The 142,499-nt window shown below is 46.1% G+C and overlaps 5 protein-coding genes and 1 pseudogene across 5 annotated transcripts; 5 read left to right on the top strand and 1 right to left on the bottom strand.

The window, feature by feature from the left end:
* Positions 1 to 1,029: 1,029 nt before the first annotated feature.
* Positions 1,030 to 7,125, bottom strand: LOC130492170 (zinc finger protein ZFP2-like). Its single transcript, XM_056866000.1, has 3 exons — positions 6,463 to 7,125; positions 6,205 to 6,325; positions 1,030 to 2,315 (listed from the first exon to the last, which is right to left on the bottom strand). Exons 1-3 carry the CDS (start codon positions 7,123 to 7,125, stop codon positions 1,030 to 1,032), a joined length of 2,070 nt encoding a protein of 689 aa, XP_056721978.1.
* A 44,680-nt stretch (positions 7,126 to 51,805) lies between these two features.
* On the top strand, positions 51,806 to 63,614 carry LOC130492275 (zinc finger protein OZF-like). Its single transcript, XM_056866110.1, has 5 exons — positions 51,806 to 52,003; positions 52,531 to 52,645; positions 59,329 to 59,985; positions 60,466 to 60,735; positions 63,607 to 63,614. The coding sequence occupies exons 1-5, from the start codon at positions 51,806 to 51,808 to the stop codon at positions 63,612 to 63,614; spliced, it is 1,248 nt and encodes a 415-aa protein (XP_056722088.1).
* Positions 63,615 to 78,705: 15,091 nt separating this feature from the next.
* On the top strand, positions 78,706 to 86,494 carry LOC130492401 (zinc finger protein with KRAB and SCAN domains 7-like; the record flags this gene model as incomplete). The annotated part of the gene is made up of 6 exons (XM_056866185.1): positions 78,706 to 79,032; positions 79,448 to 79,601; positions 83,157 to 83,345; positions 84,951 to 85,135; positions 85,910 to 85,976; positions 86,064 to 86,494. Coding segments are annotated over exons 1-6 (1,353 nt in total), but the record flags the coding sequence as incomplete, so codon positions are not given.
* A 5,834-nt stretch (positions 86,495 to 92,328) lies between these two features.
* On the top strand, positions 92,329 to 99,766 carry LOC130492510 (uncharacterized). The gene is made up of 5 exons (XM_056866298.1): positions 92,329 to 92,430; positions 94,424 to 95,215; positions 96,354 to 96,410; positions 97,216 to 97,333; positions 99,714 to 99,766. The coding sequence occupies exons 1-5, from the start codon at positions 92,329 to 92,331 to the stop codon at positions 99,764 to 99,766; spliced, it is 1,122 nt and encodes a 373-aa protein (XP_056722276.1).
* A 980-nt stretch (positions 99,767 to 100,746) lies between these two features.
* Positions 100,747 to 101,604, top strand: LOC130492614 (zinc finger protein ZFP2-like; annotated as a pseudogene).
* Positions 101,605 to 108,425: 6,821 nt separating this feature from the next.
* Positions 108,426 to 116,102, top strand: LOC130492721 (zinc finger and SCAN domain-containing protein 31-like). The gene is made up of 5 exons (XM_056866525.1): positions 108,426 to 109,055; positions 109,600 to 109,720; positions 111,698 to 111,758; positions 114,677 to 114,692; positions 116,031 to 116,102. The coding sequence occupies exons 1-5, from the start codon at positions 108,426 to 108,428 to the stop codon at positions 116,100 to 116,102; spliced, it is 900 nt and encodes a 299-aa protein (XP_056722503.1).
* The last annotated feature ends 26,397 nt before the right edge of the window (positions 116,103 to 142,499 follow it).

Genomic DNA, 142,499 nt, shown 5'->3' on the forward strand with positions numbered 1-142,499 from the left:
TCTCCCTAGTCTCTTTTGAACTGATTCAAGTTTTCTCCGGGAGGAAAGGTGGCGTGGTATAGCCCAATCTTATCAGATCTCAGAACTAAGCAGGGTCAGAACTTGGAAGGGACATGACCAAGGAAGATACTGCAGAGCAAGGCAATGGAACACCACCTCTGTGTCTCAATTGCCTTAAAAGCGCATTGCTGGGGCTGCCAGGAGTCAACTGCAACTTGGCTGCCAGGTTTTCCTCACATAGGCATTTCATTAGTCAGTCTAATTAAAGCTCTTTCCACACTCCAAGCATTTGCAGATTTGATTTTATTCAGAAAAATTCTGAAGAAATCCTAGATCAGGGATCCCCAAACATTTTGAGCCTTTGGATATCTGACACAAGGAGGTGAGCACAACCAAAAAATGACCGTTGCACAAGGCAGAGCTGATCAGAAAATGTCAGGAGGTTAGGTAATGTATAACTCTGTAGCTCTTCACCATTTGTGGCAGAAGCTCTGTTTAACAGGATGCGTTTAAAAATTAACATATTTTTCAAAAAAAAATTAAGGAATACTCATCTGTCAGTGGCAGATCTCCACTGGCCAATCAGAAGTTCTGCTAGCCCCAAGTGGCCCCCAACCACTTTCTAAAAATATTTGGCAGATCAGCAAAGGTGTCAAAGGGTGCTCTGATGCCCATGGGCACCACATTGGGGACTCCTGGCCTAGATAAAACAAAACTCTCTCCATCATTAAAACCGTTTATTGAAATCATGCAATTAAAATCGCAAATGAGTTATTAGGCAGGGTATTCCATGGAGAAAATGTAACCACTGAAAACAAGGCCCAAGTATATGAATCTGACATCAGCTCTCATGCCACAATTGATTAATTTTTATGTTGCCCTCCCAGACTTCTTTTAACACTATGGATGCCTTGGTAGTAAATGTCTAGGAAATGTCATGGGCAGATTCTCCCTTCCCTCACATACTAATTTCTTGATGAGAAATAATGCTTATTGCTGTGATTCAAGCTGTTTCTGCATTCCAAGCATTTACACTGTTTCTTCTATGGTCATTCTCACAAGATTTGATTGATCACAAAAAGTCTTGCTACAGCCTGAGCATTTATACTGGTCATTCTCTGCATGAAAACTTTGAGCAGAACTGAGGAGTGCACTCTGACCAAAATTCTTTCCACACTCTGTGCATTTATATGGCTTCTCCCCTGTGTGAGTTACCTTATGTTTTAGAAGGCTTGATAGAGCAAAGAAGCTCTTGCTACAGTCTGAGCATGTGTAAGGTCTCTCCCCTGTGTGGAGTCTTTGATGTCCACGAAGGCTTCCCCTATGACTGAACCTCTTTCCACATTCCAAACATTTAAATGGTTTCTCTCCTGTATGGACTCTCTGATGCTGAATAAGACTTGCTTTATCGTAGAAACTCTTGACGCAGTATGAGCAGCTATAAGGCTTCTCCCCTGTGTGGATTCTCCTATGTCTGACAAAATTGGTGCTCTTGTTGAAGCTCTTTCCGCATTCTGAGCATTTAAATGGTTTTTCACCTGTGTGGATTCTTTGATGTTGAAGAAGGCTTGATTTATCACACAAGGTCTTCCCACAGTCTGGGCAGCTGTATGCTTTATCCCCCGTGTGCATTCTTTGATGTCTAGTAAAGTTTGCCCTCTGATTGAAGTTTTTCCCACACTCCAAGCACTTATATGGTTTTTCCCCAGTGTGGATACGCTGATGTTGAATAAGGCTTGATTTATCACTGAAATTCTTGCCACAATATGAACAGCTATGCACTTTCTCCCCTGTGTGCATTCTCCGATGTCTAGTTAACTTTGAGCTCTGAATAAAGCTCTTTCCACATTCCAAACATTTATATGGTTTTTCCCCTGTGTGGATTCGTTGATGTTGAATAAGGCTTGACTTATCACACAAACTCTTGCCACACTCCAAGCATTCAAAAGGTTTGTCCCCAGTGTGGAGTCGCTGATGGGATTTAAGGGTTGCACTGCGATTGAAACTCTTTCCACATTCTGTGCACTGATATGGTTTCTCTCCTGTGTTCAGCATCCCACATTCTGTAAGGTCCATCTGGATTCTCCACTGAGCATCGAGGCAGTGCTCTGTCTGTTCTGTTTGCTGGACTGGGATTTCATGGAAGTCACCAATGTGACAAGGAGTGGATTTTTCTGTCCTCTTCTCCATGTGGTTGTCTTCCTCACTTGTTGGTCCACCTTGATCCCAGAAGTTCTCTTTCAGCTCTTCACATTTGGCTTGTTCTGCCGGTACTTCATATGGCACTTCCTCATTTTCACCCTCCCCTCTACAGCCTGCAGGCATAAAGAGAGGAACTTGGTAAGTGACCATTAGAGAAACAAAACCTCAAACCCCACCCTCCTATAAATCATGTGTGTGTGTCCCTGTTTTCTCCTCATTGGCCAGGGCCTCCTACAGAGTGATTATCTCTGTCCCTTATCTTTCAATTAACACTTTTATGTCAAATGTTACTAGTGCTTGTTTTGCAGAGAATCACTAAGCAGAGTTATCCCTTCTAATCTCCTTGACTTCAACAGGCTGAGAAGAATGAGATCCTGATGCATAGACAAAGGCCAACACACCAGAAGTTTATGCTGTAGCAACTGGAACCCTAAAGGTGCTAGTGGTAGAGATTCCAGTTGTTTATTACACCTGTTCCATTATGGAGTCTCTTAAGGCCCAGAATTGCAGAACCATTTCCCTCAAAGTTAAGACCTCATTAGTATGAAGGGGCTCTTTGGCACTGGAACAAGTCAGGAGACCACAGTGCTAAAGAAGACAGTCTGAGCAGGGATAGTAGAACTTGGGGCGTAAGTACACCCTTGCTGAGGGATCTCCACAATTCTCACACATCAAAGGGCTCCAGCACACACCTGCTGTCCTTTACCCTTCCTCCGTGCCAGGATCAATCCAGGAGAGAGGGGTTGGGTTTGGGAGCTGCAAGGCCTTTGGAAGAAACAAAAAAGGCCTGTTGCATCTCACAATTCTCACTAAAAAATAACAACTCTTATACAATTTCAGCCTTTCTGTGAAAGACACAGAACAAAACTATCTCTTGTAGAGATTGCACCAGGATGTGGATGCCTTTGTTGACATGAGAGATTGTAATTGTAAATCCTATTCCCAACACAGCTGTGGCAGGGAACCACCAAGCATCTGTACATGTGATCAAGAGGGACAGAGAACTCCCTATAAATTCCACATGTGCTGGTCTACACTTCACCAACATATCCAGAAGGGGTAGCAGCACTAGAGATGACCTAGGATGGATCGACCTGGTTACTTGGTGTTCTCTTTTCCTCTGAAACAACATGTCAGATGTTATTTACCCAATCCATTCATTCAAATAGCTTTCTCCAACTTGTGCATTTTGTCAAAAGCAAAACAAGTCTTGGCTCATTCTGAAACTTCTCCACTTTGCAAATCAAGCTTGTAGACGAAGAACTTCCCATTGTCTCTTTCATATGTTAACTGTCTGGTGTCAGTTATGAGTCGAATTGCTAGCTAATGTCTTCCCCCACAACACAGGTTTATACTGCTCCTCCCCAGTATGGGTTGTCTGATGTTAAGCTTTAAGCCACAATAGCTGAAACACTAATAATACCCTGTCAAGCCATTCATTTAAACACCTTTGTCCAATGCTTTCATTTTGGCAAAAGCAGAAAAGATTCATTTTATTCTGAAGCTCCTCCACTTTGCAGAACAACTGTGTAGATGAAACATTTCCCAAGTTTGTAGATGAATTCTCTCGTCTATGTTACAATTCAAATGGCAAATGGATTTCTTACCACAACAGTGATTTATACGGCCCCACCCCAATATGGTTTCTCTGATGCTATGCTTTAATCCACAACAGCTGAAACACTAAAAATGCTTTCCTGTGTGTAAACCCCACTGAATAAAATAGGGCTTGCTTCCACATTGACCTGCTTAGAATTGCTCCCAAGGAAAGGTTTTTGCCACAGACCAGACAGCTTTTGTTTGCGTGCGTGCGTTTCCCCTATATGCTGAGTTCTTACTCAATCTTTTAACAGGCAGGCATTTTTTTTCTTACCTGTATCAACTCCTGTCTGGACTGGTATGTCAACAGGGACCCTGCAGTCTCCCCCACAAGGAAGGGATTTATCCATATCCTCTATTGGCTGGGTCTTCTGCTGATGCTCTGCCCTTTCCTGACTTGCTGGGGCATTTTCCTGCTTGCAACACAGAGAAAAGTTCTCTTCTTTCCAAATTAATATCCTGTGTGGTGCCACTGGCTCTGAATTTCCAGGCACATATTTCTCCCCATCATTGATGGCAATTTGCCCTCGGGCTGCTGCAGAAATAGTGAGAGAATCCCAAACAACTTATTCCGTGGACAAGAAGAAAATGGAAGTGGACAAAGAAGATATAAAAACAATTAAAATGATATAGAGGAAAAGCACAGAAAGTATTTGCCTCAGAAACTGTGTGGGGAAGAATGTACACTGAGATACATATCAAGATTCATGAGAATATTAGCTTTGGGCAAAGGAAAGAAACCCCCAAGCATCTTATTCTCATTATATCACCCTAAATAATGTTTGAACATAGAGAAGACTTTTCTTACATAAAATAAACAAAAATCTGTCCAACCTTAGCCTGAAACCTGCAAATTAGATGTCACTGAATGCTCTCAAATATTTTAGGTGTGATGCTTCCTCCTTTAAGAGGAAATGGAACATAAATAAATGGAACAAGACAAAAATGCCATATAAAAACCCAAATTAATCTATACCATCATCAAGCCAAACCCCTCAGGTAGGTCACAAACCCCTATATAGCTGCTTGTTTTGTTTTTGTTTTGGCTGTCTTTTGGAAGGACCTGCTTCATAAGAAGATCAAGGATGCCATGTGTCCTGCCTCTCAAAATAACATAAGAAGTGGAATCAGCTGCCTAGGGAGGTGGTGAGCTCCCCCTCACTGGCAGTCTTGAAGCAGAGGCTGGACAAGCACTTGTCAGGGATGCTCTAGTCTAGGCTGATCCTGCATTAAGCAGGGTGTTGGACTAGATGGCCTGTGTGGTCCCTTCCAACTCTATGATTCTATTATTCTATTCTATGCCCTGGTGGATTAGACCAGTGGTCCATCCATTCTAGCATCCTGTCTCCTACAGGGTCAGCATAAGGCAGCTGTGACTTGACAGCAAAAAAAAAAATCTCACACATGGGCCAACCAGTTACTGTGGAGGGCCAACTGTCAAGAGATGGGTCACCCTTGTACAAATCAGTCTTACAGTTAAAAGCCAACATTTGGTCAGGTCATAAACTTAGAGCTTCCTGAGCTTATCTAAATGTACCTTTGGGAACAGCAATGGGTCTGAAGCCATCTTGCAGCATCTCACACCTGATGCTTTCCACTTATGCTGATTCTCCTGTCTCTGTGTATGCAAGTATATGCTAGGAAGTTAGACTTTTTTATTTTAATGCACCTGCTTGCTTGCCTTCTATCTAAGCCAGAGCCTTTTTTATAATCCTTTTAATAAAGAACATTGCTTTTCATTGGTGTGTTCTACTGCATGTGTATGAGTCCAAACCCAGCCTTGGCCAAGCTACGAGAAGGGAATTTATTCCAGGGTCCAAGGTCCAGGACAGGAGAATTAAATCACCCAGGTAGGTTGGAAAGCACAGTTTCTTCACACCAACAACAGGGCATAGAGGTCAAGAGGAGATGTGCCTCCTGGCACTGGGAATGCCTCTGAATGTGGAAGTTTTCTTTAGTGACCATGGCTAGTAGCCACTGATAGATTTCTCCTCCATAAATCTGTCTAAACCACTTTTGAAGCTCTTTATGCCTGTGGCCATCAGTACATCCTCTAGCAGCAAATTCCACATTTTAATTGCTTGCCAGGCAAAGAAGTATTTCCTTTTGTTTGTCCTGAATCTATTGTCCACCAAGTTCATTGGATGCCCATGAGCTCTAGTATTTTGGGAGAGGGACAAAAAGTTCTCTCTGTCCACTCTCTCTACCCTGCGCATAATTTTCTAAGGCTGAAGATGCAATGGTGGTAATGCTTCAACATACTTTTTACTTTCCTTTAAAACACCAAAGGCTAAAGTGGTACAGACCCTGAACACCCTGAAGGCAAAGAAGGAACTGCACAGCCATGGTGAATCTTGGCCTGAACTTCAGTGTCTCCCTCTGTCCCGAGGCCAATCCTCTTACCCAACAGGCTGGCATCCCTGTCATCTTCCCACTTGGTCTCTCTGCCCAGCTGCTTCTGCCTGATGTCAGATGGAGCCTGGCCTGCCTCAGAGGTCTGTGCTGTCGCCTCCTGAAATGCCACCTGTAGGCCACAAAAAGGCTTTTTCAGAGCAACATAGAAAGCTAGGGACTGACAGGAGTAAGGGTACACAGAAAGAAGCGTGATGGGGGAGCAAAATGATTACACATTTAAAACAGAACTTGATGGCGTGGTCTTACCTGCTCTCCCCATCTCTGGATCCCTTGCTGTTTCAGCAGGAAATCCTCAGCCAGAAACACTGCCTGAGAGCAGGTGTCTGGACCCCTATCCCTCACCCAGCTCTGGATCTCCAGAGGCAGGATGGTCAAGAACTGCTCCAGGATCAGCAGCTCCAGAATCTGCTCCTTTGAGTGCCTCTCCACTTTCAGCCACTGATGGCAAAGTTCCTGGAGTTGGCTGTAAGCCCCTCTTGGACCCTCGGCTTCTTGGTAATGGAAACCCCTGAAGTGTTGGCGCTGTTTCTCCCTGCTGATGACGTCTCCTCGCAAGATGGCCACCTTCACCTTCCCATAGTCCTCTCTGTCTGTGGCATCCAGACTGATAAAGGCTTGCTTGGGTCCCCCACTGAGGGCTGGCAAGAGTCTGGTCACCCATTGTTCTCTAGGCCACTGGCAGGCTTCGGCTACTTGCTCAAAGGAGGCCAGAAATCTCTTTGTGTCTTCCCACGGAGAGGGTTTCTCTTGCACCTGTGAGATTCCCCATCTTGAGCGAGGGGACTCCACCGTCCTGAGGAACTCCTGCCATCGAGCTTCCCAGTATTCAGCCAAACCCTCCTGTGGCTCCTCTTTCACCTGATGTGAAGGTGCTGATCGGAAGGATCCCCCACTGCTTGCGGACTGCATAGCTCCACAGAATTTACTTCCTCTCTCGAAGTCTATCAGGGATTTGCAATCTACAGAGTCTGGGCAGTGGTAGCATTGTTTTCCTGTTCCCTCTGATGCCACACCATGTACACAGTTTGTAGAATCTTGTTCCTCCATTTTCATCATACTAGAGATTCTTGAGTAATGCTAGTGATCTAAACAATCATGCTGAAATTTTGCCTGGGAGGAAGAATACAGAGAATTAACGTAGATCAACATCCATCCCCTGGTGGGGCCTCAAACTTTTGTTTTTGACAATTTTGGCCATATGCAAATGATACATAAATATCTATTCACATTTTGAATGCACATTTTAAAAAAATCATTCTATACAAATGCTGAAAATGATTTTGAAGTGTTCATCTAGGGAGCCACATTTTTCCTGTCAAAACAATGAAGCCTGGTACACCTTCGTCCATAATGAATAAGAGGGAAGTTAACTTATCACACAAGGAAGTAAGGCGGACATGATTCTGCACATATTGCCAAACCCCTTCCACACTTTGGAAATCCCATCATCCAGATTTGGGAACCACGAGCCCAGAGCAGGGGTGAATTAAAAAAATGTCAAGTAGAGTCAGAGATTCTTCAATAATCCAAGACAAGATATAGCTAAGCAATCCAAGTAAGGAACCAGTCCAGGGGAAAGAATAGAAAGCTGAGTATTGTCGAAGGCTTTCACGGTCAGAGTTCATTGGTTCTTGTAGGTTATCCGGGCTATGTGACCGTGGTCTTGGTATTTTCTTTCCTGACGTTTCGCCAGCAGCTGTGCAGGCATCTTCAGAGGAGTAACACTGAAGGACAGTGTTACTCCTCTGAAGATGCTTGCCACAGCTGCTGGTGAAACGTCAGGAAAGAAAATACCAAGACCACGGTCACACAGCCCAGATAATCTACAAGAACCAAGAAAGCTGAGTGTTTCTGATCAGATGCATTCCCCCGTGGGCAGGAAAGTGAAGCTGTGCTGGATCCAGATGCATTCCCCCCTGGGCAGGAAAGTGAAGCTGTGCTGGATCCAAGGGTTCTATGGGACAGCCCATGTACACAAAGGGAAGTTGTGATCTGATGATTGATTTGTGGTATCTACACTTAAAAATCAGGAACAGCCAGGGTAATGTAGTGGTTAGACTAAGACTAGGATCTGGTAGAGCCAGGTTTGAATATGTTCTCTATCATAAGAACATAAAAAAGCCATGCTGAATCAGATCAAGGCCCATCAAATCCAGCAGTCTGTTCACACAGTGGCCAACCAGGTGCCTCTAGGAAGCCCCCAAACAAGATGACTGCAGCAGCATTATCCTGCCTGTGTTCCACAGCACTTAATATAATAGGCATGCTCTTCTGATACTAGGGAGAACAGGTATGCATCATGACTAGTTTTCATTTTGACTAGTAGCCATGGATAGCCCTACCCCCCATGAACATGTCCACTCCTCTCTTAAAGCCTTCCAAGTCGGCAGCCATCACCACATCCTGGGGCAGGGAGTTCCACAATTTGACAATATGTTGTATGAAGAAATATTTTATTTTATCTGTTTTGAATCTCTCACCCTCTAGCTTCAGCAGATGACCCTGCGTTCTAGTATTATGAGAGAGGGAGAAAGGTTTCTCCCTGTCGACTCTCCCCATACCATGCATAATTTTATAGTAGCCAGTTACACATTTCCATCTCACAAGAATTGTTGTGGCGATAAAATGGAGAAAGGAAGAATGTTGTAAGCCTCTTTTGGTCCCCATTGGGGAGAAAAGTGCAGTATAAAAATGATGTAAAGAAATAAATAAGTACCATTATAGATTTGACATTTATGTTTCCAAAAAAGAAAGAAAGAAAGAAAGAAAGAAAGAAAGAAAGAAAGAAAGAAAGAAAGAAAGAAAGAAAGAAAGAAGTAAAATAAAGACATCTAGGTTTTGATCCCATCCTAAGGAAGTGAACGCCCTGACCTGGATTGGCCAGGCTAGCCCAATCTCAGAAACTAAGCAGGGTCAGCCCTGGTTAGTATTTGGATGGGAGACCACCAAGGAATACCAGGGCTGCTATGCAGAGGAAGGCACTGACAAACCACCTCTGTTAGTCTCTTGCCTTGAAAACCCATAAGGGGTCACCATAAGTCGGCTGCGACTTGATGGCACTTTACACACATAAGGGAGTTAACAGAAAAGCAGCCCAACTCAAGCTTCCACATTTTGGAGAGGGAAATGTACTGTTTGGGAACAAGCCCCCAACCCAGGGCCACAGATACAATCCCACGTTTCCCCCCAAAATGCAGATGCTTGAATCTAATTCCTACTGCAACGGAACAAGACCATGAGCATCTAACGCCAGCAGAGCTGGATCGAGTTCTGCCTTCTTCATCAAGTATTTAATTTTTGTAACCTCTGCCTGATGAAGGTTCTGAGGGAACTCAAAAGCTGGCACTGTGTTTTATCTCCTAGCGAATAACTGCTGGGGTATCTGCGCACATTAAGGAGAAGCATCTTCCAGTTAGATCAGAGGATGTCTCTTCCAGTGACCGTTCAGCCCCCAGCCTGTCTTTCCCTGGCCTAGACCTTAAGCGATGACTCAAGGCCCACAGAGATAAGAAACTCAGAGGATCACTTGTGTGGAGATCCACAAGCATGGATTCTCTGCCGCATCTTCAAGTACTTTAAGGGCTGTCACATAGAGGAGAGTGCCGAGTTGTTTTCTGTTGCCCCAGAAGGTCAGACCAGAACAAATGGGTTGAAATTAAATCCAAGGAGTTTCCGTCTAGACATTAGGAAGAATTTTCTAACAGTTAGAGCGGTTCCTCGGTGGAACAGGCTTCCTCGGGAGGTGGTGAGCGCTCCTTCCCTGGAGGTTTTTAAGAAGAGATTAGATGGCCATCTGTCAGCAATGCTGATTCTATAACCTTAAGCAGATGATGAGGGAGGGCATCTTCTGGGCATGTAGTGGGGGTCACTGGGGATGTAGGGGGGGAGGCAGTTGTGAATTTCCTGCATTGTGCAGGGGGTTGGACTAGATGACCCTGGTGGTCCCTTCCAACTCTATGATTGGGATCAATCACGCTTTTTAACAGCCCGTTTACAGCCGCCCCGTGGCTTTCTCTGTTAAGGAGGAGCCCTTTCTTTCCCCAGGCCCAGAGCCATCACTGAACATCCCCACTCAGCACATGAGAAAACATGACCCACTTGCAAAAGCGATTTCTCTCTCTGCTGTTCCTCAAAGCTCAGCCTCGGTAGCGACTGGATCCCTCCTCCCTCCGGGCTTGCAATGGAAAAGACCACAGGCCCCAGCTCTCTCTGTCCCTGATCTGGGCTTCTGTCTGATCCTGCCTGCCTGCCTCCTTCCCAACCAGAGACTCCCCTGTTTTGAGGCTTCTCCCCAGATGTGCAAAATCCTCACTCACCCGGAGATCCCCAACCGCCCCAAACCAGCCAGTCGTGGGAAAACGAAGTTTGAATCCAGCCAGTGTCCGGGGGAAAGGAAGGGAGGAGGGGGATGAAAGTCTGCAAACTGCAAAAATAAAAATCCCTTCTATGAATCTCAGCTCTGTTCCCAAAGAAAGCCTAGAGCGGCTGCTGCACGCAGATCTAGCGCCCCAAGCGGCGGAGCTGGGACTTCCACCCACCTCCTGGCCCGGTTTCTAATGTAGGAGCTCCCTCTTCTGGGCACTTGGCGAAAAACCCGCACGGAAGAGGTTTGGCATTGACCCGTCGCTGCCTGTTGTCCACGCAAAGGGTTCTGGGGATTGTAGTTTCCTCTTGCCATGAACCACAATTCCTGAAGAACCCCTCTACAAAGAAAACAGGAGTTGCCTCAAATTCCAGAGGGGGAGCTGTATTTAGTCTGTTGCTGCAAATAGGAGTCCAGGGGCATCTTAAAAACCAACTTTTACAAATGTATAGCATACGAAATATTGTCGAAGGCTTTCACGGTCAGAGTTCATTGGTTCTTGTAGGTTATCCGGGCTGTGTAACTGTGGTCAGGAAAGAAAATACCAAGACCACGGTTACACAGCCCGGATAACCTACAAGAACCAATTATAGCATACGCTTTCGTGGACTTCATCAGATGTACGAGTTGGCACACACACACATTCCCCCTGTTTCTGTTATGGGAGTTGTAAACCGCAGATCTGAGCAAGGTGGTCAAAGATAGGACATTTTGGAGGACTTTCATTCATAGGGTCGCCATGAGTCGGAAGCGACTTGACGGCACTTAACACACACAACACACAAACTGCAGGGTTAAAAGGCCACGAAATGCAAAAGGGAGTTGCCTCTAGTAATAAGTGGAATCTATAAATGTCTATAAATATTTCAGCTGCTATTTAATTTGGTTTGTTCATCTGTAGAACACTTTCTTGAAAAGCAACTGTACATAGGGCTGCCAACATCTAGGTACTAGCTGGAGATCTCCTGCTATTACAACTGATCTCCAGCCGATAGGGATCAGTTCACCTGGAGAAAATGGCCACTTCGGCAATTGGACTCTATGGCATTGAAGTCCCTCCCTCCCCAAACCTCGCCCTCCTCAGGCTCCGCCCCAAAAACTTCCTGCTGGTAGCGAAGAGGGATGCGAAGAGGGACCTGGCAACTCTACAGCCAGGAGAGGTGTCTTGCAATTTGCAGATAAGGTAGCTTCCAATTAAATTTTTTTTACCAGTGACCAGAGCATGGATGACGGGTCAAATTATGACACACAATTAAGTGTTTCAGTCAGTGCACCACCTGAAGCTGGCTAAAGGCAAAACCTGCCACAGGGGACACACGGACTGCTGACTGTAGGTAATGATCTGCTGCAAACATTTTCCTCTTGAGGGAAGACACCCCTTCTAGAATAACCCGATTCTGCACTTCCTGATGGGTCTTTTACCAAATCTAGCTGTTAAGCAAGCTAGCCCTGATGTGCTAGAGAGAGGTTTCCAAAGTGGTTCCCTTTGCTCTTTTGTTTAGTTGCTGTTTCCTGAGTGATCAGTTTTCCTGGATAAAATAGCTGCTTTGGAGGGTGAATGTTAAGAGTTGCCAGACTCTGCCTGGGTCATTACATCATTTCCAGTAAAAACACAGAAGTGACATTGGGCAGCTATTTATGGTTTTACCACAGAGTCTTTGGCAATGCTTAGAGCTACCCACTGTCACTTCCAGATTTTTACCAGAAGTAACACAGCACCATTTGCAACACTGGTCAGTTTTTAAAACATTTTCTCCCGCCATTGCTCTGGTCAGGGCGTCCCCTGCTGTCATTTGGGGCCTGGCAGCCCTAACTCTATGGCAGCCCTAACTCTGAGGTCCCTTCCCTCCCCAAATTCCACCCCCAATCCATAGTTTGCAACCCTACCAGTAAGAATGGACTAACTTGGGCTTAATGTCGTTTCTAGAAATCAGCTGACTGTACTTGAAATGGAAAAGCAGTTTAATAAATAAATTAAAAGCACACACACACTGCATCGGTAAACACAACTAAGCAAGGGTACAAGAAATCGGAATAAATGCACATCCTTTCCCCCTTATCTCTTAAGATGGAAATAAGACAAACTCCATATCTTTAAGTTGCATTTATTCTGGCTCATTCACCACCTTGGCTTCAGTATTCGGGGACCCTCTCTCACTTTCTCAGGCCTGTGTGCTCATCATTGCGGCTCTCCTGAGCTGTGAGGGCTCCTTCCTCCCCATGTAGAAAAAAGGCCCCCTTCTTCAACCAGCTCCAAACTTTCATAACCTGTTTTTCCCCACCCACAGCAGACTCTTCTTCTAATCCTGTCTGGAGTAAGGTCCACTCTCCCTTTGGCCTCCTGAGGCTCAGGACTTCCCACTGTGCCATGATCTGCATTTCTAGGGTACTGCTTGGCTCTGCACCAGGGAGGTGACTCATACCCACTTATTTCTCAAATTTCCTCCTGCTAACCAGCAAAGAGTGCAAGCCTAACCATTTAATTGATTTGTGTCATTTATAGTCCTGACCTGGATGGCCCAGGCTAGCCTGATCTCGTCAGATCTCAGAAGCTAAGCAGGGTCAGCCCTGGTTAGTATTTGGATGTGGGACCACCCAGGAATACCAGGGTTGCTGTGCAGAGGAAGGCACTGGCAAACCACCTCTGTTAGTCTCTTGCCTTGAAAACCCCAAAAGGGGTCGCCATAAGTCGGCTGCGACTTGACAGCACTTTACACATACACACAGTCTGCCTTTCTCACTGAGAATCAAGGTGGATCACCCAGAATGTCAATGCAATCAACAGGATAGGACATCCAATAAGTAATGTAATAGGATCAGGATTCCAGAACTCTAACACCAGGCAGAAAACAATGGCCCTGTGGGGTTGTAAATTTTGGTACTAGATTCCTGGGGCAGGGTGGATTTCACCACACTTAGCTTCCTCCTTCTCTCTCATGTTTGATACAAGGCTGCCAGAGTTTCCTTCTTATGTATTGACTTCTTTTATACTGCGCATTTCTCTAACAAGATACCTGCTGCCTAGGGAGTAAAGAGGTTCGTTTATCCGTTTTTTTTCCTATACTAGTTCTTGTATGCAAATTTAGACACCTTCTCCAACTGAAATGCTTTCCATAGCCAGCAAAATGTAGACAGTTTAAACTATTTTATATTTTTACTATGCCTTGCTTTTCAACCCAAAAACATCTCCAAGACAGTTTACAACCCCCCCCCAAATTACAATTAAACTGTTAAAACTACCAAATTAAAACTACCAAGGAACCTCAAAGCTTTAGTCAGGCAGTTCTGCAGAGAATGGGGAACCACAGAATCTCTTTCCCAGCCTCAAATAGCAAGAAAACTTGAAGCAGGGCCCATTTACTGACCAATGTATATGTACCTGGTTTAAGGTACTCTAGTCCCCGACAGTACAGACTACAATAAATGTCTTAGTTTTCAAAGGTGCCACAAGGCTAACACAGCTATCTCACCAGTAAGCGGATGGGGAGGGTCATGGGGCAGTTCCTCCCCACCCCTGGCATGCATTCTTTGATGCAAAGTAAGGTTTGTGCTCTGGCTGAAACTCTTTCCACACTCTGTACATTTGTATGGCTTCTCCCCTGTGTGGATTCTCTTGTGCCTAATAAGACTCGACTGATCGCAGAAGCTCTTGCTACAGTCTGAGCACGTATACGGTCGCTCCCCCGTGTGGAGTCTCTGATGCGCACGAAGGCTCCCCCTGTGACTGAACCTCTTTCCACATTCCAAGCACTTAAATGGTTTCTCGCCTGTATGGACTCTCTGATGCTGAATAAGGCTCGATTTATCTGAGAAGTGGTTGCCGCAGTCTGAACAGCTGTGTGGCTTCTCCCCTGTGTGCATCCTCTGGTGCCTAATCAGGTTCGTGCTCTTGTTGAAGCTCTTCCCACACTCGGAGCATTTATACGGTTTCTCTCCTGTGTGGATTATTTGATGGGAAGTTAAGTGTGCACTCTGATTGAACGTCTTTCCACATTCGGAGCATTTGTATCCTCTCTCCCCGGTGTGCATGATTTGATGTCTGATCAGGTGTGTGCTCTTGCTGAAACTCTTTCCACATTCGGAGCATTTGTAACGTTTCTCTCCTTTCTGGAATGTTTCACTTTCTGTAAGTGTCCCACTCTGACTGGAGCATATCCCCTGGTTTTGGTCCAATTCCTCCTCTGGGTGGAGTCCCCAATCAACACTGAGATACTTGTTCTTTCTCTTGTCTGCTTGCTTTGCTGGTTGCATGGTGATTTCATGAAAGTCCTCATCCTGACAAGGAAAGGATTCATCCCTCCTGTTCTCTGTGAGGTTTTCTTCCTGGCTCTCTGGTACATCTGGATTCCAGAAATTCTCTTTCAGCTCCTCACACTCAGTACTTTCTGTTAAGATCTCTCTGGGTCCCTCTTCATTCTCATGCCCTTCCCCTGCTGGAATAGGGAGAGAAAACCCCAATAAGAGTCCAAACACAAGCCTCAATCAGCTTCTGTTAGATTATTTGTGGGAGGGAGGGAAGTTCCACCCTGCCCTTTCAGTGGCTTTGACTAAGGTTCACTACCAATGCATCTTCAGGGGGAAAGGAGTCAGGTACCCAGTTACTCTTGCCAGGTCTCTTCCTGCACAGCCTGGAGAGGAAAGCAGGGGAGCTCACTGGCCTCCTTCAAGGCCCATTTGAAGGCTGTGTTAGAACTTGCATCTTTCTTGTGGGAGGGGCTGTGGGTCAGTGGTAGAGCATCTGCTTGGCATGCAGAGGGTCCCATATTCAATCGCCGGCACCTCCAGTTAAAGAAGAAGAAGAGTTGGTTTTTATATGCCGATTTTCTCTACCACTTAAGGAAGAATCAAACCGGCTTACAATCTCCTTTCCTTCCCCTCCCCACAACAGACACACTGTGAGGTAGCTGGGGCTGAGAGAATGTGACTAGCCTAAGGTCACCCAGCCAGCTTTGTGTGTAGGAGTGGGGAAACCAACCTGGTTCACCAGATTAGCTCCACCACTCATGCAGAGGAGTGGGGGAATCAAACCGGGTTCTCCAGATCAGACTCCACTGCTCCAAACCACCTCTCTTAATCACTACACCATGCTGAGATCAGGTAGGAGGGCCTCCAATGTCTAACTAGAAGCTCTGCTTGGCAAAAATCCCACCTTGCCTCACCTATTTCTAAAAACACCAGGAAATGTGTCAGTAGGTGCCACAGTGCCCATGAGCACCATGTTGGAGACCCCATGACATAGAGGTTCACTAAAACTGCCCCAGGGTCTGGTTGCCTAGTAGTAGCCAAGTGGTCACTCCATACTGGACTAGCTGAGATGTCTCAGCATAGGGACTTTTGGAAACCCATCTGTTTTCCAGCCCTGCTTGGGAGTCCTATCTAAGACAAGCAGAGAAGAAATTAGCCACCTGTCTTCTCCTGCTCTAACCTTACTGCCTTACTCTCTAACATGATGAAAGAGTTAGTCTGTGGATTTCAAGATGTCTCCCACATTGAACCAAAAAGACAGGATATTTTCCCTTGGCTTCTTGAGTTCATGGGAAGGGGATTTTGCAAGGAGAGCAAAAACAAACCAAAAGAGAAATGTGGCTACCTTCCTCTAGCCAACTGCACTAAGTGGCTCTTGAAAATGCAGAGGCAGCCACTACTGAAACCACAGAGACTAAAGGGGACTCAAGCCGAATTTGCTGCAGCTACTGTAAGAGACTGTTTCAACTATCATTCAAATTTTAATCGCTTCTGTCCCCTTCTTCTTGCAGCATTCTGACCTTCCCTGAAGGGAGAAGAAGAGCTGCAGCCAAGGTCAGTTCAGGATGGAGCTTCTGAAGATCCAGGATCACAAGCAGAATGCCTCTGGATGCCAAATGCTGGGGAGTAGGTGAGGGTGATTGCCAACTTGTGGGCTTCTGACTGGCCATGGTTGGAAAAGGATGCTGGATTAAGAGGGATTACAGGTCTGATCCAGCAGCGTTGCTCTTATATTACGTTATGCTCACGTCCCAGGCATGGAAAAAGGCCTCTGCTTCTTACCCAATAGACTTGTATCTCCATCCTCTTCTTCCTTGACACCGATTGAGAGCTGCATCTGCTCACTCTCAGACAAAGTCTGGCCTGCCTCAGAGACACTTCCAGCCACCTCCTCCATGGGCACCTGCAACAGCAGAGAGGGGCCATTTCAGAGTGGATCCTCTAATTCAGCTATGCATGCATGCAACTGACCAAGGCCGGGCAGGCATTAGAATCAAAGATACGTAGAGTTGGAAAAGACCGCCAGGGCCATCTAGTCCAGCCCCCTGCACAATGCAGGAAATTCACAACTACCTCCCCCCCACACACGCCAGTGACCCCTGCTCCATTCTACTGTCAAATGCCATGAATGCTGAAGGCCAGCCTTCCAAAAGATGTACCAGGCCTGCCTTTCCTAAAGTTTCCTCCTGCCAGACAATCCTTCATACCTTTCTGTGCCTGTGGAGAGCTCTGGAGCAAAGATGCTTTCAGGGATTAACGTTAGGCCTCCAAGCCACCAGGAGGCATTCTCCAGACACTCTCAGATGGGCTAACGACAGACAGAAAGTCACTTTCCCATCCAAATGCACCCTGTAGCTTTCCATCCCAAACAAGCACAGCCTTAACTCCCCCCTCCCGATGACCCACAGAGACAGCACAGTGAAAAGGCGTCACCTCTTTCTCCTGCCTCTCGGCCTCTCGCTGCCTCAACAGGAACTCCTCGGCCAGGGCCACTGCCTGGGAGCAGGTCTCTGGGTTGCATCCTTTGACCCATTTCTGTATCCCTGGTGGGAGGATGGTCAGGAACTGCTCCAGGATCAAGAGCTCCAGGATCTGCTCCTTTGAGTGCCTCTCGACCTTCAGCCACCCCTGGCAAAGTTCCTGGAGTCGACTAAGAGCCCCTCTTGGCCCCTCAGCCTCCTGGTAGCAAAAACGCCGGAAGTGCTGGCGAATCTTCTCCCTGCTGATAGTGTCCCCTCGTAAGATGACTGCCTTCACTTTCCCATAATCCTCTCTGTCTTGGGCATCCAGGCTGCTAAAGGCCTGTTTGGCTTCTCCCCTGAGGGCTGGCAGGAGTTGGGTCACCCACTCTTCCCTGGGCCACTGACAGGCTTCAGCCACTTGCTCAAAGGAGGCCAGGAAGGCCTTGGCGTCATCCCAGGGAGAGGACTTCTCTGGCAGTCGTGGAATTGCCCAGCTTGCGTGAGGGGACTCCACAGTCTTGAGGAACTCCTGCCACTGGACTTCCCACTGCTGAAGCAGCCCCTCTCGTGGTTCCTGCTTCACGGGATCTCCTGGCCCCCTTTGGGAGAACACCCCGATGCTCCTGGCCTGAAGGACATTGGGGGCTGTCCCAATTCCTTCCAACCTCTGCCCTACAGCAAGGCTTGTAGGATCTTGCTCCTCCATTTTCATCCTAGAGTGCCCTCACAAAGAGAGAGTCACAATGCAGAAAACTCTAGAACAGATCCCAGCGATCGAAACAGGTGTGCTGAGCTTCTGCCTAGGGGGGGAAAGAATGGAAGGAGAGAATGAACGCTTCAGATCGATGGCGGATGTAATTCTGTTCTGTCCCCTCCAACTGGCAGTGGCTCGGAGGGGATTTCTCAGCCCTGCTCTCCTAATAGGCTCTCAGTCTGAGAGTTGTGCTATAATTGAACAATCAAGGGAAAAACAAGAGAGCTAGCCAGTGATGAGAATGTCAGACTAGGATCTGGGAAACTCGGGTTCAAATCCCCACTCTGCTATGGAAACTCGCAGAATGACCTTGGGCCAGTCACACGCTCTCTGCCTAACCTACTTTGCAAGATTGTTGTATTTATTTTTTTATTTCATTTGATTTGTACCCTGCCCTTTCCTGGCAGAGCTGGCCTCAGGGCATCTAACAACACTGTCTGCCTGTCTATCTATCTATGAATACAAATTTAAAAACATAAGTAAAACCATAAAACCTAGTCAGAACTAATACACTATATACAGATGGCACCTTAACTATATTGTTCCTAGGGAGAAATCATTCCAATTAGGAGATGATGGGCCAAAGAATAGCAACAGGGAGGCCCAACAGCCAACAGTGGTCTCATTACTTCTGAGGGATGGAGACAGAAGGATGAAGGGGAAAGAAAAGGAAGACAAAAAGGGAGAAGAAAGGAAAGGAGGGAAGGGGAAAAGAGAAAGGGAAAGGGAAACATAGTAAAAAGGAGAAGAGAATGATTCAGCCGCTTGGGGTCCCCCATTGAGGAGAAAGGCAAGGTATAAATTAAGTAAATGAATAAGACAGCTCTACAGAGCATGGCCAAGCATAAGGCCTGGGACAGGAAGAGAATCAGTGCTGCCTGAGGCAATGGACAAGACTCTCAAGAATGCTGAATGAGTGTAATGTGTTTGTGTATGCGGTTGGGGGGATAAGAGTTAGTAATAACAATTCAGCATTCATATTGTGCTTTAGAATTTTGCACATATGTCCTCTTGGGCAGTCCCACAACAACCTTGCCAGGCAGGTCAGTGCTGCTATTTTTCCATCACAGAGTTTGTGCCGGTGTAGGGAAGCAGAGGTGTGCTCTGGGGCCATCTGCCGAGTTGGGGCAGGAGTGATATTTGAACCAGCGATTTCTGGTCTCACACGTTGAGCCTCTACATGACACTGTTCCAACAAAAGCGCTGCTTTTGTTCCCTCCCAGCCCCGGTGTTAAAATATTTTAACCCAACATGAGATGGATTGATTCTATCACTGGTGGGGATTGAACCTGGGACCTTCTGCATGCCAAGGAGATGCTTAACTTTATTTGGGTTAAAATATTTTAACACAGACATTTAGAAATCCTGAAGTCTAAATTAATCCAAGTAATTTTGTTTTAAACATGCAGGCATGTGTCTTGGAACAAGAATCATAACTAGAAGCTGTGAGTTAAATTAGGAGTTTGATTCCATGCCTCTGAGATGCTTGGAGTTGTACAGATTATAAAAATCGCATAGTCCATCATGGGGGGGGGCAGGTCATGGCTCAAGAGACAAAGCATCTCCTTGGCATGCAGAAGGTCCCAGGTTCAATCTCCACCAGTGATAGAGTCGATCCATCTCATGTTGGGTCCATCTCTTTCCCTGCTGTCTTCCCAGGGTCCCAGGTTCAATCCCCACCAGTGATAGAGTCAATCCATCTCATGTTGGGTCCATCTCTTTCCCTGCTGTCTTCAACTTTTCCTAGCATTATTGTCTTTTCCAGTGACTCCTGTCTTCTCAAAATGTGACCAAAGTATAATAGCTCGGTTTAGGCCTTTCAGCTTCCAGGGAGAATTCAGGCTCGATTTGACCTAACAACCCTTGTTCCTTTAACAGAGGCTTAATGTGATCTCCCTCTCAGGTCACAAAAAGCTTCAGTTGCCCATTTCCACACATTAAGCCTCGATTTAAAGGGTAGGGCAATTTTCCCACCAGGCCAGTTGGCAATCCCTATCTTCATCTCAGTAGCTGCTTTCAGGACCAAAGGCATCTGAACCAGGTCCTCCCGGCTCTCCGTTTCTCCTCCCACCAACACTGGTGCAAAAAAGTGGGAAATCAGAGTCTACAGCCCCGCTCCCAGCCGATAAGAGATCCGATGGGGATGGTTCTCTCCTACCCCACTGCTAAAAACCCATGCTGACTCCGGAGGAATAAATGACACCTGGGGGGCACCTTTGAACAGAGGTGTGTTATGTGGAGGAAGACATAGAATCTTGCAAAGCTTTCCCTTTGCTGCTTTGCAGCTGGAGACAGGAAGGCAGGCCCTGCTGGGAAACAGGTTCAATGGGGCGGGGGACTGGGGGAGGCTCTCCCCACACCTCTAGTATCCTGTCCCTGCCCCCCACCCATCCCACGCACCTACCCAGTCCAAGCTGGCCGGCTGGCTCCTCCTCTCTCTGCAGCTGTGGAGGGTGGTGTTCAAAGCATCCACTATCCTCTCTAGGAAGCGAAGCTCTGCCAGCTTAACTCTTGCCAGGATGAAACACAGGAGGCAAATCTAAACTAGGATTCTGCCTGGTTTGATTTTGGCTCCCCCCCCCTTCATTTTTGCATGAAAATTGCAAGGATAGGGCGCTCGGGGGAGGGGAGACTGGACTGACCCCCCCAAAAAAGGTGCTGGCTGCTACGGAGGAGGGGGGCTTTTTTGGTGTATCGGGGCCCTGGGATGGAGAGACTTGCAAAGATCTTTCCCAGATCTGGAAAGAGCTGGTGGTTGAGAGTCTGCAGAGAGCAGAAAATCTTTGCAGGTTTTTTTTGGGGGGGGGGGTCTGGGGTCTCCGCAATACATTAGGTGGGAGCCAGAAGGAAACTGTAGAGAACAGTAAAACCCAAGTAGGCTGAATTTAGTTCCCAGTTCCTGTTAAAACCCAAGCTGTGCATTTCCCCTCCCTACCCTTCAACTACCTCTGCATATGCTCCAGGGCTTTCATCTATTTTGCTGCGGAGAGAATCTACTCTCTCCTAAGGTTCCTTCAGATTTCAGTTAGATCTTGTAGGGGAAATTGCTTGTATTGTATTCAAATGGATGTACACATGGAGGGATTTTTGAGTGTGCACCTAACATTATTTTTGAGATCCTACCACTAAAAATGTAATGTGTAAATGCAACAAACAAATGCTGGGAACATTGCTAGATTCGAGTCCCACTTCTACCATGGAAGCTCACTTGGGTGACATTGGGCCCATCACAAATGATCAGCCTGGCCTAACTCACAGGGTTGTTGTGTGGAAAAAAATGCAGGAGGGGAGAATAGTGCTCCAAACCATTTGAGTCCCAATTGGGGAGAAAAGTGGGTCATAAATAAAATAAGTAAAAATAAATTATTGTATCCTGCAGGCCCTGGTCAACAGCATACATAGCTCTTCTCACATACTGTGAAGTTCTGACCCTTATGTGTCCTGTTGCACACTTTGGAAACTGCGCTTGGAATTTAATTCCCAGGAACATGCAGTCAATTGGGGCTGGGGCCATGGCATGTGAGGAGAGGGAGCTTAACCCTCCTACACACACCTTCAGATAGTTTTCTACCCTGAAACAGCCTTGGAGCTGCTGTTTGCCAATGAGGAGCAAAGACCCATGCCGAATGACTGAGCTGGGCTATTATCGGCCTGAACAAGAAGCCACAATGGCAACAAACTGTGGTTAACAAACTAGCTACACAGTCCATGTGCCAAAATTGGCGACCTATGATCAATGCCTGCTGCAGGATCTATCCTCTAGATGCATGCAATCTTCCTTGGATCATGGAAGGGCAGCCTCTGTTATTGCTCATTCCCAGGGAGGCGGGGGGGCACCATGCCTAGACATCTTTAAGTGCAAAACAGTTCTTTCCAGGGATATTTTGGTGGATGGTTTGTGAGTTTTGTTAGTGTTGTGGACTGCCTGCTGAATTTTGGACGATGAATTAATTTGTACATTCTAAAATATATCCTGTTTTTTGTAAGCCAGCTTCAGGGGGAAGGTGGTGTAGGGACATTGTAAACAAAACATTAAACTGGGATTTGTAAAAACAAGAATTTTATAAGCCACCACTTATTGTGACAACTGGGTGCAGGGCCTCAGTTCCTCTCGAGGACATATTTTATAAAAACTGTTTTGTAAAAACACTATGAAGACTGCTTAACAAGAAACCCGCCTCACAGTTGACAACCCAGCCAAAGCAGCTTTTCCCACCCCAGCACAGGACTTCAAAGAAATGACCAATGACCCAATATGGAGTCTCTGACTTTTCATGGGGAAGAGAATAAGAGTTTGTCACAACTACCTACAATACTGTGAAAAAAACTGTTTCAGAAACCTCCTTAACTTTACTGTTTGATATCTTAATGTCTGAGCTAGATGGAATTGTGCAGTTAACGTGTCATTTAAAGGGGGGAATCACTATTCTTAAATAAGGTACAATGAAGTATAGCATATAACTGTGACAGAAAACCCTAAAACTTTAATAGGGCTCAAGAGTGCCACCTATTGTATCTGGGATCTTAGACTCCTGGGATTTTTATGAGAAAAACTCATTTGGTCCCATTCCACATTGGACCACCTTACCAAACTTAATCCTTTTTAGACCAAAAGGGAACCATTTTGAACAGGACCAACTGTTCATCATGATAGTTCAGAATAATTAACAGCTACTTGGTGGGAGTTTTGGTAATTTTCTGATTGGAAACTTTAACCTGTGGCATCAGATACAAGGCTTTGCATTGGATTGGCCAAATCAACTAGTCACTCTTAGAGAAGAGGCTGGCTTAGGTCAAAGTCCAGTTTCCATTTTGGATTTTCTTTTGTCTCCAGTGAAATAGCATGAAACTGGAGTCCACAGGATAGTGGGTAGTGGTTAAAAATTCCTCGATCATCTTTTTACTGCAAAGAACTCTGTTTTGAGGAATCTACCACAATCTGAGTAAAGTATAACTAGCTAAATTAGACTGCCTCAAATCACCATCATTATTAGGAAGCAAATCAAATAGATTATTTTAGGCATGAATGTATACATGTAAGTTACGAAATAAAAACAGAAACTTTCCCACTGGTCCAAATATTTCTCTTCTTTCTTAATATCTGCATTGATTTCCCATTTTCCCTGTGACAAATTTTCAGATGTATAATTCTGCCAGATTTATATCGAGAGCTTTTGCTACTTGCTGATATGGCTTGTGTGTGATAAGCATGTCTTAATGGCACAGGGAATGTAATTGCTTTGTATGTATAGGAAAGCTTTTCTCATGATTTTCCTTTGATAGATTCTTCAAAGTGAATAAAGATCTGTGTTCCAAATTAGGATCTTTTCACATTCCATATGCGTGATTTTTTTTATCCTGTGTATATAATTTGATATGCATTAAGGCAAGATACTTCACTAAAGTTCCTACTATATTCTGAGCAATTATACAGTTTCTTGTCTGTGTGAATTCTTTGATGTGAAGTGAGGGTTGTGCTCTGGCTGAAATTCATTCCACATTCAAAACATTTATATGGTTTCTCCCCAATATGAGTTCTCTGATGCGAAGTTAGGTTTGTGCTTGTTGTAAAATTCTTTCCACACTCAGAGCATTTGTATGGTTTTTCCCCTGTGTGCATTCTTTGATGTGAAGTAAGATTTGTGTTTGTAGTAAAACTCTTCCCACACTCTGAACATTTATAGGGTTTCTCTCCCGTGTGGGTCCTGTTGTGCTTAACAAGGCTTGATTGATCACCAAACCTCCTTCCGCACTCTGAGCATTTATACGGCTTCTCCCCAGTGTGCATTCTTTTATGTGAAGTGAGGTTTGTTCTCCGGTTGAAACTCTTCCCACATTCTGAGCATTTGTATGGTTTCTCCCCTGTGTGGATTCTCTTATGGGAAGTCAGGGTGGTGCTCCTGGTGAAGTTCTTTCCACACTCAGTGCATTTATATGGCTTCTCCCCGGTGTGAACTCTTTTGTGAGAAGTAAGGCTCGTGCTCCTTGTGAAGCTCTTTCCACATTCTGAGCATTTATATGGCTTCTGCCCTTCATGAAGCATTTCAAGTTCATTAAGGTTTCTCCTTTGATTATAACTCTTCTCAAATGTGAAGCTTTTATTTGGTTGCTCCCCCATGTACATTTTCCAATCAGCACCAAGGGATTTCCTTCTTTTCATTTCAGTTTGATTCTTTTCTTGTATTGGGATTCCATGGAAATCTCCACCCTGGCAAAGGATGGACTTATCTGCCCTCTTCTCAAATAAATTTCTCTTTTGCCCCTTTGCTTCATCTTGATTCCAACAGTTTCCTTTCAATTCTTCATGTTCGGGTATTTCTGACAAGATTCCATGTGGTTTTTCTTCCATCTGGCTCGCCCAGCCATTGCCTGCTGACATAATGAAACAAAAAAAATGACTCTTTCACACTGCTACCTTATCCAGAATATTCGCCCTTGCTGCCCCAGCTTTCTCTGCAGTGAGATAGGTATTGAGATTTCAGACAGCATTGAAAAGGAGGAGAGAAAAGGGGAGTCATTCCTCAAAAGGAATGCACTGTGGAAGTCCCAGTCCCAGCATAGCCTGCAGAGGCAAAGCAGCCCCTTCACATGGCTAGTTTTTTTGCTAGGAGACGAGATCTGTAAAGACAGCTTCTGTTTGCAGAGGCAATGCCATATAAGGGAACAGTCTCTCTCAGCCCATGCGGAGACAAGTATTGGCAAACCACTTCTAATTGTCTCTTGCCATGAAAACCCTACACGGTTGCCATTGGTCAGCTGTGACTTGATGGTGTGCACACACACACACACACACACACACACACACACACACACACAGGTCAGTCAGCCAACAAATATATATCATCAAAGAAAAACAGAAGATCAAAAATGGTTTGAAAAACAAGGGGGGACAGAACACAGTGAAGGCAAAGGAGATTTTGAAAGGGACAAAAATACACACCCTGCACTTTGGCAGTAGAGCAGTGGTAAAAATCCCATTTGAAAGTGAACCAAAGGATCAAATTAGTCCTCCAAAAAAAATGTGGATGTATAGATTTTCTTTCTGTTATATCCCCCCATATAGTAATTAGCTGGTCACCCCTTTATCATACCCAGGGCTTCCTTGGGAGGAGTTGTTTATTCAGTCTGCCTTCATTCAGTCTGTGATCACTCCATCTGACACCTGAACTTCATCCAAAGAATGAAGTTACCCTTTATATTGTCGAAGGCTTTCACGGTCAGAGTTCATTGGTTCTTGTAGGTTATCCGGGCTGTGTAACCGTGGTCTTGGAATTTTCTTTCCTGACGTTTCGCCAGCAACAATGCCTGCCACAGTTGCTGGCGAAACGTCAGGAAAGAAAATTCCAAGACCACGGTTACACAGCCCGGATAACCTACAAGAACCAATGAAGTTACCCTTTCTTTCCCTACCAGCTCAACTGAGCTATGACCATCTCAATCCAATACCTGATTTTTACTAATAACCCCCAATGTCTGGAGTTTGGCCCCAAAGCCTCCAGATGCTTATTCATAGACCAGAGAGTTTGATATCAGGACTGACACAATTCAGTATCTGAGACGGTATTCTTGGAGAACTCCTTAGCAGTTTACACCCATTAAATATATTTGCACCCTCAGAGGTGTAATATAACCTGCAATTATGCAGACGTTTTCTTCAGGGTTTATACAGCCCTGTAGGAAGACATGTTTATGATGGGAACTCAGGACAGCCAATCTCTGGCCTAAGAGAATTCAGAATAATTCTCCCAACCTCACTGCCTGCCCTCCACTGAGGCTGAAGTCTTTTCCTCCATAAGCACTGCAACCATTTCCTTTCTCACCTGTGTAAACTGTGGTCTCACTGGGAGCCTCATAACCTCCCCCGTGAGGAATGGGTTCCTCAGCTTCCCCCACTGGGTGAATTCCCGGCTGACGCTCTGCTCCCTCCAGACTCGCTGAAGCATTTTCCTGCTCACAACACTGGGAAACCACTTTCCAGGTTGACATCCCAAACGGAGCTACGAGTTCTGAATCCTCTGGCGCATATTTCTCCCCACTACCTCTGATCGTCCTCCTTTCAGCAGCTGAAGAAATGAGAGAATCCCAAGCAGTTATTCCTCAGGCTAGGGGAAAACAACCCAGAACTTGAAAACAGAGAATGGAAGACTTAACATAAGAACATAAGAAGAGCCCTGCTGAATCAGACCAGTGGGCCATCTAATGCAGCATCCTGACTCACACTGTGGCCAACCAGTTATTCTGGCCCTAAGTAGGCAAGACTGACCTTGATGGACCAAAGGTTTGACTCAGTATAAGGCAGCTCCATGTGTACCCCACTCCTAACTAAACACGACGGGGGGTAGGACTAGATGACCCTGGTGATCCCTTCCAACTCTATGATTCTAAGAATACAGCAATTTCTAAAAGGCTGCATTATTCCTACCCCACTGCTCCACTGAGCAGAGTTTGAAGCCTTCTTCCAGCCTAAGGAGATTTCCTCCAACTTAAATGGCTTGTTCTTGGTGAGTTACTAGTCCTTAGGAGGAACAACAAATGTATGAAAAGAGGGGTCCCAGGTTCAATCCTCAGCATCACCCGAAAAATGCTAGGCAGTAGATGATGTGAAAGACCTTAGACCCTGGAGAGCTGCTGCCAGTCAGAGTAGACAGTACTGACCCTGATGGTCCAATGATTTAGTATAAAACAGTTTCACATGTGTTCATGTGTGTGTGAGAGTGTTTTGCTATTTAATATGATGAACTGGATCAGGGAGGGGCTGTGGCTCAATGGAACTGCATCACATCGCAGCTGGCCTCCCTACTTCTACTTTTCATTTATTTCTTCAGTTTTGGCCTTCCTTTTTTGCGTTCCCTCTCCTTCCTCTCCACCCGATCCTGTTTGGCTACCCCCATCATTGTACTTATTGTTGGGTGCCTACTGGAATTTTAAAATTTGTAAGGTTTTAAATTTTTATGGTTTGTAGTTTTAAACTGATTGTTTATTTTTGCTGGTAGCTGCCCTGAGCTTGGCTATAGTCAGGAAAGGGCGGGATAGACATCTAATAAAATAAATTAAAATAATCTGCTTGGCATGCTGAAGGTCCCAGGTTCAATCCCTGGCATCTCCAGTTAAAACAATCAGGTAGGAGGTGATACGAAAGAGTTCTATCAGAGACCCTGGAGAGCTGCTGCCAGTCTGAGTAGACTATGGTCTGATTCAGTATAAGGCAGCTTCATGTGTATCTGGAGTTCATTTATTTTTATTTTATTCCATTTATACCACACCCTCCCCTGGCCAAGCTGGGCTCAGGGTGGCATCCAACAATAATTTACAATACAATTTCAATATAAATATCAAATTAAAACATTAGATTTGCAACCATTATTTCTGGTTTAACCTAATAAAATAGCATCCTATCTACAGTATAATAAAATAAAGAGAACCCTCAGTGGTGAGGGTGGTCTAAGATGGACTTGGAGACCAGTGGTAACACGAAAACTTCCAGGTCCCCCAGAGGGTAGAGACTGGTGGAATAAAAGAACCAAGAGGAAGGGGAGAAAGGAACAAAGGGAGGAAAAGGAGGGAAGAGAAAGGAAGGGAAAGGAAGGGAAGAGCAAGGAAGGGGAGAAGGGAATGGAGGGGAGGCCAACTGATCTATTTCACCATCACTGTCCTCAATCATATGCCTAGCAGAGCATCTCTGTCTTACAAGCCCTGTGGAACTGGGTTAAGCCCTGCAGAGCATGGGTCTCACTCAAAAGAGTGTTCCACCAGGCTGGAGTCAGAGCTGAAAAGGCCCTGGCTCTGGCTGAGGACAGCCGGGTGGTTTTTGGGGCTAGGGACTATCAACAAGTTATTGTCGAAGGCTTTCACGGACAGAGTTCATTGGTTCTTGTAGGTTATCCGGGCTGTATGACCGTGGTCTTGGTATTTTCTTTCCTGAGGTTTCGCCAGCAGCTACTCCTCTGAAGATGCCTGCCACAGCTGCTGGCGAAACGTCAGGAAAGAAAATACCAAGACCACGGTCATACAGCCCGGATAACCTACAAGAACCTATCAACAAGTTGTTTCCTACAGAATGTAACTCTATTTGGGGGGTGTACCAGGAGAGGTGGCCCCATAGATACAATGGTTGCAGACTGTGTAGGGCTTTAAAGGTGAGTACCAAAACCTTGAACTCAGTCTGGAGCCAGTGCAGCTCGGGGAGCACAGGTTGTATGTGTGTTCTCCAAGGTGTCCCTGTAAGGACCCGCACCACTGCATTCTGGACAAGCTGCAGTTTCCAGAGCAGTCTCAAGGGTAGCCCTGTGTAGAGCAAGTTACATTAGTTTAGGGTTGACTATTGAATGGATTACGGTGGCAAGGTCACTGTGGGACAGATAAGGGGCCAGATGCCGAGCTTGGTGGGGATGAAAAACTGCTGCTTAGCCATATTTGTGATCTGAGCCTCTGACGAAAGGGAGGAATCCAAGTTCCCTCCCTAACAGTTTCACACCCAACTAAAGGGGAGCCAGCTGTTAGCTTTCCCTGCTGGACCTAACAGGTTGAGGTACCTCACTAATGTGGCTGCTGTCTTCTGTTAATATTTATTTGCATCTTGAAGACAGTGGGCATGTGCAGTCCTCAGTCTCCACAGAGGATTTATGTTCTTTCAAAGCAGGATTTTCCAGAATACCTTGAGAGTCCCCATAGCCTTGTGGATTCCCCCACCATCCATTTCACTTTCTGTTACTACAGTCAGCTTATCCACTTTCCTAATAACAAGAATTATGCTTAAGAGAAGATAACTTAATCAGATGTAAAATCAAGTGAGCGTCTGAGGATGTGAGCTCTGACTTGTCAAAGCTTCTGCTGAAATATATTGTGTTAATCTGAAAGGTGCCACTAGAGTCCTGACCGTGGTAGACTAACACAGCTCCCCACCTTGAATTATCATAATGGAAACAACTTTCATGTACAAAACAACTGCTTCTGTAGTTCCAGCCTCCCTTTTTCTATGCCTCATCAACAATTCTAAAGGTTCCAAGGATGGAGCAGCCCCTAAATTCCCTGACAGAAGAAAAGGAGCCCAGAAGGAGCTTCAGAGCATGCAAGAAGGCCCCACCAGGCCTGCCCTCCTTACCTAACAGGCTGGCTTCCCCATCCTCCTCCTGCTTTGTTTCCATACACAAGTGTCTCAGCTCAAGGTTGGATGGAGCACGGCCTGCCTCAGAGGCCATCGCAGCCCCTTCTTCAAATGCCTCTTGAAACAACACCTGCAAGAGCACAGAGGGGCCTTTAGGGGCATAGGAAGACAGCTAGGAGGGAAAATGCTAAATGAGGTGAAGGCCCAGTTCTTCTTTCCCTGCTCAGTACCTAACAGGGCTGTCATATAGAGGATGGTGCTGAGTTGTTTTCTGTTGCCCCAGAAGGTCAGACCAGAACCAACGGGTTAAAATTAAATCAGAAGAGTTTCCATCTAGGCATTAGGAAGAATTTTCTAACAGAGCGGTTCCTCAGTGGAACAGGCTTCCTCGGGAGGTGGTAAGTGCTCCTTCCCTGGAGGTTTTTAAGCAGAGGCTAGATGGCCATCTGTCAGCAATGCTGATTCTATGAACTTAGGCAGTTCATGAGAGGGAGGGCATCTTGGCCATCTTCTGGGCATGGAGTAGGGGTCACTGGGAGTGTGTGGGGGGTGGGAGGTAGTTGTCATTGTGCAGAGGGTTTGACTAGATGACCCTGGTGGTCCCTTCCAACTCTATGATTCTAACAGCCCCACCACTACATGTAAGGGAGAAATTATGTCTGGATTTCATGGGATCTGGCAGGCCAGATTTAAGACATGACACCTGTTCAGTGAGATGGGACACAGTTTAGTCAGAGCTGGCTTCACCCATGAGGCAGACCTAAGCGACTGCCCATAGGGCACCAGAAGGTGGGGCCACCAGAGGCACCAAAACAGACCTTGCCAGTGACCAGGCCTGCCTCCCCCCGGCCTGCCCCCCACAAAGCAGGAAGGGAGGGATGAGGAGCAGGTGACTGCCATCTCCACTACTGCTTACTCACCTGCATCTGCATGTGTCTGGGGTGTGGTGGCTCACCCAGTCTGCCTTCCCCCCACCCCACCCCCATGATGGATGGAGAGCAGCTCAGACCCAGGTGAGCAAGAAAGCTGCCATAGCTGGTCTCAGCACCCACCCAGATGGCAGCAGCCGGCTGTTTCCCCCCCTTCCTTTGCAGGGGTAGGGGAAGGTACTTCCCTTTTCTGAAATCTCAGCATCTGCCCCACCACCTGCCTGGCATGAAGGAACCATAAACTGGAACGTTCTCACCTGCTCGTCACGTCTTTGGGCCTCTTGTTGCTTCAGTAGAAAACTCTCAGCCAGAGCCACTGCCTGGGAGCAGCTTTCGGGGCAGCTCTCCCTCACCCGGCTCTGGATCTCCGGGGGCAGGATGCTCAACAGCTGCTCCAGGATCAAGAGCTCCAGGATCTGCTCCTTGCTGTGATTTTCCACTCTCAGCCACCCAAGGCACATTTCCCTCAGTCGGCTGTAGGCCCCTCTTGGCCCCTCAGCCTCCTGGTAGCAGAAATGCCTGAATTCTTCACGCTGCTTCTCCCTCCTCAGGGAATTTCCTCGCAATATGGCTGCCTTCACTTTCCCATAATCCTCCCTGTCCCTAGCTTCCAGGCTAATGAATGCTTGCTCAGTTTCATGGCTGAGGGCTGGCAGGAGTCGGGCCACCCATTCTTCCTTGGGCCACCGGCAGGCTTTGGCTACTTGCTCAAAGGAAACTAGAAAGGCCTTGGCATCGTCCCACGGTGTGGGCTCCTGTGGCAACTGTGAACCTGCCCAATGTGACTGAGGGTTATCCACAGTCTTGAGGAGCTCCTGCCACTGGACTTCCCAGTGCTGAAGGGAACCCTCACCTGGTTCCTGTTTCACCTGTTCTGCTGATCGCCTTTGCAGGTATTCCCTCACATACCCAGTTTGGAGGGTATGAAGGGTTTTTCCTGACCCTTCCATTAAGGCGAAGCTTGTGGGGTCTTGCTCCTCCATTTCCTTGTCTGGTGAAGATAGTCACACAGTACAAAACTCTAGGAATGTCAATAGGGATGTTGAATAGGGATGTTGAATTTTAGCCTGCAGAACAGGGAAGGAAACGTATATTTCAAGAGAAAAAATATCCAATATGAACACACATGTGAATATGTATCGTTGACTCAGACTGGCAGCATCTGTTCAGGGTATCAGGTAGAGGTCTTTCACATCATCTCCCACCTAATCCTTTTAACTGGAGATGTTGGAGACTGAACCTGGAGCCTTCTGCATGCAAGGCAGAGGCTCTGCCACTGAGCCACAGCCTCTCCCCTAAATAAACACTCAAGCCATATAGAAACAGTAAGATCTCCAACAGGCTGAAAATAAGATCTCCAACAGGCTGAAAAAAAATGTCCTGCCTATTTAATAGAGGCTTAGTCTGATGTTAGGAGCCCCGTGGCGCAGAGTATTAAGCTGCAGTACTGCAGTCAAAAGCTCTGCTCACGACCTGAGATCGATTCCAACAGAAGTTGGTTTCAGGTCGCCGGCTCAAGGTTGACTCAGCCTTCCATCCTTCCGAGGTCGGTAAAATGAGTACCCAGCTTACTGGGGGTAAAGGGAAGATGACTGGGGAAGGCACTGGCAAACCACCCCGCAAACAAAGTCTGCCTTGGAAACGTCGGGATGTGACATCACCCCATGGGTCAGGAATGACCCGGTGCTTGCACACAGGGGACCTTTACCTTACCTTTAGTCTGATGTTATTTGCCAGGTGATGATGCCACAAAAAAGCTTCAACTTCAGCCTCTATCCAAGCCTGTTGGCAACCCTAAACAGCCACTGGTTTTTTTGAGGGGGGAGGGTGCATCCACTAACTGTACAATCCTAAACACCGTTACACCCTTCTAATCCAATCCCATTGACTGCAAAGACCTAACTGCTGCTGGAGGTGGACACCATGACGTTATCTTCTGCAGCCAGGCGCCACCCCCAAATCTCCAGGGAATCCACAAGCTGGAGTTGGCAACCCTACCTAGGAGAAAGGAACTGGTCAAGATGAGCCCAGCCCACCTACCTCTGCAGACAGAAAGGAGGGATTCTTGGAAGGCTTTTCTGCTTCCTTCCGCCTGATCCAGAAAGAAGAAAGGTTCCTGCTTGGACCAGGATCAATTGGGGGGGTGTCACTTCTGTCCTCCCCCCCTTGCAGATACCCCCAACTATACGTACCTGCCAGACCCCCAGGCTCTCCTACCTTTGTGCTCTGCGCCCGCCAACCAATCCCCTCCCCGAACAAGGGAAAGGGATGTCGTTCTCCTCCCACTCCCCCTCTATCCTCTCCAGGCAGCTCGGCTCTGTGTACTTAACCCCCTTTAGACGTTGCAGGCCCAATTTTTGTTTCATCCCCTTGCATGAGGTTGTCCAGCCAAAGGGGGCACTGGTCCACTCAGAGGGGACTGAATGGGGAGGGTGTGAATCTTTCCCCCCCCAAAAAAAGCCCCTCCTGCTTGCAAACTCCCCTTCTCCCCCTTGCAGTAGAAGTCGCTGCACTGAAGACCGGCTGCCCCCTGCCACCAAAAGGGGGTGGGAATAGCTTGTAAAGGTTTTATTGCGAAAATCATTTTTCAATGGGATCATTTATTCTTTGATCTAATCCCTTATTTACATTTTGTATTACTTTTATATTAGATATTGTCTCAAAATGTTGGATAGGATAAGTACAGGTTAAAAATAATATTGCGATTAGCTCCGCTAGCGAAAGTTTACACAATTTATGTCTAGATGGAAGAGGGAGAGGGGGAAGTCATTTTATTGTTAAAAAAAAAAACAAATAGTATCACTAATTTAATTTTTATTACTATTTAGTATCGGATATTGTTATTATGTTGATATATTATATGTTAAATGAAGATAATAAAAAAATTATTAAAAAAAGAAATAGCTTGTAAATATTTTTTCCTCTTTTTCCAACAATGGGAAGGCCCGAAGTCCTACTGGGACCAGTTTGATGTCAGAAACTGGTCAGGGAGGGGGCGTTAAGGCTGTTCCATCTCCAATTGCCTCCAAATGCGTGCTTTCTAGTTTTGTTTGATGTTTTAAAAAGGTGCCAGTGCTCATATATAAGGTTGCACTGATTTCCACCAGTTCCAGCCTCGGGACTTGGGAGAGTGTCCCCCAGCGGCCAGTTTTATTTTATTTTTGTTATATTTGCTTCATTTCTACCCCACCTTTCAACCCAACGGGGACCCAAAGTGGCTCACATCATTCTGCTCTTTTCCATTTTATCCTCACAACAACCCTGTGAGGTAGGTTAGAGTGTGACCGGCCCAAGGTCACCCAGCAACTGCCCATTGCAGAGCAGAGATTTGAACTTGGGTCTTCCAGATCCTAGTCCAACACTCTAACCACTACACCACACTGGCTGTCCATACTCAGTATCAGTAAGTACCACCACAAAAAAGTACTGACCTTTTCATTGCTTTTTCACACTATCCTGGAAAGTCTCTTGTGACATGCAATGGGGTCATTTCCTATGATTGGTCCTAAGATAGGTAGGCACTTGACAAACACAGGTGTGGTGTAGTGGTTAAGAGTGGTGGTTTGGAGCGGTGGATTCTGATCTGGAGAACTGGGTTTGATTCCCCACTCCTCCACACGAGCAACGGAGGCTAATCTGGTGAACTGGATTTGTTTTCCCACTTCTACACATGAAGCCAGCTGAGTGACCTTGGGCCAGTCACATACTCTCAGCCCCACCCACCTCACAGGGTGTCTGTTGTAGGGAGGGGAAAGGAAGGTGATTGTAAGCTGGTTTGAGTCTCCCTTAAGTGGTAGAGAAAGTCGGCATATAAAAAACCAACTCTTCTTTATTTGTAGTCTGCTTCCCTCACTGAGACTCTAGGGTTGCCAACTCCAGGTTGGGAAATTCCTTGATATTTGGGGAGGGCAGGGTTTGGGGAGCGACATCAGCTGGGAATAATGCCATAGAATCCACCCTCCAGAGCAGCTATCTTCTCCAGGGGAACTGATCTCTGTAGGCTGGAGATCAGTTATTCAAGGAGATCTCCAAGCCCTACCTTGAGGTCTGGCATTCCTAGATTACACAGTGTAAATCAGTGCAATCAGAAGAATGAGATATAAGTGATCTGACTAGGAAAACAGCAATTTTAAATAAATAGTGCAGTCCAATGCAGAGTTCCTGCTGCCTGTGCTTACTGATTTCAATATTCTAGATTGCAGTAATTCTGTTTACAGAGGATGCCCCCTGTTGCTTCTCTGCATGAGCCACTGCTCTGATCTTGCTTCCTTCTAGTCACCTGTCAAAGATAGGACATTTTGGAGGACTTTCATTCATAGGGTCGCCATGAGTCGGAAGCGACTTGACTGCACTTAACACACACACAGTCACCCTCACATGGGGGGCCCATGATTCTACTACATGAGACAATAGGGTCCCTGCAGAGGTAGAACTGATGAATTAGTTGGCCTTCCCAGCCCAAATGTCTTGATAAGTAGGCAGGGCTGTGTCCTATTGGTCCACCATCATCTACTCAGACTAGTAACAGCTCTCCAGGGTCTCAGGCAGAGGTCTTTCACATCACCTGCTTCTTGGTCCAGAGAGGTCAGGGATTGGACCTGGCCTCTTCTACATGCCAGGCAAGTGCTCTGCCATTGAGCCACAACCCCTCCTTAAATGAACCTGCCTTTTACTGAGTTAGACCCTGCATCTACCTCATCCTTTTGACTGGAGATGACTTGAACTAAATCTGGGACCCTCTGCATGCCAACCAGCCGGTGCTCTACAACTGAGCCATAGCCCCATTCTCTTACTCTACATGTTGCAAGCAGTGCTAAAGCTGTGGCCATCAATATATATTAAGATGCATCCTTAATTCCAGATTTGGAATGTGAACAACAAATCTTTTGCAAATGTTGAGAAGGGCCAGTGTGTCAATAACCTTCACCAGCAGGCACCACAGGATCCTCCAACTCCCCCTCCCCTTTCTGGTTTACATTATTTTTATCTCCCCCACCTTCGTCATTAACACAGGGGCTGATCTACTTGCCTATGGCTGCAATCCTAAGGGCACTTTCCTGGAAGAAAAAGTAGATCAGCTTAGGCTTGCTGCCTCCCCCTAGTGTGTTTCTCACACTCATTACCTAGCGGTTCCTCTGCTCCTTCTCCCACTCACAAGTCCTTACCTTTTAGGGTCTCTCCTAGGGTTGCAAACAAGGCTGGAGAAAAATGTCCTGGCCATTTAAGAAAGGCTTAATGTGTGACCTGGATGGCCCAGGCTAGCTTGGTCTCATCAGATCTCGGAAGCTAAGCACGATCAGCTCTGGGTAGTACTTGGATGGGAGACCACCAAGGTTGCTACACAGAGGCAGGCAATGGCAAGCTACCTCTGTCTCTTGCCTTGAAAACCCTATGTGTACGTGTGTAAAGTACCGTCGAGTCACAGCCAACATGGTAGCCCCTTATGAGGTTTTCAAGGCAAGAGACTAACAGAGGTGGTTTTGCCAGTGCCTTCCTCTGCATAGCAACTCTGGTATCCCTTAGTGGTCTCCCATCCAAATACTAACCAGGGCTGACCTTGCTTAGCTTCTGAGATCTGAGGATATCGGACTATACCATGCTGCCTTTCCTCCTCCTGAAAACCTTACAGGTTCAATATACCTTGGCTGAGACTTGACAGCACTTTCCACCACCACCCAGTAATCCAAGAGCTTTCTTTTCCTTAAAGGTGCAGAGAGCTCTCCTGTGAAGTATGAAAGAGAACAACACACAGCCTCCGTACTAAGTTAACAGCTCATCTTGTTCTGAAAAAGGAGGGCAGCATTATGCCATCCCCCGCCAAAAATGGTTAAGAGGTATACAATTTACTAGTATTACAATAGACTAACTGTGCGGCTTGTTACAAGTTCAGGGGTGGATTTCACCCTTGCTTTCCACCGCCAAATTTGGGACAAGAGGAGAACTCTTACTAATAGATGGAGCATGTATATTGTCAACATCAGTGATCCAAGAAGCAGAAATGATGAGCTGCTCGAACCCTGCTCTGCCACAGAGTAATTACCATTTCCATCCAAATGGATACCCACAAAAACATGGTAAAACCAGTCAGGCTGTTCAGCCATCTTGGTCTGCAGTGAAAGAGTAATATTCGAGTCCAGCAGCACCTTGAAGACCAACAAGATTTCCAGGGTATAAGCTTTCAAGAGTCACAACTCCCTTCATCAGATACAGGACATGTAAATATCTGGTCATGGACGGTTACCAGACCTGAAGAATGAACAAAGAGACTTATGCTTGTTCATGCATATAACATGAATGATTCTCGCATCACTCATAACATATCTGGAAAGGTGACACTGTGTCCCCAACATCTCTAGTTGAAAGGTGCGACAAAGGACAACATATACAAATATGCAAGAAAACTAAACTGATTATTTATGCATGTCATTAACAAGATAATTATTCCCAAACAAAATGTGGATGTATTCAAAGACGCAAAACCCTGGTCTGCTGACAGTAATAAAATCTATAATCTTTTCCAATCAAACAATCGTTTTATCTCTTCCTCAGCAATGTCTGTTCTAGTTCAACTCTAGGTTCTCCAAAAGCATTTCAATTACTTTTTTGAAACACTCCACAACTTTTACTACAGGAGCTTTCTCTACTGTGTGAGCATTTGTATGGTTCCTGAGCTCCCAGTGTTCTCTGTTGGCTAATATTAATATTGGGGTTGTGATGTGTCTGCAGATGTAGGGGGAAAGCTTAATTTATGTGATTTCTCCCGTGAGTGGATTCTTTGATGCGAAGTACGATCTGAACTCCACCTGAAGCTCCTTCCACACTCCAAACATTTATATGGTTTCTCCCCGGTGTGTATTCTTTGGTGGGAAGTAAGGTTCGAGAGCTGACTGAAGCTCTTCCCACACTCGGAGCACTTGTATGGTTTTTCGCCTGTGTGGATTCTTTGGTGTGAAATAAGGTTTGAGCTCACACTGAAGCCCTTTCCACACTCCAAGCATTTAAAGGGTTTCTCTCCTGTGTGAATTCTCTGATGTTTAGTAAGGCTACTGCTGTCAGTGAAGCTCTTTCCACATTCTGCACATTTAAATGGTTTCTCTCCTGTGTGAATTCTTTGATGGGAACTAAGGCTCCTGCTGGCACTGAAGCTCATTCCACATTCCAAGCATGTGTATGGTTTTTCCCCTGTGTGGATTCTTTGATGTGAAATAAGATTTGAGCTCACAATGAAGCTCTTTCCGCACTCCAAGCATTTATAGGGTTTCTCTCCTGTGTGGACTCTTTGATGTGCCTTCAGGCTCCATTTGCAAGTGAAGCTGTTCCGGCACACAAGGCACTTGTTCCTGTTTTTTCCTTTCTGTTCTTTTTGTTGGCTTGAGAGTTCATGGAAGATCCCACCCTGACACGCTACAGCTTTATTGCTCAACTTCTCCTTTGTTTCTATGTTCCCTCTCAGCTGCCTCATCAGTTCAGCTTGATGGCCAGCGTTCTGTTCTTCCATCCCTGGATACTCCGTTTTTTCTGTCACCTGTGCACATGCTTCCTCCTCATTCTCAACATCCCACACCGTTCCTGCTGGAACAGAAATAGAAGGCCAAGGGAAGAAACAAAAGTAAGCTGGGACCAACACATGAACACATGCAGCTTCCTTATATTTAATCCGACCTTTAGTTCCTCAAGGTCAGTACTGTCTACTCAGACTGGTAGCAGCTCTCCAGGGTCTCAGGTAGAAGTCTTTCACATTACCCTCCAATAGATTTTTTAAACTGGTGATGCCGAGGATTGAAACTAGGACCTTCTGCATGCCAAGCAGATGCTCTCTCACTGAGCCATGGCCCCTACCCAGAAAAACATCATTAATGAATGGTTCTGCCTCGGGTTGCCAACGAACTGGAGAAAAAGTGTTTTGATTCTTTAAAAGAGGCTTAATGGGATGCTATGCCCTAATTATACCACTGTTTTTGCTGCACATATTAGCCAGTTGTCACTGCCTTCGAATCATAGAGCTGGAAGGGGACACACAAGCCAACAGGAACAGCTCCCAACAGGAACAGCTCCCTGCCCTGCTCTAAGTGACAGGCCTTCCAAATATTAAAGAGAGCAATCATGTCCCCCCTCAATCTCCTCTTCTCCAGACTGAACATTCCCAAGTTCCTCAGACTTTCCTCTAGGACTTGGTCCTGAAGGGAAATTGCTAATTTGTATATGGGCAATTTTGAGGAGAAATGTGTATATTCAGAGAGGAACCCTTTTCAAAGATCTATATATGTATGGTGGAGATATCTTGAGGATTTTTTAAATGTTGAAACCAGTGGTACTCACTTGCAAGAATTTCATAGGTGCCTTGACATGCAGGATAATAATATCAAATTTGAAATACATTTCAATGAACATTATATCAATTTCCTGGATGTCATGATTAATAAAAAAGGCAATAGGATTTAGACATATATATACAAAAAATTACAGATAAAATTTCCTTTTTAAGTTTTGATAGTTTTCACCCAGGTCATATGAAAATTAATTTACCTTACAGCCAATTCGTGAGGGTTAGAAGGAACTGTACAAACATTGAAGATTATCGAGGGGAGAGCTTTAAAACAAAATCTTCCTACCAGGGGTTACCCGGACCACATCTTACAAACAGCATATAAGAAGGCTACATCTTGTAGAAAGGAAGAGGTATTACAAAACAAGAAAAACAAATCATAAGGAGAAAGAATTACAGTCTTAATCACATTAGCATGCAATTAAGAAAAGCATTTATAAAAATTGAAATACGCTGCATGATCATAGAGTTGGAAGGGGCCATACAGGCCATCTAGTCCAACCCCCCTGCTCAATGCAGGATCAGCCTACACTAGAGCATCCCTGAGAGCTTGTCCAGCCTCTGCTTAAAGACTGCCAGTAAGGGGGAGCTCACCATCTCCCTAGACAGCCAATTCCACTACGGAACTACTCTTACTGAAAAAATTTCTTCCTAATGTCTGGCCGGTACCTTTCCGCCCATAATTTATACCCATTCTTGTGAGTCCTATCCTCTACTGCCAACAGGGACAGCTCCCTGCCCTCCTCTAAGTGGTAGCCTTTCAAATACTTAAAGAGAGAAATCATGTCCCCCCTCAACCTCCTCTTCTCCAGACTGAACATTCCCAAGTTCCTCAACTTTTCCTCGAAGACTTGGTCCGCTTTGTGAGGGGAAAAAAATAATTTCTTCAAAAAAAACATCTAATTTAAAAGGCAGGTTGGTACACACAGCAATACCTTTATTGTCGAAGGCTTTCACGGTCAGAGTTCATCAGTTCTTGCAGGTTATCCGGGCTGTGTGACCGTGGTCTTGGTATTTTCTTTCCTGACGTTTCACCAGCAGCTGTGGCAGGCATCTTCAGAGGAGTAACACTGAAGGACAGTGTCTCAGTCTGAAGATGCTTGCCACAGCTGATGGTGAAATGTCAGGAAAGAAAATACCAAGACCATGGTCACACAGCCCGGATAACATACAAGAACTGAGCAATATCTTTGATCCCATGAACCCTCAGCGAACCATTCCAGCAGCAGGTTTCTCCAAGGGCTATTTTAGATGTGGGCACTGTAAATGTTGTAACCCAACTCAAAATATGAAGTTTCATTAACCCCTTTGACAGAAAATAATATATTTTAAACCACTATACAACATGTAATTAAGATAAAGTTATTTACGCCATCAGATGCTCTTGCAATAAAGTATATGTAGGGAAGACCTACCCTGACTTGGATGGCCCAGGCTAGTCCAATCTCATTAGATCTCAGAAACTAAGCAGGGTCAGCCCTGGTTAGTGTTTGGATGGGAGACCACCAAGGAATACCAGGGTCACTGGGCATAGGAAGGCAATGACAATCCACCTCTGTTAGTCTCCTGCCTTGAAAACCCCACAGGAGTGCCGTAAGTCAGCTGCAACTTGATGGCACACACAGGGAAGACCTCTAGAATGATAATTAAAACTATTTTCTCTTTATGAGGTAGAGAGCTTTCCTGGCTATGCCTGTTTGGCTCCCCCAACATTACAGCAAAGGATACTCACCCTGAGCCATCCCTGCCAGGAAAGAAACACTTTCTTGTGGTTTTCTTGAGAAAGGCTCCAGGTTTTTTTCCAAAGAAAGACAGTCCTGTGGGATATTCTCCATCTTAATCTCTCTCATGGTCCTGCCTTCTGTGGTAGAGAGAAAGAGAGAATTGCTGCAAGTAGAAAACACACCTTAAATGAATTCAAGGTCAATGGCCACTGCTCCAACAAGCATTCAGACAGGGATGACCATTTTGCTCTTCACTAGAGATGGCTACTAGGGAAGCTTGCATCCTGACAACCCACTCTTATCTAGCTGAAAAGGTCCCCTGACTTGCAGGTCAGCCCTATCCATTGACTGAGCTGCTGTGATATCACAGAATGAACTCAAATACTTTAACTGCTAAGGAATACACTTCCTCCTTTACTTAGAAAATGTAAAAGAAACAGTGGCAGACAAGGAATACCGAGGTTGAAAGATGAGTGGTTAACTGCTCTTATTTACCCGTTTTAAGAGAACCTGGAGCCAGCTTGCTTATGTGCATCTGTTATCAGAAAGAAGCAACAGCCACGCAGCCACCAAGTTGGGCTGCAGTTGTAATGGAGGCCATCTCACCCAGGAGTGGAAACTTCTTTGAAACTGGGGGTGGGGGGAGAAGACTAGGCTCATCAAGAGACCAAGATTGTGATCTACCTCCTGAGGTACAATGTACCTCTCATCCCATTTCCCTCACAGCCAAACTACATGTTACATTTTTGGATGAGTCAAGTCCGGGTTTCCAGACCCAATCTGCTTTCCCCAAAGTCACTGAGAGGAAAGTCAGTATTAAAGCCCCAGGAGCCTGAATGGACTCGGGATGATGGTGGGGGAGGGGCTTCACCCCCATGCTGTTATCCAAAGCCCAATCAGGTCCCGGGTGACTTGAATTATGCCTTTCCCTGCAAATGCTGTGTAACTGCAAAGACAGCAAGTTTGGTCCAGGACTTGACTCATTCAAGAATGTGGCCCTCCGATCATCAAGGATCCTACAGGTTTGAAGGACGGGGCTGCCTGTGAACTCTCCAAAGGGAGAGAAGGATCCAATGATGGAAATCAACCCAGGAAGGAGCTTCAGAGCACCCAAGAACTCAAGACCCCCACAAAGGCCTCACTCCGTACCCCACAGGCTGCCATCCACCTCAGTCTCCTCTTTGGCTTCCAAGCCCCACTGCCTCGACGGAGGACAGCCTGCCTCAAAGAAACTCACAGCAGCCTCTTCAAACAGCACCTGCAAAGCCAGAGAGGACATTTTAGAGCAACAGGTGCGGGAGGGCAAAGGCAGTCTGTACCCCCACCCATGCTTAGCAACCACATTAAGGAAGGGGAGATCATAGAATCATAGAGCTGGAAGGGACCACCAGGGTCATTTAGTCCAACTCTCTGCACAATGAAGGGAAGTCACAACTTCCTTCCCCCTCACACCTGCAGTCACCACTACTCCATGCCCAAAAGATGGCAAAAAAAAAAGAGCCTCCAGATTCCAGAATCCCTGGCCAATCTGGCCTGGAGGAAAATTGCTTCTTGTCCCCAAAGTGGCGATCAGCATTTCCCTGGGCACGTAAGAAAGGGCCATGAGATCAAAGCACTGATGCAATCCTTCCTGCCTTCCCTCTCATGATTTGCCTAAGTTCACAGAATCAGCATTGCTGACAGATGGCCATCTAGCCTCCAAAGAAGTAGAGCCCACCACTTCCCAAGGAAGCATGTTCCACTGAGGAACAGCTCTGTCAGAAAGTTCTTCCTCATGTTTAGCCGGTTACAGTTATAGATCCACCTGTCAGTAATAGGATCTAAACCACATTTTATCAACTTGTCAACAAGAATATTATGTGGAACCTTATCAAAAGCTTTACTGAAATCAAGATAAACTATGTCCACAGCATTCCCTTGATCCAGCGAGGTAGTCACTTTCTCAAACAAAGAGATAAAGTTAGTCTGACATGACTTGTTCTTGAGAAACCCATGCTGGCTCTTAGTAATCACAGCCATCCTTTCTAAATGCCGTTTGATGACTTGTTCTAAAACCTTTCCAGGTATAGACGTCAAGCTGACAGATCGGTATTTACTAGGATCCTCTTTTTTCACCTTCTTGAAGATGGGATCAACATTTGCCCGCCTCCAATCTTCTGGTGCCTCACCTGTTTCCCAAGAATTCTCAAAAATAATGGACAGAGGATCAGAAATTACATCTGCAAGTTCTTCTAGTAACCTTGCATGCAGTTTACCTGGCCCTGAGGACTTAGTTTCATTTAAAGAAACTAGATGTTTATGTACTACCCCAATCCTAGGCTGCAACTCCCTTCCCTCATCATGTGTTCTGTTTTTGCCATGTTGCGCACTGTTTCCTTCACAAGAGAAGACTGAGAAAAAGTAGGAATTCAGCAGTCTGCCCTCTCTCCATCGCCTGTTACAATTTCACTGTCCTGTCCCTACAATGGGCATACCGTGTCCTTGTTCTTTTTCTAACTTTGAACATAACAAAATGATCAAGATCTTTTGAAGATCAACTTCACCCTGGAGAACTTTCCTTTAATCACTCTTTCATGTGAAGCAGACAGTGAAGCAGACAGGATTAACCACACTGGTCAATCAAAGAGAGGCAAGCAAGAAGCCTGACCCAGCTTGCCACTCGCCTTCCCTGCCACCCCAGTCCATGTGGCATAAAGGAACTACAAAATGGGATGTTCTTACCTGCTCCTCACGTCTTTGGGCCTCTCGTTGCTTCAGTAGGAAGCCTTCTGCCAGGGCCACCGCCTGAGAGCAGCTCTCGGGGCCGCGTTCCCTCACCCAGCTCTGGATCTCCGGGGGCAGGATGGCCAGGAACTGCTCCAGTATCAGCAGCTCCAGGATCTGCTCCTTAGTGTGCCTCTCCACCTTCAGCCACCCATGACAAAGTTCCTGGAGCCGGCTGTATGTCCCTCTTGGTCCCTCGGCTTCCTGGTAGCAGAAACGCCGGAAGTGCTGGCGCTGCCTCTCCCGCCTCAGGGCAACCCCTCGCAAGATGGCTGCCTTCACTTTCCGGTAGTCATTCCTGTCTCTGAGGTCCAAGCTGCTAAACACCTGCTCCATTTCTCCACTCAGGGCTGGCAGGAGTTGGGTCACCCACTCTTCCTTGGGCCAACGGCAGGCTTCGGCCACTTGTTCAAAGGAGGCCAGGAAGGTCTTTGTGTCCTCCCACATCCCGTGGTCCTCTGGGAGCTCTGGGGTTTCCCAGCCTCTAGGAGGAGGCTCCACTGTCTTCAGGAACTCCTGCCACTGGGTTTCCCACTGCTGAAGGGAACCCTGATCTGGTTCCTCTTTAACTGCTTGTGGTCTCCTTTGCAGGAATTCTCTGATGTTCCCAGACTGGAAGTCAAGAGGGACTTTTCCTGTCCCCTCAGCTCTGTCTGCTAATGTCGAGCTTATGGGATCCTGCTCTTCCATCTTCATTCTTGGGGAATCATATATAAATACTGTCTGTCTGCAGAAAATTTAGAATAAGGGGCAGTGATCTGAACAGGTGTGCTTGATCTTCCACCTGGAGGGAGGGAGGGAGGAAAGGAAAGGAAGAGGTCAGCTTCTGATTTAGTGGCTCCAACCTGTATTTAGAACTTCTGGACATGTGCTAAATATATGGAAGTGAAGCATTTTAAACCAATACTTCGGAACTCTCCTTCTTTTGTAAATACAAAATTTTCCTTCAACTATGAAATTTAGCTATAGAAAATGTTTTTCTTCACCATACATTTGCCTTCCATTGCCATCATGCCCTGACCTGGATAACCCAGGCTACCCTGATCTTTGTCAGAGATCAGAAGTTAAGCAGGGTCAGCCCTGGTCAGTATTTGGATGGGAAACCACCAAGGAAATCCAGGGTTGCTACACAGTGGCAGGCAATGGCTAACTTCCTCTTGCCTTGAAAACTCCTGGAGGGGTTGCCATAAGTCAGCTTTGACTTGATGACACTTTCTACCATCCATTGTCAACATAGGTTTGGTCAAGTTATTTCATGTTGAAGCCAGGCTTGTGGGTTGGATCCAAATCAAATTTCCCACTCATTCAAGGCAATTCTGACCCTGGAATACAACCTTCCTTCCTCTCCCCTTCCACTGCCGCCCACTAATCTTCCTGAAATGCTGGGACACAGGGACTGCATGAAAGGCAAATTGGGAGACTGCGGCAGGCAGGGAAAACTTGTGGAAATTACCCGACCCCTTCCATCAGCTGAAAATTTAGTCTGGATCCAACCCTTTCTCCTTGTATCAGAAACCTGGCTACAGATACATAAAATGAAGAATTTCCAGTACTCCCATTTGCAAACCTAAAGCTCCTAGTTAATTTTGCCAACTGTTGAAATGTCCCTGTGGAATCACGGCTGAACTACTACTCCAGGTTGGAGAGAACATGGCCCCATGAACCGAGAATACAGAACTCTTGGTAAATAAGCTTTGAACCCTGCCTTAAGAAACACTTGGCACCAGCAAAGAGTTTGTAGCATGCTATTTATTACTCCTTTTTATGCCAAGGCTAACCTGATCTCATCAGATCTCAGAAGCTAAGCAGGGTCGGCCCTCCTCAGTATTTGGATGGGTGTTGCTAATCAAGGGCAGGCAATGGCCAGCCAGCTCTGAACCTCTCTTCCGTTGAAAACTCTGGAGATGTGACTTGACAGCCCTCCTATCACCGCCATTTTCATACATTTCGGCTTTCTACTACTTTTAACATCCCGTTTCCAATAAATAACTTTTGCTTTTTGAAGATCCAACTGTGCCTTCACCCCCCTGCCTATCCGTAAAAGAGTTTAACCATCTTGCACATGAAGCTGCCTTATACTGAATCAGACCCCCCCTTGGTCCATCAAAGTCAGTATTGTCTACTCAGACCAGCAGCGGTCTGAGTAGAACCTCTGACTCCCCACTCATTGCACAAGTAAATAACAAGCTCATTAATATGATCAAGTTCTTCTGGAGAACATGAATGCTTTGGAGGGTGTGGGCTCAGTGGCATTGCACCCCACCAGGGTCCTGTCCTCCCCAAAATCTACAGGAATTTTCCAAGCCCTTCCTCTTACTGATTGCTTATTTGCAAAAAAACTCTTCCTATGGGGAAGGGAGCCCGAATTAACCTCCTCCCCTGCACAATCTGAGCTGGTACAGCCCCATCCCACCGAAGATCGAGCCAAGGGTGGGTCCCAACACGCGCCACCTGGGATTGGAACCCGGGACCTTCTGCCTCTGAGGACTGTGCGCGTGGGAGGGTGCAGACGCTTGCAAAGATGTTTCCCCCTCCTTGCTTTTGACGGGGCAGGAGGACTCCCTTCCCATTTCTGGCCCCCACCCCACCCACATGCCCCTTAGCGCCTCCCCCCCGCACTCACCTCCTGATCCAGATGTTCTCCCCCCCTTTGCTCTTTTTGCAAAGGACATCGAAATCGCACTCGACCCCTTTACTCAGAAAAACGCCCCCACTGTTCATCTCTCTCCCCCCCCCCTCCACTGCCTCTCTCTGGGAAGCGAAACTCTGTCGCCTTAACCCCTTGCCAGCAAAATCGGCTGTCCCCCCCCCCCTTAAAAGACCCGACAAGCCTCAGCAGCTGGGTTTGCAAGCGGAGACGGACTCCCTCCCCAGGATAGCAAAGCACCTTCCTTTCTAAAAGGCAGCAAAGATTTCAGATCTGGAAGAAGCAGACGATCCTGGCAATCGATCCAGTGGCGGATCACCTTTCACCACCATTTCCCTTTAGCTCACCCCTCCACTCAGCCTCCTACTTCATCCTCCATTTCTGGTGCACGGTGGGAAATTCGAACTGAGATCCTTCTCTTAAAAGGGGGAAACAATGATTTGTTTGCAGGACAATGATTCAGCTCAAACCCAACCCCTTTCTGACTATATATTACTCTTCCTACACCCTTGACACTGAGAGACCCTGTCCTTTGGTGTTACTCCTCTGAAGATGCCGGCCACAGCTGCGGGCGAAACGTCAGGAAAGAAAATACCAAGACCACGGTTGCACAGCCCGGATAACCTACAAGAACCAGGGAAAACTTTTGTTTTTTAAAAACTGTTGTTCTGGGGTTTCTCTCGTCATCCAGCGTGGTGTAGTGGTTAAGAGTGGTGGTTTGGAGCTGGGCTTGATTCCCCTCTCCTCCACATGAGCAGCGGAGGCTAATCTGGTGAACTGGATTTGTGCCCCCACTCCTACACATAAAGCCAGCAGGGTGACCTTGGGTTAGTCACACTCTCTCAGCCTCACAGGGTGTCTGTTGTGGGGAGGGGGAGGGAAGGTGATTGTAAACTGGTTTGATTCTTCCTTAAATGGTAGAGAAAGTTGGCATACAAAAACCAATTCTTAGTCATGCTGCATACCTATTCTCTCTAGTATCAGAGGAGCATGCCTGTTATTTTGGGTGCGGTGGGACACAGGCAGGATGGTGCTGCTGCACTCGTCTTGTTTGTGGCTTCCTAGAGGCACCTGGCTGGCCACTGTGTGAACACACTGCTGGACTTTACGGGCCTGGGTCTGATCCAGCAGGGCCTTTCATGTTCTTAGATGTCATAGCAATGCCTCTGGCCCAGCCCCCCAGCCCCCCAAATTAAAAAGTCTCTGCCCCTGAAATGATCTCTGTACTCTGGAGAACAGTGTAATTCTGGGTGGTCTCCAGGGCCCACCCGGAAGCTGGGCCGCACTGCATCCTAGGAGTTAACCCACTAAATAGGAGGATTAAGGGCGGACCAGCTTCTGATGGCTTAGGGCAGGGATCTGCAAACTACGGCTCCCGAGCTGCATGCGGCTCTTTGGCCCATTGAGTGTGGCTCTCCCCTGCTCTCGCACCCACTTGTGCCGGCAGCCGAGTGAGCGTGAGAGAGCATGCGAGCGGGTTCGCTGTCTCTCACCCCCCCCCCCCCGCCATGAAGAATGGCCAGGTCCCCCTTTCCCTTTCCCTCAATGGTTGGGAGGCTAAAGCCACTCCTCCCCTCTAGCCGTGCGATTGCTGGGCGGGTGGCTCGGCTGTTCCTCCCCCCCCCCCGCCTATCAGCTGTTGGGCGGGGCGGGCTTCCTTTGGTAGACCTGGCCTTCGGCTGAGTCCCATTGGGAGGCCATGTCTACCCACTGGATTTCTTGGCAGTAGACCTGGACTCTGAGGAGGGGAAAAAGTCCCCCCTCAGAGGCCAGGTCTACCAATTGGTTTCTATGGGCCTCCGGAGGCCAGTTCTACTGCCAAGAAAGCCAATGGGTAGACCTGGCCTCCCAATGGGACTCAGGTCTACCAATAGGCTTTTATGGCGGTAGACCAGGCCTCCAGACGAGGACTCCGGACGGGGACGGGGAAATGGCAGGGACTTACAATTTAATTTTTTTCAATAAATAAATAAGATCACTATTAAGTATGATATCAAGTTTTATTCAGTGTACCCATCGTTTAATTAAGACTCAAAACTTTAATTAAAGTTTATTAAGTTAATAAACAGGGTACCTACCTATATAGTTTAAGTCTAAGAAATTTGGCTCTCGAAAGAAATCTCAGTCGTTGTCCTGTTGGTATTTGGCTCTTTTGACTAATGAGTCTGGCGCCCTTGCCTTAGTTGCCTTCATTTTCACCCACCCGCACCCCGACCCCATCCCTCATCCCCCTACTGTTTGATCTGACATGATTGTTTTGCTTTACATGCCAAAAAAGGCTAGTTGACCATTGCAGAATTAAAATCACTCGCCATAAAACACAAGCGTCGTTGTGTTTCAATACGCTGATTATCCCCACCCCAATCCAAGGGAGATCACGGCAGCGCAACCCGGTGCCGAATCACTGCAGAGCAGCTCACTGCAATCAGGCATCGCTGACGGCAGCCTGGCTGCAGCCCGGGAAGCGTCGGCTTTTCCCCCCTTTGGCTGCAGCACCGAACCGGTTAAGCCGACGGAGCTGTTTGGTTAGAGAGGCCGAGCAAGTCGGGGGGGGCGTCAAAGAAGACAGGTTCCCTTCCTGTGGGGCGGGGGAAGGGGTCGCTTCTGAATTGGGACGCAGAGGAAGGCCTTCAGATTTGCAACAGCAGGCCGGATCCACGCAAGGTTTACTTGCAAGTAAGTCATTGAGGAATCAGCTGTTAGATCACGGAAGAGAAGAAAGCTGCTGTCAGCATCGGTTTTCCTCCACTATGCAAATGGGGGGGGGGTAATCAGTGTCCTTAAGTACGAGAAAAATTGAATGTATGAAACTGGCGTTCAATTGCTGGTAATTTTACTTATGCAAAAAAAAATGCTGCTGTCAATCATTGCATTGTCAGCTTTTTTGGGGGGGGGCATATTTCTGGATATTGTGGGGCAAATGGAACCTGGGGAGGCAGCTCAGTGGGGTGTGATGCCATAGAGGCCCGCCTCCAAACCGAGGCGTATTTCCCCCCTGGAGTACTGTTTTCTATACTCTAAAATTATAATTCTGGGAGATCTCCAGGCCCACCTGGAGGTTGGCAACTGTATTAGACATTGGATTGGATTGGGGTGGGGATAATCAGTGTATTGAAATACAATGACACTTGTGTTTTATGGCTAGTGATTTTAATTCTGCAATGATAAACAAGCCTTTTTTTGGCATGTAAAGCAAAAACAAGTTTAAAAGTTTTTTTGGGGGGACGACGACGACAACTGCTGCCTGGATTGGAATCAGCAGTGTCGCCATCCTGAGACCCTGATGTGTTGCCAGCACGGGGCAACTAGCGGGCATCCAAGGCCCACTCAGCAGAGGAGAGAATTTCTACCAAAACAAAACCAAAACTTTCATTCTCAAGTCTCAGAGAGCCTAGCAAAGTCCATAGGAACACCACCAGTGCCCAGCAGTCACAACCCCTGTGCCAGGCAGAGAGCCAGGCTCCCTAATATCAGCCTTCCCACATATAGAAGACCAGGAGGGACTCATAGCACCAGGGAACACATCACTATGAAAATAGTGGCCTGAGCAACAGGACCCCTGGAACAAACACACACCAGGGGGACGTGGGTTCGAGTCCCTGCCTGCAGCAATGATTTGCAAGGGGGATGCACAGGGAAGGAAACGTGGCTGTTCATAAGAACAAAAGAAAGGCCCTACTGGATCAGACCAAGGCCCATCAAGTCCAGCAGTCTGTTCACACAGTGGCCAAGCAGGTGCCTCTAGGAAGCCACAAACAAGACAAAACATCCTGTGTTCCACCGCACCCAAAATAACAGGCATGCTCCTCTGATACTAGAGAGAATAGGTATGCAGCATGACTAGTATTCATTTTAACTAATAGCCATGAATACCCCTTTCCTCCATGCATATGTCCACTCCCCTCTTAAAGCCTTCCAAGTTGGCACCCATCACCACATCCTGGGGCAGGGAGTTCCACAATTTAACTATGCGTTGTGCGAAAAAATGCTTCCTTTTATCTGTTTTGAATCTCTCACCCTCCAGCTTCAGCAGATGACCCCAAGTTCTAGTATTATGGGAGAGGGAGAAAATCTTCTCCCTGTCCACTCTCTCCAAACCATACATAATTTTATAGACCTCTGTCATGTCTCCCCTCAGCCGCCTTCTTTCCAAGCTAAACAACCCTAAGCGTTTTAACCGATCCTCATAGGGCAGTTGCTCTAGTCCACTGATCATTTTGGTTGCCCTTTTCTGCAACTTCTCAAGCTCTGTAATATCCTTTTTTAGGTGTGGTGACCAGAACTGTACACAGTATTCCAAGTGTGATCTCACAATAGATTTGTACAAGGGCAGTATGATATCAGCAATTTTATTCTCAATTCCTGGTCTAATTATGGCCAGCATGGAATGAGCCTTTTTTACAGCAGCCGCACACTGGGTTGACATCTTCATCGAGCTATCCACTACCACCCCAAAATCCCTTTCTTGGTCTGTCGCTGCCAGCACAGATCCCATCAGTGTATATGTGAAGTTGGGATTTTTTGCCCCAAAATGCATCACTTTACACTTGCTCACATTGAATCTCATTTGCCATTTTAATGCCCATTCTTCCAGTTTGTAGAGATCCTTCTGGAGCTCTTCACAGTCCGATTTTGTTTTAACCACCCTAAAAAATTTCGTGTCATCTGCAAACTTGGCTACTTCACTGTTCCAACCACATGCCCCTGTCCTTTGCCTTGACAACACACTTGGCAGAGGCAGCTGTGACAGAGTAGAGTGCCCAACCCCCTCCCCTGCACTGAGGTTTGGGTGGCCAGGCTAAGGAACGGGCAGCCTTTTGCAGGCAAGAGATGTGCGCACTCCAAGGAGGGCCACACAACAGGGCGAAACACAAGTGCACAGTCCAGAAAACTTTTCAACAATGCTTTCAGGCACAAGCAGGCTTTTATTGGCTAACGACTAGGTTGGATCCTCTCACACAGGATTTCACCCACCACAGCCTGACCTTTCCCCAGAGTCAGACTAAATTGTACAAGGTCTGCTCGTCACCAGAGACAGGCCTAAGCATCGAGCTCTCTCTTCTCTCCCAGAGACAGAGCTCAACCGCTCTGCCACACTACCAGGCGGATCCACGCTTCACTCTGTCTGCTCTTTTTCCTGAGCCAGACCTGGGCTGTCCTTGCTCTCTCCCTGAGGCAGAACTCCACTCCCGCATCTCCTGTGTTCCCTCCAACTTCTCATCCCCCTTCTCGAAGGTATTTGGATGCTGGGGCAGCACTCCTGTGGGCTCATCTGCGTGGCTGATTTTCCGTTCAGGGGCAGGACAGCCTCCTGTCCGTCACACTCTCCCATATCAGATCCACAGCTGAAAAACATGAGTTTATTAGCTAGCCTGTGAACTGAACCCTTCCTTGAAGAGGAGTTGCTGTGTGGGAGAGGTGAGCTGACACCGGCAAAGTGCCAGAAGAAAAAAAACACCTTAAACCGGATAATTCTTTCAGATGGTCTCTCTCTTGACACCATCACCCCTAGCCATTCACCGGGGAAAGGCTTCACTGGAAAACAGGAGGTGTGTGTTCGGGTCCTGCTAAGAATGCAGAGCTTCTTTGGGAAGCCAGGAGACTCAGACAGGAGTCCCAAACTTGATCACATGGAATGAACCATTCATGCTGATTGGCTGGCCTGCATCCCGAACATTTGGGCCGTTCCCCCACCCATCTGCAGCTTCCCTGGGGGTCCATTGCTTTCACCTGCCCTGTTCATCCCAGCAGCCAACATTCTTCACCCAGAGAGGCTTGACACATCTCTGCCTTTTCCCCTCTAGTGGTATTTGGATAGGGCTATTGCCTGATTCTTCAGGCCTTTTGCAGGGATGCCTATAATAGTGAATTATCAGTAATTTTGTCCTGGGTTCAGTTTACCTTGGGACATAGTCCTAGAACAGACTGCTGATCTCTAGTCACGGGAGGCCAAACTTGTAACAGCCACAACTGATTTTAAATGAGCCAAGTAGGGACAGTTCAGTTTCCTAAAGGACCAAACAAGCATACCTTAAAAAAGCGTGATATGTTATATAGCACAATGGCCGTAATCCTGATCTACAAACTACAACAAAAATGCTCCCTCTGATCGTCCGGGCCGATTCTTGGGGGGCTCTTGACCAGCGTTAGTGATGTAACTCTTGTCTCTTTTGGTTTCTTGCTAATTTCTTGATATCTTTCCCTCTTCCTCTTCATAGCAAAGTAAGGGTACCCCTCCATAGTGAGAGGCGAGCCAGAAGAAAGGGAAAGGGATGGAAGAGGAGGACCCAGAAGGATCCGGAACTGGCAAGACAGCGAGGAAAGACCCCCATCCCACCCAGGCTGGGAGTGGTGTTGAATTCTGGGAAAGAGCTGTGCCCAAAGTCCAGTATCAGGACACTGTGATCTCCAATGTTCATCGCCAACGCTTCCGGTGTTTCCACTACCAGGAGGCTGATGGGCCCCGAGAAGTTTGCAGCCAGCTTCATAGATTTTGCAACCACTGGCTGAAGCCAGAGAAGCACACCAAGAAGCAGATCTTGGACCAGGTGATCCTGGAGCAGTTTCTGAGCATCCTGCCCCCAGAGATGGAGAGCTGGGTCAGAGGATGCGGGCCAGAGACCAGTTCCCAGGCGGTGGCCCTGGCCGAAGGTTTCCTCCTGAGTCAGGCAGAGGAGAAGAGGCAGGCAGAGCAGGTGAGAGTGCTTCTTCTGGTCCATTCCAGCAGCAACCTTATCCTAAGGCTTCCCCGACAGATATTTATGTGGTGGTGAAAAGTGCCGTCAAGTCACAGCTAACTCATGGGGACCCCCTGGGGCTTTCAAGTCAGAGATTATTGCTATCTCTAGAGAATTCACTAGGCTGGGGCGAGGGAACTCAACCCTGATTCTTGCCGCTGTGGTTGAAGCAGCTCTGCCTGTTGATGCAGGGGTGGGGCATCTGTCTCCTTAGCCGGTTCTTTTCCTTCTCTTACCCGTCTCTCTCACTGCTGTTTCAGATGTGGGGACCCCCCCTGAAGATGGAAGCCAACTCCTGTGAGCCAGAGCGAGTTCTGTCGGAGGAAGAGCAGGGGGCACAGGCCCCGGAGCGTGCTCAGGAGGCTGGCTCACATGGTAAAGACTCCTCGTACCCAGATGGGATTAGGCACCCAGGGAAGTTGCTGGGTCAGGAGGAAAAGGAAATAATTGTGTGCATAACACAGAGTTGACATGCATTTCTCATTTATTTATTTAGTCTGTTTAAAACTTATTAGCTGCCATTTTTCCTTATGGAAGTCAGGTGGCTAACTATATATAAAATACGTAACATAAAATCCATAAAAACCAAAATTGAAAATTGCAGTTTAGGACTGCTACCAAATTAATCAAATGTCGTCCTAAATAACACAGTTTTCAACTGCCTTCTAAAGATCAAAAGTGAGGGGCCAGCTGCACCTCTCTGGGGAGGTTGTTCCACAACCATAGGGCTGCCACTAAGAAGGCCCTTTCTGGTATACCCACCAAACAATCTCCTTTGATTGATGCACAGTCAGGAGGGACTGTGGATGTAGTGGTGGCCCACTCACTTTAGACAGATTTATGAAGGGCAATTCCATTCTTATCCACATTAAAATATTAATAAAATATTAATATCTCACTTTCCTTCCTCTAGACAGGCTAAAGGCAGCTTAAAAGAAAAGGTAGAGAAACTGGGAGCAGCTGTTATCCATGGTGAACAAAGTTCTGGGGCAGCATACCTCTGAAAACCAGTTGCTTGGAGCCAGTAATGGGGGGAATTTGGCTTCTGTGTCCCTGCATAAAAGCTTTCCAGGGGCACCTGGCTGGCCAGTGTGGAGAAGGGGATGCTGGACTAGGGGATGCTGGACTAGGAATGCCAGTTCTCAGCCTGGCACCCCTGGGAGCTTTGTGGGTGGGGCATGGGGTGTCCTGGATTTCTTACTGATGTCTCATCAGGCCATAGAACTGGACGTGGCATGAGCACATCAGCAAATGCTCTGGAAACCCATTGGTATTACCATAGAGTTTCCAAAGTGTAGGCTGATCTGCTGATGCCACATCCAAGTTGTTGGCTGGATGTGATGGCACCACATTGAGTGATGTCATTTCCTCCCCCTCTATTTCTCTCGACAGTCCAGATGCAAGGGCATGAGGGAAGGCCCAGCCAGCAGGAGAACAGTGTGAAAGTCTGAAATGTGTCTGTAGCATTTATAGCCCCCTGAGGCTCATGAGTACCTTGTGCTTCTCTTCCACCTCTCCAGTTTACTAAAAATCATTACAAGTTTTGTTCAGTGTATGTAGGTCAAGGTTTCACATCCCTGGGAATGGGTGTGCTATCAAGGCTGGCCTGCTTTGGTACAGTAATGTCACCAAGCTTAAACCCGGTTTGGTTCAGAGGGCTCTCCAATAACACACACCAAAAAGCACAAGAAAGCTTTATTGAAGAAACCTAACAGGTTTTAAAAGCAATCCATGTTGTTCCAGTAGCAGCTCAAGTACACAAAGCACAAGAAAGATGTCTGTCTACATGCACTTATCCAGTTCTACCTCATAGATGTCAGCTTCTAACTAAATGCAAAGGTGTTCCAGAGCGTACAACAAAGGTCCTTAGGCAACACAGATGGGGCAAGGGAAAAGAACAACAAATGCAAAGGGAAGGATGTATCGTCCTGTCACAGGCTACACTGTGTAGGAAAGCAGGCTGGGTCCTCCTGATCTGACTCCACCAGCCACAGGTCTGTCTCTGGAGAACATTCTGGAGGTGAGCAGATCACCTCCTCCCCTACCAGAATCACCTGGAATGGGAGAGCTAATGACCAGGCTTGGAAGGGGACCGTGGCTAGTAACCATCTGCCTGGAGGGGTGGCGGTACACCTGCTAACAGACCAGAGAAGGGAGGGGAAGTAATTAAGTCAAACTTTCCTCCAAGGATAGCGTCTCTCTTGACTAGTGCATGAAACAGGATTGAAACCAGGAAATAAAAGAAGAAGTCTTAGCTAACATTCTTCCTTCCTCCTTGGTCTCCCTCGCAGGGGGTAAAAAGACATTTAATCATCCTATTTGCAGAGGAGCGGAAATGGCTGCTGCACCTCCAGACAAGGTAGGGGAGATGAGAGCCAGACACCCTGGGTTCTCCCTCGTTTCTAAGGGGGGGGGGTTGTGCTCCTGCAGTTGCTGCTCAGGTGTCCGAGCAAGTGAAACTCTTAATGCCCCTCCCTTTACCCAAGCCAAGCTTTACATCCTGTACCCGCCCAAAGTGCCCCCCCGCCATGATTTCTGAGGAGGGAATCTTTTTTTGGGTTTTAAATGTTTTTGATTTTTCAACACAACACATACAAACATATAAACATAACCAATAGGGTGATTACATTATCTGGGAGCTTACTTTGAGATTACATTTCAATTATTAACTTCTTTAACTTACATCTCTCTATATTCTCATTATATTTTCACACCTGATAATACATTTATTCTTAAACATTTGTTACTTAAATTTTTTATATTTCTGTTCTTCATGGTTTAAAATACATTCTGTTTTTCATAAAATTCAGAAGTTGATCTATTGTGTATTAAACATGTTAAATTTGCCATAGTTGCATATTCTGTTAGTATATTTATCCATTCAGTTAAATCTGGATGTTCCTCTGCTTTCCACTTTATATCACTCTTGCCGCAATCACCATATACTTAAATAGTTCATTGTATCTTTTTGGCATGTTGCTTGGCAAGATATTAACCTGTTTTTTTAATTCAATGCAAAGGGGGTTACCGCTCTTGTATTCTCAGCGATGTATTAAGAGTTTGAAAATGTTATAAAAAATACTGTTCACACTTTCTATGTATTCCCACCGATGTATTAAGAGTTTGAAAACGTTATAAAAAATACTGTTCGCACTTTCTATGTATTCCCACCGATGTATTAAGAGTTTGAAAACGTTATAAAAAATACTGTTCGCACTTTGTTTGGCCCCTTTAGCTGTGAAGACGTCTTCCAACCATTTATAAGCCATGGTATCCAAAAACCCTTTTAAAGCGATGTTTTTTACAACATTTTCAAACTCTTAATACATTGCTGGGAATACAAAGTACGGTAACCCCCAAACTTAAATTTCAATCTTTTTTTGGCATTTCATCATGTATCATTATCCAGTATTTTCTTGCCTTCCTGCAAGTCCACCACATATGACAGAATGTGGTGTGTTCTGTGTTCTGGTTCTGATTCTGGTTTCAATCTGTGTTCTGACAGTTCCAGCATTTCCCATTAAAATCTTTGTTAGCCTTTGCTGTATCTTTAGGCGTAATATACCATCTAAAAACATTATGTACCAATTCTTTCTCAATATTTGGTATTCCATGAACTTAATTTCTTTAGTCCATAAGGTGTCCCACTGATTCATGTTTATACTTCCTCCAGAGTTTTGCATCCATTTTATCATGCAGTCTTTTACGTGCTCTCTTTCAGTTTTAAGTTTAAGGTGCTGGTTTTGTCCTTTAAAGCCTTACATGGTCTGGGACCCTGGTATCTTTGGGACTGCCTCCACTGTACATCCCCCCCAAAGGACATTATGTTCTTCTGATAATAACTTGTTGGTGGTCCCCGGCCCTAAGAGTATGCAGCTGTCCTAAACAAGAGCCAGGGCCTGGTGGAATGCTCTGTGGTACCTGAAAGAGTTCTGCAGGGCCTGTAAGAGCTATTCCACACTAGGCCTATAACTGAGGGCAGCCGCAGGTGGAATTAATGCTGGCCTCCCTACTCTTCCCCCCCTTTTTTCTTTTACAACTGGTGTTAACAGGAGTGTGTGTGCCTGCTTAGCTCTGGTATCTATTATGCTGCAGCAGGCACTGCATTAATTGGGACGCTATCTGTTTTACTAGTCCATGACAATGTATTTTATGGTTTAGTTGTTTTATTTTTGTATATGTATTTGTGATTTTAATGTTGTTGCCTGCCCTGAGCCTGGTCTTGGCAACGAGCGTGGGTTAGAAATCCAATAAATAAATAAATAAACATTTCCCCTGATAAATGTCTTAAGTTGCTGGTGATTAGTCATTCATAAGTCATCTTCTCTCTTAAATATCCACCTTCTTTTGTTATTTGCTCTTTCATTTTTGAAGCCATTTAATGAAGTAATAGCCATGGAATGTCCTTTCTTTAACAGCCAAGTTTTTATTTTCCCTTGTTTATCCATCATATTCTCAAAAGTTATATAATCTGTTTTCATCCGTTGTTTCATCTACTGTTATCACAATATGCATCAACCAGAGCTGTCATTGGTGAAATTGGGGGAGTTATTATGGTTCTGCCATAATAATATTCCAAGCAAGCCATCTCTCAAGATATGTCTTCCATCTTCCTTTTGAATTGTTTTTAATGATTTCTTACTGCACAAATCTGCATTTTCTTACACACCATATTCTCATGTGCACTGTATAAGGGAGTGGATGTGAAGCATTGGAGCTGCATTGAAACTGCTATATTTGTGGCCTTTACTTTTTAAGTTGCTCTGCCTTTCAGAAAATCAGGTTGTTGGTTTAGTATACCACCTGCCATATTTTAAATTATTTTATATAGCAGCCATGTCATGATCTTTAAGGTCGTTGATCTTTCCCTTTTCAGAAGCAACTCAGACCAATCAATAAACTAGCTGAGATGGCATGCTTAAATTTTACCGGAATTCTGACCTACTTCTGCAGTGGAGTGGGATTTGTCCAAATCACTGATTTCTAGTTATTTATTAGGGTATTATCAACCTTAGTCCCCCCACCCCCCGACCAAATGTGTCACGTTTTAACTTTAAACAAATGTTATTTGAATTCCAAATACTGGATTTTCTTTTTAACATGTATGTGAAAATAGCATTTGCTTATTTTTTTTCAAGAGTTTCCCATTTATCTGTTTTATGTCACCAGAGAAAGGTGGTCTTCTGCTGTCCTCCTTCACTGCTTAAAATGTATTCATTCTGCAATTAAATAAAAAAATACATTTAATTTTTTTTTAAATCTGCTTTCCCCCCCAGTCTTTGGCTTCCTTTGCGGACGTGGCCGTATGTTTCACCAAGGCAGAGTGGGCCCTGCTGGATCCAGGCCATAGAGCTCTTTACTGGGAAGTCATGCTGGAGAACTATGGGAGTGTGTCCTCTCTGGGTAAGGATAGATGCCAAAGGTACAAATTGCTTCCGTTGGGAGGATGCATGAATCAAAGTATTAAACAGCAAAATGTGGCTGTGAGGCCTACATGGGTACTCACCCCCACTGGGGACCTCCAGGCGTTGGGGTGTCAGCGAACATGGTGTATGGCATGGCCTGCTGGAGCAACCCAACCTACTTGGTTGGCCCAGTGGCAATTGCAGCCAGTGTTGTGGCCACCATCAGAACCAGGATGGGCCTCATGACCTGAAATGGAGATAAAGGCCTTACTTCTCTTCCTTCCCCCGCCCCCCGAAGCCAGAAATGTAAGAGAGTCTAAGATGGAGACAGACAAAAACCTTGCATCTGAAGAAGGGCTGCAGAGTTTGTCAAGAGGATCTCAAGAGAGTATTTCCTTCTTGAGTGAGCTGGCTGAGAGTGAGTATCCATGTGTATGACAAGGGAATGGACAAGGAGTAGGAGGATTTCTGCTTCACTTATTAGCAACCCTTAGTTTGCTGGAATTATAAAGCCTGCTGGGTGAGGAGGGAGGGGAGGCCTTCTGGGGCCTGGGATCTGGGTAGCTCAGAAGCTCCTTTAGGGGTTACAGTATCCTTAGATATTGGATATTCCAGGGAAATGGGCTGGTAACATGAGACGAGGCCTGATGGATGAGAACCAAGCCCTACCTCCTCTTTCCTAGAGAAGTCAGCTAGATGCCTTTGGGCATTACTTCCCCCCCCCCAACATCTGGCATCCTTTCTAATATCTATGTGGTTTACTTGGCAAGGTCTTGGCTTCTCACTCCTCCCCTCCCAGCAAATGTGTATTTTGGGGAAACTGAAAACCAGCTCACTAGCTCTCCTTACAACTAGAAGGACAGGATATCATTATATCAATTGAAATGTGAAGCGTGGGGGAGGATTCTTTGCTGATTCTTCCATTCAAGTACATATTAGTTTGAGGGAGGGGAGGGATAGGCAGAGAATTTTTGGCCTGGCTTCTTGCATAGTTGCTGATTGGACCTCTTTTTTTTATTCCAGCAGGAGATGCAGAGGAGACACTTTGGGAATTACAGGGGTTCTCTTTGGAAAAAGTGAAAAAAGAAGAGGCTGAAGGAAGCTTCAAGGATGGGGATGGACCACAAAATCAGGGGGGAAGCCATGCAGAGAAGAAAAGGGATGTATGCATTCCTTGCCAAGGAGGAGACTTCCATGAAATTCCAGATCAAGAAGAACAGTCAAGCAAAATAAGAAGGAATGGAGGCCTCCATGCCAAACACTCCAGGGAAAATGAAAATGAAAGTGTGGCCTTTTCAAAGACCTTCAATCAGGGCATGAACATTATTTCCCAGGCACAAATTCCTTCAGGAGAGAAACCATATTGTGACAAGAGCTTCTCACCAAAATCAGATCTTGTTCAACACCAAAGGATTCATTCAGGAAAGAAGCCATTTATCGGCTCAGAAACAGGGGAAACATTCTCTGATGGAAACAAGGAAAATGTACATTTTCCAAAGATCAGTATAATGAAGGCATGTAAATGTTTTTTGTGTGGGGAGAGCTTCAGATGCAGATCACAGCTCCATGTACACCAAAGAACCCACAGAGTGGAAAAGCCTTTTGAATGTTCACAGTGTGGAAAGAAATTCCGTTGGAGTTGCATTCTTCAAGGGCATTTAAGAAACCACCGAGGGGAGAAACCTTTTGAGTGTTCAGTCTGTGGAAAGAAATTCAGTCACCGTGGCAATTTTAGAAAGCATCAAAGAACCCACACCGGGGAGAAACCTTTTGAATGCTTGGAGTGTGGAAAGAAATTCAGTCAGAGTAGCAATCTTCAAAAGCATGAAAGAACCCACACTGGGGAGAAACCTTTTGAATGCTCAGAGTGTGGAAAGAAGTTCAGTTTGAACTCCAGTCTTCAAAAGCATCAAAGAACCCACACTGGGGAGAAACCTTTTGAATGCTCTGAGTGTGGAAAGAAATTCAGTCAGCGTTGCCATCTTCAAGAACATCAAAGAATCCACACTGGGGAGAAACCTTTTGAATGCTCAGAGTGTGGAAAGAAATTCAGTCGGAGTCGCATTCTTCAAGAGCATCTAAGAACGCACACTGGAGAAAAACCTTTTGAATGCTTGGAGTGTGGAAAGAAATTCAGTCAGAGTGGTCATCTTCAACAGCATCAAAGAACCCACACTGGAGAGAAACCTTTTGAATGCTCAGAGTGTGGAAAGAAATTCAGTCGGAGTGACGCTCTTCAGCAGCATCAAAGAACCCACACTGGGATGAAACCTTTTGAATGCTTGGAGTGTGGAAAGAAATTCAGTCAGAGTCGTGGTCTTCAACAGCATCTAAGAACCCACACTGGGAAAAAACTTTTTGAATGCTCAGGGAGTGGAAAGAGATTCAGTCAGAGTGACACTCTTCAACAGCATCAAAGAACCTACACTGGAGAGAAACCTTTTGAATGCTCAGAGTGTGGAAAGAAATTCAGTCAGAGTGACACTCTTCAACAGCATCAAAGAACCCACACTGGGATGAAAGCTTTTGAATGCTTGGAAAGTGGAAAGAAATTCAGTCAGACTCGCAATCTTCAACAGCATCTAAGAACCCACACTGGGGAAAAACTTTTTGAATGCTCAGGGAGTGGAAAGAAAGTCAGTCAGAGTGACACTCTTCAGCAGCATCAAAAAAGCCACACTGGGGAGAAAACGTTTGAATTCTTGGAGGGTGGAAAGAAATTCAATCAGAGTGGCCATCTTCAAAAGCAGGGAAGAACCCACACTGGAGAGAAACCTTTTGAATGCTCAGAGTGTGGAAAGAAGTTCAGTTTGAACTCCAGTCTTCAAAACCATCAAAGAACCTACTCTGGGGAGAAACCTTTTGAATGCTCAGAGTGTGGAAAGAAATTTAGTCAGAGTGGCCATCTTCAAGATCATCAAAGAATCCACACTGGGGAGAAACCTTTTGAATGCTCAGAATGTGGAAAGAAATTTGGTCGGAATTCCATTCTTCAGGAGCATCTAAGAACCCACACTGGAGAGAAACCTTTTGAATGCTCAGAGTGTGGAAAGAAATTCAGTCGGAGTGGCCATTGTCGACAGCATGAAAGAACCCACACTGGAGAGAAACCTTTTGAATGCTCAGAGTGTGGCAAGAAATTCAGTCGAAGTGACACTCTTCATCAGCATGAAAGAACCCACACTGGGAAGAAAGCTTTTGAATGCTTGGAGTGTGGAAAGAAATTCAGTCAGAGTCACAATCTTCAACAGCATCTAAGAACCCACACTGGGGAAAAACTTTTTGAATGCTCAGAAAGTGGAAAGAAATTCAGTCACTCTTCAGCAGCATCAAAAAAGCCACACTGGAGAGAAACCTATTGAGTGCTCAGAGTGTGGAAAGAAATTCTGTTGGTGTGACCATCTTCAACAACATCTAAGAAACCGCACAATGAGAAACCATGTAACTACTTAGCCTGTGAAAAGAGCATTTTGCTTATATCACACATCAAAGTCAACCAGAGTCTACATAGGCTCAGGACCATGCAAACTCTTGGAAAGACTTTATATCTGCACAGAAACCTTACCATAACTACAGAAACAAATAAACAAAAAATTCAAACAGGCAAGAAATGGTGCAAATGCTTGGATTGTTGAAACAGGTGTAGTTATCATTGACACCTCAGTTGGATCTCGTAGCCAGGATGTGCTTTGAGGGTGGAAGGAGATTCAAGACCAGCCCATCTCTGCTTAAGCATTGAGGAATCGTCTCAGGGAGAAACCTCATAAATACTCCCGGTGTGGCAAGACTTTGAGGCATATTATTCAGAGAATCCACGCAGTCATAAAACTTACCCTTGACCACCCTATAGTGAGGTCTGATGAGACTCTTTCTCGATTGCTCAGATGTCAGGGGATCAGGAAGTCATTAAATACAGAGGGACTTCTCTGTGAAACCTGCTATTTATTTATTTATTATTCACACTTACTACCCCACTCTCCCCGGCCAAAAACCAGGCTCAAAGCAACTTACAGAATATAAATATCCAATAAATCAGTAAAAGCATTAAAACAACATTTAAATTAGCCCTAAAAATTATGCAGACATTATCCTAAAGACTTAAGGACATCTGCTGAGCAAACTATTTTGGTTGTCTGCAAAACTAATGACAGCATTTCTGTTTGCCAAATCTTGTGAAGAAATAGAGAGGCTAAGAGTAGCAGGTATCTACAGCCTTCCTGTTACTACTATATAGGACTGTGCATATTGGCTTTACTGAGCTGAAAATAAACCCAAAATAAGCCATTTCAGCTTATTTCAGGTTTATTTTATTCTGAATGCAGAAAAGGGGAATCCTGGCAAAGCTGGATAGCCCCTTCCTGCAATAGCCTGAATAAATATTCGAACTTTTCAGGATTCAGTGATTCCCTAATCTGTGCTGCGGTCCTTCTCCGGGGCTGAGGAAAGCCCACAGCACAAATCTAAGTGAAGCCTCCCACCCACATGGCTTCCCTGGAGTCTGGGGAAGCCATGTGGGGTAGGCTTCATTTAGATCCAGGCTGTCAAGGCTGGCAGCATGTGTTTAACTAAAGCCTCCCTTCTGCATGGCTTCCTGGGACTCCATCAAGATGCATGCTGCCAGTCCTGGGACTCCCGAGAAGGTGGGCAGGGTTGTTTAGATCTGTGCTGCCAAGGCTGGCAGCATGTATTTTTATGAAGCCGCATAGGGGGGCTTCATTAAGATGTATGTTGCCAAGGCTTGATAGCATAGAAGCCCCCCACCCACCTTCCCGGGAGTCCATTGCTTTTGTGTGGAAGTATTCCCCTGGACTGGGGAGAGCTGGTGAAGAGGAGCATCGGCTCCAAATTGCCCCCCCATGTTTTACAGGGTCCTTTTGGCCAGCTGGAAAATGTAATTGGGTGGACCTGGCTGAGAGAAGAAGGTGATTTGGGGGAGGGGTGAGTCCCAAGATGGCTACCAGGCCCAACTCTTAACTTTCCCTCCCCCCTGCCCTCCCTTAGTTAACTTTAACTGCCTACTTGGATCACGGTCTCTGAATGCCCTTTAACAGTCCAAAGGAAAAAGTAAACAACTAATAACTAACTCTCACAGCAGAGGAGCTTGGAGATCATTATCGTCCGGGGAGTTAAGCCGCATAAGGAGGAATTGGTGAGCTCATCTCCCTGGCGAATTCAGCACTTTCCTTCTGCTCTCACTACAAAGAGAAATCAACAGTGGTCGTGTTGGCTTACTCTCAGCAGGCTTACCAGTGCGGTTTGTTCCCTGGAGGAGGTAACGACTGGGTCCCTGGAGAGGAATAAGTGCTGTGATGAGGTTTTGGAGGTCATTTCTCCCCACTGATCCTACTCTGTATAGCCCCCTCTCCCTGAAGGTTACTTTGTCAGACAAGATACCCGGCGTCTTCCCATCTTCATTTACATTCCTTTTGTTTACGCTTTTGCATTTTGGCTCTACCTCCGTGGGGCAGTTTTTATAAATATCTTTTGGACAATCTATAAATTGATGGGATCATTACAATCAATCGATTTGTGGGATTGCAAATCGTGTTGGAACTTTACAAATTATAACTCTTAAATTGCATTGGAACATTACAATTCCTTGGTCAATGGTCTTTCTGTTCAACATGGAGTTTGGTTTGACCTTTCTTCTGTGGATGTCAGCTGTGGGGTTTGCATAACTTTCTGCTACACTAACTTTCGATTCTGGCTCTCAGCCACAGACTCTGTTCTAATCTGCAGTCTTAGATACTACACCATCTGCTGGACATTTGATGGATTACAGGGCCCTTATTTGTAAAACTTTTTTTGCCTTTTCCCATGATACTCATTCTAGTAATATCAGCCTTGTAATATTAAGTAAACTAAGTATTATTAAATTAGGTATCAGTGATTAAGTAAACATATTGACTGATTTCCTTGTTTTCCTTGCAGCATTGTAATACTTTGTTGACCACTTTCTCACTTTTGGTTTGTTGTTTCAAATTGCAAATTTCTGATCATATTAATTCATATTAATTCATACTTGGCTGTTCAATATTTGCTTATAGTGGAGTCTTTGAAGAAATTATTATTTATTATTATCTATAATTGAATTTTTATTTGCAGTGTTTATAGTGTTCTCAAACCACTAGTGCTCTTAGTTATGTAATAGTGTTATGATTGCATACTTCAAGATATATTGGTGGCTTTCCCTATCCTAACCCACTTAACCCTATTTTGCTACACAATTCTACACAATTATGTAAAATTTTACAATTTTACTTAAAGACAATCCGAGAGAATAAAAAGCAAACAGTACACAGACCTGACGGACACATCTGGGAACTACAAGGAAATACCTGAAGAGGAACCAAAAGACATCATCATAGGGAAATCAAAGAATTAGAAAAATAAAAGGACTGCCAAAGTTCCTGAAATGGTCAAGGAAGCACAAGAACTATTCTTACAGACACAAGAATTAATAAAAGAGATAAAAAACTTGCAAGAATCAATACAACAATCAGCAACAACTACAAAATAGCATAACTAGCATTCAAGAGAAGATTGCAGAGAACACAAAAGACATTTCTGAGATCAAACAAAAACAAAAGTCCATCGAAACAGAGCTGGAAGTGCATCACTTAAAACTCGCTCAACGTTCACGATCCCATCTAGATACCAATATTAGGGTTGATGCTCGTGAAGCAAAGTTGAGAGACAAGAACCTCAAACTATGCAAGTTCTTAGAACCATTCGGTAAAGCGGATCTAGAGGGTGACCTGATGGTTTTATTGCAAGAGCAGTATGAATTAGACGAAGATGCCCTAAAGCTTGAAAACTGTTATCGAATTAATTCTGCTTATTCTAGAAGAAACAAGACTCCAAGAGACATTCTGATAAAATTTGTGCACAAAAGAATTACTTCTTCAAATTCAGAGAGATGACCCCTTGGTATATCAAGGCACGGTGATACAAATTCCCTCCAATCTACCCGGTGAAGTGTTGATCAAAAGAAAAGAATTAAACAATCTGAGCATTCCTCATGAGAGAGGAATAAGCTTTTGCTGGTTGGTCCCTTACTCAATAGAAGTGTCTTTATCCAAAGGCAAAAGAATCATTTGTAATCAAACGGAGGCACAAAAATTAATCAACAAAATTCTGTCCACCAACGGTAATTCAAAGAATGGACAAGGTGAGAAAGCAGAAGAGGAGTGCAAAGGCAGAGACAAGGACTCGGAAACTATCGTGTTCAAGTATGCCCTCTTCCAGGTACCCACCAACAAAACCTTCGGCTGCAGAGACACAGGAAAAAGACAAACTTGACCAAGCAGCAGCTCTAGATCCGTAGAAGTATGATGGAAACAATAAACATCTGATCTATTAATATTAACGGTTTAAATTCCCCTTCTAAGAGGAAGAAAATATTCCACAAATAATGTATATTCTCCTAGGACATCATCTGTCTACAAGAAACTCACGTTAAGAAAGATCACAAAAAAATCCTGCATGTTAGAAAGCTGGGAACACCTTACATCTCCTTGGCCAAACAGAAAAAAAGAGGAATAGTAACTTATGTCAATGAAAATGAACTAACAGTTCTCAAGCATAATTCACATGACAATGGGCAATACCAATTTCTCATTATTCAGAAAAGTAATGGAGAACAATTTACCTTAGTAAACATTTATTCATCCAGTACAATGATGGAAATCTTCTTTGACAATCTTTTCAAAGCACTAATTGATTCCAATCAAGGGGAAATTGTACTTCTAGGTGACTTCAACAGTGTACTTAATCCCAACCTAGATAAATCAATTAAAAACAGCAGCAGGAAGCACCCAAGAAATGTATTTTGCTTTATGGAAGAACTTCATTTGGTTGACACATGGAGAATCAAACATTCAAACGTTCGAGATTACACATTTTATTCGAATACACACTACTACTACTCAAGAATTGACATGTGTTGGATTTCTAAGTCTCTGCTAGTTAATCTGGGTCTAGTCTAAATAGCTCCCAAAACATTTTCTGACCATAATCCAATAGAGGTAACCTGGAAACAAGAGGAACTTGGACTCAGGAGATGGAGACTCAATGATTAAATCTTGCAACAAAGGAATGTTGTCACCCAATGTGAAAAAGATTTGAATGAATTCTTCCGTTAAAACAATACTCCTGGAATGTCAAGCAAAGCAAGCAAAGCCTTCGTAAGAGGAACCTTAATTTTTATTAATGCCAGGAATAAAAAAGAAAAGTGGAGAACAAATGAGGAGCTTCAGAAAGAACTCAGAGTCTTACAGACTCACTATCAGAACTTTCATGATAAAGAAACTTTAAAAAATCTAATTTACTAAGCACAAAATCGATGTAATAGAAATGGAAGATCTATGAAACAAAATTAGATATGCCAAACAAAAACACTGTGAAAGAGCCAATAATCTGGGGGAGGTATCTTGCCAACTGTTTAAGAAACACTCAGAAGAATTCTTGGAGCTAAGAAAGATGGGAAGATCTCTAACAAACAAGAAGATATTGAAAAGATATTTTGCAGGACAATGACTCAGCTCAAACTCAACCCCCTTCTGACTATAGATATTACTCTTCCAACACACTTTGACACTGAGAGACACTGTCCTTCAGTGTTACTCCTCTGAAGATGCCTGCCACAGCTGCTGGCGAACGTCAGTAAAGAAAATACCAAGACCACGGTCACACAGCCTGGATAACCTACAAGAACTGATACTGAAAAGACTTTCTTCAAGAAGCTATATGCGAAGGACAATCTTGAAAAAGAGAGTCTCAAAGAATTTATTTTGTGTGCACACCTATCGAAACTCTCTCCTGAAGATTTTGACTCCCTCAACCAGAACATCACAATCCCAGAAATTGTGCATGCGATCAAAGAGCTCAAGACAGACAAAGCACCAGGTCCAGATGGAATAACTCCCAAATTCTACAAACTCTTTGAGCAGCAAATCTCACTGAATCTGCAAAGACTTTCCAACGATATAATTAGAGAAGGAGAAATACCTATTTCTTGGACTGAAGCCTACATCTCTCTTATTACAAAAGAAAGCTTGGATCAATATTTACTGCAATCCTATAGACCTATATCGCTCTTGAACGTTGATTATAAAATATTTGTCTCCATTTTTACAAAGAGACTGCAAAGATGTATTACAAAGTTAGTCCACCCAGATCAAGCTGGCTTTATCCCAAAAAGACATATGAGAGACAATGTAAGATTCATTCTCAGCGCCATTAATTATATTAAATCCAGTACTCAAAAAGCAGCATTTCTTTTTTTAGACACTGAGAAAGCCTTCGAAAATGTCTCTTGGGATTTCATTCTTAAAATATTGGAGTAGATCAATTGCGGTAATAACTTCCTAAATGCAATCTACTCTACCCAACAAGCCAGACTTTTGATAAATGGCAAACTTACTGAGAACTTCAAAATGAATAAAGGTACCAGACAAGCAGCATGATGCTGCAGGACGCTCAAGGACGTGCTCCATTACTGGTTTTATTTTTCCTTGTTTTAGCTTTTAATTAGGGCTCCTATTTGTTTCTCCTTATCTCACACTGGCTATTTTAAAAAGGGCAAGAGTCCAGTGGCACCTTAAAGACTAACAAAAATATTTTCTGGTAGGGTATGAGCTTTCGTGAGCCACAGCTCACTTCTTCAGATACAGCTAGAATGTGAATCACATCGGTCTTTAAGTAGAGGAACAGTATGTAAATGTGAATAGCAGGCTTGATTGGATTAGGTGTGATATGCAAAAGAGTCTGTGATGTCCAGGGGAGAGATGGGTGTGGAGAAATCAGCATTGGTAATGGGCCATGAATGCAAGGTCTTTATTCAGCCCAGGTAAATGCATTGACTTTAGTTTGAATATCAACTGTAATTCAGCAGTTTCTCTTTCCAATCTCCCTTTAAAATTCCTTTGTAAGAGAACTGCTACTCTTAAATCTGCAACAGAATGTCCTGGAAGGTTGAAATGTTCACCCACTGGTTTCTGAATATTGTGGTTTCTGATGTCAGACTTATGTCCATTTAATCTTTGTCTAAGAGACTGACCTGTTTGTCCAATGTAGATTGTGGAAGGGCATTGCTGGCATGTGATGGCATAAATCACATTAGAAGATGAGCAGGAATATGAACCTGAGATAGTATGGCTGACATTGGTGGGTCCAGAGATGGTGTTCCTAGAATCTATATGAGGGCAAAGTTGGCACCTTGGTTTGTTGCAGGCCTTGGTGCCAGAGTCCATGTTCTTGTTAAGTAGTTTATCATCATGGGTGAGAAGTTGTTTTAGGTTAGCCGGCTGTCTGTAAGCAAGAAAGGGACATCCCCCCAGTGCTTCAGCGAGGGAGGTGTCACAATCCAGCATTGGTTGTAGGTCCTTAATAATACGTTGGACTGGTTTTAATTGGGAGCTATAAGTAACAACCAGAGGTGTTCTGTTGTCATTCTGTTGTCATTCTGTCAAGAATGACAACAGAACACCTCTGGTTGTTACTTATAGCTCCCAATTAAAACCAGTCCAACGTATTATTAAGGACCTACAACCAATGCTGGATTGTGACACCTCCCTCGCTGAAGCACTGGGGGGATGTCCCTTTCTTGCTTACAGACAGCCGGCTAACCTAAAACAACTTCTCACCCATGATGATAAACTACTTAACAAGAACATGGACTCTGGCACCAAGGCCTGCAACAAACCAAGGTGCCAACTTTGCCCTCATATAGATTCTAGGAACACCATCTCTGGACCCACCAATGTCAGCCATACTATCTCAGGTTCATATTCCTGCTCATCTTCTAATGTGATTTATGCCATCACATGCCAGCAATGCCCTTCCACAATCTACATTGGACAAACAGGTCAGTCTCTTAGACAAAGATTAAATGGACATAAGTCTGACATCAGAAACCACAATATTCAGAAACCAGTGGGTGAACATTTCAACCTTCCAGGACATTCTGTTGCAGATTTAAGAGTAGCAGTTCTCTTACAAAGGAATTTTAAAGGGAGATTGGAAAGAGAAACTGCTGAATTACAGTTGATATTCAAACTAAAGTCAATGCTCCTTGTAGGTTATCCGGGCTGTGTAACCGTGGTCTTGGAATTTTCTTTCCTGACGTTTCGCCAGCAACTGTGGCCGGCATCTTCAGAGGAGTAACACTGAAGGACAGTGTCTCTCAGTGTCAAGGGTGTAGGAAGAGTAATATATAGTCAGAAAGGGGTTGGGTTTGAGCTGAGTATTGTCCTGCAAAAGTATTGTCCTGTAAGTATCAAGATAATGTGCTAATGAGGGTATGGTATGTTAATATGGAACCATTGTATCCTGAAGTGATCTGTTAATGTGTGTAATCCAAAACTAATCTGTATGGCTATTGTTGAATGTTGTCTTTGGAGGTTTTTCAGGGCCCTGAAAAACCTCCAGACAAAGACAACATTCAACAATAGCCATACAGATTAGTTTTGGATTACACACATTAACAGATCACTTCAGGATACAATGGTTCCATATTAACATACCATACCCTCATTAGCACATTATCTTGATACTTACAGGACAATACTTTTGCAGGACAATACTCAGCTCAAACCCAACCCCTTTCTGACTATATATTACTCTTCCTACACCCTTGACACTGAGAGACACTGTCCTTCAGTGTTACTCCTCTGAAGATGCCGGCCACAGTTGCTGGCGAAACGTCAGGAAAGAAAATTCCAAGACCACGGTTACACAGCCCGGATAACCTACAAGAACCAATGAACTCTGACCGTGAAAGCCTTCGACAATATTTTAAAGTCAATGCATTTACCTGGGCTGAATAAAGACCTTGCATTCATGGCCCATTACCAATGCTGATTTCTCCACACCCATCTCTCCCCTGGACATCACAGACTCTTTTGCATATCACACCTAATCCAATCAAGCCTGCTATTCACATTTACATACTGTTCCTCTACTTAAAGACCGATGTGATTCACATTCTAGCTGTATCTGAAGAAGTGAGCTGTGGCTCACGAAAGCTCATACCCTACCAGAAAATATTTTTGTTAGTCTTTAAGGTGCTACTGGACTCTTGCCCTTTTTGACTAATGCAAACAGACTAACACGGCTACCCACTGTGAATTGGCTATTTTAAGTTATTTTAAGTTTATCCAAGCTCTTATCTTTGTTTTGTTGTATTTTTGGCTCTATTTCCAAGTGTGAGATTGCAGACATTGAAGGTACCAGACAAGGTTGTCCACGTTCACCACTTCTATTTGATTTAGCAATGGAGGTCCTAGCAAATAACATAAGATCCGACTTATCGATTCAAGGCTTAAGGTTTCGAGAAAAAGAATACAAAATTAAGAGTTATGCAGATGATGATGTATTAATCTGTCAGGATGAAATAAAATCGGTTACAGGAATTAAGTTACACATTGAAAGGTTTCACAATATTTAGGATACAAGCTTAATAAGACAAAAACCAAAATTCTTACTTTTAATCTCACCACACAAGAAATTTCTCAACAGACATTATTAACTGTCAAATTTTCAAGAATCCAGTCAAATATCTTGGGATTTTCATCACCTCACAAAATGATACTCTTTTCCAGTCCAGTTATTCCACAACATGGAATGATATTGCGAAAGACCTTGAACAATGGTCTAGACTAAATGTTTCCTGGCTGGGTAGAATTTCGACAATAAAAATGAATGTTCTTCCAAGAATGAATTTCCTCTTCCAGTTCCTTCCACTCCTTCTCAAGGAAACTACATTGAAAGCTTGGCAACAAAAGATTAACACATTTGTATGGAATGGAGAGAGACCCAGAGAGAGATTCAAAGTTCTCCCAAGACAATAAGAAGAGAGGAGGACTTGTCTGAAGCTTTATTACCATGCTTCCTGACTGGTCTGGATATCAGATTGGATTAAATATCCGAGGGATAGAAACCTGGTATTAGAAAAAGCAGACATTACAGTTGGCTTTCACAGAGTACTCTGGTCCCCAGAAATACACCAAACTTTATTTACATCATCATTGAGTCAACAAGATTGCAATGTGAAACCTGCTGTTTTAAAATCTGGAAAAGTTATTTTTAAAAAATGAGCAATCCATTGCCTTCTACTCTTATGTCCCCACTTGAAGCCTATTATGATTTGTCTATCTGGAAATGTAATAAGTATTTGACCTACCAAGATCTCATCAATGAATCCGGAGAGATCAAGCACTATTCAAGCTTAAAAAAAAGAAAACAAGGACCTAAGTTGGTTAACATATCTACAATTAGGATCAAGACTCAAAGAAGATTGCTTTAAAACGGGTGCACTTAAGGCACAAACGGAATTTGAAACCATTATAGAGAATCATCAAGATCACTTGCTTGGCAGAATTTACAAGTTACATCTGAAATATGATACAGAAACAGAACAGGTAAAGATCAACATGATCAAATGGATGCAAAAATTTGGAGAAATGATTCTAATCGAACAATGGGAATCACTTTGCACCAGATAATTAAAATGTACAGTTAACCAAAACACTAAACATGAGTCAGCAGTGTGATGCTGTAGCTCAAAAGCCAAATGCAATCTTGGGCTGCATCAACAGAAGTGTGGTGTCCAGATCACTTGAAATGATGGTATCACTTTGCTCTGCTCTGGTTAGACCTCACCTAGAGTATTGTGTTCAGTTTTGGGCACCACAATTTCAGAAAGATGTAGACAAGCTGGAATGTGTCCAGAGGAGAGCAACAGAGATGGTGAGGGGTCTGGAGACCAAGTCCTATGAGGAAAGGTTGAAGGAGCTGGGTATGTTTAGCCTGAAGAGGAGAAGCCTGAGAGGGGACATGATAACCGTCTTCAAGTACTTGAAGGGCTGTCATATAGAGGAGGGTGCCGAGTTGTTTTCTGTTGCCCCAGAAGGTTGGATCAGAACCAACGGGTTGAAATTAAACCAAAAGAGTTTCCACTTAGACATTAGGAAGAATTTTCTAACAGTTAGAGCAGTTCCTCAGTGAACAGGCTTCCTCAGGAGGTGGTAAGTGCTCCTTCCCTGGAGGTTTTTAAGCAGACCATTTAGATGGCCATTTGTCAGCAATGCTGATTCTATGACCTTCAGCAGTTCATGAGAGGAAGGGCATCTTGGCTATCTTCTGGGCATGGAGTAGGGGTCACTGGGTGTGTGTGGGGGAGGTAGTTGTGAAATTCCTACATTGTGCAGGGGGTTGGACTAGATGACCCTGGTGACCCTTCCAACGCTTTGATTCCATGATTCTATATGCAAAAATTGGTACAAGATGTTTTACAGATGGCATCTCACTCCAGAATCACTATAAAAGATGCAAGGTACTTGTTGGAAGTGTAACACACAAGATGGGTCTTTCTTTCATGTTTCGTGGACTTGTCCAAAAGTACAGATATACTGGAGGAACATTCACAATGAGTTTCAAAAACTGTTCTGTTTAAAATTCACCTTAGACCCCCAAGAGCATGCTACTTGGTGTTACTCCACCAGAATTGCCTGTGCAATCAAGAGAACTGTTTAAATATGCCACAACAGCTGCTAGAATTGTTCTAGCTAGAAAATGAAAGTCGATATCACTTCCAGGTGTTGAACAATGGAAGGAAAAGCTGTCTGAATATGCAATCATGGCCAAAATGACCAATCTAGCAAACAATGATCAACACTATGGGTTGTTTTATGAAAACTGGGAACTCTTATTATCAATATGTAAAGGATTAATCATAGAAGATGTTAGAAGGATAGAAGATATTAGAAGGATAGAATTGATACTAAATTTTGATATCTTTATTGATTATCTTTTTAAGCAGGGAAAGTTGTTTGGATATGGGTAAACTATGTACTGGGAAACACAAACACATGCATGTAACAAATTTTTATCTTTTTTTGGGTATTTTCTTTATTTTTCAGCTTTCCCTTTCCCTGAACTTCTCTTTTCCCTTTATACTAAAAATAAATAAAATATTTATTTAAAAACAGGAAAGGAAAAATAAAAAGCAGTCTTTCTTAGAAGACTAACAGCACATTCATGAAGCCGCAGGCGCTGTGCTGCGGCAGGGAGAGGCGCAGCAATGGTGCAGCCAGGAGGCCTCCTAAGGAGCTTTGGCTGCGGTGTCTGTGGCCATGGAAAATAGAAAGAAGTTTGGAATTTACAATCTGGGAGAAAGGAAAAACTGTACATAGACATAATAGGTTGGACTTTAGTTTAAACTTATGCTGAGTAGAATCCCATGGTCAGAAATACATAAGGAGAAGGGAGTTCAAGAAGGGTGTGTGTGTGTGTGTGTGTGTGTGTGTGTGTGTGTGTGTGTGTGGTCCTCCAAAATGTCCTATCTTTGACAGCCTTTGATCTTGCAAATTGAGGGCTGTGACTTCCTTTATTGAGTCAGTCCATCTCTTGTTGGGTCTTCCTCTTTTCCTGCTGCCCTCCACTTTTCCTAGCATGACTGTCTTTTCCAGTGACTCTTGTCGTCTCATGACGTGACCAAAATACGACAGCCTCAGTTTAGTCCTTTTAGCTTCTAGGGTCAGTTCAGGCTTGATTTGATCTATAACGCACTGATTTGGTTTTTTTTGGCAGTCCAGGGTATCCGTAGCCCTCTCCTCCAACACCACGTTTCAAAGGAATCTATTTTCTTCCTATCAGCTTTCTTCACTGTCCAGCTTTCACCATTCCTATGAGAAGGGGAAATGGGTGGAGCCTAAATAGGCCAGGGTGCCTCCATAAACAGCTTTTTAAAGATTTGAGAAATAAAAAAGACTCATTTAGGAAGTGGAAGCAGGGCCTTATAACCAAAGAGGAATATAATCAAATAACTAGTGCTTGTAGGGAGAGTGTTAGGAAAGCTAAAGCTCAGTATGAGCTTAGGCTAGCGAGGGATGCTAAACACAACAAAAAAGGGTTCTTTTCCTATGTACAGAATAAGAACAAGGACATGATAAGCCCACTGCAGGGACCAGAAAGTAAAATTGTAACAGGAGATAAAGAGAGGGCAGAACTGCTCAATTCCTATTTTTCCTCAGTCTTTTCTTGTGAGGGAAATAGTGCTCAACATGGCATGAACAGAACACATGATGAGGGAAGGGAGTTGCAGCCTAGGATTGGCATTGGGGTAGTGCCCTGACCTGGATGGCCCAGGCTAGCCTGATCTCGTCAGATCTCAGAAGCTAAGCAGGGTCAGCCCTGGTTAGTATTTGGCTGGGAGACCACCAAGGAACACCAGGGTTGCTGTGCAGAGGAAGGCACTGGCAAACCACCTCTGTTAGTCTCTTGCCATGAAAACCCCAAAAAGGGTCGTCATAAGTCGGCTGCGACTTGATGGCACTTCATACACACAGTGCGCAAACACCTAGTTTCTTCAAATGAAACAAAGTCCTCAGGGCCAGCTGAACTGCATCCAATGGTCGTTAAAGAACTTGCAGATGTAATTTCGGAGCCTCTTCCCATTATTTCTGAGAATTCTTAGAGAACAGGTGAGGTGCCAGAAGGCTGAAGGCGGGCAAATGCTGTCCCCATCTTCAAGAAGGGGAAAAAGGTAACTACCGACCCATCAGCTTGACTTCTATACCAGGGAAATCCACAGTGGGTAGCTGTGTTAGTCTGTCTGCAGTAGTAGAAAAGGGCCAGAGTCCAGTAGCACCTTAAAGACTAACAAAAATATTTTCTGGCAGGGTAGGAGCTTTCGTGAGCCACAGCTCACTTCTTCAGATACAGCTAGAATGTGAATCCATCGGTCTTTAAGTAGAGGAGAGTGAATTCAGACAAGCATCAGTATGTCAATGTTAGCAGTATGTCAATGTGAATAGCAGGCGTGATGGGATTAGGTGCGGTATGCAGAATCCCATCACGCCTGCTATTCACATTGACATACTGTTAACATTTACATACTAATGCTTGTCTGAATTCACTCTCCTCTACTTAAAGACCGATGGATTCCCATTCTAGCTGTATCTGAAGAAGTGAGCTGTGGCTCACGAAAGCTCACACCCTGCCAGAAAATATTTTTGTTAGTCTTTAAGGTGCTACTGGTCTCTGGCCCTTTTCTTCTATACCAGGGAAAGTGTTCGAACCAATTATCAAGCCGTCCTTGAGCCTTTAGAAAGGATGGATCTGATCACTAAGAGCCAGCACGGGATTGTCACGAGCGCCACCCTGTGCAGAATTACTCCAGAGCAGCCCCCGCTGAGCTGCATAAGGCATCGCTGACGGCAGCCTGGCTGTGGGCCAGAGGCCGGCCGCCTGAGTCCCCCTGCTGTTGTGCTCCTCGAAGGAACAAGACGCCGGGAAGCATTTTTTATTATTATTATTTTACTGCAGCGCTTAAATGGTTAAGTCGGCCGAGCGGTGTGCTAGGGGGGCGGGGCAAGGCGGGGACGTCACAGAAGGGAGGCTCGCGCGCTCGCTCTCTCGGGGGGGGGGGCGGGGCGGTTGGCTTCTGAACAGGGACGGAGACGGTTGGGACGGTTGGGCTTCACGTGCGCAACAGCAGGGGAAAGCCCTGCGGCCGGATCCACGCCAGGTTTACTTACAAGTAAGTCATCGAGGCATTAACTATTTGACCTTGTCAGCCGTACTATCTCAGGTTCATGCTCCTGCTCATCTTCCAATGTGATTTATGCCATCACATGCCAGCAGTGCCCTTCCACAATCTATAAAACATTTTGTATTGATGTTCTCTTATTTCATTAGTAATGGTAAATTTGTATTCCTTCTTCCATAAATTTTCCCATACATCCAAATCTATATTATACCCTAAGTCTCTCATCCACTTTACCATCACTGGCTTAATCCTTTCCTGCTCTAAATTCATTTCTATCAATAGTTTATAAACCTTTCCTATCATTCCTTTATTCCCCTGATTTAATATAATTTCAAATTTAGATTTCCGTTGGTTAAACCCCAACGTTTTATCTTTATTAAAAATATCCCTCAGTTTATATTCCATAAACCAATCTTTAATTCCAAGTTCTCAGTGGGGTGTGATGCCATAGAGCCCCCCCTGCCGCCGCCCCCCCAAAGCGGACATTTCTCCCCAGGGGAACTGATTTCTGTCTTCTGAAGATCGTTTATAATTCAGTGCGATCTCCAGGCCCCATCTGAAGGATGGGGGGAGAAATAGACACCACTGTACTAATATCGGAAGGATAAGGAACTCAGTACAGGAGCAAAGTGTATACAAAGTGCAAAAAACTTTATAAGCTACCAAAATGACATAACCATACAGCTATACACACTATATACGCTACTAAGCTGAAACATACAAGCTAAGACAAACAACGTGACTGTACAAGGTGGAAAAAAGTGTCAAAATGACACAGCTAATGTTCATAGAGTCTCTCTCAATTGTAGGAGAAGTAGTATCCAAAGGATTTTCAATGAGGTTCCCAATGAGGAGACGATCGTTTCGAGTTCACAATGAACAGATCTTCATCAGTCCTTCCTAAAATTCATATAAAACGTATACTAAACAATTGTTTACATACAAAATTGTCAAAACAGTCCAATAAAAAGTTATACTTACAACGTCCTCTTGTACATTCATTCATTCAAATATTCTCTCATAACGGGTAAGATTTCAAAAAATGCCAAATCATTATCATTTCCCACGAAGGGTAAGAGACATCACTTCCCACATGGGGTCAGGATTATAGTGTCACACTTTGTATACACTTTGCTCCTGTACTGAGTTCCTTAACCATCTGGAGGATGGCAACTCTATTAGGCATTGGATTGGCTCCACCGAGTGAGTGGGGTGGGGATAATCAGTGTATTTAAGTACAATGAAAGTGGTGTTCTGTTGCTTGCCGTTTTAATTCTACCCCTGAAAAAAAGAAAGATGCCAGGGATTGAACCTGGGACCTTCTGCATGCCAAGCAGATGCGCTACCACTGAGCCATAACCCCTCCCCATCACCTTATATCTTGCTCACATTGAATCTCATTTGCCATTTTAATACCCATTCCTCCAGTTTGGAGAGATCCTTTTGGAGCTCTTAACAGTTTGTTTTTGTTTTAACCACCCTAAAAAAAGAATTTGGTGTTATCTACAAATTTGGCCACTTCACTGTTCACCCCCAGCTCCAGTTTCCATAGCAGTAGAATGCAGTAAAATAACCAAGCTGACCTGTTTACTGGAGTCTCAACACAGTCCCAGTTGCTCTGAATACAAAAAGTTGGCATAGGGTTGGACAAGTGTCCTCTTGCAGCGAGGAGGGTTGAGGGGAAAAGATAAAGGGAGAAGGGAGTCTTCTCTCTGGCTACCCTTATGAGAAAAGCTGACCGTAATCCCCTGACCAGATCAACCAATTGTTGGGGCAGTGTCAATGGAGCCTTCCACAGTGGGAGCAATCTTTCCCCTCTACAACAAGACTTTTTTTCTACTGAGGGGACACACACAGCCACCTAAGATTTTTGGGATCTAGGTTAGTTTTGAATTATAAACTATCCCTGCAGTTTCCATGTGTTCTACAGGTAGTGAGAGTGTAGGCTTTGGGTTTTGCTGCTGTGAGTTTTGTGGTGCATAGGAGATTATTGAGATCACTGAAGCTGGATTAATATATAAACAATTTTATTTATTTACAAGTTGGCTTTATAGGAACAAACCAGTAGCACAGGTCTCCAGGTAGAAAAAGTAGAAACCTGGCTGTGGCAGAAAATGTAAACTGGTTATGACTTTAGAGAGTAGTTGGATTTTTCTACAATGCTTTCAGACACAAACATGCTTTTATTGACTAGCCACTAGGATGGATCCTCTGGCACACAGGATTTCACCCACCCCAGCCTGCCCTTTCCCCAGAGTCAGGCTAAATTGTACAAGGTCTGCTCATCCCCAGAGACAGGCCTAACCACTCTCGTCTCTCCCAGAGATAGAGCTCAACCGCTCTGCCCCACTACCAGGCAGATCCATGCTTCACTCTGCTGTCTCCCTGAGGAGAACTCAACTCCCTCTTCTCCTGTGTTCCTTCCAACCTCTCATCCCCCTTCTCGAAGGTATGTGGATGCTGGAGCAGCACTTCTATGGGCTCATCTGCGTGGCTGATTTTCTCTTCAGGGGCAGGGCAGCCTCCTGTCCGTCACACTCTCCCATACCAGATTCACAGCTGAAACACATGAGTTAATTAACTAGCCTTTGAACTGAACTCGTCCTTGAAGAGTAGTTGCTATATGGGAGAGGTGAGCTGACACCGGCAAAGAACCAGAGAACCAAAGAATTCCTTCAGATGGTCTCTCTCTTGACACCCCCCCCCCACACGCACACACACAACTGTTCACTGGTGAAAGTCTTCAATGGCAAGTAGGAGGTGTGGGTTCTGGTTCCGCGCTAAGAATGCAAAGCTTCTTTGGGAAGCCAGGAGGCCCAGTCAGGAGTGCCAAACGTAATTACTTGGGATGAGCCATTCATGCTGATTGGCTGGCCTGCATCCCAAGCATTTGGGCCAGGCCCCCCCCCCCCATCTGCAGCTTCCCTGGGGGTCTGTTTCTTTCACCTGCCCAGCAGCTTTTGTGCCTTGCTCAAAGAGGCTTGACACACCTCTGCCTGTTCCCCTGTGCTGGTGCTTGGACAGAGCTATTGCTTGATGCTTCAGGCCTATTGAGGAGATGCCTGCAATAGTGAATATCAGTAATTTTGTCCTGGGCTCAGTTTACCTTGGGACGAAGCAATGGGACAGACTGCTGATCCCACTCATTGGAGGCCAAACTTGTGACATCCTCAACTCATTTTAAATGAGCTAAGTAGGGATGATTCAATTTCCTAAAGGACCAAACAAGCATCTCCATAAACACTTGATACATAATATAGCACAATGACATTAATCCTGATCCGCAAAGTACAAGAAGGACTGTCAATTCTGATGAAGCAGGGCAATCCTGGGTGTGTCTTAACCAGGGTCTGTGATGTAGCTGTGTTCCCATTTGGTTTCTTTCTTCCATTTTGATATATTTTCCTCTCCCTCTTCATAGCGGTGTGAGTAGGAGCGCCTTTTCACAGTTGGAGCCAACTCAATAGAAAGGGAAGGAGATGGAAGAGGAGGACTCAGAAGGATCCGGAATTGACAAGACAGCAAGGAAAGGCCCCCATCCCACCCAGGCTGGGAGTGGTGTTGAGCTCTGGGAAAGATCTGTGCCAGAGATCCTTCATCAGGACACTGAGATCTCCAATGTACATCGCCAACTCTTCCGGCACTCCTGCTACCATGAAGCTGATGGGCCCCGAGAGATTTGCAGCCAGCTCCATCGACTTTGCAACCACTGGCTGGAGCCTGAGAAGCATACCAAAAAGCAGATCCTGGACCAGGTGATCTTGGAGCAATTCCTGAGCATCCTGCCCCCGCCGATGGAGAGCTGGGTCAGGGAATGTCGGCCAGAGACCAGTTCCCAGGCGGTGGCCCTGGCCGAAGGCTTCCTCCTGAGTCAGGCAGAGGAGAAGAGGCAGGCAGAGCAGGTGACGGGGCTTCATTTGGTCCATTCCAGCAGCAGTCTTATCCTAATGCTTCCCTGCCAGATATTTATGTGGCGGTGTAAAGTGCTGTCGAGTCACAGCTGACCCATTGGGACCCTGTGGGGCTTTCAAGGCAGAGATTATTGATATCTCTAGAGAATTCACAAAGCCAGGAAAAAAACCCAACCCTGATTATTGCCACTGTGGTTGAAGTGGCTCTGCCCTGTTGATGCAGGGGTGAGGAGTCCGTGAGTGGGGCAGGATGGATTTCCTTGGCTGGTTCTATTCCTTCTCTTACCCGTCTCTCTCGCTGCTGTTTCAGATGTGGGGACCCCCCATGAAGATGGAAACCAATACCTGTGAGGCAGAGGGAGTTTTGTCGGAGGAACAGCAGGGGGCTAAGGCCCCGGACCATGCCCAAAATGCCGGCCCATATAGTAAGGACTCCCCGTACTCAGATGGGATCAGGCAGCCAGGCAAGTTGAGAGGCCAGGAGGAAAAGGAAATAATTGTACACATCACACAGAGTGGGCATGTGTTACCCATTTATTTATTTAGTTTAAAAATATATTAGCCGCCATTTTTCCTTACAGAGCTAAGGGCGGTGGGTGGCTTACTATATATAAAATACATAGAATAGAATACATAAAATCCATGAAAACCAAAATTGAAAATTTCAGTTTAGGACTGTTACCAAATTAATCAAATGTCGTCCTAAATAACACAGTCTTCAACTGTGTCCTAAAGATCAAGAGTGGGGGGCCAGCTGCCCCTTCCTGGGGAGGTTGTTCTAGAATCATGGGGCTGCCACTTTCTGGTATAACCACCAAATAAGCTTCTTTGGCTGATGGGACTGTCAGGAGGGGCAGTGGATGTAGTGATGGCCACTCATTTTAAGGTGAACTAGACAGATTTATGGAGGGCAATTCCATTCTTAAAATAAAATATTTATGTGTCACCTTCCTCCCTCTAGACAGGCTCAAGACAGCTGAAAAAAGGTGGAGAAACTGGGAGCAGCTATTAGCCATGGTGAACCAATGTTCTGGGGCTGCATACACCTGAACACCAGTTGCCAGGGGCCAGTAATATTGGGGGGAGGGGGGATGTGGTTTCTGTGTCCCTGCTTAAAAGCTTTCCAGGGGCACCTGGCTGGCCAGTGTGGGAAGGGGGATGGTGGACCCCTAGGAGCTTTGTGGGTGGGGCATGGGGTGTCTTGGATTTCTTACGGATGACCTGCCAAATCCTAGCAGGTGGTTCTTTTATAGGATCCAGAAGCAATAGCATACTGGTGAGGTTTCAAACCAAACTTTTGTTATAACAAACTGAATTAATCAATAACATAAAGCATAGCCCCAAACATTAGGAAACACAACATAAGCCATACAATATACATTCTAGCCCCCAACAGTAGGCAGCACAGTATACACACAAGCCCATCACTTCTGCTTGTAACCAAATTCCTGCTGGAATGGTAAGGGAGAGGTTTCAGAGCCCCTCTCTCTCCCCACCCCTCCTTTTTCCTAACCTTTTAATCCCTTACTAGCCACAAATCCGCTCCACCTGGGCCTTCCAGCTGATGCAGGGAGCCTGCAGCCTTAGACTTAAAGGGATACACCCTGACCTGCCTTGGCTATGTGGAGGAGTGAGACATGCCACTAACTCCTTCTCAGGCTGACAATATTCTTCTGCATTTCCTCTACATATCATCAGGCCACAGAACTGGTCATGATATGAGCACATCAGCAAATGCTCTGGAAACCCATTGGTGTGCTGCTCTGCTGATGCCATGTCCAGGTTGTTGATTGGATGTGACAGCACCATGTTGTCTGATGTCATTTCCTCCCCATTCAATTTCTCTCACCCGTCCGGATTCAAGGGCGTGAGGGAGGGCTCAGCCAGCAGGAGAACAGCGTGAAAGTCTGAAATGTGTCTGTAGCATTTATAGCTCTTTGAAGCTCATGAGTACTCAATTCTTCCACCTCTCTCAGTTTACTAAAAATCGTTACATGTTTGTTGAAAGCTCATACCCTGCAAGAAATTTTGTTAGTCAAAGTGCTACTGGACTCTTGCTCTTTTCTACCCTTTGTTGAGTATATGTAGGACAAGGTTTCTCATCCCTGGGAAGGGGGGTTCTATCAAGGCTGACCTACCTTGGTGCAGTAATGTCACCAAGCTTACACCGGGTTTGGTTCAGAGGTGTCTCCAGTAAAAAACACTGTAAAGGAAAAAGAAACCTTTATTGAAGAAGCCTAAGAAAAGGTTTTAAAAGCCATCCAGATAGTTCCAGTAGCAGTTAAAGTACACTAAAAACAAGAAAGTTATCTGACTACATGCACTTCCTCAGTTCCACCTCGTAGACGTCAGCTTCTCGTAACTAAAAGCAAAGAGCGTACAGCAAAGGTCCTGAGGCAACACATATGGTTTAGGGCAGGGGTGTCAAACTCATTTGTGAGGAGGGTCAGATCTAACATCAGTGGCTCTTGGTCGGGCCGAAGATGGGTGGCCTCCGTGGGGGGGGAAGCCCCCGTTGGGAAACTCCCCCCCCCTCACGGAGGCCCTGGCCTCCATGGGAGTCTCAGCTGGGAGGCCAGGTCTACTGCCATGCAAACCAACAGGTAGACCTGGCCTCTGGACAGAGACCCCCCCCCCCACGGAGGCCATGTCTACCCATTGGTTTGCATGGCAGTAGACCTGGCCTCCCGACTGAGACCCCCCCCCCACGGAGGCCAGGTATATCCATTGGTTTGTATGGGGATAGAAACCAAGCGGTGGCCTGGCTGCGCCCAGGAGAGTGGGGGGGGGGATGGCGGGGAAGGCGATCCTGGCCTGAGCTGGGCCCAGGAGGGCCCAGGAGAGTAGGGGGTGGTGGCAGGGAAGGCGATCATGGCCTCCACTGGGGCCAGGAGCTCCCAGGAGAGTGAGGGGGTGGCGGGGAGGGGGAGCCTGCCCCCCTGGGGCCAGGAACGCCTGAGAGAGTGCAGGGTGGGTTGGTGACGGGAGTGGTGGTGGCGGGGAGGGCAAGCCTTGCCCCTGTGGGGGCCAGGCACACCTGGAAGAGTGCGGGGGGTGGTGGGGTGATGGGCTTGGCTTGCAGGCCAGTGAGCAGCCCTCCAGGGGCCGGATCCGGCCCACAGGCAGCCAGTTTGACACCCGTGGTTTAGGGGAAGAGAACAACAAATGCAAAGGGAAGGATGTACATTCTGTCACAGGCAACACGGTATAGAACAGCAGGCCGTGTCCTCCTGACCTGACTCCACCAGTCACAGGGCTGCCTCTGGAGAACTTTCTGGAGGTGAGCAGATCGCCCCTCCCCTACCGGAATCAGCTGGTGTGTGTGAGCTAATGAATGGACTTGGGAAAGGACCTTGGCAAGTAACCACCTCTCCTGGCAGGTGGCAGCACACCTGCTAACAGAGCAGAGAAGAGGGGGGAAAGTAGTTATGTAGAACTTTCCCCTGAGGATGTCTTCTCTCTTGACTGGTGCGTGAAGTAGGATTGAAACAAGCAAATGAACAAGGAACTCTAGGCTAACATTCTTCCTTTCTCCTTGGTCTCTCTTGCAGGCAGTGGAAAGGCATTGCTGAGCCATCCTATTTGCAGAGGAGCAGAAATGGCTGCTGCACCTCCAGTCCAGGTAGGGTTGTCAGCTCCCCTTTGGCTATTGGTACAGAATGTGAGGGTAGGGTTGTTAGATGCAGGTTGGGAAACTCCTGGAGATTTGGGGATGGAGCCTGGGGAGGACAGGGACCTCATTGGGATACAGTGCCACCCTCCAAAGCCTCCATTTTCTCCAGGAAAGCTGATCTCTGTTGTCTGCAGATGAGCTGGAATCCCAGGGGATCCCCAGGTCTCATTTGGAGACTGCTTCCCTAAGTCCAGGTATGGGAGATGAACACAGGACAGCCTGGGTCCCCCCTCCTTTCTTAGGGGGGCTTTTGCTCCTGCAGTTGCTGCTAAGGTGTCCAAGCAAGAGAGGCTCTGAGGGCCACTCCCTTTACCCATGCCAAGCTCTAAATCCTTCACCCTCCCAGAGGGCCCCCTTCCCTACCAGCCTGGCATCATCTCTGACGAGGGAATCTGTTTTTTCTTTCAGTCTCTGGCTTCCTTTGAGGATGTGGCCGTGTATTTCACGGAGGCAGAGTGGGCCCTGCTGGATCCGGGTCAAAGAGCTCTCTTCAGAGAAGTCATGCTAGAGAACTATGGGAGCGTGGCTTCTCTGGGTAAGGATCCCTTTGGTTGTCTTTCATAAATGCCAAAGGTACAAATTGCTTTCATGGGGAGGATGTATGAATCAAAGTTTTAAACAGCAAAATGTGGCTGTGAGGACCAACTGGGTATTTATCCCCACTGGGGGCCTCCAGGAGTTGGGGTGTCAGTAAAAATGATGTACGACATGGGCTGCTGGAGTGACCCAACCCATTTGGTTGACCCAGGGGCAACTGCGGCCAGTGTTGTGGCCACCTTCAGAACCAGGCGTTAGGTGAGACAAATAAAGGACTTATGTCTCACGCATCCCCCCCCCCCCCAAATAAGCCAGGAACTTAAGAGAAACTATAGCAGAAAGCGACAAAGGACTTACATCTGAAGGAGGACTGGAGAGTCTCAAAAGTATCTCAAGAGAGTACTTCCTTCCGCTGAGAGTGAGTATCCTTCATGGATATATCAAGAGAATGTGCAAGGAATAGTCATGGAGGCTTTCTGATTCACTTCTTAGCAACCCTTAGTTTGGTGATGTGAAGAAGGGACACTTATTTTTGCTATTGACAACTATATTGTTTCCCTTTTGTACGTTAAAGTGTTAGTCTCTGTAGTTTCCTAGAAGCCTGTAGTAACTGCTGACACCTGCAGCTTGTTAGCTAGCTGTTAGCTTCAAGGACATTCTGCATTCCAATCTAATTAAACAGACTGGTATTGCTATGAGAGGTTGAGAGGGGGGTGAGTTTGCTCATCTTCACTCAGGGACATTCTGGTCAGAACTGCTTTGAGTCATCTCAAAGGTTCATACAGCATGACCCGGTGATTGGAAGAATTGGATAATCTGACCTGAGTTCAAGAATTCATAAGTTTACTCATGTCTTAGGTAGGGGCGGGGGCTTTTTCTTGGCTACAGCAGTGTATTCTAGTTCCTGTGTTGCTTTTTACACCTTTTAAAAGAGTATTTGAGTGCTAGACCAATCCTGCTTATGTTACACAAGTCTGGGGTAATCCTTGGCCTTGACGGGTGGAATTATAAAGACCACTGGTGAGGAGGGAGGGGAGGCCTTCTGGGGCCTGGGACCTGGGTAGCTCAGAATCTCCCTCTGGGACTGAGCTCAGCTGTGGCTCTTTTAATCCCTTTAGGGGCTACAGTATCCTTAGATACTGGATATTCCAGGGAAGGGGCCTGCCTTTGGGCATTACTTGTCCCCCCCCAACATCTAGAATCCCTTGCAAACCCCCCGAGGGTCCCCTTTGAACTGCAGGGTTTACCTGGCAAGGTCCTGGCTTCTCACCCCTCCCCTCCCAGCAACGATGGAATTTGGGGGAGACTGAAAACCAGCTCCCCTGCCTCTCGTCACACGCTCGAAGAAAACTCTGCATATGCAGGACAGGATATCATGAACTCAAGTGAAATCTGAATTGTGGGAGAGGAATTTTACCACTTTTCCCCTTCAACTATACCTTGGAGAGTTTGAAGAAGGGCAGGGATATAGTGTGACCAGCAGCTTACTTTGGGAGCAGAGAAGTTCTGACAGTGAAAATGCCTACCCGTTCATCAGGAGTGCCTGATTTGTGGCCTGGCTTCTTATGTGGGTGCTGATTGGACCTTTTTATTATTCCAGCAGGAGGTGTAGAGGAGACCCTTGGGGAATTCCAGGACTTCTCTTTGGAAAAAGCCAAGAACGAAGAGGCTGAAGGAAGCTTCAGGGATGGGGACAGACCACAGAGGCAGGAGGGAAGTCATGCAGAGAAGAAAAGGGATACATCCATTCCTCACCAAGGAGCGGGTTTCCAAGAGGAAATTAACATGGTGAAGGAAACATATAAATGCTTGAAGTGTAGGATGACCTTCTCAGATCCAACCCGGTATACTATCTATTTGCATATACACAGTGGAAAGAAGACCCACAAATGCTTGGAGTGTGGAAGGAGCTTTCTTTGCAGAGCAAAGTTTCTTAGACATAGAAGAACACATAAAGGAGAGAAATTTTACAAGTGCTCCAACTGTGGCAAGAACTTTTCTGAGAAATCAGACCTTGTTGAACACCAAAGGATTCATGCAGGAAAGAAACCAATTATCTGCTTAGAGAGGGGGGAAAGATTCTCTGATGGAAACAAGGAAAATGTACATTTTTCAAAAAACATTATACTGAAGGCATGTAAATGTTATTTGTGTGGGAAGAGCTTCAGATGCCAATCACATCTCCAGGTACACCAAAGAACCCACAAAGGTGAGAAACCTTTTGAATGTTCAGATTGTGGAAAGAAGTTCCGTTGGGGTTACATTCTTCAAGGGCATCTAAGAACCCACAAAGGGGAGAAATGTTTTGAATGCTCAGAGTGTGGAAAGAAATTCAATCAGAGTAGTGGTCTTCAAAGGCATCTAAGAATCCACACAGGTGAGAAACCTTTTGAATGCTCAGAGTGTGGAAAGAAATTCAGTCAGAGTAGTGGTCTTCAAAGGCATCTAAGAATCCACACAGGTGAAAAACCTTTTGAATGCTCAGAGTGTGGAAAGAAATTCAGTCAGAGTAGTGGTCTTCAAAGGCATCTAAGAATCCACACAGGTGAGAAACCTTTTGAATGCTCAGAGTGTGGAAAGAAATTCAGTCGGAGTAGTGGTCTTCAAAGGCATCTAAGAATCCACACAGGTGAGAAACCTTTTGAAAGCTTGGAGTGTGGAAAGAAATTCAGTCAGAGTTGCAATCCTCAATGGCATCTAAAAAGCCACTCTGGAGAGAAACCTTTTGAATGCATGGAGTGTGGAAAGAAATTCAGTCAGAGTAGTGTTCTTCAAAGCCATCTTAGAATCCACACAGGTGAGAAACCTTTTGAATGTTCAGTCTGTGGAGAGAAATTCAGTCGAAGTGGCAACCTTAAAAAACATCAGAGAACCCACACTGGAAAGAAACCTTTTGAATGCTTGGAGTGTGGAAAGAAATTCAGTCGGAGTAGCAGTCTTCAACGGCATCTAAAATGCCACACTGGAGAGAAACCTTTTGAATGCTTCGAGTGTGGGAAGAAATTCAGTCAGAGTTACAATCTTCAACGACATCTAAAATGCCACACTGGAGAGAAACCTTTTGAATGCTTCTACTGTGGGAAGAAATTCCGTCGGAGTGGCCATCTTCAGCAGCATCAAAGAACCCACACTGGGGAGAAACCTTTTGAGTGCTCAGAGTGTGGAAAGAAATTCAGTATGAGTGTCCATCTTCAGCAGCATCTAAGAGACCACACAACGAGAAACCATGTAACTGGTTAGCCTTTGAAAAGAGCTTTTCACTTATTTAGCCAACCACAGAGTCTACATAGGCTCAAGACCATGCAAAGAGCTTGCACCTGCCCAGAAACTTACCATAACTATAGAAACAAATAACAAACAAAAAATTCAAACCAGCAAGAAATGGTGCAAATGCTTGGATTGTGGAAGTAGCTGTAGTCATGATTGACACCTCAATTGGATCTCATAGCCAGGATGAGCTCTGAGGGTGGAAGGAGATTAAGTTGAAGTTGGGTTAAGACTGGCAGGATATGGGTTCAAATCCACACTTGGCCTGGAAGGTCACTGGATTGCTTTCAGCCAATCACATTTTCAGACTAACATACCTTGCAGGATTGTTGAAAGGATTAAATCTTTTGGGAGGGGGCGCGCACCCTTCTTGGAAGATATGATAGGTATTGAAATCTCAGTGGCCATGAGGGAAGACATGCTCTTGGAAAGGGAGGGTAGGTAGAGAGTGTCCCTGATGTCTCGCCATCAATAACATAGACCAGGGGTGTCAAACATGCGGCCTGCGGGCCAGATCCGCCCCCCGGAGGGCTTTTATCCGGCCCCTGGAGCCAAGGCACCTAGTCCCCCTTTTCCCCCTCCCCAGGCCTTTTCTGGGCTACTTGGATCCCATGCGTGGTCGGGGAGGGAGGGGGAAGGCTTCTGCCTGGCTGCACTGGCCTGCGAGGCGGCTGGCGCAGCGGGGGGTGGAGGGGAAGGTTGTGGCCTGTTTGCGCCGGGCTGCGGGGCCACTGGCACAGCCAGGGGTGGGGGGGAAGGTTTTCCAGCCACTCCTCTCCTCCTCTCTGGCTGTAGCTCGTCTTTCCCTTCTCAAAACAGACTTTGCATTTGCTTTCCGGATCTCCTTCCAGCTGCTTTTTTCCTCTCTACTCTCTTGCTGTAGCTCGCCTTTCCCTTCTCAAAACAGACTTTGCATTTGCTTTCCAGCACTCCTTCTCGCCACCCCTTTCCTCTCCTCTCTTCCTGTAGCTCGCCTTTCCCTTCTCAATACAGACTTTGCATTTGCTTTCCAGCTCTCCTTCCAGCCACTCTTTTCCTCTCCCCTCTCTTGCTGTAGCTCACCTTTCCCTTCTCAAAATAGACTTTGCATTTACTTTCCACACTACTTCTCACCGCCCCTTTCCTCTCCACTCTCTTGGTGTAGCTCGCCTTTCCCTTCACCAAACAGACTTTGCATTAGTTTTCCAGCTCTCCTTCCTGCCACCCCTTTCCTCTCCTCTCTCTTGCTTTTGGAAAATGACTGGAATGCTGTGTGTGTTACAGAGCTAAATACACTCACAAATGGTGTTTTCTAGAAGGCATGGTAAATAATACATTTCACAGATGACCTTAATGGGATATGGTAGGTTAGAGCTAGCATGGATCTTTCAAAATAAGGCTTGTTTGGGGAAGGAGTTTTTCAGCTTTTTCTCCATTTTTGGTTAACCAGCCGCCTGCAGTAAAAGTGTTTCTTCAAGTGGCAACAGCACACCAGCCTACAGGAACAAGACTATGATCCCTGCCTAGAGCCTCTCAGATGTTGTTTGTTTGTTTGTTTGATTGATTGATTGATTTGGCACACATGGCCCGGCCAGATCAAGTGACATTTATGTCATATCTGGCCCTCATAACATATGAGACTGAGTTCGTCACCCCTGACATAGACTGTGGTATCCTTCTCTGCCAAATAGCCAAGATGGTAACTGGGGGCATGATCCTCTGATAGTTCAGTCCTATCTGGCTGAGAAATCCCAGAAGTGGGGCTGGTGGACCCCTGCCTGACATAAACCACGTGGTCTCAGAGGGCTGTCTCTTATCCTCCTTGCTTTGGATTCTGGAATGTTCTGGGGGACTTTCAGAGTCTCAGAAGTATCTCTGTTGGAGTCTCTGTTAGAGATCAAACATGAGGTTGCTTGAGGCCTTGGATGGGATTTTCTTCTAGTGTCCTCTCCCTCCCTCAAACAGGAATCTGACTCCATGGTTTACACTGGAGCAGGAAGGATTACCAAGTAAAGCTGAGTGGCGTCACGTTTTTCTTAGCCCTTCGAAGCACACTTTCCTTTGGACTGCACTGTTAAAGCAGGTTGATGGAGATATGGGGTGAAAAATCCCCCCTCCCCCATGCTAAAACGTTTCCATTGCTAAAGCCCTCTTGTTCCCTAAAATTAATAGTGAATGGGTGCCATTGCCAATACAATATTAGGTCAGTTGGTCAGCTTCAAAATAGTAATGCATGTTGTTCAGGCAAGATCTTGGCCACTATTTGGGGGTTGCTTGGCCTTAGTGAAAATGTTCACTGTTATTTTTCTGGAGAGCTTAAAATATTTTTAAGCATTGTGTGAATGTTCCCTGACTTTAGTCCACTCGGGTTTTTTTACTTGCTTTCAGCCCAGTTTTCCATTGACTGACACAGCCTCTGAGCATGAACAGAGTGCCTTGCCAAACCTCTTTTAATAAGTACTGTAGAAGACAAAATGGTGTAAAGCAGCAATTTAAAACTACACAAAAACATCAATGAAAAACACTGAATAATTTGAACTTCTCGGGGCAAATGCATTCCATCAATTTAGGGCCACCGCAGAAAAGGCCCTGCTCTTGAACAAATCCAGCACTTTAAAGTATGATCAGAAATTAAGTCCTATACAGTGTAGACATTTCAGAACAGCTGCCATGTTTTACCACCAACTCACAGCCATGTGTGAGCTTTGCTTTAAAACAGACAGAGATAGCGCAGTTGAGGAGCAGAGAGGTTAGGCTTCTCTCTGTGAGAAGGGGAGGGCCATTGATTTCCAGGTGCCATAGGCCTGTTCCTTTTTGGAGAAAGATCTGACAGCTCACAACTTAGGGCGGCCATCCATTGTTACCTGTCCCGTTACTTCAGCTAGCCAGTCTTCTGTCCACTTGAAAAATAGGAGAATTCTAGCCAGAAAGAATTCTCCATACAAAAAAATAAAGAAGAATTGAAGCAACATGATCTTTTAAGATTTTAATTTTAAAAAGCAGGACAGAGAACAAGCCGGAAAGGAAGAATAAAAGCAGTCTCTTTTAGGAGGCCAATAGAGTAAAATCCATGGGCTAGCTGATTCACAGGTGAGCTGAAGAAGGGTGTTAGTATGTACAGATTTCTTAAGGCTCTCCATTTTTATTTATTATTTGTTAAAACATGTATATCCACCTTTCCTTTCAGTTAATGGCAGCTTGCAATAATAGTTAAAACATCCCCAGCTAAAACCAAGATAAAATAACAAGCCCCCAATCCTCCCCCCTCCCCCCTTAATAGATGCGTTCCATTCAAACCCAGTGAAATATCCTGGACTCTAGTTGATGCCAGACGGGCCGCTATAAGTGGTGGGACAGCCAACCAACAGCTGCCTGATTTCTGTAGTTGGTGTCTAGTGACATATGGAAGGAGACTGCCCTTCACATGTGTGGGTCCCAGTTTATGAAGGGATTTGGAGATCATTACCAGCACGTTGAACTGAACTCGGAAAGAGATTTGCAGTGAATGTAGCTGTTCTAAAATGGGCAAGATATGTTCCCGGAGGCTAGCCCTTGACAGCAATTGAGCTGCCGCATTCTGGACCGGTTGTCGTTTCCAGGTTGTCTTCAAGGGAAGCCCCATGTAGAGCACAGCAGTAATTCAGCACTGAGGTTTCAGAAGCATGGATCAGCTGAGTCCAGGTGATGGGAAAGTTGACAATCATATGCAATGGATGAAAGATGTCCCTGGCCCCCAGGCTAGCTTGTTTTTCAAAGGCAGGGATGATTAGCACACCCAAAGAGAGTTATTGTTGTTATGCATCATAAATTTGTGATTATGTTTGTGATTATGCATCACAAGGCAATCTCCATAATCTCTCCCCCCCCAAAAAAAAAACTTTGGAAACCTTCCTATGCACCAAACCTTCCCGATTGTCCCCATTTACGGTACATGAGCCAGGTTGTATTTTCTGGCGGAGGATGTAAAATTACACATGAACATTAGGAAGAGCCCTGCTGGATCTGACCAAGGGTCCATTAAGTCCAGCATCCTGTCTCACACTGTGGCCAACCAGTTGCCCTGGGGGGCCAGTAGACAGGGGGGCACAGAGACCACAGACTTACTCTGATGCTGCCTCCTGGCACTGGAATTGAAAAGTATACTGCCACCACAGAGGTTGACAAGAACAGAGCAAGCGAGAGTGCTCTGCACTTGTGCCCAGTAACCACATTTTGCCCTTATTTTGCCTTTTGGTCAGATTTTAGAGCTAACTCCTTTTTTTAAAAAAGTACTCTGCGTTCACTTCTTTTCTGTCTCCCTCGTATCTACTCAATATAAGTAAACATTTAAATATGGAGGGATACAGAGGAAATGGTGCGCATGGGGTTTGCAGAGCCCTCCAGAGCACATGGTGCAGCTTAGTAGTACCGGTGCCAAAGCTGGATGGCACCATAAGGTTCTGCATCAATTACTGCAAGCCAAATAAGGTGCGTACTCCAATGCATAATCAATGCATACTATATGCCCACTGCAGACGTCCTGATCTACCAGCTGTGGGCCAGCAGCAGCGGTGGTGGCAACAGGATGGGATGACCAAGAGCCACAGGAGGAAGAAAGCCCGCAGCAACAACTCTGAGGTGGACTGGGGTCTAGCTGAATCCTCCTCATCTCATGCTTCTGAGGCTCATCCTAGACCGATGCCAGAAAGGGTAAGCCGGTCCAAGGCTCTGACCTGCTGATGGGGAAGCCTGAGATGTAGCTTCGAAAGCAAAATGGGTGGTTGGGATAGGGGATTATGTGTGGGCCAGGATGTTCCAATTCCTTTTACGTTTGTCACTGCAACACCTGTGATTGTCCTGAAGCTGGTGCCCAATCCGAGGCACCTAGCTTGCTTTTTGGAGTACTGTTTGCAACAGTCAACTGTAGCTTCCTGTGCAAAATAAAGGGGGGGGGGAGGCCAGGATGGTCCATAGATTCAATTCTCTTCCTTTTGTGTACAGCAACTGCCACCATTATCCTAAAGCTGGTGGCTAATGTTGATGCACTTAACTTTATTTTTGGAGGAGTTATGCCTGCGGCGGATGGACAGAGTCTTTTATTTATATGGCTCCCCCCTTGCTTGCCAAGACCATAGCTTGCTGCACTCATAATGTTGTTCCTTAGGGTCGCTGGCCCTGCACGCTTTATGGAAACATTTTTCTCCCATGTTAACTATTTTAAATACAACGGCTTCCTTAGAGTAAGCATTGAATGAATGTTCCCTGACCTTACTAGGCTAGTTTTTTTTATATATATACTAGCTTTCAGCCTGGATTTCCATTGGCTGACAAGGCATTTGAACACGAACAGAGTGCCTTGTCAGACCCCTGTAAAGACACAGCCAGACTTCCTGCTTTGGGGATTTGAGAGCAGATTTTCGTGGCCAGGAAGGGTCTTAAAAGGCACATTTAGTCTTCCCCTTAATTTGAAAATAATAATAATAATTGTCGAGTAAGAGTACCCCTTCTCTCTGTCCACAAGGGCTAGCAAAGGGTTAAGATGCAGACAGAGATGTGGTTCCTAGAGAGGATACAAACAGAGGGAAGCCAGAAATACGGAAGTGCTCCGACTTCCTCATTTTGGGATCCGACTTGGCTTGCAGCAAATCCGGAAGGCGCCTGGAATGGTAAAGAGCGGCTTGGGCGGGGGAAGGAGGCGGGGGAAGCCCCTCCAGGCTGGGCAGCCCTGCAAGGGGGAGGGTGTGTCTGGGTCCCCCATGCAGATCAAGGCCGGGGAGGAGGAGGAGGTCAAGCTGGCCGTTTCTTTGCTCCCGAAGGATGGTTGCCCGGGCTATCTCTGGATCCGGATATTTGGGCTGGTGCTGCAAGGAGCAGGAGGGGGATCCGGTCCCCCCACCCCACCCCACCCAGCCGGGAACAGATTCTGACGCTGATCTCTGCAGGCGGATCCTATTTTTCAAAGCACCCAAGCCGGGCAGGCTGGAGTTTTGCCCCCTCGCCGCTTGGCCACCCTCGTTTAAAGGCGTTTGGGCATCCGAGCAGAGGCTTTGGTGCTTGGAGAAAGCTCAGTGGTGGTGGGGGAGGGCTGGCCCCACGGAGACCGACCCCCCCACACACAAGGAAAGAGAGGAGGGCCCGTGTCCTCTGTGGGTCTCCATTTAACTGTGCTCCTGTAGAAGCCTTAAAGTAAAGGGAATCCCATCTAGTGTGGGTTTGTGTGTGTATATATGTGAGGTGGGGGGGGAGAGTTTTCCAATTTGCTCTCTTGGAAAGACTCGTTTGCTCACTATGGTACATTAGATTCTCCTGGAGCATGCAGAGATTTACAACTTCAGCAAAGTTGTAGGAGAGGATCAGCGGGAGTGGGGGGTGGGCTGTTACATAGCATAGGACTCCCATGGGACCGCCTCCAAAATATTCTGGCTTTCTCCCTCTGATCTTGAACAGACAGCTTTGCCAACTCTGCTAACCACAACCAGCCCTTTCACTCCCAGGTTAGCGAGCAAAGCTCCCTGGGCTTCAAAGGAACACCCATTAAATCTCTGCCTTTGAAGAACACCATTCAAACAACAGTTTTGCAGACAGTGGCTTATAAAAGGGTTAAAAAGAAATAATGTGATGGCAAAGGGGGGGTAATCCTTTAAATAATGTAAATAAATTAGATCACAATGGGTAGCCATGGAGCTCAGATTCTGTCATGGAGAAGAGGGGATTGTTAGATTCATTAGCCTTGGACATTATAGGTGCATGTGAGTTTTCAAGTCCCCACTGCTGAGTTCTGAAAGTAAAAAAAAATAAATGCAAAACTGCAAAAGGAAAAAAATGGTGCATTTTAGGAGATGCAGCCACTCTTTTGGACTCCCTTTGATACATCACAGACTTGGCAAGAGACCCAATGGGTGGATGGTACATGGCCTGCAGATGAGGCGGAAGACATTTCTTTGGTGGGTGAGAGGTCTTAGCTCAGTGGCAGAGCCCAGGAGACTCCTAGTTCTGTCCCTCCCTAAACCGGCCAACATGACTTCGTTGGGAAAGACGCCAGAAAGCTGCTGGTAGCTGGAGTAGGCAGGAATGGAGTAAGCTGAAGGCTAGACTATTGTACAGCAGTTCCTAAGAGACTGCGATATGGCAAGTTAAGCTGGTGCAGAAAGCCCCAACCCAGTTACTATCAGGAGCCTGGTAAAGGGTGAATGTTACGCTTATCTTGCAGTAACCCCATTGGGTGCCCCTCAGTTTCCAGGGTCAGTTCAAGGTGTAGGTTAGGAGGAAATGATCTCCCAGGCCAAAGTACACTAATTTATAAAAAAATGATGTGTGTGTGTGTGAGCTTATACCCTGCCAGAAATTTTGTTAAGTCTTTAAGGTGCTACTGCACTCTTGCTCTTTTCTACTGCTACAGACAGACTATCATGGCTATCCATTGTGATCTAATTTATTTACGTTATTTATAGTCTGCCTTTCTCACTTGGGCTCAAGATGGATTGCACATTATGAGTCAATACAATTGACAAGTTGGAACATTCAGTAAACAGTACAATAGGATTTGGGTTGTAGAACCAACCAGAAGTCTAAAAAGAGAACTGAAGCAAAGCATAAATATCAACATGACATATTAAAAGATGCAAACATTACACAGTAGGATCCTAGTTTCAGCAAGCTGTACACAGCAGTATAGATTACAGTCCCTAATAATTCATCCAAGTAACTTTGTGAATCATTTAGTACAGTGCAACTCTATCATCTGTAGAAAAGCCTGTAATTTAGGCATATGACCACTGCAAACTAAAATAGAGCATTCAACAACACTTTTATCCATTTTCTCTCTTTCCCGTATATGTCTCTTTCTTCCAGGGAGAGGCCCAGTTGAGAACACTGTTATTCGTTCCCACCACTTTCCATAGAAAAAACATCACAAAACAATCAGCTGATATGAAAATGGAAGGCCAAGGTACCACAATAGGGGAAGCACCAGAGGAGATAGCAAAAGCCCCCCATGTCCTCCAGGCTGGCAGTATTGGGGCATTCCTCCAAAGGAGACCAGGAGAACTAGTTAAAGAGGATCCAGGTGAAAGTTCACTTCAACAATGGGAAACCCAGTGGCAGGAGTTCCTTAGGACAATAGAGTTCCCTAAGTCACATTCAACAATTCCACTATGGCCGAAGAAACCTGCACCCTGGGAGGACGCCAAGGCCTTTCTGGCATCCTTTGAGCAAGTGGCTGAAGCCTGTTGGTGGCCAAAGGAAGAATGGGTGATCCGACTCCTGCCAGCCCTCAGTGGAGAAGCTGAGAAGGCCTTCAAGAATCTGGATGTCAGAGACAGAGAGGATTATGGGAAGGTGAAGGCAGCCATCTTGCGAGGGGATGCCCTGAGCCGGGAGAAGCAGCGCCAACAGTTCCGGTGTTTCTGCTACCAGGAGGCTGAGGGGCCACGGGGGGCTTACAGCCGACTTCGGGAAATGTGCCATGGGTGGCTGAGAGAGGAGAATCACAGCAAGGAGCAGATCCTGGAGCTCTTGATCCTGGAACAGCTTCTTAGTGTCCTGCCCCCGGAGATCCAGAGCCGGGTGAGGGAGAGCGGCCCCGAGAGCTGCTCCCAGGCAGTGGCCCTGGCTGAGGAGTTCCTCTTGAAGCAGGAGAAACAGGTGAGGCCCCTCTGCTGTGTGAGTTCTGAGTGTGGGAGGGCTTGGTGTGGAGCCAGTGCTGAGAACTATGAAGTGGAATGCTGTAGGTTGATTGTCTAATTTGTTGGCTCCATTATGCCACTCAGATAATGATGAGATTTTGGGGTGTGTGGGAGCAGTATCTCTCAATCTAGGAGTAGGTGGATGCTCTGCTTGGATGAGGCCCCACCTCTCCCTAAAAGACCACATCCTCAAATTGTTTTGCATTGGGCTTATATCTATGTTGTAGGAAGTTTGGAAAACTGGATATCAATTAACCGAACAGACAATTAGGTCATAGTGGCTATGACCTGGCTTTAGGGTTGCCAGCCTGTAAGTGGGACCTGGAGATCTCCCTGGAATTCCAAGTGATCCCCAGCCTACAGAGATCTGTTCCTCCTGGACTCTGTGGCATTATTCCCTGTTGATGCCCTTCCTATCCCCTAACTCTGCCTTCCCCAGGCTCCAACCCCAAATCTCCAGGAATTTCCCAGCCTGGAATTGGCATCTCTAGGTTGAAGGCAGCAGGAAAAGAGGAAGGCCTAACATGAGATGGATTGATTCTGTAAAGGAAGCCATGGTGCTCAGTTTGCAAGACCTGAGCAAGGCTGTTAATGATAGGACATTTTGGAGGACATTGATTCACAGGGTCACCATGAGTCAGAAGTGATTTGATGGCACATAACACACACACACACACACATACATAGGTTACTTGGTCTGCCAAATCTTTCCTTGTGAGTCACCTGCTTGTGCATCAGGCTGATTCCAAGTTTCTGCTCCTCAAAAGCCTGTATGTTCATTTAGAAAGTTCCATTCTGATTTTTCCCCGCAAAGGGTCTGTATCACAGATCTGTTACTCTGATGTCAACAGGCTGCCCTCTCCTGAGCCTTGTTTTTAACGTAACTGACAGTCCATTCCTGAGCAGAATGCCTGCGCTGGGCTTTGGAGGCAACACGGCTCCTCATAGGGTTGCATGGAAGATACACCACCACATATCTCGCCAAAAATAAAAAGGGGCATTCCCGGCCTGAAAGGGCTTTGGAGGTAAAGGTGGCCCTGCCCCCAGGCCGGTGCCAGAATGCCCTGGGAACGTTCTGAGACACCATTACGCCCCAGGAACGCCTTCTGGAATGCCGGCTCAGCCTTTGCCGGCATTTGGACACCACCAAAAGGGTACGTTGGTGTCCCAGGGGGCTGTCTGGGCCTTCCCGTTGGCGTGCAGGCTACTAACGCTGGTGTCAGTTGCCTGGACGCTAGCACGGGCCCTGCCCGGCCTCCTAAAGGGCTTTTGCCCTGGACGCCGGCGCGGCTCAGGAGTGCACTGTGAGTCAGGTCAAAAACTCAAAACCACCTTTAAAATGTAAAGGGTTTATTAAAGAATAAAAAGTTCACATTAGTTAAAACACAGTTTGACAGAATTCTTAAGGCACACTGGCAAGAAAATAATAAAGTCTGGCTAAATACTTTCTACACTCTTACATAGCAGATGGTATTGTTATAGGCTTAAGTAGCTTCAGGTCATTCTTGCTTGCACTGAGGCATTTCAATAGTTGTTTCAGGTAAGGCAGAGTAACAGGAATAGCATTAGAATGTTCTTAGAGACTTAGCTGAACTTATGGTCAAGTTAACCCAAGTCAGAGTTGATACCAGGGAAAAATCTCTGGATGGTTCATACTGGTCTAGGCCAGAATAAGGTTCTCAGGAGCAAGGAGTGAGATCATTCCCCCCTCCCATTTTCCCACAGATGAACCGGATCACCTAGTTAAACTAGTATGCAGCCTCATCCTTGAATGCACATTATCTGCTGGGGTAAGAATCTGCAGGTGTTGTTTGTTAGCTCAGCTAGACCTCTATGAACTACAAAGCAAATTCTAGGCACACAAAATGGAGAATAAACTGATGTCAAGCTAATGCCAAGAATAATATGGTTCTTCTATCTTCCCATCTGCCCTGAAAGGGTCCCTCCCTTCTGTTGCAGGTGCCCTTGGAGGAGGCAGCTGGAAGGGTCTCTGAGGAAGGCCAGGCTCCGTCTGAGAGTGAACAGAGGCAGCTTTTGATGGATATCAAGGAAGAGGATGGAGAAGCCAGCCTGATAGGTAAGGAGGGAGGCCTTCTGGGGCCTGAGGTCCAGGATGTTCGGAAGCTCCTTTTCGGGCTGAACTCAGCAGAGACTCTTTCTCCCCCTTCAAGGGGCTGCTTTGTCCTTAGATCAGGGGTGGGGAACCTTTTTCCTGCCAAAGGCCATTTGCACATTTATAACATCATTCGGGTGCCATACCAGGTGTAGATCTCCTGGTGGGGTGGGGGGGGGGAGAAGCTAGGGCTGCCAGGTCTCTGGCCACCACCTGGAGGTTGGCAACCCCAGGGGAGGCCACGCAGAGAAGGCCTGGAGGGCTCCCCTGGTCCTCCACCCCTCCCAGGCGGGAGGGCAGCCAGCGGTGGGCCCGAGCAAACGAGGTGCCAGAGAGGCACAGCCCGCGGTCGATTGGCAAGGGAGGGAGGAAGGAAAACAGAGAAAGAGGGAAAGGGAGAGAGGGAGAAAGAAATGGAAAGAGGGGAAGAAAGAAAAGGATGGAGGGAGACAGACAAAGAAAGAGACAGAGAGGGAGAGAGAAAAGCCTTCCTCCCCCCACACACACACACACCGGCCCCACGTGACCTGGCCCCAGGCTCCATACCCTCCCTGCCCCAGAGTCCACAAAAGGCCCCCTGAAGCCCGATTGGCTCCTGCGTGCATGCTCTGCCACCGGGAGCCACGGGCCTGTTTCCCCCCCCCCCCCATCGCAGCTCAACAGCCAACAGGCAGCAAGAGGGACTTACAGTGCGCCCCAGCGTTCCTGCACGCTGTGGCTATAGGGAGCAACCTTGGGGGAAGTGTCCCTCTCCCTCCTCTCGCCGACCAACAGCCGTCAGTCAGCGAGAGGAGGTCCAAAGGGCACCACAGCACCCCTGCAAGCCATGGCCCCAGGAACACCCTCAGGGAGGGCCGCCCTATGCTGCCCCTCCGCAACGGGGCCCCGGAGCTCCCGAGGGTCACAAAAAATGCCCTCGGGGGCTGTATACGGCCCCCGGGCCTGAGGTTCCCCATCTCTGCCTTAGATTGTCCAGAGAGTTGGCTATTCTGGGAGAAGCACCTGAACTGAAAGGTTAAATGCAAGAATGCTCCCAGAGTTCAAAAGAGCCCTGCTGGATGAGACTCAGGCCTATCCAGTTCCACATCCTCTTTCCTGCAGTGACCAGGATGATACCTCCAGGAAGCCCTCAAACAATCCTAAAAGGCTGTAGTCCTTCTGGCTTATTTTTTAACCTCCTGCCCCGCACCCTGTGTCTGGCATTTGTTGTCATTCTGCCCTTGAACATGGAGGATCCATCAAGACACATAGGTCAATAGCCAAGAACAGAAGTTCTGTACTTCCCCCCCCCCCACGCCAAATATGCCTTTCTTGGTGCCTTCCTGGTGTTTGTTTGGTTTTTAAAACTCAGGCCCTAAACGGGGTAAGTTTTACTAGGGGGGCCAAGCATCCGGGGGGACAGATTGGCCCAAGTTGCAGTGCCTTTACCATTGGGGAATCCTAGAGTTTGAAGGGACCCCCAGAGTCCAACTCCATGCACAATGTAGGTAATTCACAACTACCTCCCCCCACACACACACACACGCACCCAGTGACTCCTACTCCATGCCCAGAGGATGGCAGCAACAACAACAAAACACTCCAGGATCCCTGGCCAGTCTGGCCTGGAGGAAAATTGCTTCCTGACCGCAAAGTGTCTATCTGCATTACCCTGGGCACATAAGAAGGGCCATGAGAGCTAAACACTGATGCAACCCTTCCTGCCCTCCCTCTCATGATCTGCCCAAGATCACAGAATCAGCATTGCTGACAGATGCCTCTGCTTAAAATCCTCCAAAGAAGGTGAGGGGGAGATAATGCTTCAGAATGTTCCTGGAAACTTATTTCCCTGTCTCCATGATATGTACCTTGTAAGAGGTTTTCAAACCTTGTGAGATTTGTCAGTGCCAATAAAAAGCAGGGTTAGGTCAGAACAAGCAACATTCTGAACAGTGAGGTCCTGGCCTTCTTTTTATTTGCTATATTTTTTAGACTATCCTCATCATCAGTATGTAGCCAAATCTGTGAATTCCTAAACCCAGATTAGAGTCTGCCACTCTTAACCACTACATCATGTTGGCTCTCCGTGCTGGTAGAGGGAAATGGTGGGAAGGAAGCCTGAAGAGAGAGATAATGTGGGGGTCAGTGTGAAGGGATAGGATTTTTCTCCCCTGCAATTTTTGCAGATCCCCAGCTTGTCTTTTAATGAAATCATTCACAGGGTGTTCCTCAGAATTCTAAAGACAAGTACCATATAAGACAAAATGGTGTACAGCAACTGTTTAAAACTACACAAAATCAGTGAAAAACTGAATAATTTGAACTTCTCTGGGGAAGATCATTCTGTCCTTTGGGGCTCTGACAGAAAATGACCAGCTCTTGATCAAAACCAGCACCTTAAAGTATGATGAGAAATGATTCTGTATACAGTGCAGATATTTCAGAATAGTTGCTGTATTTCCTCACCAACTCACAGCCATCCATGATCCCTACTTTAAAGCAGAGAGAGTGTGACAGCACGGTTGGAGGGCAGAGAGATTGGGCTTCTCTCTGTGACAGGTTCCTGCTCAAGAACTAGCAGCCCCAGAGTTCCTTGTGTCTAGGGCAGGAGGGAGGGCTGATGATCCCAGGGACACAGGGGCTGTTGGCATGATAAGACAACAGAAGTCCACCGAGAGAGAGCAAATGTACCACTTGCTCCATGGTATGGCCTGGTGGGCAAAAAGGGTCAAGCAGCCACATGCTCGAGGCAGGAAACAGGTTCTACCAAAGAACACAAAATACATACAGATCACTTAAGAGGGACCAATTTGAGACTTGGCTTCTTGCAGGGGTGGTAACTGGATCTCTCTGCCTTTGTTCAAGCAGGTGAGGTACAGGAGAAAGAAAATCATGTGGGACTCCAGGCGTTACAGGAGAATGAAAATGATGTGAGACTCCTGGCATTATCATTGGATAAAGTCAAGAATGAAGATTTGAAAGGAAACTTTGGGAATCAAGGTGAACCAAAGAGGCAGGGCGGAAACTGCATGGCTGAGAGGAATGATAACCCCATTCCTTGCCAAGGTGGGGAATTCCAGGAAATCCCAATCCAAGAAGAAAAGGCAACCCAGAATAGAAGGAACAAAGGTTTCACAGCTCACCTGAGAATCCACACAGTGGGAAATCATAATGAAAGTGTGGAGTTTGGGAAGAGCATTAGTCAGAACTTGAATCTTATTTCACATCAACAAATTTGCTCAATAGATAAACCATACTATTGCTCAGTGTGCAGAGAGAGCTTCAGTTGGAGAACAGCTCTTACTTGGCATCAAAGAATTCATAAAGGGGAAGAACCCCCCAAAATTCCAGAGTGTGAAAACAGCTACAGTGGGCGACCACACCATGAAGAGCATCAGATGATCCCCGCAGGAGAGAGACCGTCACAATGCTCAGAAGTTGAAAAGAGCTTCAGTGACCATGTAAACCTTACTGTGCAAGAAAGAACAGACACAGCAGAGAGACCTTATAAATGCCCAGAGTGTGGAAAAAGCTTTCGTTGGGCATCACACCTTCAGCAGCACCAGACACTCCACACGGGGGAGAAACCATATGAGTGCTCAGAGTGTGGGAAGAAGTTTACTCGGACATCAACCCTACGACAGCATCAAAGAATCCACACAGGGGAGAAACCTTACGAGTGCTCTGAGTGTGGAAAGAAATTCAGTTTCAGTTCCCTCCTTCAACGGCATGAAAAGATCCACACTGGAGAGAAACCATATCGATGCTCAGAATGTGGGAAGGCCTTTCGTCACCGTTTAAACCTCACTGTGCATCAAAGAGCACACACAGGGGAGAGACCTTACAAATGCTCAGAGTGTGGAAGTAGTTTTAGTCGCACATCACACCTGCAACAACATCAAAGCATCCATATGGGGGAGAAACCTTATGAGTGCTCAGAGTGTGGGAAAAGATTCAGTTCCCCATTCCACCTTCAACAACACCAAAGGATCCACACAGGGGAGAAACCTTATAAATGTTTAGAATGTGGAAAGAGCTTTAGCCACCGCATAAGCCTCACTGTGCATCAGACAACCCACACAGGGGAGAAACTTTACCAGTGCTCTGAGTGTGGAAAGAAATTTAATTGGATATCATCCCTGAGAAAGCATCAAAGAGTCCACATGGAGCAGAGACCTCCTGAATGCTGAAAGAGCTTCAGTTCCTCATCTTGCTTTCAATGGCACCAGAGGACCCATGGGGAAAAACCACGATAATATTCAGAGTCTGGAATGAGGTATGATGAGACATCAGATCTTCAAGATCCACAGGTCAAAAACTGTATCACTGCTCACTGTAGCAAAACCTTTTTCTGCCTAATATGAAGCACCAAATTCATTTTGGAGAAAAGGCATGTAAACGTTACATGTTTTAAAGAACTGCTTGGCTGTCCTTAACTATCAAAGAACTCACATGAGAAAAACTGTAGAGTCAACTTATCTGATTCAATAAACCTCAGTGCACATTTATTTATTTATAGCCCCCCCATCTCACTGGGACAGGTCAGATTCCAAAGGACAAGGCAATGCATTCAAAAGTGCATGAGGCATCCAACAAACAAGTGTGCAGTTCTGGAGGCCTCACTACAAAAAGGATGTGGACAGAATCAAGCAGGTGCAGAGGAGAGCGACGAGGATGATCAGGGGCCCTATGAGGAAAAGCTAAGAGAGTTGGGAATGTTTAGAATGGAGAAGAGGAGATTGGGGGGTGGGGGTGATTGCTCTCTAAGTATTTGAAGGGCTGTCACTTAGAGGAGGGCAGGGAACTGTTCCTGTTGGCAGCAGAGGATAGGACTCGCAATAATGGGTTCAAATTGCGGGCAGAAAGGTAAAAAAGGTAAAGGTCCCCTGTGCAAGCACCGGGTCATTCCTGACCCATGGGGTGACATCACATCCCGACGTTTCCTAGGCAGACTTTGTTTACGGGGTGGTTTGCCAGTGCCTTCCCCAGTCATCTTCCCTTTACTCCCAGCAAGCTGGGTACCAATTTTACCAACCTCGGAAGGATGGAAGGCTGAGTCAGCCTTGAGCCAGCTACCTGAATCCAACTTCCGTTGGGATCGAATTCAGGTCATAAGCAGAGCTATTGACTGCAGTACTGCAGCTTACCACTCTGCGCCACGGGGCTCATGGGCAGAAAGGGGCATTAGGGGAATTTGTTTTTACAGTAAGAGTTGTTCAACAGTGGAATGAGCTATCTAGGCAAGTCGTGAGCTCCCTCTCACTGGCAGTCTTTAAGCAGAGGCTGGACAAGCACCTGTCAGGGATGCTCTAGGCTGATCCTGCATTGAGCAGGGAGTTGGGCTAGATGGCCTCTGTGGCCCCTTCCAGCTGTATGATTCTATGAACAGTGTAGAAGGAATTAGAATTTTTTTTTTAAAAAAAATCAGACATCACCTATATAAAAAAAAGCCTCTTGTCTGTTCACCTGCCACTGCGGCAGGCATAACTCATCAGAAAATAAAGCCAATAGCCTCAAAATTGGCCACTGGCTTCAAGGTGATCATGGGAGTTGAGTGGCAAATATGAAAGTAATTGAAACATCCTGGCCCACACAATTCCCAGAACCTCCCACCCACCCTGTTTTTTTGCCTTGGAAGCTATGATTATCTGTGGCAGGTGTAATTCCTCTGAAACTAAAGCTATGGGCCTCAAAACAGGCCACCCACTTCAGGATGGTGGTGGCAATTGCAGTGTCTGAAATGAAGGAAATTGGGCTATCCTGGCACAAATAAGCTCCACAGTATGGAAGTGAAGGTTTACTCACAAAATACCAGAAAAGGGCAGGCTGGAAGCACAGACAGGGAGAGTGGACCTATCAGAGCCTGTGTGGGGAGTACTGGTTACGTCAAGCTAAGATCAGGGAGATCCAGGATCGAATCCCCACGCAGACAAGGAAGGTTGCTGGTTGATTTTGGCCCAGTCACACAGTCTTATCCAGACATACCTCACAGGGTTGTTGTGAGGATAAAATGGAGGAAAGGAGAACAATAAGCCACTTCATGTCCCCATTGGTAGTACAGACAAGGAGGGTGGAAAATGCTCTTTCCTTTATAAAACAAAGGTGGTTTAAGATTCTGCCTGAGCTATCAGGGTCAGTATGGTTTAGTGAGTAAGATTATCTGATTAGGCTCTAAGAGGTCCTAGTGCAAATCTCTGCTGGGCCACAAAAGCTTGCTGGGTGACCCTGAGCCATCATACACTCAGCCTAACCTATCTCACAGCTGTTGAGAGGATTAAACAGAAGAGGGGTAACACAGAGACAAGAATTATGTGAATTACATTTGGTAGGAAGGCAGGGTTTCAGTGAAGTACATCCCTGTGGTGTATGCTTTGGAAGCAATGGTAGTCTATTCGTGGCAGACAAAACTCATCAGAAATCCATCGTTTTAGCAAGTGGGGTGGACCTATAGTAAATAAATTAAGCCACATTTATTAAAACAAGGGCTTTTCTTTGGACAAGAAATTTTTAAAATGAAAGAACTAGATTTTCTAAACAGGATGCGTAAGGAGGAGAGAAACACTCAGGTCCTCCAACTTCCTCATTTGGGGATCCAGCTTTGCTTTCAGGAGAGCTGGAAAATCAAGGCTGGAACCAGACTAGGGGATGCCTGGAAGTATAAAGAGCAGCAGGGCAGGAGTTTGAAGCTCCCCCAAGCTGGGCAGCCATGCAAGGAGGTCTCTAGGGCCCATGTGGAGAGCAGGGCCGAGAAGGAAGAGGTCAGGCTAGCCCCTTCTCTGCTCCTGGGGAGGGTTGCTAACTCTAGATCCAGCCCCCTCCCCCCAGCTGAGGGTGGATCTGGTTTCTTTCCAGGCTCGGAACAGATTCCCCTGTGGATCTCTGTAGATCAATCCTCTGCTGAAAGCTCCAGAGTGGGGCAGGCTGGTTTGGTTGGAAACTCAAGTTCAAATGGCACAGAATCTGGTGTGTCAGGAGAGGGCATTGGGCTGCAATTGGGGAGGGCGAGGGCAGAGCTGACCCTGTGGCAACCCGTCTGAAAGAGGAAGGAGCCTGAACCTTCTGGATCTCTGCTTTCATGGAAATTCTTTGAGAGGCTAAATCCCCATGGAGTCCTGGCAGGGGTAAGGGGAGATAATATTTATTTACATCATTTACGCAAGTCAACATGATCACAGGTTGGTATGTCCCAATAAACCATGCAATGGGTTTGTGGGTTTCGTCATCTGTTTTCCTCAGAAGAGTCTTCTTTTATGGGAAATGAATGGTATCTACTCTGGAGATACCTACTCTGGAGGTGTGTGAATACAGCCCAGCAGTGAGAGACAAAAGACCCTCCTTTGGCCAGGGGTGTGTGTGTTAGCCTGGGATTCTCTGTTGGGGGCCACATCCTGAACGCCATCCCACAGGTTTTCTTTTTGCATTCTTCTGTCATTCCTGTTTTGTCCAGCTTTACTTGAACGGACAACATTTTGATATCTGGGTGACACCTGGGTGCAGAGTTGTTGTTTTGTATGTACCCTCAATGTTTGAGGCTGGATTCATGAATAAGAGCTAGGAACCAACTTCAGTCTCTTCTTTAGGACTGAGTAACAGTGTGAGATAGGAGGCTTGTACAACAGCTGATATCACTCAACCCGGTCCCCCTTTTCTGTAACCTCAGTTCCCTCTGGCAGACAAAACGTGTTTGAGGATAATCACAGTGCCTTGCTATCACAACTGAGTAATCACTACCCATCCTTTGACCTCTGGGATTAGAGAGCAGAGGTTCCCTGTGGGGTCTGATAGACAGGCGTCTATTTTCAAGCTTCCTTCAAAAAAATTATACTGTGTTCATATAAACAAGGATGTTCTTTTTGCCTAAAAGAATAGGAAAGGGTTAAAGTGACAAAGAAGCATTTCCTAGCCAGGATGCAAAGGGAGGCGAGGGCTAGTGAAGCCTTCCAACTTCCTCCTTTTGGTCCTGGCTTTTCTTGCAGCAGTGCTGAAGAATCTGGGTTGGAGCCAGACCGAGGGATGCTTGGAAAGGTAAAGATCTGCTGGGTAGTGGCGGAGGACGGAGAACCTCCCCCGGGATGGGTAGCCCGGCAAGGAGGTCATGCAAACCCGGGGCCGGGAAGGAAGAGGTCAGGCAGGCCCTTTCTCCGCTCCCAGGGAGGGTTGCGGACTCTGGATCTGGTCCGCTGAGCTAAGGAAGGCTCTGCAGCAAGGAGCAGAAAGGATTCCCATTTCTCTCCAGGCAAGGGAACAGATTCCCACACAGAGCTCTGCCAATCAAAACCTAGGTAAAAGCTCAGGGACAGGGTGGGCTGGAGATTCTCCTGGTCAGTTTGCAAATTGAATGCAAAGTCACGGCATCACTGCAGAGTCTGGTGTGGCGGGGTTGAGCTGGCCTCTTGGATACCTCCCCTCCCTCCCATCAAGTCTGCGGGAGAGCAAGGCTCTTGTCCCCTCGTCTCCACTCTTAACTCCTTTTCCTGCCAGGGCCTAAAGACAGCCTGCCAACCTAAAAATACTTCTTATCCGCAATGATGAACTACTTAACACTAGCATGGACTCTGGTACCAAGGCCTGTAACAAACCAAGGTGCCAAGTTTGCTCTCATATAGATCCTTGCAGCACCATCACTGGGTCCAGCAATGTCAGCCATACTATCTCAGGTTCATACTCCTGCTCATCTTCTAACGTGATTTATGCCATCACATGTCAGCAATGCCCTTCTACCCTCTACATTGGACAAAAAGACCAGTCCCTGCGACAAAGACAGAAATCAGTGGGGGAACATTTTAACCTTCCAGGACATTCAGTTGCTGATGTAAGAGTAGCAGTCCTCTTACAAAGGGATTTCAAAGGAAGATTAGAAAGTGAGACTGCTGAATTACAACTAATAACGAAGCTCAAGACATTGCATTCACCTGGCTTGCATAGAGATCTGGGATTGTTGTCTCATTACCCATGTTAATTTCTCCACACCTACTACCCTTCTGCATATTACACCTAATCCTCTGCATATCACACCTAATCCAATCACGCCTGTTAATGTCATTTACTTGCTTTTGACATTTACATTGCCATTGTGTGTCTAATTCACTCTTCCCTACTTAAGGATAGATGGAATCACATTCTAGCTGTATCTGAAGAAGTGAGCTGTGGTTCATGAAAGCTCAATACCCTGCCAAAAATGTTGTTAGGGCTTTTCACTCACTGTGATTCAAGTGGATAGGCTCACTAATTTGAGTGATTTTTTTTGTCCTCTGAGGATGATCCTTTGCGCATCAGATCAGTGTGCATAAAAAGGGAGGGCGCATGAATGCACTGCTCACCCCCATGTACAATTACCAGGCAGTGAATGAAGTGTCTATATTAGGATTGCCAGCTTCCAGGTGGGCGCTGGAGCTCTCCCGGAATTACATCTGATCTCCAGATGACAGAGATCAGCACCCCTGGAAAAAATGGCTGCTTTGGTAAGTAGACTCTACGTCATTATTCCCTGCTGAGGACCCACTATCTTCCCTAGGCTCCACCCCCAAATATCCAGGTATTTCCCAGCTCGGAGCAGGCAACCCTAGAAACCTACACAGTCTTTCTCCATGGCTAAGAATATTAAACACAGCAGCGTTCTCAAGTATAGGGACGGAAGCTCCATGCATACACTTGCTATGTGCATAGACACTGAGCTGATAAACCACTGATGGCAAAGCATACTGATGCTTGCTCATCCTCTATGTACACAGAGCCTCATGTAGAGAGCACACTGTCTTGAATGATCCAGGAACTCCACGTGGCATCATCTTCTGTGCTGTTCTCCATAGCTGGTGCTTGGATCGGGAAGAAGGGGTTTCTGTGGGGGTGAAAGTGAGGCTGCACCACATTTTAGTGGTTAAGAACATGCCTTGCATACAGGAGGGCCTTGTTCTATCCCAGGCTTCTCCATCCACAGCCAACCCAAGTAACATTATTGCAAAAGACTCTGGAAACCACTGCCAGCTAGAGCACCATGAGGGAGTCGATGGCTCAGAGGTCTGACTCTGTATAAGGCAGCTTCATGCGAATCTGTGGGGAACGAATGCACTTGTTGATACGATAATTTTGGTGCCCATCAGAAAAGTGACATGTTCATGCAGGACAGACTAGGTGGAACTTTTAAATGTTTACATTCTTATATGTTGATCTTTACAGGGGGATGTCTGTTTCCTAGATGCCACTGTTGACCCTGGAAATGTGAAAAAATGAACTGCAGGAACTGGCCAGTTAAATGCAGGAAATGGCAGGAAATGCCCAGTAAAATCCTTAAGCATCTCTTCCCCAACATGATTAAAATAGGTGCAGCCAGTTGGAGCAGATAAGAATGGCCTCAAAGGGTTAAAAGGAAAGTGGGGTTTCCTAGATAGGATGTAAAAGGGTAGTCCTCTTTCTGTGAAGGTAATTCTCACACTCTCACCTCTTGATCTTGACAGTGGGAGGTGGGTTTTCAAGCTCCCTGTGCTGAATTTTGAAGATTTTTAAAAAATCTTAATGTTAGCATTTAATAAAGCTGTAGAAAGACAAATTCATATTAATAGTTTTTCATACAATTTGTGAATATGTGTAGAAAAAATCACATGGAGACATTGTAGAAGGTTGTTTTTTATATTCCACTTTCCCCTACTTTTAAGGAGTCTCAAAGTGGCTTACAATTGCCTTGCTTCCCCCCTCACAACAGGAACTCTGTGAGGTCGGTGGGACTGAGAGAGTTCTGAGAGAACCGTGACTGGCCCAAGGTCACCCAGCAGGTTGCATGTGTAGGAGTAGGGAACCAAACCCGGTTCTTCAGATTAGAGTCCACTGCTCTTAACCACTATACCACGCTGGTTCTCCATAACTTGACTTCTGCTGTCTTTCCCATTTTCTTTTCTCCAGGAGGAAGCCACGTCTAGAAGACAATAAATGCATTATAGAATTTTCTACCATAACTGAGGGGTCTTTCAAAGAGGGAGATGGAGAAGCAAGACCCTTGACCCCTCCCCCCCCCAAAAAAAAACAGAGGAAGTATCACAGGAAAGAAGAAAATCCCCTCACATCCATCCTCCAGGCTGGCAAAATGAATGGATTTTTGGAAAGGAGACCAGGAGATCTGATGGCTCAGCATGAGCGTTCCCTTTCCCTCGCACAGTGGGAAGCCCAGTGGCAGGAGTTCCTCAGGACAGTGGAAAACCCTCACTCTGGATGGGGAATCCCACACTTCCCACAGAAACCTTCCCCCTGGGATGATGCCAAGGCCTTTCTGGCTGCCTTTGAGCAAGTGGCTGAAGCCTGTCAGTGGCCCCAGGAGGAGTGGGTGACCCGACTTGTGCCAGCCCTCAGCAGGGATACTGAGAAGGCCTTCAACAGTCTGGATGTCCGAGACAGAGAAGATTATGGGAAGGTGAAAGCAGCCATCTTGCGAGGGGATGCCCTGAGCCGGGAGAAGCAGCGCCAGCAGTTCAGGCTCTTCTCCTACCAAGAGGCTGAGGGGCCACGGTGGGCTTATACTCGACTGCGGGAAATGTGCCGTGGATGGCTGAGAGTGGAGAATCACAGCAAGGAGCAGATCCTGGAGTTGTTGATCCTGGAACAGCTTCTTAGTGTCCTGCCCCCAGAGATACAGAGCCAGGTGAGGGAGAGTGGCCCCGAGAGCTGCTCCCAGGCAGTGGCTCTGGCCGAGGAGTTCCTCTTAAAGCAGGAGAAGCAGGTGAGGCTTTTCTTCTGTGTGGGTCCTGAGTGCTAGAGGACCTGGGGTGGAGCTGGGACTGAGATCTCTCTCCATCTCAGAGGGCAGAAGGGGAACGCCATGGAGTGATGGGCTGGTCTGCTGGCTCCTCTCTCTGGAAATTCAGTCCAGATGAATTGGGTGAAGGCACTATCTCTGAATCTGGGAACTGGTGGATGCTCAGTCTGTCCCCAAAAGAACAGGCCCTCAGAAAGTTGTATTTCAGCTTCTTTAATTGATGTCTGGGGGAGGTTTGGGAAGCTGGATCTAAATTAACCATCTAATCACAATCCTCTGTGCTCAGGTGTGCCAGATCCCCTTTCTGGTAGCAAATGAACCAGGCTGCATATTTTTTTTAAATGTGATCCTCCTTAAAGATACTATGTCCTGAGTTCTGCCTGCTATGTACCATTGGATCCACTAAGTTCAAGGCAGAGGACAGAACTCTCCTATTTCTCTATCCCTATCCCACCCCCCAGCTCTTTCATTGTGCCCTGAAAGGCTCTGTCCCTCTCTGGTGTTGCAGGTGTCCTCGGAGCAGGCGGCTGGAAGTGTCTCTGAGGCAGGCCAGGCTCCATCTGAGAGTGAGCAAAGGCAGCTCCTGATGGAAATCAAAGAAGAGGAGGATGGAGAGGCCAACCTGCTGGGTAAGGAGGGAGGCCTTCTGGGGCCTGAGAGTGGGGTGTCTTGGAAGCTCCTTCTAGGGTTGAGATTAGCAGTGGCTCCTTCTGTCCCTCTTCAAGGGCTGCTCAGTACAGGAAAAGGGCTAGAGTGGAAGGATTAAATGCAAAAACAACCCCCAAATTAAGAATGTCAGAAGAGCCCGGCTGGATAAGACGAAAGGCTCATCCAACTCTTTTCTATAATGGTCATCTAGATATTTCCAGCCTTGATGTGGTTGGCTAAGGCTAGCCTGATCTTGTCAGATCTCAGAAGCTAAGCAGAGTCGGTCCTGGCTAGTACTTGAATGGGAAACCACCAAAGAATACCAAGGTTGCTATGCAGAGGAAGGCAATGGCAAACTACCTCTGTTAGTCTCCTGCCTTGAAAACCTTATTGGGTTGCTATAAGTCGGCTGCAACTTGATGGGACTTTACACACACATAGATATCTCTAGGAAGTCCCCAAAGTGGTCACAATGGGATTGGGACTTGCCTGTTTTTTCCCAACCCCCAGTAAATAGCCATTCATTGGCTTTCTGCCCCTGACTATGAAGGTTCCATAAAGAGAGAATGACTGATAGCCATTGATGCAGGTTTTGAAGGGGGTTGGAATCTGTTTCACAGAGCAGCTGTCTTCTTTCTCTTGGGTCACACTTGGAGGGGAAGCGTGCTTCTTCATGGTTAGAACATATAAGAATATTCTGTTTCCACTCCATGTTTGTAGTGATCAATAGTAATGTTTGAATTGTTTCTGTTTGGTAAATTAAAATATAGAAGTGTGGTGGTCCCCTTTGAAGTGTGAAATTCATTTGATTAGGTCCTCATCTCCCCCCACCCCCATCAAACCCATCCAATATGAGGTTGGAGGAAAGAATCTTTGGGTCTTTTCATCCTTCAAGTACATATGGGGATTTTGGGGGAAGGGAGTGAAAGGCAAAAGATAAAACGGTTCTATTGCAGAGTCTGGTTGGGAAAAGGTTTGACCAGCAGCTGAATTGGGGAGAGCAGGGAAAGACGGAAATCAAAGTACATATATATCATGAATGGCAAGTTTGAGATTTGGTTTATTGGTGTCTTAAGCTAACTGGATCTCTGTCATTGTTCTGGTAGATCATGTACAGGAGAATTCTGGTGATATGAGACAAAAGAGGTGGTTATTAGAAAATGCCAAGGATGGGGAGTCTGAAGGAGACTTCAAGAATCATGCAGGACCCCAGAATCAGGAGAAAAATGACACATTTGAGATGACGGATAAACCCATTCCTTGCCAAGAAGAGGAATTCCTAGAAATTGCAGTCCAAGAAGAAAAGCCAAGCCCAAATATTCAGAACCAAGGGCTTAGTGCTCATGAGAGAATCCACATCAGGAAAAAACAAAATGAAAGTGAGGAGTTCAGTCAGAGCACGGACCTCAGTTCACAGGAACAAATTCACTTGGGAGAGAAACTGTATAATTGCTCAGCATGCGGAAAGAACTTCAGTTGCAGACTGGCTCTTACTTCACATCAAAGAATTCACACAGGTGGGAAGCTGTATAAAATACTCAAGGGTATGGAATGATCTCCTCCGATGCAGTAGGATTTAATGCACATTTGAAGTGTACAGTAATCTATGCCTTAATGTATAGTTGCCCTGACCTGGATGGTCCATATTAGCCTGATCTTGTCAGATCTCAGAAGCTAAGCAGGGTTGGTCTTGGTTAGTACTTGGATGGGAGTTCACTAAGGTATACCAGCATCATTATGCAGAGGAAGGCAATGGCAAACCACCTCTGTTACTCTTTTGCCTTGAAAACCCTGCTGGGTTGCCATACGTTGGCTGCAACTTGATGGCACTTTATACACACATATAGCGTATAGTTGGAGGAAACCACTGAAATTTTTTGAGCGCAGAAAGAACTTGCAAGTGCAGATCAGACCTCCTTGCATGGGTGCTAACTGGAGCTCTCTTTTTATTCCCGCAGGGGATGATCAGGAGAATGAGGAAGATGAGGAACTGCATGGGTTATCATCAGGCAAAACCAAGTATGAAGAGTTTAAAGGAAACTTCAGGAATCGAGGTAGACCCAAGACTCAGGCAGGAAGCCACGTGGTGGAGAAGATGGATGATTCCATTCCTTGCCAAGAGGGGGATTTCTGTGACATAGTTGACATGGGGATGGAACCATATAAATGCTCCATGTGTGAAATGAACTTCTCAAACCAAACCCAGTATAATATACATATGCGAATGCACAGTGGAAAGATGCCACATAAGTGCTCAGAGTGTGAAAAGAGCTTCCTTCGCAGAACAGAGTTCCTAAGACATCAAAGAATCCACACAGGGGAGAAACCATATAAATGCTTGGAGTGTGGAAGGTGCTTCTGTCAGAGGGGTAACCTTGTTATACATGAAAGAATTCACACAGGGGAGAAACCACATAAATGTTTGAAGTGTGGCAAGTGTTTTTGTTCTCCCTCAAACCTTATACGCCACCATATAATTCATTCAGGAGAAAAACCATATACATGCTTGGAATGTGGAAAGAGCTTCATTAAGAGATCACACCTTGAACAACACCAAAGAAGCCACACAGGGGAGAAACCATTTGAGTGCTTAGAGTGTGGAAAGAGATTTATTCAGAAGGGTCACCTTCATCGGCATCAAAGAATCCACATGAGAAGAAAGCTCACATCTGCTCAACCTTCTCTCATATTTCATACCTTAAAGACAACCACAGACACCGCATATGGTTGAAGTCATGTCTATTTGTTGTACACCAGAAATTTACACAAAGGAAAAATTGTATAAATGCTCAGGTTGCATAAAGAGCTTTAGCCAGGGTGGAAGCATTACTTGTCATCAAAGAGATCACATAAGGGGGGTGGGGAACCCACCAAGGATCTGCTATGTGTGTTGAAGGAGATTCAAGAGCAGCTCATCCCTTTTACATCATCAAGGAATCCACAGGGGAGAAATGTCATAAATGAATTGCTTTAGACACCTTAACATTCCTGAACAAATCCACAAAAAAGCTCTCTACCCACAACCCCTCCTCACATTGACTGAACTCATGGAGAGTGAGCACAGGACCACCTACATGAGAGGAAGTGTTCATAGGTACATTCCCACCCTACAATTGGGGACACTGTTCTCTGCATGTTCCTAAAAACAGGGAGGGAAGGAACATACTAGTGGATGCTTTCTCTGAGTGGGGGTGCTGTGCTCGTGATCATATGGAGAAGTCCAGCATACTGCTGCCTACTCCTGTTCTCTGTGCACTAATTCAGCATATGGAGGGGTCATGTATAGAGGGCCACCAGGAAAAGTTCCCCTATGAACCACCCTCTATTCATGGACCATCAGAGCTGCTGTGTGCTTTCACTGCCCAGAGTGTGTTGGTGGCAGAAAGGAGTAGGTATCTACATCCTCTCTTTTATTGGCATCAGGAGTGAACAGCAGGCATCATATGAACACATGAGGCTGCCTCATACCGAATCAGACCCTTGGTCCATCCAAGTCAGTATTGTCTACTCAGACCGGCAGCGGCTCTCCAGGGTCTCAGGCAGGGGTCTTTCACATCACCTCCTTGCCTGGTCCCTTTAACTGGAGATGCTGGGGACTGTACCTGGGACCTGCATGCCAAGCGGATGCTCTACCACTGAGCCACAGCCTCTCCCCTTAAAATGTAATTTTAATCCCTAATTAGCAAAGTGTTTCTTCCTAGCAGGGAGGCCTGAGAGGGAGGAAGAATCTCAGTAGAGCAGAGGGGAATATCATTGAGTGATGGGCAGGTCAATTCCTTCCTTGTCTTGGATTCTCAGGCCTGATGAGGTGTGCATTGTGGGGGAGAGCAGTATATCTCCATCTGGGTTTCAGAGGTTAGTCTGCCTTAGGTGGGTTCTCCTTCCCCTGAAAGAACTGCACGTTCCCTCCTGCTCCAATTTCCTGCCCTATTGCAGTGTTCACAGGTGAGGCCTGAAGCACCATTTAGTTTGGCAACTACCAATATTGGTTCTTGTAGATTATCCGGGCTGTGTCGAAGGCTTTCACAGTCAGAGTTCAAAATATTGTGTGACCGTGGTCTTGGTATTTTCTTTCCTGACGTTTCGCCAGCAGCCGTGGCCGGCATCGTCAGAGGAGTAACACTGAAGGACAGTGTCTCTCAGTGTCAAGTGTGAAGGAAGAGTAATATATAGTCAGAAAGGGGCTGGGTTTGAGCTGAATCATTGTCCTACAAAAAGTATCAAAGGTAATGTGCTAATCATTAGCACATTTTTATTTTAATGATTAGCACATTACCTTTGATACTTTTTGCAGGACAATGATTCAGCTCAAACCCAGCCCCTTTCTGACTATATATTACTCTTCCTACACACTTGACACTGAGAGATACTGTCCTTCAGTGTTACTCCTCTGAAGATGCCGGCCACGGCTGCTGGCGAAACGTCAGGAAAGAAAATACCAAGACCACGGTCACACAGCCCGGATAACCTACAAGAACCAATGAACTCTGACCGTGAAAGCCTTCGACAATATTTTGAACTACCAATATGTTTTTGGTTCTTGGTGGAATTCGTTACCCTGGGACTTTACTCTGACAAGGTTATTTCCCATGTTTAAGCAATTGTAAAAAGTAAATTGGAAGGGAATTAGTGTATCACGAAGGGGGTCCAATTCACATTAATGGCTCGATTTTTGGTTGTTCTGTTTATTTCCATGCTACTTTTAACAGTTTGTACTTTTACTTTTTATTAAAACTTATGGATTCTTCTTTTATTTAAAGAGAAACAGCAATTCTTTAAATTACAGAATATTTTCCTCTTTGATGCCTGTGGCTAGTAAAGGGTTAAGAAGGTGACTGAGCTGCTTTTCCTAGAGAGGGGCAGAGGGAGGAGGAAAAACACTGCAGACGTCTTCCTTCCTACTTCTCCGCCTCCTTTTGGCCCCACTTTTCCCGCAGGACGGTGCCTGTGAAGGTAAAGATCTGTGGGGCTGGGAGGGAGAGAGAGAGAGAGGAGCGCACCCATGATGGTCGTCCCTGCAATGGGGGTCCCTCTAGGTTTCACGTGCAGAGCAAGGCTGGGGGGGAGGAGGTCAGGCTGGGCCCGGGGAGGGTTTCCAGCTGTGGATCCGGCCCCTTGAACTGGGGCTGGATCTGCAGAAAGGAGCAGGAGGGAATCAGCGCAGAAAGAGGTGTGCAAATACAGCTTGGGTGTAGGAGACGCAGGGATCTTCATTTGGCTTCTGGGAGGGTTGCATAGTAGGAAATTCCTGAGGGACCATCATAATCTCCCTCCTCCTTCCAGACACTTATCTGGCTCCTGCCTCTGAACATGAACAGAGTGCCTTGCACTGTCTTGCAGAGACATGAGAAGCATTGGGCAAATGGATGTGGAGGGAGGGGTATCTGTGATGGGGGGAGGCCGTAGCTCAGTGGCAGAGCCCACCCTTTGCCTAGAGGAGATCCTTGATCCTATCCCTGGTATCTGCTTCCATACCAACCAAAACAGCACAGCTGGGAGAGACTCCAGAGAGCGGCTGCCATGAGGCTAGACTACTGGACTGAACTCCACAGGGAACGGGCCTTGAAGACACCTTGGAAACTTCTGGCATTGCAGAACACTATAGCTCAATTATCAGGAGTTAGGCAGAGCCTCTTTTGTAAGTGCTCCATCAACTCCCCATTAGTTTTCAGGTTTAGTGCAAAGGGCTGGTTATCACCAAGGAATCTCTCTGTGGGCTGAGATCCACAAATCTCACAGCACAGCCAGTCCCATTATGCTGTACACATGAGGGTTCCTTCTCCAGCAGCTCAGGGAGAGGCCTTCACATCACTTCCTACCTGATCCCTTTAACTAGGGATGCCAGGGATAGAACCTGGGGCCTTCTGCATGCAAAACAGGTCCTCTACCACCAAGCCATGACTTGTGCCAAGTCTCCTAATCAGAGCAGAGCTCTTTGAAGGTGGCACCCTAAAAATGGATAAAATTGCACATTGTCTCTGGCATCTGTTGGTGGAACAGCCTTCCTGGTATTTCACAAACTGTAACAAAGAATTTTCTGTGATGGAATAGAAATCGGAAACATTGTAATCAATATCTTAATGTATGCATTTAATAAAGAATTATACATAAAATCATACTGCAACCTTTTTGCATATAATTACTGTATCTAGGCAGAAAAATCACACTGGGGTCATGAAACCAGACATATATGTAATTTATAGTCTGCCTTTCTCACTAGGACCCAGGGCTGATTATACAGAGTGATCAAGCGTGTCCCTTCTCCCTCTCCCATATTTTTCTTTTCTACAGGGAGAAGTCAGTGTGAAAAATGAGATATTCTGGAGTTTTCAGCCATACCGCACCAACTCAGTGATTATTTAGAGCCAGAAATGGAGAAAGAAACTCCCACTGGTTCCAAAATAGGGGGGATATCAGAGGGGAGAGGAGTTGCCCCTCATGTCCTCCAGGCTGGTAGTATTGGGCAAATCCTGCAAAGGAGAGCAGGACATCCGATGAATCAGCCCACAGGGGAGGGATCCCTTTCCCTCGAGCTGTGGGAAGTCCAATGGCAGGAGTTCCTCAGGACGCTGGAGTCATCCCACTCTCCATGGGGAATCCCCCCCTTGCCGGAGAAACCTTCCCCCTGGGAGGACGCCAAGGCCTTTCTGGCCTCCTTTGAGCAAGTGGCCGAAGCCTGTCAGTGGCCCCAGGAAGAGTGGGTGATCCGACTCCTGCCAGCCCTCAGTGGAGAAGCTGAGAAGGCCTTTAACAGACTCACTGCCAGAGACAAAGAGGATTATGGCAAGGTGAAGGCAGCCATCTTGCGAGGGGATGCCCTGAGCCGGGAGAAGCAGCGCCAGCTGTTCAGGTGCTTCTGCTACCAGGAAGCTGAGGGGCCAAGAGGGGCCTACAGCCGCCTGCGGGAAATGTGCCGCGGGTGGCTGAGAGTGGAGAATCACAGCAAGGAGCAGATCCTGGAGCTCTTGATCCTGGAGCAGCTGTTGAGCATCCTGCCTCTGGAGATCCAGAGCCGGGTGAGGGAGAGTGGCCCCGAGAGCTGCTCCCAAGCGGTGGCCCTGGCTGAGGAGTTCCTCTTCAGGCAGGGGAAGAAGGTGAGGCTCTTCTGCTGTGTGGGTCCTGAGTGCAGGAGGGCTTGGGGTGGAGCAGGGGCTGGGTCTCCCTCCATAATGGGTGTGGGGGGAGAAGAGGGGAATCCCAGGGCTTGATGTTGCCCTGTTTCTAGTTGAATTCAATTTTTTTGGGTGGGAAGGAAGTCTTAATTTTTTTAAAAAATAATTAAAATATAATTGATATATATGGTATTTTTATTTCATATTTCTATATCTTTTAATTTAAAAAAAAACTGCACATATAGTCATAAGGATTTTTTATATATTTATGTATATTTTTGACCCTGGAATGTTGACTGCTTAGACCATTGAAGAATGCTTTATGGCCGAAACGCGTATGGTCAGAGTCTCATTGAGTGATTTTATTGCGTTATATGAGTTATACTGTATGAGTATGTCAATTTGGTATGCTTTTCTATGGCCTTATATGTGGTATTAGATTATATCCTGAAATAAATATATATGTATTTTGTACTGACATAATGTTCAGATTTTATAACCTTTGGGCTTGGATGTTTGTTTATTTTTGCTTAACCTTTTGGGAACTTACTTGACCCTCTGTTAGGGCCAGGTGCTTTCTCAGATCTCCACCTTCCCCTTCACACCTTCCAGTAGCAGTGACCAAGCTGATTTTAGTTATGTCATGTAAAGTGCCATCAAGTCGCAGCCGACTTATGGCGACCCCTTTTGGGGTTTTCATGGCAAGAGACTAACAGAGGTGGTTTGCCAGTGCCTTCCTCTGCATAGCAACCCTGGTATTCCTTGGTGGTCTCCCATCCAAATACTAACCAGGGCTGACCCTGCTTAGTTCTGAGATCTGACAAGATCAGGCTAGCCTGGGCCACGTAGGTTGTGAGTAGTCAGGAAGACAATTTTAATGAATAACTGGGCTGGAATTATGTGCTACTATTATAGAGGAAGGCTGGGGAGGCAGAAAAAGAATATGAAGTACTTTCTACTACTTCGCCCCCATCTCCTTCAGTGATTCACACCAACCCCTTCCTTTCGCAACATAAAAGGATTAGTTTATTGTTTCTCCTTTAAGAGGTCTCAATGCTTAGTGATGGGTAAAACAAGAAAAGTAACAAGTGGGGTTTCTTTACATGAAAGGACAGCAGATCTCTGCTTTAAACAGTTACACTTTCACACACCCACAGCTCTACTGAACTGGCAGGGTATTACCAAGAGGAGGAATGGTTTTATTTGGAGCTCTTTCTTAAACCATAGAATCTCAGCCTATTGAAACAGGAGAAAAATGCAGGAGTCCAGTAGCACCTTAAATACTAACAACATTTGTGGCAGGGTGTGAGCTTTTGTGAGCCACTGCTCACTTCTTCAGAACAGGATCAACTTGTTTCTTGGGATACTTCCCTTAACCCCTATCACAAGTCACCAACCCCTGGCCCCAGAGCTCTATGTATCTATAATATCAATATCTGAGTTGTTTTCCTTCACTGCCAAAGCCGAACTATTCTCCTGAAAAGTTTTTCCCTGTTTGTCTGTCCCTTCCCCAAACCGTATCTGAGGCAATGACAAATTTCCCCTCCGCTTGTCTTCCCTCTCTCCCCTCCTCCAGAGGTTCCACAGCCTCTTATCTGCTGTAGCCATTTAATTAGGGTTACCAAGTGCCCAGTGGTGGTGGGCAAACCCTGTCCAATCCACCCCGCTGCCTGCTGACCAGCTGAAGGTTGGGGGTGGGGGCAAACACAGCAGCATGTCACTTCCGGTTTACACCTGGACGTGCCACATCACGAGGGGCCTTTTACCACTCAAACTGTGAGTGTGATTGGCAAAAGGCCCCTTGCAATGCGGCACTTCTGGGTGTAAACGCATCGAAAGGGGCCAGTGCAAACTGGAAGTGACGCGCACGGCTGGCTGTACGCAATCTCCTCAGCTCTTTCCCAAAAGCCTCCCACCGGAGGAGAGGGGGGGACCTGGCAACCCTACATTCAGTGTCTGCCTACCCTGGTAGGATGGGATTTGCCGGGATGCCTGGAGGGCAGAACTAGAGGCTGACTGTCACACCCTCCCCCTGAAAAAGCTGGTCTTGGGGTTCAGGGTGGTCTGGCCCAGGCTAGCCTGCTCTTGCCAGATCTCAGAAGCTAAGCAGGATCAATCCTGGTTAGTAATTGGATGGGAGACCACCAAGGATTGATAGGGTTGTTGTGCAGAGGAAGGCAATGGCAAACCACCTCTGTTAAGTCTCCTGCCTTGAAAGTTCTACAGTGTTGCCATAAGCTGGCTGTAAATTGACAGCACTTTGCACACAGATTCCTGCTCCTTTGCCACCTCCACAGGTGTGACCTGGAGCACCATCTGCAGGTTCTGAGCATGAGAGTCCTGAAGATCTCCTCCCATATTCCTCCACTCCTGCATTTGGGTTGTTGTGACCCAATTATCCTTAGAGTCCAATAAAGACAATAGGGAGGAGGTTAGGTTTAAGAAACAGTTCTTTATTTGGCCAAGCAGAGAACCGGGTGACAGACCCAATCAACAAAAGGGAAACTGCCACCCAGAACAAAGGAAGATAGAACGCTTTATACTTCATTTCAAAAGAAGGCGGATACACAACAGTAAATGTTACATTTGAAGACTCAAGTGACTAGTGTAGAGTCAGCACAATGCCTGAACGTTCTATGCATGCTTATCTAAGTATCCTGCCGTGGTGCTATTCAGAAGAGAGTAGCTCTTTGTTATGCAGGGCCAGAGAGGTTAGTGTCCTTGGCTAAGTGGGGCGGGAGGAGGAGAGCTTAGCAGAGGATGCACATTCTGGTGATGTCTTGCCTGATGGCACTGGTGTGCGTGTGTTTTTACTGGGCACAACAGGGTGGAGGACAGTATTTCTGGGGTTTTCTTGGTGGACTTCACAACCCTAGGAGATTCCTCTGGGCCAAACAGACGTTACGGCATCCACAGGTGTGACTTGTGAACACCACTGCCGTTTGAGAGTTGAGTCAGGCTGCTCAAAGATGCCACGAGGCCCCGATCCCTGCAGTGTGGTGGGACCAGGAGCTTTTGTTTTCCCCCTTGCACCTTTTCAAGTGTTAAATCGATTGCAATGGTAAGCTCTCCTTCCCTGGAGGTTTTTAAGAAGAGGTTAGATGGCCATTTGTCAGCAATGCTGATTCTGTGACCTTAGGCAGATGATGAGAGGGAAGGCATCTTGGCCATCTTCTGGTCACTGGGGGTGTGGGGGGGAGGTAGTTGTGAATATCCTGCATTGTGCAGGGGGTTGGACTAGATGACCCTGGTGGTCCCTTCCAACTCTATAATTCTACGATTCAATGTCTGTGATGCAACCTGTTAAATCCTTCCTCCTCCCTGGGTCAGCTGCAAGTGAACCAGGCTGCTCCAAGTAGGTTTTGTTTTGTAATATGCAGTGCAGAGTTCTCGGCTTTCCTTAAGGAAACTCTGTTCTGATTTTTCCCTGCCACACACCAATGAATCTGCTAAGTCCTCTCTTCATCTCCCCCCTCTTCAGCTCTGTGGCTCTGCCCTGAAAGGGTCCCTCTCTGCTGTTGCAGGTGCCCTTGGAGGAGGCAGCTGCAGGCGTCTCTGAAGCAGGCCAGGCTCCATCTGAGAGCAAGCAGAGGCATCCTTCAATGGCTGACAAGGAAGAGGAGGACAGAGAGGCCATCCTGATGGGTAAGGAGGGAGGGAGACCTTCTTGGGTCAGAGATCGGGGTGTCTCGGAAGCTCCTTCTGGGGCTGAGCTCAGCGGTGGCTTGTTTTTTTCCTTTCAAGGGCTGCTCTGTCCTTACATTCTGCAGAGGAATGGATATCCTAGGGAAAGAGCTGGTTACAAAAGAAGAGGCCTGCTGGACAAGGCCAAAGTCCCAATGACTCTTTCCTACAGTGGTCAGGCCCTCACTTGGATAACCCAGGCTGGCCAGATCTTGGAAGCTAAGCAGGGTCAGCCCTGGTTAGTACCTGGTGGGAGACCACTAAGGAAGTCCAAGGTTGCTACACAAAGGCAGGCAATGGCAAATCAACTCTGAACATCTGTTCCCTTGAAAACCCTACCATAAGCCAGCTGCAACTTAATGGCATTTTCCACCATCACCATCGTGTTCAGCTAGATGTCGTCAGGCCTTCCCTGTTTTTGCGCCCCCTCCCTGACATCTGGCATCCCTTCCAAAATATTTGTTTTGGTTGATGAGGTCCTGGCTTCTACCTTATTTTTCAGAGGCTGAAAACCGATTACTCATGCCCCATGGCACACCTATCACAAAACTCTCTGAATTTCATGATAAGCAGAAAGCCAAAAGATGTTCACAGCAGATGAAATACAAAGGGTAGGAGAACGAATATACGCCCCCTTTTTTCCTTAAAGTGTACATATGGGGAGTTTTGGGGAAGGGAGGCAAAGGCAGAAGATAAAAGGGGCCCCATTGCAGAGCCAGGCCAGGTAAAAGGTGTGGCCAGCTGCTTGATTTGGGGATGAAAGTGATTTTGAGGGAGTAATCAAAATACACTCCAGGAGGCAGCAGTGACAGGTCTGAGACTTGGTTTTTTGCATGGCTACTGATTGAATCTCTCTCTTCGTTCCAGCAGAAAGCATGTGCAAGAGGGGTGGAGAATTCCAGGGGCCATCATCAGAAGAAAGGCCAACCAAAAGAAGAAGAAACGAAGGCCTCTGTTCTACCCAGAGAATCCACTCCAGGGAAAATGAAAACAAAAGTGTGGCTTTTGGAAAAACCTTCGTTCAGAAAATGAACGTCGTTTCTCAAGAACAAATTTGCACAGGAGAGAAACCGTATAATTTCTTGGAGTGCAGAAAGAGCTTCAATCTTCTTACAACCCTTACTTCCCATCAAAGAAGTAACTCAGGTGAGAAGCTATATAAAATTCTCAAGGGTGTGGAATGATCTTTTCTGATTCAGTAGGCTTTAACATACATTTAATGCACAGCAGGAAGAAGCCACTGCAATATGTTGAGTGTGGAAAGAACGTTAGGTGCAGATCAGACCTCTTTGCGTGGCTGTAATGGGATTTCTCTCTTTATTCCCACAGGGGATGATCAGGAGAATGAGGAAGATGAGGAACTGCATCAGTTGTACCCAGATAAAGCCAAGCTTGAGTTGAAAGAAAGCTTCAGGATTCAAGATGAACCCAAGAGGCAGGAAAACCACATGGCCGAGAAGAGGGATGAGCAGGGGATTTCCGTGAAAGCAGGGGATTTCTGTGAAATAATTCACATGGTGGAAGAAACATACAAGTGCTTGGAGTGTGGAATGAACTTTTCAGATGAAACTCAATATAATATTCATTTGCAAATGCACAGTGGAGCAGAGCTCCTTAGACATCACCTAATCCACACAGGAGAGAAGCCTTATAGCTGCTCAGAATGTTGTAGGAGCTTCTCACAGAGAACAAACCTTATTCAGCACCAAAGAATTCATTCAGGAGAGAAGCCATATAAATGCTCAGAGTGTGGAAAGAGGTTCCTTTGGTATAGCGATCTTCAGCGGCATCAAAGAACCCACACAGGGGAGAAACCTTTTCAGTGCTCAGAGTGTGGAAAGAAATTCAATCGGAGTTGCCATCTTCAACAGCATCTAAGAACCCACTCAGAGGAGAAACCTTTTAAATGCTCAGAGTGCGGAATGAGTTTCAACTGGAATGGCAATCTTCAGCGACATCAAAGAATCCATACAGGGGAGAAACCTTTTGAGTGCTCAGAGTGTGGAAAGAGGTTCATTCAAAAATCCAGCCTTCAACAACATCAAAGAATTCACATGAGAAACTGCATAGCTGCTCAGCCTGATACAAGAGCTTCTTTCCTATTTCACACCTTAAAGACAACCACAGAATCCACACAGGAACCATATAAACTCTGGGAAAGATCCTTCATCTGAACAGAAACCTGACCATATCCATAGATACAAAAAAAATTTTGTTTTCCAACCCAGGTATAAATACTCAGATGGTGAAAAGAGGTTTAGTTATGTTTGAAGTACAAACATCACACAGGGAAGAAAGCAAAGATTCGTTCTGAGAATGGAAGGGAGATTCAAGACCAGCTCTGCTTTACTTAAGCATTGAGGAACCCACACACGGGAGAAACCTCAGAAGTGCTCTATGTGTGGCAAATCAAATCAAATCATTTATTATTACAGCCAAAGGCCAGCATGTGGCAAGATCTTGAGGCAGAGTTCAGACCTTCATGTTCCTTAGAGAACCCACAACTTTCTTGTAGTCAGTTCCAATGAAGCTCTTCTTCAATTGCTGAGGTGGAGGGCCCAGAACGTACTTTCACAAAGAAGGACCTTTTTAGTGGTTGCCCTTCTCTGAAAAGGAAATCTGGAAAACTGGCAGCAACATTTCCATTTGTGAAATCCTGTGAAGAAATAGAGAAGTTGAGGGGATTGTGAGCTTTTCAGGGTCTCACCAGTAGAATTAATTCAGATTGAAACATAAACACGATAAATTCAAAGGGGGCTTACCAACATACAGTATCCTTGGAGTTGGAAGTTGAGAGGTGAATGTTGTGAAACACCATTTCCCCTTGATTCTCCTGGACAGCATCAGGACAGAAACAAAAAACACTTTTTGGTGGGTTTTTTATGACCTGGAATTAAAGGAAATGCTTAAAATGTTAGTTTAGCAGAAGTGTGTTGGGAGGTTTAAAAATTGTCTATAAACCCGTAGAAAGAAACCCTCTGGCAAACACTTTCTTCCACAACTGATCCCCATCTATTGTTCAAGATCCATAGCGTTGGGTTGTAACTGAGTGGATCTGGGTTCAAATTTGCACTTGGCCTGGAAGCTCACTGGCTGACTTTTGGCCAGTCACTTTCTGAACTCAGTATACCTCACAGGATTACTGTGAGGATTACATAGTGTGCATCCGGGCTGAAGTCCTTGTTGTAAGAAATGCACGATGGATTGAAAAGTACAGAAATCCCAGGATTTTAGTAGTAAATAGCAGGTCTTGGGTTGGTTGTGTGCCAAATTTCAACTTTTTCATTGGGGTGGGAATACCAAAGCCCTACTTTTGCATTGTCCTTTACTGGAAGGAGACTGTACAAATCACCCATTTTATATGAGAAAATGGCACTAACCCTCTAGGTCTGAAATCTGAACCCACATTTCAGGCAAGGTTTTGGAACTGCAACAGTTTATTCTTCAGCTTTAGGAGCTAGAGTTATTTCTGAACCTTCTGGGTTTATATTTTCATTACCATATTTTCCCACAAAACTGAATCTTAACCTCTTCACAGTTCCTCGTTTTCTTTAAAGCTGTAACAAAAGTGTTGTAGTAGATAAATGGATATGGGGTAACCCCAGTGGTCATCACAACAAAAAGCTAGCCTCTATCCTTCACCTACTTAAATATTGTACTTCTACTGAGAATCACTGAGAGGCACTTGAAATAAACGATTGATTAAAAAATACTAGGTACGGCGCAGAGTAGTAAGCTGCAGTACTGCAGTCCAAGCTCTGCTCACTACCTGAGTTCGATCCCAACGGAAGTTGGTTTCAGGTAGCCGTCTCAAGGTTGACTCAGCCTTCTGAGGTTGGTAAACTAAGTACCCAGCTTGTTGGGGGTAAAGGGAAGATGACTGGGGAAGGCACTGGCAAACCACCTCATAAAACAAAAAGTCTGCCTAGAAAACGTTGGGATGTGATGTCACCCCATGGGTCAGGAATGACCCAGTGCTTGCACAAGGGATCGTTACCCTTTTTTTACGGCAATGAACTGTCTAGGGGTCATGGTACCCCGGTGCCTGGGGTTTGTTGAGCCCTGGTGGAGAGTGTCCCTGCGGACTCTCCTTCAATACCATAGCATAGTATCTTTCTGTAAGTATCTTTCTGTACTGAGTAACAAAGATGGAGATTGTGGCGATCCAGTCCCAGAAGCCATGCTGAGGGATGTTTTTTTTACCATGTATCATGGGGTCCCATCTTGTTCTCCATGGTTTGAGTTCTGGAGCATCTCGGTTTTATCGCTGCTGTTCAGGCCTGGAACGAGAGGCTGCTGGAAGCATTGGGCAGGATCTCTCTCTACTTTCCTGTCGCTCAAACAGGAGCCTGGCTCTGTGGTTTACACCAGAATGGGAAGAATTAGAGGGCAAGGCTGAGCAGAGCGACACCCTGCTAAACTCATGGAAGTCAAGGACTTCAGCAAGGATCTGGATTGTACCTTTCAAGAGGGTTGAGAGAAGAGATTGGGGCCGAAAATTTCCCAGTGCTTTATTTCTTTTTCTACTCAACATTTTCCAATTCTAAAGATTCATTGTTTGCACACGCAAAAAATGGGTGCTGTTGCCAGTATAATATTAAGTTTGGCAGTTTCCACTTTGCAACGAATGTTTTCCAGATAATTTTGAGGCTAGACTTTTAGGAGCCCAGTGGCGAAGAGTGTTAAGCTGCAGTACTGCAGTCAAAAGCTCTGCTCACGACCTGAGTTCGATCCCGACGGAAGTTGGTTTCAGGTAGCCAGCTCAAGGTTGATTCAGCCTTCCATCGTTCCGAGGTTGGTGAAATGAGTACCCAGCTTGCTGGGGGTAAAGGAAGATGACTGGAGAAGGCACTGGCAAACCACCCCGCAAACAAAGTCTGCCTAGTAAACATCGGGATGTGACGTCACCCCATGGGTCAGGAATGACCCAGTGCTTGCACAGGGGTCCTTTACCTTTTTAAAAGACTTTTATAATGCTTATAATGTACTCTACATAGGTCTGCCCTTAAAGACAACTTGATTTTTCATTAATTACTACTGAGCACCAAGGGGAGCATGCATGCCAAGCCCATTATGCAAACACCCCCATTAGCTACCAATCAGTTATTGAGTTCAGTTCAAGATTGGTTCTTGTAGGTTATCCGGGCTGTGTAACCGTGGTCTTGGTATTTTATTTCCTGACTTTCGCCAGCAGCTGTGGCAGGCATCTTCAGAGGACGAACACTGAAGGACAGTGTCTCTCAGTGTCATGTGTGTAGGAAGAGTAATATATAGTCAGAAAGGGGTTGGGTTTGAGCTAAATCATTGTCCTGCAAAAAGTAACAAAGGTAATGTGCTAATCATCGTCCTGTAACATTGTTACTTTTTGCAGGACAATGATTCAGCTCAAACCCAACCCTTTCTGACTATATATTACTCTTCCTACACACTTGACACTGAGAGACACTGACCTTCAGTGTTACTCCTCTGAAGATGCCTGCCACAGCTGCTGGCGAAACGTCAGGAAAGAAAATACCAAGACCACGGTTACACAGCCCGGATAACCTACAAGAACCAATGAACTCTGACCCTGAAAGCCTTCGACAATATTCAGTTCAAGATTCTGGTTATCACCTAAAAAGCCCTGAACAACTTGGGACCCATATACCTGCAGGACTGTCTAGAGATTTTGTGAGAACAATAGTTCAGAGGGGCATTTCTAGGAAGAGAACAAGCTTGCGGTCCAGTCCAGTGTTTCTAGTTTGTATTATCCTGCTCTTACTGCATGGTCTTCTCTGTGTGTCATTCTGTTGTCTGCCTTTGTCTAATCATTTCTGCCTATGGCAGTGCTGCTGCAACAGTATTCAGTCACCTTGCTGGGGTGACAAGGGGGGGGAATCCCAAATCTACCTCGTCTCGGGCCCCAGGCTCCTAGAGTGGGCAGCAGCTTCTGGTGGTAGTGGTTAGGAGCAGTGGACTGTAATCTGGATGTGTGTGTGTTAAGTGCCGTCAAGTCGTTTCCGACTCATGGCGACCCTATGAATCAACGTCCTCCAAAGTGTCCTATCTTTTTTTTAAAAAAATATATTTTTATTATTTTTCAATAATAACCAACATTAGATTTAGACATACACCCTCTATACCCATAATCATTAAAATTCATAAAATTATTAGATGTGTGTCTTCAAAATACAATCAAAAAAACATTTGACTTCCCCACCGTCTTCCTCCCTCTCTAAAATATCCAAGATCACCTTTGGATCCATGCATTCTAATTCATCTATAAGTCACCCCATTATATTTGTACTTTCCCCTTATCCAGTATATTCAATATTAATAATATCAAGGAGAGAGAAAAAAGAAAAAAAAAAGAATAAAAAGAGAAATCCCATTTGCCTTCCTATATTCATCTCAAAATACATGTGGTAAATCTAAAAAAGAAGAAAAGAGAAAAGGGGATTTAAAAAAAATAATCTTATATAAAGTCAATGATTATAGTATTTCCCTCTACCCTCCACCTTTCCCATGTTAAAAATCAAATTGGTATTCTTCCTGCTTTCTCAGCCTTTCTTCTTCTTCTTCTTCTTCTGTCGGGAGTTTCTGTCGCTAATCACTTTTTTGCTTGAAGTGGTCTCCTGTCTGGAACAGTCAGTACCGTGTGTTTCGTGAGCTATAGAATCTTCTTCTTGTTTTCCAACAATTTGAGTTGATAGCTCACTGTTTCTTGTAAAAAAAAATTCCACGTCTGCCAATGAGTTAATAGCATGTTTGGTTTGTTTATAGGTAAAAGTGAGACCTTGTGGTAGCAACCAGCTATATTTTATTCCTTTATTTCTGAGTAATTCAGTAAAATCTTTGTATACAGCCCTCTTTTCCATCAAGTGACGTGGAATGTCTTTGAGAATTATCAATGGTATATTATCAAATCTCAGTTGATTCTCCAGTTGGAATTTTATGAAGATATTTTTCATCCTGATGTCAAAGAAAGAGATCAAAATTTCTCTGGCTTTTGTTTGTACCCGTGTTGATAAAGGAATTCTATATATCTTATTTATTGCTGCATTCAATTCTTGTGCATTTAGATGAAATATTTCAGCCAGTGATTTGATGATGTCATCTCTAGAGGCCCCCAGTCTCTCCGGCAGGTTGCACATGCGTAAATTATATTCTCTTTGCTGTAGATCCAAAATAGCAAGTTGGTCTTTCATTTGCTGTTCCTGAAGTTGAATAGCATCAATTAAATGTGCCTGGGAGTTCATATCTTTCTTAAGCCTTTTGACATCTTCCGTGTTGTTATTAATTGAAAGTTGCATCTTGTTCATACTCTCTTTCAATTGTGAAACTTGGGCTTTTATTTCCTTGATCTCATTTATAACATCAACAAGCTGTTGAGTAAAAATCAAAGTCATTTGTGTAGCTGATTGCTCTTGTTGCTTGGAGACCTGTTCAAACTTTTTCTTTACTAGTCCATTTATTACTTCATTTTGTTCAGCCAACATTTCCTGTATCTTCTGATAGTTTATTTCCATGATTGTCTGTGGCTGTTCTCCTTTTCCCCGACCAGAGATAAATGCAAGCAGGCAAACCAGTTCAGTAAAGTTGTGAAAAGAATCTATTAGCCTTGGTGCTGTTACTAGGCAGAACTGGAAGTTACAAGGATATGAGCCTTCCGTGACTCACACTCTGATTCAGAAAATAGGATGTATTTTGATGTTGCACAAAGGGAGGCACACCGGCACGACCCTCCTCTTTGATTTCCAAATCCTAGAGAAGTCTCTTTCTGAGTATGTGGCTGGAGGACTCTTCCAGACGGAAAAACGAAAGCTAAAAATATTCCTCCTCCCGTTCAGCCTGCAGCTGTGGATTGGAAGCTATCGATGCCACTCAGATCTTCCAGGTTGTTTTTGTTTGCCTGCTAATTCAATTTGTATTATTTTAAACAGACTTTTTAGCCGGATGTTCATTTAAAAGTCTGGGTGGTGGGGAGTAAAGTTTTAGTTGCATTTTAAACAGTTCCAGTTGTTCAAATCCTTGGTAGTAAGCAAAAGGAATTCAAGTGACTTACATGGAGCTTGAAAGATGGGGTTTCTCTTTCATTTGCTTGTAGAATTTTTAGTATAATGTGAAGGGGACCACAGCTTCTGATCCTTGAGGCGTTTCACGGCGATGAAATCCTCCTCAGCCGGCAGGACTCAGACCATCTCTCCCCCTCAGCAGGAGGGGGGGGGGGTTGGGAGTCAAACTGCTCTTCTTCAGCAGCAGGAAGTTACCTGCATTCCGATCCCTTGGTTAGGATCGGAGACGGGGCTTTTGAAGGGAGCCCCGATTCAAAACGCCTCTCGGTTCCTCAGAGCGAACTCAGAGGACATGGCGCTGGGTCGGCATCTTCACAGGAAGTCAAAGTGTCCTATCCTTGACAGCCTTGCTCCGATCTTGCAAATTGAGGGCCGTGATTTTCTTTATAAAGTCAATCCATCTCTTGTTCCTGCTGCCTTCCTCTTTTCCTGCTGCCTTCAACTTTTCCTAGAATGATTGTCCTTTCCAGTGACTCTTGTCTTCTCATAATATGCCCAGTGTACGACAGCCTCAGTTTAGTCATTTTAGCTTCTAAGGTCAGTTCAGGCTTGATTTGATCTAAAACCCACTGATTTGTTTTTTTTGGTGGTCCAGGGTATCCATAACACTCTCCTCCAACACCACATTTCAAAGGAATCTACTTTCTTCCTATCAGCTTTCTTCATTGTCTAGCTCTCACACCCAAACATAGTAAGTAATCAGGATAACCGAGTTCAATTCCCCACTCCTCCCCATGACACTTGCTGGGTGACCTTGGGCTAGTCACAGCTCTCTCAGAACTCTCTCAGCCCTATCTACCTCACAAGGTTTTTGTTGTGGGGAGGAGAAGGGACGGCAATTGTAAGCCACTTTGAGACTCCTTAAAGGTAGAGAAAAGCAGGATATTAAAACCAACTCTTCTTCTTCTTCCCATGGATCTGTTTGTTTGGACTGGTCTGCTTATTTTCTCCACAGACCCTGAGTTTTCCCACCTACCTTCCCTCTTCTCACTCCTCCACTTTCTGGCGGCTGTGAAGAAATGTTCCCTCCAAGAAAAATGTACCTGAGGCTGGAGATGTCACTTGTAGCCAAGATGAATTTTGGCATGATGAGGATGAAGGAGAAGAGTTGGTTTTTATATGTCGACTTTCTCAACCACTTAAGGAAGAATCAAACCGGCTTTCTCAACCACTCAAGGAAGAATCACCTTCCCTTTCCCATAATAGACACCCTCTGAGGTAGGTGGGGTTGAGAGAGTGTGACTAGCTCAAGGTCACCCTGCTGGCTTCATGCGTAGGAGCAGTAAACAAATCCAGTTCACCAGATTAGCATCCACCGCTCATGTGGAGGAGTGGGGAATCAAACCTGGTTCTCCAGATCGGCCACCGCTCCAAACCACCACTCTTAACCACTACACCACACTGGCTCAAAGAATTATTGCACTGTGATTTCCTAAGGGGAGCAAAGAGGCAAGAATAGGTTAGCAGCCTGTGGACTCTAGCCAGGGCTGCTTCAGCCCTACATTCAATCATTCCTCCCAATCACTCCACCCCACACATGGGGGCCTGGGATCTTGTGCCTCCCTTCGCCCTGCACATAAATCCTCAGAGCTTAATGAAACGAAGAAAGCCTGCCTTTCACAAAGAACTGCCAAGGCAGTTGAAAATTAAATAAATAAAAATCCAGTCTGTCAAAATAAATACATAAAAAGCATAGAACACCCAGTAAAAAGAGAGCCAGTGTGGTGTAGTGGTTAAGAGTGGTGGTTTGGAGTGATGGAGTCTGATCTGGAGAACCGAGTTTGATTCCCCACTCCTCTACATGAGCGGAGGAGGCTAATCTGGTGAACTGGATTTGTTTCCCTACTTCTACACACAAAGTCAGCTGGGTGACCTTGGGCTAGTCACAGCTCTCTCAGCCTCATTTACCTCACAGGGTGTCTGTTGTGGGGAAGGTGATTGTAAGCCGGTTTGATTCTGCCTTAAGTGGTAGAGAAAGTCAGCATATAAAAACCAACTCTTCTTCTAAAAAGCAAGAAAACGGTGAGCAGAAATAAAATCATTCCATTGAAGACACAGGCAAATCAAACCCCTAAAAGTTCAGAAAGGAGGTGCCAAGGAAGTGTCTCTGAGGAGGTTATTCTCTCACTGAGGCATCTCTGCCACACCCAAGTCCTTTCCCAAAAAGCCTCTTACCTCACTTCAGTGCAGGTCTGTGAAGAAGGGCCTGGGGATCTCTTCAAGATTGGGCAGGTTCTCATCCAAGCACACAGTCCAACTCAGCTCACAAGTTCAGGGTTGGATTTAAAAGGTCTTTGGCAATTCTCAGCAGCTGCCTCCTCTTCCTCTCAGCCACAGTCGTATGTCTTGCTTTAACAAACCTTCCTCTCAATCAGTCCTGGGATCTCTAACCTGCCATCTTTCCATTGTGAGCATCACTCCCTTTTCTTTTCTCAACCACCATCTTTTTGGGGCAGGAGAGTGGGATGGTCATCTGCCCCCTCCTCTTTTGGCTCAATCTGTGCTGCTTTTCTGTCAGTTTCCTTTCTTAACTCGAACTATAAAATACCCAAACAACAAAACAAACCTGCTAATCTGAAACACTAAGATAAACAAAGTCTATACTTTCCAGTCAACAACAATAAAAGCCCTAACAGCCTAGTATGGAACATGACTTCCTTTTAAAGAGCTCTTTGGCCAGGATCCCTCAGAGCTCACTCCTCCTGGGTGAAATATACAGCCACCTCCTCCAAGGACACGAGGTCCTAAAAAAAAAGGAGACATTGGATATCCACAGATCGGTCTGAGGGAGGAATTTGGGTGCTTTGCGCAAGAAAAGGGAGGGGAATTCACAGCCTACCTTGCTTTGACATCCTGTACCAGCTGAAAAGCTCTCATGGCAAACAAAGGGAAAACAAACGGGTACATCCTTCATCTCTGCCTTGGGCCTTCTTATGCGGAACAGCTGTTTCCACTCCTCTGCAAAGAGGAGGCAACCGGGATCCTATCAGTATCCTCATCGTATGCATTTCTGATTAGCATGAAGCCCAAGATCAGAATTAGATATGGGGTGTGCATGTATATGTGTACTTGTTTTGCATTTCAAGCGTAATACAAAAAAGAAGGGGATATTTCTTATCAGTCAGCTCAAGCAGTTTGAAATAAAAGGTTTTTTTAAGTCCATTTCTCCTGTCACATTTTGAGCTGCTAAGTCTCTTAAACAGTACCAATACAGCTCCAGACAGAATGAACCCAGCCATCTGGAACAGAGACAAAACACCAAGACAAAGCTGCCCAACAAACCGAACTTGCAGTTCTGTGTGGGTAAAGAGTGCCCTGCACACACACGAATAAAGCATTTATATAGCAGCATCCACCTGTGGTTCAGCCTACTACTAAGAAGGGTTTACCAAGTGAGCGCACGAAGAGGCCTCATGCAGAGTCAAGATTCTTGCAGCCCATTCCTGAGCCAGATTTTTAAAGATTTGTTTGAATTGACAATTTGGAGAAAAATGGAAAAACAATGACAACCTCCCACCCCCCCGAAATCAGTGAAATACTTTTTAAGACAAGGTATTCCTATTTTTCTAATGGAAAAATGAAGGGAGCTCGGAAAAAAATCCTGTAAAACATTCCCCTCCCCTCTTTTGACACTAGCAAAGTGAGCTGCAGTTTTTCAGCTCTCTCTGCTAGCAGAAACAAAGAGATCTATACTTCTAAATTGCATACTTATACCAATTATTACAATGGTATATGGGATTGTAAAATATGCATTTTATAACTTCACTCAGTAACAGGCTTATGCTCGATAAGAAAACAGGTATTGCTTATATTTTTAAGGATTTACAGAAATTTTATATCTATAGGGAAGATTTTTTGACTTTTTCATTCCCCTCCTCCCTTTCCCTCTGGGTCCCATCCCCAAGTTCTAGATTTCATCCTTTGCCAACAGGCTATAGGAAAGCCACTTTGGGGAGGAGAGTGCAAACCCACAGTTGACCTCCCCTCACCCACAACCCAATTCCAGCCTCCTAATTCTGCTTCCTGCAATGAAAAGCTGCAGCTTCCCATTTCCATATGAGCCTCTATTCAAGAGAAGCCTCCATTCAAGACATTTTTTTCTTCAAGTTGTCCGCAACAAGCCCAATAATGGCGCCCACCACCTGCTGGAAGTAGAGCTGCCAGGTCTCTCTTCGCCACCAGTGGGAGATTTTGGGGGCAGAGCCTGAGGAGGGTGGGGTTTGGGGAGGGGGAGGGACTTCAATGCCATAGAGTCCAATTCCCACACACAAGATTTATCAAGATAGCAGCCCGTCAGGGAGCTCCACTTTAATCCTAGGAATAGTAATATTAAGCCTTTTGGCTGATGAAGCTACTTTTGTAGAGAAAACGCTGGAATACATCCGGAGCCGCGTTACCATCTGTAGCTCCGTTGCCTGAAGACACATTGACATTGAAATTGACTATAATATGACTCTATGTCTTATATGAACCTTTTTGCACTCATTATCAGCAACTCCAGCTGATTTTTTTCTTGACGTTGTTATTTCCTTGCTTTGTAACCCTTGTCGCTTAGCTTTATTTGGATATTAATTTCTTTGTAATATAGTTACAGCCTTGGCTGTTTTGCTGCCTGCTATCCATTGCCTATTGCCTCATTCAATTTTGCCTACTACTGTTTTATTTGCATCACCACCTGGAGGTTGGCAACCGTAGCTGGGACCCGCCTTTAATTTCCCCACCAATCACAAATCCCGCTTGCTTGATTGACGCCTGCTCTGGCCAATAGCACAGTTAGAAAGGGTCCCAGGCGAGCTCAGTCTAGTATTCACCGAGGCCTGGTGTTCCCTCAGTTGAGGGGAAATGTTGCCAAAAGCAGGAGCCAAAAAAAAAAGAATCTTTTTTAATTCTAGGAAGAAAAATGTTTCTTGAAACAACAAGCCCAGAAGCTGCTTTTAGCGTGTAGCTCCCCAGCTTGAGCAGCTCCAAGAGAGGTGGCCATCTTTCGTTCCTCTTCCTTTCAGTGTCTCCAAAATGGCGCCTGAGCTGAGGCTGCCTGGGGGCCATTTTAGGTGCTGCTGAGTAGTAAGAAATGCTGTTTGCCCTTCCTGGCTCCCTCTGAGGGTTGCCAGGTCCATCTTCACCACCGGCAGGAGATTTTGGGGGCAGAGCCTGAGGAGGGCAGGGTTTGGGGAGGGGGAGGGACTTCAATGCCATAGAGTCCAACTGCCAAAGCGGCCATTTTCTCCAGGTGAACCGGTCTCTATCGCCTGGAGATCAGTTGTAATTGCAGGAGATCTCCTGCTACTACCTGGAGGTTGGCGACCCTTCTCCCTCATGATGGTCCCTGTACAGGACCCAAGTTTGAAACCTCACATCTGTTGCGTTCCCACTCAACTCTTTTGTATGTAAGCTTAAAAGATCTTGGTTGTGTACCAAAAATCCCTCTGCTCGAGATGCTTTTCTAGGTCTCTCCTCTTTGAAGCTGAACAAATTCTGGCAGTTGGGTTAACTGGGATTGCAAGGAATAGTTTGTGGTCACACACACCCCACCCAAGACTTAAGAAGTAAAAATCCCCTCCTCCTGCATTGAAGCCCTTAGATTCAGGGCTAGATCTAAGCCCTGGGGCTTAGCACACCCACCACACACTTTATTGGGGGACAGGATTTGCCCCTTCAATTCCTCCATGGGGAATCTGCCTTTATTGAGTTGTCTGAGAAAATTCTCTCTTCATCTCACTGTTTAATTTTCAAAGGTACTCAATTCCCACCCCCCGCCCCCCGCCAAGCTTAATCTGAGCATTTGAGGATAGAGTATGAGAGCATATTAAACCTTTTCACCAGTTTACTGGAGCTAAATATTTAAGAAGGTGGCTCCCAGCTGACAGGTTTAAACATCTAAATGTGTGATTCTTCTCAGCCAAGGTTTCATGCAGGGGTTTAGGACAGGAGCAGCTTTAGTGGCCCTGATGGGAGACCACCTCTGGGCGAGGAACAGCAGGTTCTCCTTCGATACCTTCTGTTCTGGGCAGCAAAGATGGGCATCGAGGACACCCTCTTCTAGTGGGTCTAGTCCTAGCTGGGGGTGATCTGTCTCAGAAAGCGGGGCTTGGAAACCATGGCTTGACACGTCCCATGGGGTCCCAGAGGTCTCTGTCTCATTCCCCATGCTTTCGATTCTGTAATTTTCTTGGGGTCTTTGAGACTCTCAGTGGTATCTCTGCTGGAGTCTCAGTTAGAGCTTGGAATGCGAGACTTCTAGAGGCCGTGGATTTCTCCCTGTGTCCTCTACTGTCAGACAAGAGCATGGCTGACCTTAGAGCACTGGTTCCCAACCAGGGGTCCGTGGACCCCCAGGGGTCCGCGAGAACTAAATCAAGGTCCCCGAAACAAAGTTATAAACCCATAATAAATTAATATTTTCAATTAAAAGTTCTCTATTATAATATATATATATTCAAATATTATTCTAAGTTTAATGTTTATCTAACAGTTATGATTAAAGTTTATTTTCAAATTCTGGGAATTTTTATTTTGAACCTTGGGGTCCCTGCACCGAACAAAAAAGTCTTAGTGGTCCCTGGTCAAAAAAAGTTTGGGAACCACTGCCTTAGAGGGAGAGAATTAAAGAATTGGGAAGATGTCAAGCCAAAGCATCCATGCCTCAGTTAAAGTTGTAGAAAAGAAAAGAGCAAGAGTCCAGTAGGGCCATAACAAAATTTCTGGCAGGTTATGAGCTTTCGTGAGCCACAGCTCCCTTCTTCAGATAAAGTTGTCACTGCTCTTGTGTGGAAGGCTCGATGGCTTTCCTAAGCATTGAGTGGATGTTACTACCTGACTTTTCAGGGCTTGTTTTAAAACTCCATTGTTTCCAGCGCACATTCCCATTCACCGAGTCTCAACAGAGCGCCTTCTTCGCCAGCCCACCAAGCAACCTTTGTATTCATTTTGTTTGTTTATTTGTTTGTTTGATTGCTGACAGCCTCACAACAACCCTGGAGGTAGTTTCAGCAGAGAAGCTGTGACTGGCCCAAGGTACATTGTAATCCCATGAGATCTCCAGCCAGTTCCTGGAGGTGGGCAACTCTACTTATAGCGACCACATAGGGTTTTGAAGGCAAGAGAAGTTTCAGACCATAGCCAGACACAATTGAACCACCAGGATTAGAGAGCAGGCATTTGGGGCCAGAAGACGGTCCTAAATGGAAGTTTTATTAAACAACAGTCCTCAATAAAGTATTTGTTTCTTTGCCTTTCAGGGCTTCAGAGGGTTAAAGTGCAAGAGCTGTGTTTCCTAGAGAGCGTGCACAAGTCCTCCAGCTGTTGTCTTTTGATAACGGGTTTGCTTGCAATAGCGCTTGAGGATTGAGGCTGAAGCCAGACTGGAAGGGTAAAGAACTGGGCAGCCCTGCGAGGGTGTCTTGCGAGCAGAGCAGGGCTCAGAAAGAAGAGGTCAGGCTGTGCTCCCTTCTGTGCTCCTGAGGAGGGTTGCTAGGGCAGGATCCAGCTCTCTGAACTGGTAGGAATCTGCAGCAAGAAGCCAGGAGGGGATCCAGTTTCTCTCCAGGCCAGGAACAGATTCCCTTCCTGATCTCTGCAGATGAAACCTCTGCTAAAGCCACAGGAGATGGGCAGGCTGGAGTTTTTCCTGGTCACTTGACAACCCCATTGGAAAGGCGTGTGGGCTGCAAGGCAGAGCCTTGTCTGACTGCAGAGAGCTTTGCAGTTGGGAAGGGAGAATAGAGCTGGCCCCATGGAGACCCCCCCTCACCTGTTTGAGAGAGAGGTGTGTACCTGTCCTCTATGGGTCTCCACATACTGATCTTCAGCCTTGTGCTGAAAGCAAATTGAATCCCTCCCGCGAACCCCCCCCCCCAGTTTCTCTGGGGCAAAACGTCGCCCTGGTGAGCATCTGCTTTCCTGAAAGGAATCTTGTTTCTCTTATGAGAAAAGGGATGCCTTTGGAGCAAGAGGAGATGTGCGAATACAGCGAGGGAGAGCCAGCGTGGTGTAGTGGTTAAGAACGGTGGTTTGGAGTGGTGGAGTCTGATCTGGAGAACCGGGTTTGATTCCCCACTCCTCCACATGAGCAGCGGAGGCTAATCTGGTGAACTGGATTTGTTTCCCCACTCCTACAACGAAGCCAGCTGGGTGACCTTGGACAAGTCACATTCTCTCAGCACCTACCTCACAGGGTGTCTGTTGTGGGGAGGGGAAGGGAAGGTGATTGTAAGCCGGTTTGATTCTCCCTTAAGTGGCAGAGAAAGTCGGCATATAAAAACCAACTCTTATTCTTATTCTTATTCTTCTTCATGTTATCATGTTAGGTGATAGATGATTGGTCATTTTAAAAATTATTCTATTTAAGTTTGTAATGTGTCCTGAGCCTTATCTAGAAAACTAGGCTTGAAATGAAGAAAGTAGGTCAGCAGACCAAAGCTAAGGATCAGGGTAAGGCATCTTAAATGGAACTCCATCTTGGATGGTGTTTGCTGACATGGCAATTTTACAGCTCTTCCGATGAATGAGGTAAACATATAGATAAGGCCAGCTGGTAAAGGTCTGAGGGCAGCCTTAAAAAGAAATCCTGAATCATTTAATAATAATATTATTTTATGCTTTTATTAAAGTAGTAGACACACAGAAGTGATGCATTTTTGCATGTGAGTTGTGCCTGTGGGGAGAAAATAATGTTGGGGCACTATGTCAGATGCTGAACATGTCTATTCTCTCGCCTTCCCATTTCTCCAGGGCGAAACACAGTCTGGAAGACAAAAGCATCTTCTAGACAATTAAATTATACATCTCCGTTCCTGAGGAATAATATTGAGGAGAAAACAAAGGAATAAGACTCCACAGGTCCAAAATCAGGGGAGGTATCAGAGTGGAGAGGAAAATCCCTTAATGTCCTTCCAGCTGGGAATATGAAGCAGTTCCTGGAAAAAAGACCAGGAGATTTGATGCATCAGCAAGCAGGGGAGTGTTCCCTTTCCCTCATACAGTGGGAAGCCCAGTGGCAGGAGTTCCTCAGGACAATGGAAAACCCTCACTCTGGATGGGGAATCACATGTTTGCCAGAGAAGCCTTCACCCTGGGAGGATGCCAAGGCCTTTTTAGCCTCCTTTGAGCAAGTGGCCGAAGCCTGTCAGTGGCCCCAGGAAGAGTGGGTGACCCGACTCCTGCCAGCCCTCAGTGGAGAAGCTGCAAAGGCCTTTAACGATCTGGATGTCCAAAACAGAGAGGAGTATGGAATGGTGAAGGTGGCCATCTTGCAAGGGGACGCCCTCACCCGGGAGAAGCAGCGTGAGCAATTCAGACATTTCTGCTACCGCGAGGCCGAGGGACCAAGAGGGGCCTACGGCCGACTGCGGGACATGTGCCGTGGGTGGCTGAGAGTGGAGAATCACAGCAAGGAGCAGATCCTGGAACTCTTGATCCTGGAGCAGCTGCTGAGCATCCTGCCCCTGGACATTCAGAGCCAGGTGAGAAATAGCAGCCCCGAGAACTGCTCCCAGGCGATGGCCCTGGCCGAGGAGTTCCTCTTGAGACAGGAGAAGCAGGTGAGGGGCCCTTTTGCTGTGCAGGTCCTGAGTGGGAGGGCCTGGGGTGGAGCTTTGGCTGATGTCTGACTTCATCTCAGGGTGTGGGGAGGAGGTAGAAGGGGAATGCCAGGGCATGATGGGAGGGGTCTGTTGCCTTGTTTCCCCGGAAGCGGAATGTGGAGTTTCTGAGTAGGGAGGAATTCTCTCTCAATCTGGGAATCAGTATTTAGTCAGCCTTGAAGGGGTGACCCTCCCCCTGAAAGAGCAGGTCTTGGAGTTCTGGCTCTCGATTCCTGTCTCCTTGTTATCTCCACAGGTGACAGGGCCTGGAGCACTGTCTGCATCTTTTGACCACGAGAATCTTGAAGATATCCTACCAGATCCTTCCTCCTGTGCAGACTGATAGCTGCCAGTATGTTTTGGTGCCTTCTTGATGGTGGTGCCTTCCTTGTGGAATTCACTACTCTGGGAGTGTACTCAGACAAGCGTCTTTCCCATCCCTATGGGATCTGCTACAAAAAACTTCAGCATCCTGCGTAAGCAGGAGAACATCATATCTGGGTCCCATGGCATCTTGAGATCATGAACCCAGTCACTGTTTCCTTATGCCAGTTACCTTATTGATCAGTGTGATCCCTTGAAGGTGTGGCTCATTTCAACCACCTCAGGGTCACACGGCGTTACATATGAGAAGAGCCATGATACTGTAACCTGCCTTCTTTTTTGCCAGCCAGCCTCCATCCATTTCCCCTCCCTTCCTTCCTTTTTATAGCCCCAGCAGCTTCACACCTTGACCTTGAGTTAAGCTCCACCCTCTTCTCCTTTATTCCCTACGCTGCCTCAAAACAGCTGGGCCCAGAGAGCCCGTGCTCTTCCATGCAGGCTTCCTCATGTCCTCCATTCCCTTCGAACTTCCCTGAGCCAAACTGCAAAGGCTGCCCTGATGTTCATGTGGCTGCTCCTTTCTGCCTTTGACCCCATGCTGCTCCACACAGGTGAGTCTTGCTGCTCGGCCCAAGAGCCTGTCCTGCCCTGCCAGGCAGTTTGTTTCTGGGTAGCCTGCCACAGGCCAGGAATTAGTTCTATTCATTTTAACAGTCCAGTCTTGGTGGTTCTGCTTATTATTGGCATCTGCAGCCTATTTATTTTCATGTTGCTTTCACCTTTCTGTATTTTAAATCTTTATTCTGGATATCTTCAGCAGTCAAGCTAATCAGCTAAGGTCTGGGCTGAAGACAGAACCCTCCCTTCTTTTCACACACACACACCCCCGCTCTGTCATTCTGCCCTGAAAGTGTCCCTCCCTCTATGCTGTTGCAGGTGCTCTTGGAGGAGGTGGCTGGGTGCATCTCTGAGGCAGTCAAGGCTCCATCTGAGAGTGAGCAGAGGATTTCCTCGATGGATGTCAAGGAAGAGGATGGAGAGGCTAGCCTGCTAGGTAAGGAGGGAGGGAGGCCTTCTGGAGCCTGAGATCAAGGAGTCTTGGGGCTGAGCTCAGCAGTGGCTCCTCTCCTTTCAAGGGCTCCTTCTATGTCCTTAGATTCTCTAGAGGACTTGATATTCTCAGGAGAGGGGGTGATGACTTAAGAAGAGCCCTACTCTTCTTGTCGACTCTTGTCCTACAGAGGTCATGTAGACACCTTTGGGCCTTCTCAGTTCTTTGCCAACTCCCCCTCCAGAAACCAGGGTGGTCCTCTTTGGACTGCTTGGTTTATTTGACATGGCTTTCCCCCTGTTTTTCAGTGGCTGAAAACCAACATATGCCTATCACACCCATCATGAAACTCACTGGATTTTACAACAGGTTTTTGTACTTAACCATAAACCACAAAAAATCAAAAGGGGAGGCGCTGTTTCTCAGTGGAAGAACCTCTGCTTTGTGTTCAGAAGGTCCCGGGTTCAATCCCTGGCATCACCAGTTAAAAGGAGTAGGCAATATGTAATGTGAAAGATCTCTGCCTGAGACCCTGGAGAGGCTAGAGAGGGTAGGAAGTGGGGCTGGAAGGAAAGGCCCATGACATTTTTTTCCTTTCTGGCTTAAAAAAAGCCCTTAGTAAAACAACAGATTTTTCTACGAAATGGTTGCAAAGAAAGAGCTGGGGTTTCTAGACAGGTTGCAAAAAAGGGGCCTCAAGCTGAACTGGGGCACTTTTAGGGGAGGAAAGAATTCTCAGAGGGTAGAATATTGGATCTTTCCAGGAGGATGTGAGTTGTCAAGTACCTATTGTCGAGTTTTGAAAGTAAAAACGCCAAGTGCAGAAGCAAAAATTTTGCCTTCAAATAGTTGCAGCCGCTTCTTTGGGATCTTCAGGCTTAAGACAGACTGGCTGAGCTCAGCGGCAGAGCCCATCCGGTCCTGTCCTTGGTATTTTATCCCATACCAACCAAAATAGCATAGCTGGGAGAGATTCTGAAGAAGTTGCTGCTTTGAGGCAAGACTACTAGACTGCGTCTCACAGGGGACAGCCTTGAAGACAACTGGGAAACATCTGGCATTGCAGAACACTATAGTTCAATTACTGCCAGGAGCTAGGCAGAACGAGCATCTTTTCTAAGTGCTCCATCTGCTCCGTACCAGTTTCCAGGTTTAGTTCAAGGGTCTGGTTATCACCAGGAAAGCCCTCCATGACCTGGGACCCACACATCTCACAGGACAGCCAGTCCCATTGCACTGTACCCATGAAGGTACCTTCTGGGGGTTCAGTCTTGTTGATTGACTAAGCTCTTACTATCTGGTCCCTTTAACTGAAAATGCTGGGGAATGAACCTGGGACCTTCTTCACTCAAAGCAGGTGCTCTACCACCTAGCCATGACCCCTGTGTGCCAGGTCTGCTAATAGGACGTAATTTGTGTACCTAGGCAGAACACACACATTGAAGCCATTAAATCAGAAGTTGAGTGGCCAAGTGAGTCTTTTCTCTCTTTTCTGTATCTGACTTTTCTGCAGAGAGAAGCTCCATGTGGAAGAGGATAACATATTCTAATCCTGCAGCACCAGTGCTGAACAATCATTCAGATAAAGAAATGGAGAAAGAGACTCCCACAGGTCCCAATGTAGGGGAAGTATCAGAGGGGAGAGGAGTAGCCCCTCATGTCCACCAGGCTGGGAATATTGGAGAAATCCTGCAAAGGAAAACAGGACATCCATTGAATCAGCCCGCAGGGGAGGATACCCTTTCCCTCAAGCACTGGGAAGTCCAATGGCAGGAATTCCTCAGGACGCTGGAATCATCTCACTCTCCATGGGGAATCCCCCCCTTGCCGGAGAAACCTTCCCCCTGGGAAGATGCCAAAGCCTTTTTGGCTACCTTTGAACAAGTGGCCAAAGCATGTCAGTGGCCCCAGGAAGAGTGGGTGACCCAACTCCTGCCAGCCATCTGCAGAGAAGCCAAATGGGCCTTTAACAGTCTGGATGTCAGAGACAGAAAGCATTATGGGAAGGTGAAAGCAGCCATCCTCCGAGGGGACATCCTGAGCCGGGAGAAGCAGCGTGAGCAGTTCCGGAGTTTCCATTTCCAGGAAGCTGAGGGGCCCTGGGGGGCTTATGGCCGACTGCGGGAAATGTGCCATGGGTGGCTGAGAGTGGAGAATCACAGCAAGGAGCAGATCCTGGAGCTCTTGATCCTGGAGCAGCTGCTAAGCGTCCTGCCCCTGGAGATCCAGAGCTGGGTGAGGGAGAGTGCCCCCGAGAGCTGCTCCCAGGCGGTGGCCCTGGCTGAGGAGTTCCTCTTAAAGCAGGGGAAGCAGGTGAGGGGCCCTTCTGCTGTGCAGGTCCTGGAAGTGGCACTAAGGATGAGACCTCTGTCCATATTGGGGGGGGGGGGGCAGTGCCAGGGTCTGATGGGACGGACTGTTGCTTTGTTTCCCTGGAATCTGAATCCAGAGTTTTTGGGCGGGGAGGAATTCTCTCTCATCCTGAGAACCAGCGGATGGGCCCGTATTGATGGGGCCACTCTCCGCCTGAAAGAACAGGTGTTGGGGTTGTAGATGCTCAAGATTCCTGCTCCTTGTCATCTCCACAATTGACAGGTGTGGCCTGGAGAGTCCTTGAAGCCCTTCTCCCGTCTCCCTCCTCCCATACAATTCAATGGCTGCCATTATGTCTTGGACCTTCTTGGCAGTGGAATACACTGTGTACCTATTCCAAAAAGAAGGCAGTGCCTTCTTTGTGGAATACACTACCCTAGGAGTTTTTTCCCCTAATGTTACACTCCAAATTTTCAACATCCCTTAAGGGCAACTCTGTCCTGTTTTCTCTGTATTATATATCGGTAATATCTGGTAAGGTCAGATTTTGCGCAAAGAACTCTCCCCTATGCTTCCCCCTCCCCCATCTTTGTCACTCTGCCCTGAAAGGGTCCGTCTCTGTTGTTGTAGATGCCACTGGA

Source organism: Euleptes europaea, chromosome 1 (assembly GCF_029931775.1).
Source record: "Euleptes europaea isolate rEulEur1 chromosome 1, rEulEur1.hap1, whole genome shotgun sequence".
NCBI classification, from domain to species: domain Eukaryota; kingdom Metazoa; phylum Chordata; class Lepidosauria; order Squamata; family Sphaerodactylidae; genus Euleptes; species Euleptes europaea.

Bases quoted from the DNA above. Each gene is read 5' to 3' on its own strand.
- LOC130492721 (XM_056866525.1), top strand. From the start codon at position 108,426: ATGAATGGATTTTTGGAAAGGAGACCAGGAGATCTGATGGCTCAGCAT. The intron at 109,056-109,599 runs GTGAGGCTTTTC...CTGGTGTTGCAG, and splicing joins TCTTAAAGCAGGAGAAGCAG to GTGTCCTCGGAGCAGGCGGC. The intron at 109,721-111,697 runs GTAAGGAGGGAG...TTATTCCCGCAG, and splicing joins TGGAGAGGCCAACCTGCTGG to GGGATGATCAGGAGAATGAG.
- LOC130492275 (XM_056866110.1), top strand. From the start codon at position 51,806: ATGGAAGAGGAGGACCCAGAAGGATCCGGAACTGGCAAGACAGCGAGG. The intron at 52,004-52,530 runs GTTTGCAGCCAG...CTGCTGTTTCAG, and splicing joins AGGCTGATGGGCCCCGAGAA to ATGTGGGGACCCCCCCTGAA. The intron at 52,646-59,328 runs GTAAAGACTCCT...GCATTCTTCAAG, and splicing joins TCAGGAGGCTGGCTCACATG to GGCATTTAAGAAACCACCGA.
- LOC130492170 (XM_056866000.1), bottom strand. From the start codon at position 7,125: ATGCAGTCCGCAAGCAGTGGGGGATCCTTCCGATCAGCACCTTCACAT. The intron at 6,326-6,462 runs GTAAGACCACGC...TGTGGCCTACAG, and splicing joins TCCAGAGATGGGGAGAGCAG to GTGGCATTTCAGGAGGCGAC. The intron at 2,316-6,204 runs GTAAGAGGATTG...TTATGCCTGCAG, and splicing joins CAGGGATGCCAGCCTGTTGG to GCTGTAGAGGGGAGGGTGAA.
- LOC130492510 (XM_056866298.1), top strand. From the start codon at position 92,329: ATGCAGATCAAGGCCGGGGAGGAGGAGGAGGTCAAGCTGGCCGTTTCT. The intron at 92,431-94,423 runs GTGCTGCAAGGA...TCTTTCTTCCAG, and splicing joins GGATCCGGATATTTGGGCTG to GGAGAGGCCCAGTTGAGAAC. The intron at 97,334-99,713 runs GTAAGGAGGGAG...GGGCTCTGACAG, and splicing joins TGGAGAAGCCAGCCTGATAG to AAAATGACCAGCTCTTGATC.